The sequence below is a fragment of the Sceloporus occidentalis genome, unplaced genomic scaffold, assembly GCF_023333645.1.
Source record: "Sceloporus occidentalis isolate IW3139 unplaced genomic scaffold, rSceOcc1.0.p SCAF_6, whole genome shotgun sequence".
NCBI lineage: Eukaryota > Metazoa > Chordata > Lepidosauria > Squamata > Phrynosomatidae > Sceloporus > Sceloporus occidentalis.
The window spans coordinates 43762423-43882880 of record NW_028316986.1 but is presented as its reverse complement, the minus strand read 5'-3'; the positions used below and the strand labels follow the sequence as shown (position 1 = coordinate 43882880).

General features: G+C 41.0%; 2 protein-coding genes across 5 annotated transcripts; one reads left to right on the top strand and one right to left on the bottom strand.

Annotated features, from left to right (window-relative positions):
* Nucleotides 1–22128: 22128 nt before the first annotated feature.
* On the top strand, nt 22129–26228 carry LOC149310681 (carbohydrate sulfotransferase 9-like). Of its 2 annotated transcripts, XM_089528346.1 has the most exons (3): nt 22129–22201; nt 24603–24620; nt 24842–26228. In XM_089528346.1, exons 1-3 carry the CDS (start codon nt 22129–22131, stop codon nt 25654–25656), a joined length of 906 nt encoding a protein of 301 aa, XP_089384472.1. In that variant the 3' UTR covers nt 25657–26228. The 2 variants fall into 2 exon arrangements, with proteins under 2 accessions (XP_089384472.1, XP_089384471.1); XM_089528345.1 differs by lacking the exon at nt 24603–24620 and having other exon boundaries at nt 22129–22222.
* A 3650-nt stretch (nt 26229–29878) lies between these two features.
* Nucleotides 29879–116059, bottom strand: LOC149310680 (xanthine dehydrogenase/oxidase-like). 3 transcript variants are annotated; one of them, XM_089529532.1, is made up of 37 exons: nt 115879–116059; nt 106808–106865; nt 105195–105291; nt 103109–103217; nt 102093–102219; nt 101398–101459; nt 100361–100429; nt 96911–96979; nt 94587–94673; nt 92047–92188; nt 87833–87925; nt 84583–84734; nt 81227–81320; nt 75464–75573; nt 64438–64622; nt 64003–64177; nt 61581–61670; nt 59885–60054; nt 59203–59326; nt 57253–57372; nt 56364–56460; nt 54782–54906; nt 51681–51814; nt 49169–49256; nt 46417–46503; nt 45703–45894; nt 45288–45433; nt 44896–44977; nt 44244–44339; nt 43221–43349; nt 41749–41823; nt 39776–39828; nt 39048–39162; nt 37646–37711; nt 35767–35955; nt 34422–34589; nt 29879–34082 (listed from the first exon to the last, which is right to left on the bottom strand). In XM_089529532.1, the coding sequence occupies exons 1-37, from the start codon at nt 115927–115929 to the stop codon at nt 34032–34034; spliced, it is 4077 nt and encodes a 1358-aa protein (XP_089385658.1). In that variant the 5' UTR covers nt 115930–116059; the 3' UTR covers nt 29879–34031. The 3 variants fall into 3 exon arrangements, 2 of the variants coding, with proteins under 2 accessions (XP_089385658.1, XP_089385659.1); XR_016281699.1 differs by lacking the exons at nt 29879–34082; nt 34422–34589 and adding an exon at nt 36953–37057 and having other exon boundaries at nt 35873–35955; XM_089529533.1 differs by lacking the exons at nt 29879–34082; nt 34422–34589; nt 35767–35955; nt 37646–37711; nt 39048–39162 and adding an exon at nt 41198–41261 and having other exon boundaries at nt 39785–39828.
* Between the last annotated feature and the right edge of the window lie 4399 nt (nt 116060–120458).

Here is a 120458-nt window from a genome sequence, read left to right as displayed (position 1 = left end):
AAAGCTTTATTGTTCAGTACTGGTAAAAATTGTCATTGGATTTGTCTCTGGTGGGACTGGAATCACTGACAGAATCCCAAGCCCCCCTTACCCCAAAAAAGAGAAGATGAAACATACCTCTGGTGGAAGCTGGTCCTTTTAACTTACCTCTGAACAAAAACATTCTTGTGGAGTGGCCATCTATTTCTGTTCAGTCTCTTTAGAGAGTCTGTCTCCCTTTCTCTCAATATCTGTATCTTCTCTGTCTCTCCCCCCTCTCTCAATATCTCTCCCTTCTCTCTCTCTCTCAAAACTTTATTTTTAACAAGCAGAAGTACTCATCTTTGAAAAAGTACAGTAGAAATTCCCATAATCCTCCCACTGCAACCCCGTTTCTTTTCTTTCTCCTCCTTTTTTCTTTCTTGTAGATCTTTCTCTCTTTCCACCCTAGTGCTTCTCAGGCTTTGCCAGTGCACCTCATCCCCCAACCTTCACATTAGTAAACAGTTGGAATCTCTCTTGCTCCAATTCCCACCACTCACTTCACATTTTTGGAGAGTGTGAGGGCATCGCAGAGAGAAACATTATGTGAAACTTCCAAAGGCTGCCTAGACCTTTCTCTCTGTTGGTTAGGGTAAGAGGACTCTGTGCTACATATTGATTGAAGACGGTACTGCAGGATATATTATACAACATTTAAAATTAACTAAAATTTCTTAAAAACAAAATAACTCTGATCTGAATGTCCTTAGTGTCTGCTGAGTTTCCATGCCAATTGTCAGGTGTCTAGGTTTCATAGTTTTGGAGATATAGCATTGATAGACAGAAAGACACATATTATCATTCATTATTACAGGGTACGTGTTTCCCAACAGGAATATGACTAGGGATTATGTGATTTGTAGTTAATCTGGAGGATGCCACATTGAAGAAAAGGCAGCTCAGTTATAGAATGTTTATGATATATATTTGCAAAGCCTCCACTGTAAATAGCACATTATAAGAACATGCTTTCAGTGCTTTGAAGTATGGTGTTCAGACTTAAAGCCATGCATCTAGTTAGCACAGAAAGTAATGCTGGCATGCACTGACCTATGGTTGAGAATGGTTTAGCAGGGGTAAGTAGATGCTGGAAAGTACAGTCCTCAGAAAGAAGGGCTGAGTTAGCTCCAATGAGCTCCATTTGTGGAAATTATGGTACCTTGTCAGAGGTGATTACCAAGGGTCAAGAATTTCCCCATTATGGGGGGATACAGATGGTCAGAATCCCATGGATCATTGCCACAGTGACCACACGTCACGGCAACGTTGTGCCATGAAAAAGGAGTGAAGCCCGGCTCCTTTTTCCGCCGCTGCAAAGGTACACTAGTGCCCTGGAGTGGTGTGGTGACATCCCTTGTGCGCCGCACCATTTGGACACAGTGCACAAGGCGTGTCATCAGCACACGAGCCAAAATGGTGCCTGCACAGCATGGTAAGGCTCGAGAGCGTGCAGACGCTCCGCATTCCCGAGCCCTAAAATCAGCCCCAGGCCAGTGCTTTGTACCAGTCTGTACTGGGTCTATATTACTGCCTATTAAAATAAGAGCTGTGATTTTCCCATCTTGAATGTAGGCATCTTACCATGGATGGACTAATAGTCACAATACACTTGCTTCCACCACCACAAACCCTTTGTTGTCACTGTCTGGATTGAGACTGCAGTCCTTGGTTTCATATATGCTGAATATCTAGTCTGATGTGAAGGGGTGAGGAGGACAACAAACTGAGATAAACTTATTTTATATCTCTGTGTTAATATTATATAAACAAATATATGTTCTCTCTATGTATAAACATCATTGCAGTGCATTTATCAGTATTTTCTTTTAAAGGAACATGCATCATTTTCCCCTTTATATTTGGCACCCTGTCCAGAAACATGATTAAAAAACTAAGCTCAGTTCTGTTTTATTGGGTGTTCCCATGTGTGTGTGTTTTATCTGGAGTGTTTCACAAAATCCTTGCCATACCTGAACTTGTTTCTAAATCCACAAAGGGCTTATACTGTATTGTAAGGGCATTGGTGTAAGTGAGCTTCAGTTTTACAGGTTAGGAACAAATCAGGCAGGAAAGGGACCATGGCAGATTAATGTGCATATAATTTAAAGTTTTATCATCTACCAAACTATGAAGAGAGTTATCCTAATATAAATTGACATACCTTTGCTATGATTGTCCATAAGGGATCTGATTATAGCATTTTAATTTAGCTTCTTCTTCTTTGCTGTGGTAGTAAATGAGATGACATTCTACCCCGGTGGGACCATGCAGCCTCATACATACCATTCATTTCACTGAGGTTTACTCACAGGTAAGTAAACAGAGCACTGGATATCTTGGAACCATCAGTCTCAGAGAACTCTGCTTATCCCCCTGTATGATGAAAGACATAAGCGGTGATCTGTTGTTCCATTCATAGTTGGAGTTTTACTTTAATTTATGTTTTAAGTCACCTTGTGTCCTCCACAGAGACAAAGGTGAGGTTTCAAATGAACTCCAGAGGTATTACTTCTGCAGTTCAAAATACAGGGAAAATAAAATGAGTGATTTAAAAATACTCTCAATTTGTTAGCCTGCTGTCATCTGATAAAACCAAAGATACCATTAAGGTCTGGGCTATTGCCAGTGGTGTAATGGCAAGCTCTGAGGAGCAGCCACTTAGCATGGCATGCCAGTCCCCATCGCTGTACCCCTCAGGAAAATCCAAAACGCAAGCCATTTTGCTGAGAGATTGGAAACAATGACTGGAATCCTGTATGGGAGTTATGTCTTTGGAGGTTTGAACCAGACGATGGAGAGATTGAAATAGTTCAAGATTTTTCATCCCTTGGCTCATTTATCAGAATGGAGACCGTGGTCAAGAAATCAGAAGATTAGGGCAGCTATAAAGAAACTAGATAAGATTCTGAAGTGTAAATATATATATCATTGAATGCTAAAATTAGGATGGTCCATGCCATTGTTATTTCCCATTTCTATATATACCGTATTTTCCGGCGTACAAGATGACTTTTTGACCCTCTAAAATGGGGTCAAAAGTTGGGGGCCGTCTTGTACACCGGTAACAAGAGAGCCCCAGGAGCCCAGCACAGTTACCTGGCTGTTCTGCCGGCTTCCAAAGGGCTCCAGAGGCCTGAGAAGCCAGAGAGTGCGTGCATGCCTGGTTTGCGGCTCCCAAAGGCCTCCGGAGCCCTTTGGAAGCCGGCGCGAGGGTCCACCCCTGGCTGCCAGCTTCTCAGGCCTCTGGAGGCCTTTTGAACAGTGTTGCAAACAAGCCTCGAAGATATTTCCCCGCACGTTTGACCAAAACACACCGAATCCCCCCATATCTCACCAAATATTCACTCAAAATTCCCAGAAAATCTCGTAATGTTAATATGGCAGATCTTTTGCAAATAAACGTAACACTAATTGAATAAAAATAATTGTAACTTATTTCAACTCTCAAAATTACCATTGAACCAAACAAAGAATCTTTCAGTCCTTTTAAGATGTTTATTTTGACATGAAGGGGATCCAGGAAGCTTTGTGCCAAATAGAAACGTGTTCAGCTGCAACCGCACTGCAGAAATAATCCAGTTTGACACCCCTTTAACTGCCCTAGCTCAGTGCTATGGAATCCTGGGAATTCTAGTTTTATGAGACATTTAACCTTCTCTCTCAGCAAACTCTGGTGTGACAACAAACTACAATTCCCAGGATTTCATAGCACTGGGCCATGGCAGTTAAAACGGTATGAAACTGGATTGTCTCTGGATTCTGAAGATGCAGCCTGAATTGGGTCCAAGACACACTGCAGAAATAATCCAGTTTGAGACTGCTCTAACTGCCCTGGCTCAGTGCTAGGGAACCCTGGGAATTGTAGTTTTGTGAGACATTGAGCCTTCTCTATCAGAAAGAGCTCTAGTGCCACCACAAACTACAATTCCAGGATTCCCTAGAACTGAGCCAGGAGAGTTGGCTGAGCTTTTCCTGAGGGCGGGGGTGACCACTGTCCTCTCTCTGATTGGCTGTAAGTGTGACTTCCAACAGGATTTGTTGCTCTGTAGCCTCGCTCTCAGAGGGAGTCAGGGGCTGAGAGATTTTGAGAGAGAGAGAGAGAGAGAGAGAGAGCTTTTTCTGAGGGCGGGGGCGGCGACCACTCTCCAGTCCTCTCTCTGATTGGCTGAAAACTGTTAGTGTGCGACACTGCAAAGGATTGGTTGCTCTGTAGCTAGGGTTGCCATATCCCGCCTGGGGGCGGGACTTTCCCAGTTTGGGGCAGGGCCACACAGTCCCGCCCTGGTTTGGCCCCACCCCCAGGACTCCCCCCCCCAGCGAGGCCCTGGAGGCAGCTCCACCCCTCTCCATGGCTGTGTGCCACCCTCCCCGCCTCCCTGCCTGGCTTTGCCTAGACAGCAGGTCTTCAGGAGACCTGCCACTCAGAGCTATTGTCAGCCCACTTGGTATATATGTCTTGCAAGAGGCCTTACTTTCCAGGTTACAGTGAGAGAAAAAAAGGCCATAAATCGTTCATGTTTCACTGGGAGTCTAAATGCCTCATCTTTTAAATGTATACTGCGTCAGTATTCTTGTAGTTCTTTATCACAGGATCGTTTTTGAGGCCCTAAACACCTTTACTTGTAATATGCAAATTTCTCCCGAAGCTGACCAATGGGAAAGAAGCAATCAGCCCTCTATTTGGGTTGGTTTTCAATGGCTTGGTGAAGGAAGAGATTTTGCCTTGCAAGTTGCTGGTAAATAATAGAAGGCTTTCGGGTAGCAAAAGGCTGCAGAAATAGTTTGACCCCCCCTTAAACATCCATGGCTCAGTGCTATGGGATTCTGGGAATTGTAGTTTCTTGTGGCACCAGAGCTCTTTTGACAAAAGGAAGCTGAATGGTCCACAGAGGAGGTGTTGCCTGGGGGCAGAGCCTCTTGCCAGCAGTCTTCGGTGGAAGAGAGGAGGCTGATGGTCCTGGCCACTTCCCTTGGCTCCCTCCCTCCTCCTCCTCCTCCTCCTCCTCTCAGAGTAGCCACAGCCAAGATGAGCTGCTTATTCACTCTCCCTGGCTTTTCTCCCCCCCCCCCCCCCTCTGCACTTTGAGACCCCTTTAACTGCCAAAGCTCAATGCTCTGGAATTCTGGTGTCTGTGAGGCATTTGGCCTTCTCTGTCAGAGAGCTCTGGTGCCACAATAGACTACAATTCCCAGGATTCCATAGCACTGAGCCCTGGCAGTCCAAGCAGTGTGTTTTGGACACAGAGATCCTCCAAATGAATCCAGTCCCTAGCTTTTATATCTCTCTCACACACTGCAGGAATAATAACCCACTTTGAGACTGCTTTAACTCAATGCTAGGGAATCCTGGGAATGCTAGTGTTTGGGAGACGATGGCGGGGTACAGACGGGCAGGGGAAGACGTCTTGGAGGTGTATTCTGCTGAATACGGAGCCTCCAGACCGCCCGCCCCAGGAGCGTGGCTCAGGTGTATGGGGCTTTCACATGGGGGGGGCAGTGAAGACGCCTCACCTGGGGCCGTTTCTGACCCGCAGTTTCCATACCGCCGCCTCAGAGGACGCTGCAAAGAGAGAGGCAGCTTCTGCATGGGCGGCCAAAAACGACACTTTTTTTTTCTTTTGCCGGCGCTCAGCACCGGCGGCAGAAAGCCTATGTGCACATTTAAAGCGCCCAGGCCCCTTTAAACTTTTTCCCTCGCCCTGCCCAAGAACAATGGTGGTCTCCTGCCAGCTGGTGATCAGCTGGTGTTGGCATCCTTGTCCGCTTGCACGTTGGTAGTGTCACCAGCATCATGGATGCCTCCTCTCCTTTGGTCCCCACGCTCTTGCTGAATCTGCAATGCACAGCCACAGCTGTCGCCGCTGCCACCGCTGTCCCCCTGCCATCCCCCATCACCTCCCTTGTACATATGTAAATATTTAAAGTTTTAGGGTTTTTTTATTGTTAGGTGAAAATGGCACAGGAATGTGTGTAGGGGTTCACTTTAAATTCCAAACTTTCCCCAATTCTAGCAGCGCATGCGTACATGTTGCTCTAGGGTTAGGGTTAGGGTTAGGGTTAGGGTTACGAGCATTAAAATAGAGTGCAGTTGTACTGCAGCTTCCACATCTGCATGGCATCTGACGCTCTAATTAGAGCCTCGGTGCAAACTGCGCATGTTCCAGGACCCCGACTCATTATGCGACGCAGCAGACACGGAGCTTTTAAATGAGCAACTTAAATTAGCGGCGTAACAATTCTGGCGTACCGGTGCAGCAGCTTATAGACGGAGATGCGCAGCTGCGCAGTATATAGAAAAGAAGCGGGGAAAAGCAGCACCTTTTTAATGCCGCTACTTCCCGCTTGGGGCGTGCAGGCGGCGTGTTCATGGAGGCATTCAGGTAAGGGCCGTCTGAAGGCTATACCTTCATGACGTCATGAACACACCCCTTTTTGCCCGTCTGTATCCCGCCATTGAGACTTCTCTGTCAGTGATGGCTCTGAGGCCACAATAGACTACAATTCCTAGGATTCCCCAGTACTGAGCAGTCTCAAACTGGACCATTTCCTCAGTGTGGATGCACCTGGGGAGGAATTCTGGGCACTGCAGTTCAACTACGTTTGGAGGGTTATGGGACTCCCTGTCAGAGATAGCTCTGGGGCCACAGTGTACTACAATTCCCAGCATTCCCCAGCACTAACCCAGGACAGTTAAGTCACTCTCGAACTGGATTATTTCCTCAGTGTGGGACTCTGGGCATTTCAGTCCAGCTATGTTTTATTTCTGCAGTGTATTTTGGACCAGAGACAAGGTGACCAGACATCTTCCTCCTTTTCCAGGACATGTCCTCTTCTGTCAAATTTCAAAATGTCCTCCATTTGGATCATGGCTAAGAAGCATGGATTTATAATTACATGGGTGTTTTTAGCTTTTATCTTTGGCCATGTCCTACGTTTTTTTGCTTGGGTGCCCTACATTTTGGGGTGAGGGCATTGGTCACCTTGGTCAGAGAGCTTTCAAGGGGTTAACTGCCATTCTGCTGTGGTGCTGGAACAGACCACCATTCCCAGAATTCCATAGCATTCAGCCAAGACAGTTAAAGTGGTCTCAAACCAGATTATTTCTCCAGTGTAGATGCAGCCCAAGCCTTTTGCCTCTCTTATGCCTGAGATTTCAAAACCCAGCCCTGGCACCACAACAAACTACAAATCCCAGGATTCCATAGGATGGAGTGATGAGAGTGAAAGCAGTGTGGCAGAAGCCTAAGTGTGCTTAATGCAGTTCTTAACATGGTGCACCTCTTGCCTACAGAGTCTCACAAGAGTTTTTTGTTTAACAACTTGTACCCATTAACTCCATTTCATGTCTTCTTTATTTAGTGGGGAGGAATACAGACAAAACAAGTCAAAATGAAGAAAAACCAAAGTCCCTTGACCAAAGGGTTTGGTTGTGGAATAAGCCTCTGAAATATGCAAGAGGCAATGTTAAAATAAAGCAATGTTCAATGCCCAAATGTGCTGTTTGGAATGGGGAGAGGGGGGTGGCCAGAAAGGGAAGTACATTTCTGCAATCTGTCTATGAATAATGTCAAAATGTCCTCCATTTTGATCATGCCTAAGAAACATGCATTTATATGAACATTTCTAAAAAAGCCTCAATTTTTTCACGTGTCCTCCATTTTAAAAAATGTGTCCTACATTTGAAAATGTTGTCCTGCATTTGTCCTACATTTGTCCCGGTTTGGAGGTCCTGACTTATGGCAGCCCTAAATACAGTTGGCCCTCCATTCTCATGGAGGATCCATTCCAGACACACACACACACACACACACACACCCCGCAAAAACCAGGTTCACACTTATTCAAGCCCCATAGGTTTGAATGGAGCACACTCCTGTGAGCACTGCACAGGTTTGGGCACCATTGCAATTAGTGGAGGTCGCCCCTCTGCACATATCCAAGAACGCAGATCTCAGATCTGTGCATTAGGAGGGGCGACTGTACATAGATCCAGCTAGCCTTACACTTGACATGAATTCTTTCTTTCTTCTTCTCCTTTTAAATACAATGGGCCCTTGGTATCCACTGTAGTTTGCTTCCAGGACCCCACCCCACCCCATAGATATCAACATCCATGAATGCCTATGTCCCATTAAATACAATGGCATAGTAAAATATTTAAAACATATGCCTTATATAAAATAGCAAAATCAAGGTTTGCTTTGGGTGTGTGTGGGGGGGGGGGGGGGGCACCTTAAGGTATCTTGGACTACAACTCCCATCACTCCAGGTAGCGGTCATATTGAATGACCATCCAACGCTTCTGGTGTAACCTGGGTTGGAAAAGGGTAGTTTGGGTTAATGGGGGCAAAATGGCAGCTCTCTAGAATGGGAGTAAGGAGGCAAAGAACTGCAAGGGAAAATCCATTTCGTAGAGTAGGATCCCAAGAGTCTGCTTTAACTTTTGCAAATTCATGAATAAAACATAGGAAATGAGACCATGACTAAGAAAATTCTTGTTAAAATTATTCATTTATTCTTTAAAAAATAAACACAAAGGCCCTAAATCTGTGACTCCTGCTGGATGCCCAGAGGAAGGCGAAAAACCTCCAGGATCTCTGGCCAATTTGTCCTGGAGGAAAATTCCTTCCCGACCCCAAAAGTGGCGGTCAGTGCAACCCTGGGCATGTCAGAAAGAGCCATACTCAAGCGGTTCACTAGCTAATGATGCTCTCGCCTTCTCCTTCAAAGGTTTTGGGTGGCGACAGCAGTCTGGCCTAGAAAAGGAACTGCAAAAGAATTCAGTTACTGAAATGCTTAATCTTGATCATCTGCAAGTCTTGGGAGGTTTCAAGACAAGTAGCAGCCATTGGACCTTATCACACGAGCGACATCCTGTTCAGAAACGGGATTTAAACTAGATTTAATGAATTTTTAAAAAAGCACCCACAAATGCGTGAAGTCTGTCACACGACATTCCTGCAAACATGAAATAACGCGAAAAAACCTTTTGGGAAGAAATTGAATTAATGACCTGGCTACAGTTTCAGCTAAAAATGGTGCAGTACTTTTAAGCATTTAGAACAATGAGCATTTAGCAAACTTTTCAAGTCCCTTGACCTGGGTTCCTTACCTGTGATTTCCAGGAGCATTTGGTCAAAGGTGGAATAAAATGCAATGTCAAAATAAAATCACATAAAAATACTTACCTCTCTTTCTTGAGAATCAGGGTCTATCAAGAACTGCATAGATAAAATACATTACCTTATTAATTCCAAACGTTTCAAGTCCCTTGACTTGGGTTCCTTACCTGTGTTTTCCAGGTGCATTTGGTCAAAGCTGGAAAAAAGTGCGCTGTAAAATAAAATAAAATAAAAATACCTACCTCTCTTTCTTGAGAATCAGGGTCTATCAAGAACTGCATAGATAAAATACATTACCTGATTCATTCCAAACTTTTCACGTCGCTTGATCTGGGTTCCTTACCTGTGTTTTCCAGGTGCATTTGGCCTAGAAAAGGAATTGCAAAAGAATTTAGTTACTGAAATGCTTAATCTTGATCATCTGCAAGAGCTGGGAAGTTTCAAGACAGGTAGCAGCCACTGCACCTTATCACTCGAGCGAGATCCTGTTCAGAAACGGGATTTAAACTAGATTTAATGAATTGGGGAAAAAGCACCCACAAATGCATGCAGTACTTTTAAGCATTTAGAACAATGAGCATTTAGCAAACTTTTCAAGTCCCTTGACCTGGGTTCCTTACCTGTGATTTCCAGGTGCATTTGGTCAAAGCTGGAATAAAATACAATGTCAAAATAAAATCACATAAAAATACTTACCTCTCTTTCTTGAGAATCAGGGTCTATCAAGAACTGCATAGATAACATACATTACCTGATGCATTTCTAACGTTTCAAGTCCCTTGACTTGGTTCCTTACATGTGTTTTCCAGGTGCATTTGGTCAAAGCTGGAAAAAAGTGCGCTGTAAAATAAAATAAATAAAAATATAAATACTTACCTCTCTTTTTGAGAATCAGGGTCAGTGACGTACTGCATAGATAAAATACATTACCTGATGCATTCCAAACTTTTCACGTCCCTTGACCTGGGTTTCTTACCTGTATTTTCCAGGTGCATTTGGTCAAAGCTGGAAAAAAGAGCGCTGTAAAATAAAATAAAATAAGATAAAAAATACCTACCTCTCTTTCTTGAGAATCAGGGTCTATCAAGAACTGCATAGATAAAATACATTACCTGATTCATTCCAAACTTTTCACGTCGCTTGATCTGGGTTCCTTACCTGTGTTTTCCAGGTGCATTTGGCCTAGAAAAGGAATTGCAAAAGAATTTAGTTACTGAAATGCTTAATCTTGATCATCTGCAAGAGCTGGGAGGTTTCAAGACAGGTAGCAGCCACTGCACCTTATCACTCGAGCGAGATCCTGTTCAGAAACGGGATTTAAACTAGATTTAATGAATTGGGGAAAAAGCACCCACAAATGCATGCAGTACTTTTAAGCATTTAGAACAATGAGCATTTAGCAAACTTTTCAAGTCCCTTGACCTGGGTTCCTTACCTGTGATTTCCAGGTGCATTTGGTCAAAGCTGGAATAAAATACAATGTCAAAATAAAATCACATAAAAATACTTACCTCTGTTTCTTGAGAATCAGGGTCAATCAAGAACTGCATAGATAAAATACATTACCTGATGCATTCCAAACGTTTCAAGTCCCTTGACTTGGGTTCCTTATCTGTGCTTTCCAGGTGCATTTGGTCAAGGCTGGAAAAAATGCATTGTCAATCATATTGCTGGTCATATTTTTCTGTATCAGTTCTACATGCTTGTTGTTATCCTCGTAAACATTTCAACAATGCCAACCTGTGACGATGTTCATTCTGCCTTATCCTTTCAGGCTGTCATTGTAATTTATTGACCTTGCCACCTTCCTACCTGAAGCAACTCTCAGAGATACTTATACCACCAAAACCATTAAATATCAGGCACTAAAACTATAGTTGTAACTACTCAGAAAGTAGCTTCTTCTTCACGCAGCATTTCTAGGTTTCTTTTTTTAAAATTATTTTTAATATTAAATTTTTTATCTTTATTGAAATATTTACAAATTTTAAAAAATGCACAATGTCTTCTTGTTTCAACATTTTAAATTGATATTCATAATTTTTCTCCCCCCTTCTTCTGTTTCTATACTGTATCGTTACTATTCTTATCAGCTACAACCTTAAATATTCCCCCGAATAAAGAAATACATGCCTTTATCTCACTATGCGGCTCCTCTTTTGAGTAATTACTAAGTGTGTGCAGAATCTTATCTCTTAAATCCTATGCTTACAAAACCTCTGGGGACAGTTTAATTTCCTTTTCGGGGTGCAACGTATCTATAATTTTAAACTATACCCGTTTCATGTGTCGAGCTGAAGGTGGCAATCTCACAGTCTCTTTCTTCCATCATTATTGTAGGCCTTGTCAAGATATATTATATACAAATTATAGAATTTTGAAATTGTTTCCCCTTTCCTATCCATTAGGATCAGATCTAATTCCTTCTTGTTTTGTGCTATGCCATATTGTTTAATGTCTTTTTTATATCTCTCATGTAATTGAAAGTAGAAAAATCAATGGATGTTGTGCCCTTCTGCTATTAATTCTTCCTTTGTTCTGATCCTTGCCTTTCCCTTTTCTATCTTTAGTATATCTCTATATCTTAGCCATTCTTTTCCTTCTTTTCCCCCCCTTTTTCATCAGCGCCTCTTGGAGTGATATCCAATCTGGCATTTGTCTATATCTTTTCCCTTTACATATATTCCATACCTTCCATAGGGCTCTCCTTACTATATGGTCTTTGAATTCTGCATTGAATTCCACCTTTCCAAACCAGAGGTGGGCATGCCAGCCACATCTCAGATTAAAACCTTCCAGATCTAACAATTGTTCATCTTTTAGGTCTATCCAATATTCTATCCAATTTAAGCAACACACGAAATAATACAATCTCAGGTCTGGCATTTCTAGGTTTCTGACAAAGGCATTTTTGTCTTTTTAATTTTTAGAAGCCATGCCATTATCATGTTAATTTTATTCCTCATGTGTTTGGAGAAAATATTGAAACAAAGAGGTGCCTTCAAGTCATTTTCGACTTATGGCAATCCTAAAGTGAATTTAAAAGTGTTAGGAGGGGAGAAAAAAGAAGAAGAGGATACCTGGATATATTGCAACAGGTAAGGAAAAATGGATTATCATTTTGTCTTGCTAATGAAACTTAATGTTTGTATGTCCTGAAGAAGAGGGATATCTACCCTCATGAATTTCCTTCCAATACCATCTGAACTGGGAACAGCCATATCTCGATTAATATTATCATATATATTTTCCTCCTGTCTGATTCTTAGCATCTTTCCTGAAGAAGAAGCCAGTCAGACTTCAAAACAGGTATTCTGTGTATTTCAATTGCAACAATAAAGGTATCACTGCTTTGTGGGGTTTGGATATTATGGATTCTAACTGGCAGCGAAACCCAAACAAATCATATCCAATGACATCTCATTAGTTTAGCACTAAGAGATACTGACTTGAATATCTTCCTTGGTAACAGAAGACAAAATACTTTACTTTCCTCATCCAAATGATTTTAACTTACATCTACCTTTGTTGTCCTACCCCAGGTGTTTTCTCCAAACACACGAGGAATAAAACTAAGTCCTTTGCCTTACTCTGAGTTTTGGGACATCCCCCGGATCACTCTATTGGACTCCATAGCCAAGCAGGGCTTTGAATCCTGGTCTCCAGGGATGCAGTGCGATGCTCAAACCATTACACCATGCTGTCTCTAAACCCTATCCTTTACTCTTCCCTTTCCCATCTTAAACTCATTGGGGAACCAGGTTCTGCTTTCCCTACTCTTCTCCCAGCAAGAGCTTAACTGATGAAATGCAAATGTAGCCAGAACCATAAGCGCATCACAATACAGAGTCATAGCAAGCATCACAGTTGCCATGCTATGACAACGGAAAGCAAGGGAGGGGGGTTTCTAGGTGCATGTAATAAATGGAGACATGCTGGTGGTTGCCAGCTTGGATCGATTTAAAAGTGGATGGACAAATTCATGCAAAATGTAACTGTCAATGGCTAGTAATCATGTTGGCTGTGGACTACAGACACATCTCAATTAAGAAAGTCTCTGACAGTGAAGTGTTACACAAAGTCTTTTTTCACTTGCCCAGTGCATGAGCCCAGTATAACAGTACATAAGAAAAGGATCTAGGAGTCTTAGTAGACCACAGGCTAAAGATGAGCCAACAGTGTGATGCAGCAGCTAAAAAAGCCAATGCAATTCTAGGCTGCACAAATAGTAGTTTAATGTTTAGATCGAGGGAAGTCATAGTGCCACTCTATTCTGCTTTGGTCAGACCTCACCTGGAATACTGTGTCCAGTTTTGGGCAAAGCAATTCAAAAAGGAACTTGATGAGATGGAGTGGGCAAAGGGTACTATTATTTGAAGTCAAAGGCTCATGGCCGGCATCCATGATGCTATGTGGCTCTTGTACCTTAAATGGTTGTGTAGAACAGGGAATTTCAGCCACTGTTGTGTCGTGCAACCAGGTAACAAGAAGTGCCTACAAACAAGCCAGGTTTGGTGTGTATATTCCCTTTATTATTTATTTCCTGCATGTTGTTGTTGTTATTGTTCATGTTGTTAACCTTGTATCTTGTGGCTAAAGCTATTGCAGCTGCACAGAACGGTTCAGCTGAGTGGTTTCAGGCATCTTTTGGGATCTGGTCCAGAGGAGAAGGTGAGCCCCTCAACAGCTCACTGCAAAGAATTTGTCCACCATTTAGAAGATGAAATCGCTCAGATTTGCTCTGACATAGGACTTTATCACACACGGGAGGCTAAGTGCCCAAATCCTGTGCAGAAACTGGATCTAAACTCTGGGAATAGCCTGCAAATTTGAGATCGTTTACAGATATATCAGGGGCATTGAGCATTAATCCAACATTAACCTGCACCGATCCATCCAAGTGAACAAAATCGGCCACTTTTTACTTTCGGGATTTTCCTGTGTTGTTCCCGGCCTGCCTGCACTGTTTCCAGCCTGTCATCGTCCATCCTCAGCGTCCTCCATTCTTGGCCTGCCTCCTCCATCTTCGGTGTCCTCCGTCTCCGCCGTCCTCTGTCCCCAGCCTGTCTGCGCCATCCCAGACATCCTCCCCATTTCCAAGCCTTCCTCCTCCTCCCTATTTCCAAGCCTTCATCCTCCTGCCTCGTTCCCCATTGGGTGAGCTTGGGTGGGTCACACTCTCTCAGCCTCAGGGGAAGAGAAGGGCAAACCTCCTCTGAAGAAGTCTTGCCCCCCCTCCACCCCCAAATTCCCATGCCAGACTGCCCTGGCTGTTGTTTAGGTCACAGATGATTGATGGGAGATTTTAAAGCGGCGCTACTAGTGGGAACGAAAGCGATTACATTGGGGTAAGGAAAAGATCTGGTGTCGTAATGGGAGCAAGGGACCTTTTGGAATCGATTTCCAACACGCAGCAAAGCCGAATCGGAAATCGCTTTAAAGTGCAAGTGGGAATGGGCCCCTAGATAATTAAACAGGCCAGAGGAATATTGGCTGAATGAGTAAGGGTAGTGATTTGAGTATCGGACTACAGCTTTGGAGACCAGGGTTCGAATGCCGGCTTGGCCATGTAAACCCACTGGGTGACCCTGGGCAAGTCACAGTCTCTCAGCGTCAGAGGATGGTGTTTCTATTTAGTCCACATCTAATCAGTTTGCTAATCAAAATATCATGGGAGACTTTATCAAATGCTTTGCTGCGCTTCAGTGGCATGTCTGAGCCTCAAACGGGAAGACAACATTTCTAGTTACAGTTTAGAGCCTCAGGGCAAATCAAAGGGCAGCCTTTCTCAACCTGGGCATAGGGATGCCATATCCCGGTGGCCCCCGGGACAAACCCGCTTTTGGGGCCCCCCTGCCTGCCCCAGTCCAGTTCCCCCCAACCCCAGCCTTTGTCCCGGCTCCGGGCCCCCGCTCATGCGGCCATTGCTGTGGCCGCTATTGCGGCTGGCCGCCAACCCACCTCATCCTCCTCCTCTTCTTGGGCAACCCACCTCCTGCTCCTCGCCAGTGCCGCCAGCGCGGCGCCACCCGTGGTGGGGCTTTCCCGCCCACACGCGGGGCTATGACGGAGGAGCTCGTCCCCTTGGGCCAGCCAGCCATTGGCCAGCATGGGCCAGCGGCAGCGTGCACGCATCCCCCACTTGTGTGCCCTCGCACGGAGCTTCCCAAGGAGCCCTTGCACCGAGGAGGAGGGGGAGGATGAAGAGGAGATGGGAGGATGAAGAGGAGGAGATGGGGAGGATGAAGAGGAGGAGATAGGGAGGATGAAGAGGAGGAGATAGGGAGGATGAAGCGGAGGAGGTAGGGAGGATGAAGAGGAGGAGATGGGGAGGATGAAGAGGAGGAGATGGGGAGGATGAAGAGGAGGAGGAGGTGGAAAAGTGAGTCAGTGGCCATTTCAGGTCTGCCTTGGGTTTGTGTTTTTTTTAATTACAGTAATTTTTAAAAATATGAAATACTTATTTTTTGTTTTTTTATTTTATTAATTTTTATTATTGCTTTTTATTTTATTTCATTTATTTTTATGATTGCTTGTTTTTATTTTATTTTATTAATTTTATTGCTTGTTTTTATATTATTTTATTAATTTTTATTATTGCTTTTTATTTTATTTTATTTCATTGATTTTTATTATTGCTTTTTTATTTTATTTTATTCCATTGATTTTTATTATTGCTTGTTTTTTTATTTTATTACATTAATTTTTATTATTAAATATATACAACCCTGCCTTGTTTTTTTTCCATTATTTTTTATTATAAAATATATGCAAGTACATTTTCTGTGTATTTATGGCGCTTTGAATGCTAACAAGTCTGCCTTTCTTGGACAATTATAGTGATGATGATGATGGTGGTGATATTGATATCAACAAGCCTCTGAGGCATGGCCAATGTAACTTGCTGTGATTTTTACAAACTCATGCGCAGTGAAGAAAAACCACAGTCCCTTGCCCAAGTACACACTTCTGAGAAGTACAGTTGAACCCGAGGGCAAGTACATTTCTGCCATCTGTCTAGGAATAATGCCAAAATGTCCTCCATTTTGATCATGCCTAAAAAACATACATTTATATTAACATTTAAAAAAAAACCCTCAATTTTTTGTGTGTCCTCCATTTTAATAAAATGTGTCCTACATTTGAAAATGTTGCCCTACATTTGTCCTACATTTGTCCCGGTTTGGAGGTCCTGACTTATGGCAACCCTGTCTGTAGCCAGCCTTGCTCTGAGCACTGGAGCTGAAATGTGCAAAAGTCACCAAATCTGCACTGAAATAGAGCCAGATACCAAAAGCTCTTTAAAATCCCAATTTTCGTGTGAAAGTCACCAGATTGGCAACACTGCGAAGCCTGAGTTTGTGGGCATCAGGCCCCCTAACTTGGCCTATAGTAGGCCAAGGCACTGCCTGCATGCCTCAGCAAAGGCCTGGGAAGCTGGCTTACATAGCAGCTATCCCCCCCTAGTGGTTGAAGCTTAAAAATTATAAACGAATAAATAAAAATAAAAAAATAATATAGATAGATAGATAGGTAAAAATATAAATATAAATAAATGAATGAATAAATAAATAAAATAATAAGCCAAGTATATCACTTGCTGTGATTGGCTGGTGGTTGTACACTGGGTACCACATATGTCAATTTTCCTGTAATAAGCATTAGAATTAAAATTACCATATTGAAAACAAATCTGATGTTTTTTAAATTTTTATTTGGTGTGCGTTGGAAGAGGGGTGGTCTTATACGGCGAGTATATCCCAAACTCTATATTTTAACTGGAAAAGTTGGGGGTCGTCTTATACACCCAGTCGTCTTATAGGCCGGAAAATACGGTACTTGTGAAAGCTGGACAGTGAAGAAAGCTAGTAGAGAGAAAATAAACTCATTGGAAATGTGGTTCTGAAGAAGAGTTCTATGGATACCATGGACTGCAAAAAAGTCAAATAATGGGTTCTAGTGTATGTTTATTTGTTTATTTATTTATTTATTTATTTCCAGGATTTATATCCAGCCTTTCTCCACAATGTGATTCAAGCCTGAACTCTACCTAGAAGCCATGTTTGATAAACTGATAGCATGAGAAAACTTGACCCACTAGAAAAGATAGCAATACTTGGTAAGGTAGAAGGAAAAGAGGAAGACCACATTCCAGATGGATAGACTCAATCAAGGAAGCCATGTCACTGAGTCTGCAAGTCCTGAGTAAAGCTGTTGATGGCAGGGTGGCTAGGAAGTGTCTCATTCACCGAGTTGCCCTAAGGTGAAGTCTACTTGTTAGCAGTTAACAACAACAAGTTCTGCATCAGAGCATGCAGATCCTCCAGTGCTCCACATGTGTAGTTCTGTGCTGCTCTTTTCTCTCCAAAGCAGCTTAGAAGTTCCAGGGGCCCTGCCACAGCCATTAACTGAGGAAGGGAGGAGAAGGTTACCGGGCAGCACCCAGTTACACGTCTACAACTGGTGAAAGAGAAATGAGGCTGCTCTCCCATATTGCTAATAAACAACTGTGGCAGCATCACTGCAATTTGAAAGTGGCGTCTGGATATTGTGTGAAGAGGTTGTGAATATCCAGAAAAAAAGACATGTTTGTAACCTGGTGTTACATATGCACATCACAGCAACAGAATTCTGACCAAGGTCAGTACTTAAGTAAATTCCATTGTTTCAACTGGTATTCTCTAGTTAAAACCCTTGTTGTAACCCGTTTTGATCTCCTTTGGGAAAGCGGGCTATAAATAAACAGTATTATTGTTATTATTATTATTATTATTATTATTATTATTATTTAACAGTTCAGTATAAGACATACATTTATGTTCCCCATGCATCCTGAGAAAGTAGGCTCATGCATCTCAGGAAGTCTACAAAAGCATATGCTACCAACCTCTCTCTTTCAGTTAGTCACAAAAGTGCTACAAGTGCATACTGATTTAAGGTACAGGATCTTAAATTATGCAAATAAGTATATGCATGCATTTCTATGTAGTTGAAATCAATTCCCAAGAAGCAAGAATACTGTGTTTTAAAACTATGACTCATGTGTCATACAGGAGGTATCCCTCTCCCCACCCCCATCATCATAGAAATGGTCAATGTTTCTTTTAAGGTGGTACCTTGCCACCCTGTTTTTATAAAATATCTAAAAGCAAAAACCTGTTGCTGTTTAAATAATGTAACCCTATGCAGAAATATCCTGAAGTCTTCTTGATGTCAGTTGAACTGACTCTAAGTTATGGATATATAACAGTGCCACCTTAATTCATTAATCTGATCTGATCAACTCATTTAATTAACTGATTGACTAATCAATTAAGTATTGCAATCTAGTCTCTGTGTTTGAAAAGACATCAGCATTTTATAGGACAGGAGCAGTATGCATCGCTATTTTTATTTAGTCGCCACCATCCACCACTTTCCCAATGAAACACGCTGATGCACACACAGGGATTTGCCATAGTTTATCATGAATTTAGCACCCCCTGGTGGAAATACATGGATGAAAAGAAAAATTTACAGAGATTTTCAGTACACAGCAAAACAGAGGTGTGTATTTTTTACAACTTTTTAATCACATTGTTACTAGTGTTAGAATACTTGTTTCCCCTCTGTTTTATAATCATAACAACTGTGTGAGAAGATTGGACTGACAGATGAGCCCCACACAATGTGTTACAAAGCTCTGGGGAGGTTTTAACATATCTCCTGATATTTTATAACATCACATTTCCTCTTCTCATACATACTTTATTTTTTCCATCAATACTAGGGAAAGTTTCTAGAGCAGATAATTAAACAGAGTCTGGAAGCACTTAGAAAGGAATGCTGTGATTACTAAACTCAGCACAGGTTTCTCAAAAGCAAGTCATGCCAGGCTAATCTTATATCTTTTTGTTTTTAATAAGAGTCATGAGCTTGGTAAATGAAGGGAATGCTGAAGATGTAGCATATCTTGATTTCAGTAAGGTCCCCCATGATATTCTTGCAAAATATAAAGTTCCCCCATGATATTCTTGCAAAAAACACTAGTAAAATGTGGGCTAAACAATGCTACCATTGGCTGGATTTGTAATTGTTTGATTGATAGAACCCAAAGAGTACTCAACAATGTCTCCTCATAATCCTGGGGAAAAGTGACTAGCTGGGTGCCACAGGGTTCTGTCCTGGGCCCAGTGCGATTCCACAGATTTATCTTGGATGAGAGCAAGCTTATCAAATTTGCAAATTATTCTAAATTTAGGAGAGGTAGCTAATTCCTCTAAGGACAGGATCAGAATTCATAATGACCTTAACAGATTAGGAAGCTGGGCCAAAACTAACAAAATGAAATTCAACAGGGAGAAATGTATGATGATACACTTGGGCAGTAAAAATGAAATGCACAGGTATGGAATGGGTGACACTGTACATGTGAAAGGAATCTAGAAGTCAGGGTGAACATGAGTCAGCAATGTCATGCAGCAGCTAATGCAATTCTAGGCCTCATCAATAGAAGTATAGCAGTTAGATCAAGGTTACCACTCTATTCTCCTTTGTTCAGATTTCACCTGCAATAATGTGTCCAGTTCTGGTTACCACAATTCAAGAAGGATGTAGACAAGCGTGGACAGAGGAGGGTCTGGAAACCATGCCCTAAGAGAAGTGGTTTAGAGAGCTGTGTATGTTTAGCCTGGAGAAGCGAAAGTTAAGGTGTGACACAATAGACATTTTTAAATATTTGAAGGAATGTCATATTGAAGATGGAGCAAACTTATTTTCTGCTGCTCCAGAGACTAGGACATGGAGCAATGGGTTCAAACTGCAAGAAAAGACATGCTATCTCAAAATTAAGAGGAATTCCCTGATGGTAAGAGCTGTTCGACAGTAGAGTATGCTGCCTTGGGAGTGGTGGAGTCTCCTTCTTTCAAGGCTTTTAAACAGAGGCTGGATAGCTATCTGTCAAGAGTGCTTTGATTGTGTATTCCTGCCTGGAAGGGGTTGGACTGTATGGTCCTTGTGGTCTCTTCCAATTTTATGATTCATAGGTCCGGTCCAGATGGACAGGATAGGACACCCTCGTCATGTGCGAGGGGCGGCACTTCTAGACACCCCTCGCCCCTCGCACATGACAAGGGTATCAAAATGGTGGTGCCCTGTACAGATGGGCACCACCATTGTTACGTGCTAGACGCATAGCGTCTTCAAGTCGCGGTGCCATTATGATGTCGCGAGTGCGCCATTGGCACACTGAGACATCATAATGGCGTGTTGCTAGAAGAACTCACTTTTCACAGGTTCTTTTTGGTCTGTGGGGAAGTCCTGCAGTCTGGAGGCTGCGGCTTCCCTGTGGGCCAAAACTAGGCACCAGGAGCCCGTCCTTTTTGCACGGTCTGTCCTGCGCCTATGATTCTATGTACACTTGACCCTCGTGCACTGGGACCAGACAAGAGACTTTTTTTGTTCCCTCTCCTCTGTGGGACAGCTGCTGATGGTGTGATTCAATGTGATTGTGTTAGGATGCTCTCTAGAAATGTACCATCCTTGGTTCTCATGTGTTAGCTGCTTTTGAGCTGGCTTGATCAGAGGATGGACAGGCACAGAGTTTTCTTGCCTGATCCAGCTGCAGCTTTGCATTGGGAAGAAAGGAAGAGATATTGCTTTCTTGGACTTCCTGAAACTACTGGGGATCTGGAAAAACAACTTCTCTTCTCCAAGCTGCAAAAGTGCAGTCAGATGTTCCCCAGAGCCAATGGAGTCACTGGGGGAGGAATGTAGGGGTGCGGGCCACAATGGATGACACTCCAGAGGAGGGATCATACCCAGTTGGGCCGACACTCCGGAGGAGGGATGAGGAGGGATGATACCCAGTTGGGCCCTTCTCACCTTTTGGGGCAGGAGGGGCTAGTGCTCAGCCTGCCTGGCTGCACCATCACCAGGCTTTCTCCCTGAGAAGGAAGCCCAGCAATGAAGAAGCCAGGGGGAGGGGATGCATGCCCTTCCTGGGTGAAACCATCTGCACCAGGTGACACTCTAGCTAGTAATGCCACTGCTGTTCCCTCCCCACAGCCACTGATTGGCTGTGGATGTTCTCTCTGTTGTAGGCAAGCTTGAACTGAGCGTGGAGAAGGTGCAAGGAAGTTCTGAATACCTCCTTCTGGAAAAAGAAATATTCTATCATCACTGAAGGATATGCCAGTATATTTATTTTATATGTGATGAACAAAATTCCAACCAACCTATGACGTGGGTTTTCTTTTCCTTTCCTTCACTATAAAGCAGGGAGTTTCAAAAGTATCACTAAATAGTATCACTGTCTATTACAAGGCTGAACACCTTCAATGGGCTTCTTAAGCTTTAGTCAGGGACATGACTGTGGGTTTTACTACTCTTTCCCAAGAGCCTGCACACACAACAGAAGTTAAACTGGACAGGAAAAGTAGTAGGAAGCCCCAGTCCCAACTAATATTAATAGACACTTTCCCCACCACTGTGTATGATGGATATTCTGAGTTGATAAACTTAAGCAAGAATGTGGCCATGCAGAGGATAGATTGTCAGTGTGGCAGCCTTGACCATTCTCTTTATAAGTAATCCACAAAGCTAGTAAAGCTAGTCATTTTTTGAATGTAGTGCCCACAATCTCCAATCATCATGGTCATACAAACTAGAGGATTCTGTCCATTTTAGTCCAAAAAGTAATTCTGGAATGCCAAGGATATTCAATGATGGCGAAGCTGATTTTCACATCCATGACTCCATTCATACATAGGTCGAAAAATGCAGCTGTGATTTGAGGCTCTGATTTTAGACTTGGCTTTCTCTGAGCATTGTCCAGAGCTATATCAGCTAGCACAGCTCAAGCCTGTATAAACAGTACTTTAACCTTCAGCCCTAACATTTGTACCATCACAAAGTAAATAAAACAGTGATCCTTTTGTTGACATTGCTTTTGGTTACTTTGACTCCTTTCATTAGAACTACTCACTTTGGTCAGCCAGAGAAGACAATGCGCTTCTTTATCCGCGTCTTCATCATCATAGTTTCTTTTGGGTTCATTTCCATCTTGTGGTTTATCCGGCGACACACACCACTGATCCAAGGTAGGATTTTCCCCTGTCCCTATCCGAGACCATGATCTTGCCTCAAGCAAATGGAGCATAATGTTCTTCTTATGCAGTTTCATGTCCACCCCAGACACAAGAGATTTCTTTTGGATGGTGCACAAGGATCTGCCATCTAGCTCTCTGTACCACACCCAGTCCCCTGCAACAGCTATCATAGCCTGGGAAAGCTGCTGCTGTAAAACAGCTGAGGAGGGGAGGCAAGTCATACAGTGAAGAACTGCCTCATCTTGGCTTGTGGGGGAAGGAAACTGAAGTGCACTCATAGATGGAATGCACACTCCTATTCATTCCTTCAATTGTACTACCCCTCTTCTCACTGATACGCAGTGGCATCAACAGCAAACCCCCATCCTGGGTGTTGACAGCTACATTCTTATTAGTGGAAAACTTTAAAGCAGAGGATGGGTGGCCCTATTTATCAGGAACACTTTATCTATGGCTTTCACGTGTCATGAGCAGGGGTGGACTAAATGACTTTTGAGGACATTAGAGCAAATGTCTGTCATTGCTATTCATGAACCAGCTGTACACCATTATCCAGTGGTATACTGCTGTGAATCAGTGGTAGCTGGTGGTTTCTGTGTCAGTGGATTTGTGAATCTCTTCTGGGCTTTAAAGCAGCTTATCCATGGTGCTGAACTCTTACAACACAAAGATGTAGCTGTGTTGGTTTGCTGAAGCAGATGCAACAAAGAACCCTGTTATAGGATGTGTTCCATGAAAGCTTATGCTATAACAAATGTTATAGTCTGTAAAGAGCCACAAAAGTAGACTGATCTTCAGTCAGTTAAAAAAAAAACCACATATTGATTGCCTTGTAATAATTGTTGCATCCAGTATAAAATTGTCTTGATGCCAGCCATCCTTAGGTCTGGTAGTGGATTTACATGAATCCAACATTCTCTCTAATTTTTTCAGTACCTTTTGAATATGGAAAGCTCATGGGAATTATTTAGATTACCTTCTTTGGCAGCAAAGAACTATAAAACTGTAGAACTGGGGGGGAGGGGACTCAAAGGCTCTTCTCCAAGCTGCAAAAGTGCAGTCAGATGTTCCCCAGATGCAAGCTACAGCAAAAGAGATTCCACCTCAACATTAGGAAGAACTTCCTTACAGTAACGGCTGTTTGACAGTGGAACACACTCCCTTGGAGTGTAGTGGAATCTCCCTCCTTGCAGGCCTTTAAACAGAGGCTGGATGGCCATCTGTCATGGATGTTTTGATTTGGATTTCCTGCATGGCAGGGGGTTGGACTAGATGGCCCTTGCGGTCTCTTCCAACTCTATTATTCTATGATTCTATGATTCTATGGCTATCTAGTTCAACCTTTTGCCAAAGTAGAAAGTTCACATCTGAACAATCCCTGACAGATTACCATACAGCCTCCAATGAATCCTACCACCCTCTAAAACAGTCCATTGTGCTTCAGATCAGGTCTTTAGGTTAGTCTTCCTAAAGTTATCTTCTTCCTTGTCATTGGAATCCATTGGTTTGGCTCCTACCTTCTGGAACAGCAGAAAACAAACTTGTTCCATTAGGACTTACTTGCATAACACAGTGATGCCATCATACCATTGTGTACCAGTAATCTCTGTTTAAATGCAGTGAGTGTCCTATTGTGTTAAGGAAAACTTTCCAACCCATATTAGAGTCTGTCACACTCAAGTAATGGGCAGGTATTTATCACTCTTCTGTCTAGAGCTGAATTCACCATACTCTGCATAACTGTAAAAGTGATTTATTTAACCAAAAGCTAAATATGTACAGTTGGTCCTTGTTATCCACTGGGGTTTGGTTCCAGGATCCCCCATGGATAACAAAATCCATGGATGCTTGGATCCCATTAAATACCATGGCATAGAAAAATCATGTCCCCTATATAAAATAGAAACTCAAGGTTTGTTAATTGGAATTTATCATTTTTCTAAAATGTTTTCAAGCCATGGGTGGATAAGGAGGCCCAACTGTACAATATATTCTGTTTTTATGAAGACTTCCATTAAACCATATTAACTGTGATGGAAGATTATAACACTTTAGTGTAGCATTTAATTTAGCTGACCATGAAGCAGATAACAAGCAAACTCCATCAGTAGAGAAACTTATATTTACCCATTTTCTTTCACTTTTTTTCTATACATTAGAATACAAAAACCTTTTACAGTCTTGTTCTGAAAAGCATATTTCAAAAACAACACATCCAGCAAGACTCTCTTTCTATAGTTCATTATTGGTTAGTACAGTGGGCCCTTGGTATCTGCTGGAGTTTGGTTCCAGGACCTCCCATGGATAACAATATCAGTGGATGCTCATGTCCCATTAAATATAATGGCATAATAAAATGGGACTCCTTAAATAAAATGGCAAAATCAAGGTTTGCTCTTTGGACATTATATATATATATTTAAAATACTTTCAAGCCACAGATGCTTGAATCCATGGATTAAAAATCTGTGGATATGGAGGGCTGACTGTATTTCGTAGCAGTAAAGCAACTTAATAATAGTACTGCTGACCTATCAACTGGAGAAAACAGAATATTATTTACAGGTCATTTGAATGGATTGACTCTATGCTCCATATTGCAATTTGCAGACAATCTGAGTATTAAGGATGAAGGAGCAGATTCACCAGTGACATTTGACACTCTTCTGCATGTTCAGCAGCTCAGGAAAAAAACACTGAATTCCTTCTGCAGCAAACGTAGCAAAATCAACCAACTTTCTCATACCCAGCAAGAAGCTTCCCAAACACTATCTTCCATTGTGGTGAACAACAAATTCAATTTCCTGTATTGCAAAGCACCAGGCACTGGGGTGGAAGGCTGGGAGCAGCTATTGGAAATGCTGATGGAGAAAGAAGATGTTACATTACAGATGCCAGTCCACTACCACCAGCAGTTTGGAACCTCTAAGACACTGAGTGAGTACAATGTGACATCGATGGAGGCCATGCTGAAATCCTACACAAAAGTGATTTTTATCAGGGATCCATTCCAGAGACTCATCTACGCTTACATGCATGGATTGGCAGAAGGTCTAAACTTTGAGGAGTTCATTCAGTACATCTTAGATGGTCAATCCAGGAATGCCAATGCTGAATGGACACCATTAGTTAGCCTGTGCCATCCATGTATTGTCCAATATGACTATATTGTGATGTTTGGGTTTCTTGGCAGTGAGGTGCGCCATTTAATGCTCCGGAGAGGGTTTCCAGAAAGCATCCAGATTCCTGAGTTCATAGACTCCAAAGTCCGGTGGACCTACAGCTGGTTGGAAGAGCAAATGTTCAATGAACTCTCTCTTGTGCAGAAGAAACAGCTCTGCCACTTCTTTCGATTTGATTTTGCTGCATTTCGCTTCCCTCACAGCTTGCTCTGGGACCTCACTTGCATTTCAGAAAGCAGTTAGGAAGACTGGATAAAAACTTTTACAGTATTATGAATACAGCAAAACTAAGGGTACATCTACATTGTATAAAAATTTTAGTTTGACAACACTTTGCATGCTGCAGCTCCATCCTATGGAATCCTGGGATTTATAATTTTACAGGGTCTTTAGCCTTCTCTGCCAATGAGTGCTGATGCTTCACAAAACTATGAATCCAGGTTTCTGTAGGATGAACCAATGGCAGTTAAATTAGTATCAAACTGCATTCTTTCCACAGTGCAGATACATCCTAAGATGTTCTGGGGGAAACGAGTGCTAGATATAGAATGGCAAGCTAGTATGTTGATTAGTATAGATTTGTGTTCAGGATCAGTTGTTCCTGAGAATCATTTTGGGAGGAAATGAGTGAGAGAGGACTGTCTAATAAATCAACAACCATAATACACATAACAATGATACCTTTATTATGCCAAGTGAAATACATTACACCACACAAGCTTTCAAAGCTCACTGGCTTCTTCATCAGGCAAGACTTACAAATCATACTGAAGAAGAAAAATGACAGTTGAGATTATCACACTACACTCTTAAAGTGTTGCTATTCCACTTTAACTGCTCTGTCTGCCTCTTGCTGCAATCTGGGATTTGCAGTTTAGGGAGGGGCATTTAGAATATTCAGTCTTAGGCCTCACTGAACTACAAACCCTAGAATGCAATAGCAGATAGCCAGAGCAGTTAAAGTGAAATAGCAATGCTTTAAGAGTGCAGTGCAATAATCTCCAGTGTCAGAATCCCAAATGGTCTGTGTCCTGTTTGAGGTATTGGCTTAAGATGTTGCTTAAGGTGATCTGGAGTGAGGGTTGGTGTTGCTAGCAGCACCACTCCTTTTTGTCGTGCAGGACAGTAAGAGCTGTTCAGCAATGGAATCAATTACCTACAGAGGAGGTGGGGTCTCTTTCTCTTGGTGTCTTCAAAAAGAGGCTGGACAACTATCTGCTGGTATTGCTTTAGCTGGAGATCGTGCATTGGAGATGGGACTATTCCATTTCACTAACAGAAGAAGAACAGGATGGGGCGATGTTGCAGAATGTCATGTGATAATTTTTGCCCATGTGATAATCTCCTAAATCTATGATTCTATGATTCTGTGACAAAGATAGTAAATGTCAGCTAATAAAATTCTTCTCTCCATTGCCAGTAACAAAAGAAACTCCCTTTGAGATGTAGGCTGACTCTATCCTGTGCAAAGCTGCAACACCACTCCTTCCCATTTTGAGACAGAGTACTGTGAATTTCCTAAGAAGTATTTACACTGTCACATTTGGGGCTCTTTCTCACTATACAATTATAGCACTATGACTCCTCTTTAACTGTCATGATTCCATCCTGTGGGTAGGGAAGGACTCTAATGACTCACCAGAGTACAAACCCCAGGATTTCATTGGATGAAGTCATGGTATGTAAAGTGGAATTATAGTGGTATATTTGTATAGTGTGAAAGGGCCTCAGAAATATGTTTAGGTGATGTAACAGGTAAAACCTGCCACTGACAGTGAAATTCAGGTTGTTTTACCATCTGAATCACCATGATGTGCTTTTGGGGGATTTTGTTGTGTTTTATAGCATAATAGCACAGCTGCCTCTGAGTCCATATGGCCAAGATCCCACAGCAGGAAATGTACATGTATCATGTAGCTTTGTCTATGTAGTTATGTCTCCCAGTGCTTCCATCCCAAAAGCCACCTTATAAGCAACACAACTCCCCAGCACAGCCATTTCTGTGTTGTCAGAATAGCAGGATCACTGTGAATGTGTCTAACTATTTTCCTGTAGCTGAATGCACTGTGACAGGCATCCATGGGGGCCCATGAGAGATCTCTGCAGATCATGTCCTTACAGTGCACCCATGTGTGTGAGAGTTTTGTGTACCTTCAAGTCATTTCCCACCTTATGGCAACCCTAAGGCAAACCTGTCATGGGGTTTGCTTGGCAAGATTTCATCAGAGGTGGTTTGCCATTGTCTTCTCCTGAGGCTGAGAACATGTGACTTGTCAAGGTCACCCAGTTGGTTTTTGGCCGAGCTGGAAATTGAACCCTAGTCTGCAGAGTTATAGTCCAATACTCAAACCACTATGCCACACTGGCTCATGCAGTGCACCCAGCTAAAGGAAACTAGCTGGATGCATTCTCACTGGTCCTCCTTTCCCATTCCCAACATGGAAATGGATTCAGAGGCATAATGAGTCTGGAATATCAGCATGTAAAGGGATGTTGCCGTACTCCTGGGACTGTGTGAAAGAGGTTGTATAGCATGCCCTTCCCTTACATGGGGATCCGTTCCAGACCCCCCCCCCCCCCCGGGTAAGGGAAAAACTATGTATGCTCAAGCCCCATTAGAAGTAATGGGGCTCGTGCCCGCAGCGCACACCCCATTACTTTTTTAGGGGTGCGAGAGGAGTTTTCCAGTGCAGCTTCCAGCATATGCTGGAAGATGTGTATGTGTGCCCACGTATAACATGCACGTGCTGTAGTATAAGCTTTTGTAGACTTGGTCTGCTTCTTCAGATGTGTCTGAGGATCTCCTGCCAACGTAGAAATAGTCATATTGGGGGTGGGTTGTGCTGCTTACAAGCTGGGTTTAGAGGGAGATTTTGGTTATTGTGTGATCAGGATAGAATTGCAGCCTCTGCAATAACCAAAAATGTGAGTTGTTATGGCAGAAGTCTTGACTTCACCAACAGGATTCCAGCAGCATATTTTACTCAAAATAGTTTTTTTCCCTCCAGTCTCAACTTCTCAAGTTACCTGCTGGTTTGTTTTCTTATCACAAATGGCTCTTTCTCCACACCTCTTTTGCCTCTGAATTAGCAAAAAGGAGAAGGAAGTGCCTATTTACACTGAATTTCAGTCAGGGCATTCCAGTTGCTAACTTTTGTGTGATGAATAAAATGAGTGGTGCATCTTTGCATGTTTCAATCTTATGAGCCATACTCTATGAGGAACAAATACTGCCATGCTCCTTTTTAAAAATTTAATATGACAATATTTGTTCAAGGATAATATTGGAAGTATGGAACTATGTTTATGAAATATTTTGAAAGACACAACAGAGGTTTCAAGAGCAAATAACTCTTGTTTTTGAAACTGTTAAGCTTCATGTGTTATGTCTTGGGAATCAGCACCTTGCAGGGATACAGTTGATTTTTTGCATTAGAAAGTATTGTACCCGATTACTATGATCCTTTCTAATTGTGTGATTAGAACTTGGAAAGTAACTTTTTCAAAGTAATTGATACTTGTTATAGTATTTGAAAAGTAATGCATTCCAGTTACTCATCACACTATTTAGAAAGCAATCCATTGGCTAGAAGGCTGTAGGTGCCACATGCTCATGTAACCGAGGGTTGGACCAGTGTCTAACCCAGCGGTTGGCAACCTCCGGCCCGTGGGCCGGATGCGGCCCACGGAGGCCTTTCGGCCTGCCCCTGCCGCCGCCACCGATTGCAGCTTTTCGCCGCTCCTGGGCGCCGCCATTTTATTTCTCAAAATGGCGGCGGCCTAGAGGCGAAGTCTCGCGCAACCACATGAAAAGTTCCGCAAGACTTCGCCGCCATTGGCAGCGGCCTCTGGGAGGCCCGCTGCAGCCTCCGGGGCCCTCAAACAGGGCTCCAACAGTGGCAGCAGGCCTCTGGGAGGTTCGTTGCCATTGCTGGGGCCCTCCAAGAGTGCTCCACCGGCGGCAACGGCCCTCTGGGAGGCCCGTTGCTGTCGCTGGGGCCCTCCAAGAGGGCTCCGGCGGCGGCAGCCCTCTGGGAGGCCCGTTGCCGTCACTGGGGGCCCTCCAAAAGGGCAGGCCCGATGCCGTTGCTGGGGCTGGCAAAGAGGAGGAGGCCTGGCCCCCGGAGGGTGGAAGCTCCACCCCCGGCACGCAGCCCCACCCCCGGAGGGTGGAAGCTCCACCCCCCGGCTTCAGCCCCCCAGTTGTCTGAGGGACAGCAACCTGGCCCCCAGCTCAAAAAGGTTGCCTACCCCTGGTCTAACCTTTTAAGTGAGTTGTGCTTACCTCTGCAAAACTACTCCCTTTCACTGCCACCCTCTCCCCAGTGCAACTATAGCTTTCTGGCACCAACAGGGCACAAAATTCAAATACAATCAGGGGGTGGGGGTGGGGGGGTAGGCCAAGTTGTATTTGTAGTTGAGCAGCCAGGAAAAAGGAACAGCTTTTGACTTTCCTTAACAATTCCTCTGAGATTTGGGAGGGTGACCTAAAAACCACTATCCAATATGGGGCTGTGGAGAGGGAGGGTGTAGCTGTCAAGGTAGGAACAGGGCTAGTTAATGATGCTGTTGTTAACTGCCCTCAAGTCTCTTTCGACCCATGACGACCCTGTAGATGAGACATTTCCAAGACTCCCTGTCCTCCATTGCTTTGCTTATTTCCTGCAAATTCATACCTGTGACCTCCTCAATAGAATCCAACAATCTGGCATGCTCTTTCTGCTTCCCTCCATCTTTCCAAAACTTATTGTTTTATCCAGTGAGTCATGCCTTCTCATGGTGTGCCCAAAGTACGACATCCTTAGTTTTGTCATCTTGATTACAGTCCAAAGTAAAGAGCAGGTTTAGCCCTTTGTTGGTATCATTTTAGAAGGCATCCTTTTATGTTCTCCCATGAAAGTGCATTGTTCCTTTTCATAGAATCATTTGATGCTAAGGATGCAAAATGTTGCATTCAGGGATACATTCTGCAGAAGATGAAAATGCCTCTTCACCATACACAACACTTTTTGTATAGCAAATGCTAAGAAGTGGGGGGAGGGATCATATGCACATTATGGATGTATTTACACTGTAGAAATAATGTCTGACACCACTTTAAGTGCTATTGATCTATCTTATGGAATCCTGGAATTTGTAGTTTTACAAGATCATTAGCCTTCTCTGCCAAAGATTGCTGGCAAAGCAAAGATTGCTGGCAGAGCTTCTCTGCCGAAAATTGCTTCACAAAACTACAAATCCCAGGATTCTGTAAGATGGAGCCATTGAGGTCAAACATTATTTCTACAGTCTGAATGCACTTTTCATCATGATCAGGTGTGGGTGCTAATTACCAATAAACAAATTTCCAAAGCATTTTTAATACTTGTTTATTTTTGCAAAATTGTTTATTTGAAGCAGAATTTCTTCAGATCAGAACAATATCAGTCAATCAACGAGAAAGCGCCTTAAAAGAACTCTGTAAAGCATTCAATTAAAATAACGTGAAATGCTTCCTCAAAACCTCTCATTCCTATGGAGGAGTATTAACAATGATATGTCACTGCTAATTCTACTTCTTTTTTCTTTTCTTTTTATTTAATGGATATTTAATGGACTAGACAGGGATCACAACAAGCACTTGAAAAAAGAACACTTCATGACTCTGAGAAGTTGGGTTCATGATAGCAAATTTCACAGACTGGGAAAAGATGGCTCTATTAAGCATAACAAAAAGTCACATTCTAGAATGACAACAGCATTACACTAGGGTTCACTGTGACTTGCCTGTTCCGTGCACCACAAAATGTATACACACTACAAATATCCACACAATAACCACAAGATGAAAGGCATGATCGGCCCATTTTCTTCATTCCAACAGGAAATGTTAGATATGAGTAAAAAAAAAAATACTAAGTTTCATTTTTAGAAATATGAAACATTAGTAGCAAATATGTCCTATTATTAAGCAGTACCACAGTAGCATTAAATGCTCTTTGTCAAGAAAATTGCATTAGCACGATTAGGCCAAAGTCCTGTTGGTTCACTATGCTGGCATCTCTACATCAGTGTAAGCAATGGCAGCAGGAAGAAAAGGCCACAGGGACTGATGCCACAAATGAAGTAAGCCACTGGAGGAATAGGCTGCTCACAGCTGACATATTTTGTCTTCCTTCCCTCATTACCAACCCCAGAAAAAAATGAAACTGTTTACATAGTGTACCAAAAGAATTTCACCCAAGCAAACACTTATTAAAACAAATGGTTGGAGCTGGACGTACAGTAGACACTCTGAAATCAAAAGGGCCTAGCAGCACATGACTAACATAATTCTACAGTTAATTTCTGTGGGTTTTCTCCAAGGATGTCTCCAAGACTTTGACGTGACCTTGGGCAAGTCACACTCTCAGCATCAGAGAATGGCAATGGCAAACCCCTTCTAAAGAAACTTGCCTAGAAAACCCTTAGGGTCTCCATAAGTCAGAAATTACTTGAAGGCACACAACAACAACAACAGCAACAACAACAACCTGCTTCATATTGTTCTGCTAGCAACAATAAGGCTCTGTGCCTTCAGGTTGTTTCCATCTTATGGTCATTGTAAGACAAACCTTTCACAGGATTTTCTTGGCAAGATTTATTCAAAAGCAGGCTTCCCTTTGCCTTCCTCTGAAACTGAGAAAGTATGACTTGCCCAAGGTCATTCAGTCGGTCTCCATGGAGGGCAGAGAGTCAAATCCTGGTCTCCAGTTATAGTCCTATGTTGAAATCACTACACCACCCTGCTTCGCCAATACCAAGAGGAAAATACAAAATCACTATCTTTGAATCATTGATTTCTGAACATTTTGTGACAAAGTCTGCATTTAACTGACTCAACATCTTTCCCTATAAGGCAATCATATTTTATAAAAGGATGCTTTTAGCACAAGGAGTGTAATGTGGCACAGCCCCAGACAACGGAGTGTGAACTATGCAAGAGAACTTACAGGGTTACCTAAATTGCATTCAAGCATTTCCAGCATCAGTGAGAATAAACACATGTTTTGGAAAGAGACCTGGACAATGATTCAGCACCATCTTCACTTCTCCAATAGTCAGAGAGCAAATAGGTCCAACTGTCAAGGACTCTCCCCATGTTTACATTCTTTTAGGGCTATTTCTTTTTTGTTTAATTAAGCAGAGAAATAGCTCAGTCCATCAAGTGTTGACAAAAAAAAAATCATCCTGATCCTCTGAGTTGACTGGACATTGTTCACATGAAATTTCAATATCTGATTTAATCCACCATAATGGCAGAATGCTATATAAAAATATCTACGAGATGCATAAATAGTTATCAAAATGCATTTTAGGTATTTCTACACAAACATCATAGCACAGGTGAAAGAAAAACCTAATTAGAGAGCCATGTAATGGAGTGTTCTGTTGAACCTTTCTATACTTTCTGTACCGCGACAGCCAACCTCTCTAGAGAAGCTTCTACACGTATTTGTCCACAGAACTGAATGTCTTATTCAGTTTATTCCCAGGGGAAAAATGAGAAAATGTACCATGAGAGGCGGGAATACCTGACTTTGTATTATTTAATAACACATACATTATGGGATTTTTTTCATAACTCTTTCACATTTCTATACATGCTCAGCCAAAATGGAGTTTATTCCCAGGAGTATGAGGAGAGGATTACACCTAGGATGAGAAGACAGTGGGTAGTGTTGAGTAAAAAGGGGAAAAAATCAAAGAAAATGGCCCCAAGTGCCTTCTAGGGGGTCTTGGGGTATTTTCACCACATTTTTGTCCCAGTATGCCACTTCTGGACAAGAAGAAAAAATAGGAAGGGATTTCAAGTCACTTCTTGATGTTTAAATAAAGCTTCTTCTGGGCTTAAAATGGCACAGAGAGACCAAAGTCTCTGGGGGGCTAATGTGGGGGGCCCCACATCACAATTGTCCACTCCAGATTACAGTCCTCAGCTTCTGTTCCATGCATATATATATTTGAGAATAAGCTTTGCTGAAACCAGTGTCTCTTACTTCCAAGTAAAAGGAACGAGAAATTAACTAACATTTGTGCAGAACTGCTAACATAATTAGTATCCTTGACTTAGCAACAGAAAAAAAAATTAGGCATTGGAGGCAGAGGTTGAAAGCTCATCAATTAGGATGTTAAAGTTTCTACTTCTTTCTGATGCAGAGGAAGATTGCGCTAGGGACCTGCCCTCATTGGTGCTTGCAACCATCCTTCACAAAGATTAAGAAGAAGATAGAAGAAGGAAAAATAGCTACATTAGAATTTTCTGAATGGAGTGATTACACTTCAAAAATGAACACACAAACAGGATGCGCTTGTAAGTGCTTCTCCAATCTTTGATGCAAGTTTAAATGAATCTTGCAAGAATTTCAGTATCACAGACCAGAAGACCCATCATTTTTTCTCTTCATTGCATTTACATTCCAGGAATAACTTTCTTAGGCAGCTGACTGAACTATTTTAAAAAAAACTGAATTACAAAGCTTCATGAATCATCAGCCCATGCACAGGATTTTCGGCAGTTAGCCTTGGCACTTTTTATTTTGGTCCTCTGAGGTAAAACCAGCTTAATGAGAAGAGATATTTTCTTGCGATTCCTTCATTCATACTCTCACAGACCATGGTTTAAAAGTGCCTGGCTTAGCAGATGGACACTGTACAGAAAAAAATTAAATTAAATTAATATAAATGAAAAAGAAGTGTGACAAATATTTATTTTGGCCTGGTATGTCTAAGCCGAGCCCTAGACATGCCATGTTCCAGTTGCTGGGCAACAACATAATACAGCCATATTCAGATTTATTGACCCTCCTCCCCAAACCCCAAACAGAGCAAAACTGGAATTATCAATATTCAATGGTGGCTCATAGATCAACTATGGGAGAAGGTGGACTTCCTCACTCTCAAATGATAGGATAGGGCCCTCCCCTTGCTGAGCCCATGAATACAGTACAGAAGATTAAGGAACTAGAAAAAATGGTAAATTAACCTACCATCTTGGTGAAGACATCAACACAAGCATTGCGAATTCTCTCTGGAGTGGCCGGGCTGTCTAATCTGAATGGATCTTTTAGTCCTGATTCTTGCCTGGCAGCAATGATTGCATCTTTAATAGCATAAAACACAGAGGCTGACAGGAATAAGGGAGGCTCACCCACAGCCTACAGAGATAAAAGAGAACCAAGCATTACACTAAGCATTTCTTATTCACACCTGAAAAAACTGCTCACATAGACTGTTGTTGTTGTTGCTAACTGCTCTCAAGTTGACCTCAACTCATGGTGACCCTGCGGATGAGACATCTCCAAGACCCCCTGTCTTCTGCTGCTCTGTGTAAGTCTTGTAGTTTCATGCCTGGGTCCTCCTTAATTAAGTCTAGCCATCAGGCATGTGGTCTCCCTTTTTTTCTATTATTCTCCAAATTTCCTAGCATTATTGCCTTTTCTAATGAGTCACGCCTTTTGTGGCCAAAGTATAACAGTCTCAATTTGATCATCTTGGCTTCTAGAGGTATTTAGGCTTGATCTGTTCAAGGACCCATTTGTTTATCTTTTTGGCTGTTCACAGTATCTTCAGCACTCATCTCCAGCACATCTCACATGCATTGACTTTTCTTGTATCCACCTTCTTCACTGTTCAGCTCTCACATCCATACATTGTGATGCGGAATACCATAGTTTGAATGACTACCCATGAATATGAAAGGTTGGGCATTTTTTATTTTAATAGATCTGAAGGCAAACTACAACAACAATGTTAATGTGTACTCAGCATCCCATTTATTAAGAGCTAAAATACATGGCCTAAATACTCTGAAGGCAACATATCTTGCCTGATCTTGGAAGCTAAGCAGGGTCAGCATTGGTTAGTACTTGGATGAGATACGATCAACAAATACCAGGTGCTGTGGGCTATATTTCAGAGGAAGGAACTAGAATCTGTAGGCATCTGGAAGGCCACAAATTCATCATATGAACCCAGACTCTTATATAGCATTGCTAAAAGCTTCAAAAGTTTATTAAGGAAGATAATATACAAGAGTACATGATGAATTATGTTCACTGAATATATATGAAAAAATCTATAGTCAGACTGGGGTTACAATTAATTCCAAATATGACCTAAAAATTAAAAATAGGTCCCATGTTGCTAGTTGGAATTAAATATTCAGAATGTGAAAGGGTTGAATATTAATGTTCTGCTCTGCAAGTGTGATGGATTTACCACCATTATGGTACTCAGTGTAAAGCACAGGGAGAATATCAAGGTAATAACTTCATCTGCAACTTAAGTTGGAATGCACAGCCTCTGTAGAAAATTTCCCCATGTTGCAATTACCTTAGATGAATAAATGGCTTTCTTGTTTGGACAGTCCCGGAGAAGAGACACATGGAATTCTGTTGGGATGTCACCAAATGCAGGGATTTTGTACATCCCAGGCCCTCGGGTATACAAGTTGCCTTCTGGGGAATAACGCAACTCCTCTAGAGTAAAGAGTCCAACTCCCTGCACAAATGCTCCTTCTATCTGCAAAAGTAAACAAAGAAAAAATTGCATTCTTATTTGGACACAAAGTAGGTTTCCATCTAAGTTGTCCATAAAGGTACCAAGTGAATGCACACACCTAAGCCAAATGCCACAATGTTCCAACTTCCTAAGAGGCCAAATGTATATGGAAGTCATGCCACTTGTCCTGGATGAACTACTCAGTCCAAGGAGTGCAGAGAAAGATGGTTCTAATTTAATGCTTAAAGAAAAACAATTCTGCATAGACTCAGAGAAACTTTAAATCTTCACATAGACTATATTTTTTAAAAGCTTTGAGTGCTCTTATGTGTCATAAAACAACTAATACAACGTATAAATCATATTTTCTCCATGGGCTGCCCTCCAGACATGTTGTGGCTGCAGCTAGGGCTCTGATGACAATGAGATGGTGAATTCACAGCAGAGTTTAGTCTTAGCTTTAAAATAACTGTCCAAGGTGCTGAACCTACTTTGGCATTTAACAGCTTGGATAATTTCTGTGAAGTGTTTAGCTAAAACATGCATTAGATGCTGCATCTGCACCTCAGAAATGATGACACTGTTTGTCACTGCTTTAACTGCCATGGCTCAATGCCACAGAATTCTGGGATTTGTGGTTTTGTGAGAAATTTAGCCTTCTTTGTCATAGAGCTCTGGTACCACAACAGACTATAAATCCCTGGATTCCACAGCACTGAGCCACAGCAGTTAAAACAGTGTCAAACTACACTATTTCTTCAGCACAGATGCAGGCAGAGTCACCGCACTTCTGACAAAGAAGCCACCACCCACTAGATGGAACTGGTTGATAAGGTGGAAATTTATCCTCCAATACACCTAGAAAGTTCCTGATTGAGCAAGGTGAATACATTTTTCTGTTTTTGAATAAATAAATAAACCTCTTTAATTTGATTTGTAAAAAGTATTTTTAAAGTATTTTAAAAGCAATATACTGTATATGGAAGCTTCACAAGTATGATTAACCATGTTTATGCACCTTTTAAGTACTGAGGTTTCTGGGCAGATGTAGTCCACTGAGACCTAGGAGAGGGTGGGAGGGACGTAGACCCCCAGAAACACCAAAGTTGCCCACCTACCAAAGCTGCTGACAACAGGAGAAGAATAAGTCAAAAGCCCCTGTGGAACTGGAATGAAAAGAGAAAACTGCTCCATCTTCACTACTGCTTTGCCAGCGGGATTTTGGATGAAATGAATCCTGATAGTATTTTAGATGAATTGAAGACTCCTGTGTCAGAGCTCTCAGGCCCTTCAGGTATGACTGCCCTTCAGCTAAATGCTTTCCTTTTTTCTGTCTAGCATACAGAAATGCATCATGCTGCTTAAACTTAATAAGCAAACATGAGCTAAAAATAAACTAGCAATTAACAATCTATCATGCTAAAATCGTTAGAATCATAGAGTTGGAAGGGATCACAAGAGATCATCCAGTTCAATCCCCTGTCATGCAGGAATGCACAATCAAATCACTTCCAACATATGGCCACCCTGCCTTTCTTTAAAAACCTCCAAAGAAGGAGACTTCACCACACTCCATAGCAGCATATTCCACAGTCAAATGCATGTAACTGCCACTGTTTATCAGGCCTGATGCTGCCCATTAATGAATATAATCCGTTTGCACACATATCTTTTTCGGCTTGAGGAAGCATGAGTTTGTTGTATTACTTACCTGCCCAATGTCTATGGCAGGGTTCAAGCTGGTGCCAACATCCATCACAATGTCTGTGCGAAGATTCTAAATATGGACAGGAAAAAAGACTGAATAACCACAGGACAAATTACATACAATTAACTAAAATATGGTTTAGTTTGATTTTGCCTGTTCATATAGTTTGTAACAGGTTTTTCAAAAAGCCTCAGTTATTAGCTGGAGCTTTACAGGTCAAATCTCAGTTCAGGCATGCATGCATCATTGCCTGAGGCTATGTGGCTACTTCTGCATGTCATAAAATTTGCAGAAGCTAATTTATATGTATAAAATGCAATGTTTTACAAATACCTTTATATGCACCCGTAATCTAACCATACCTAGAATATGAATGCATACAGGCTTTCAAGTCATCTGACAAGTTATGGTGACCTAATGAATTTCATAGGGTTTTCTTAGCTAACAAATGCTCAAACAAACACAAAAAACAAGCCTCATTTATATACCACTTCATACCGCCTAAACAGTGTCTAAGAGGTTTACAACTGTAAGCTAATTTGCTCCCAACAATCTGGGTACTCATTTTAGCAACCTCGGAAGAATGCAAGCCAGAGTCGAGCTTGAGCCCTTTTTGCTGGTCTTGAACTAACACCCTTATGGTTTTGAGTGAGTGGCTGCAGTACAGGCATTTAACCACTTCACCACTCAGAAGTGATTTGCAATTGCCTGCTGCCTTTTTCTGAAATATAGCCAACAGCAATTAGTACTGGTTGGTGGTATCTTATCCAAGAACCCACCCTGACCCTGATCAGCCTCCAAGATGGGATCTGGTGTCCTCAGAGTATTTAGGCCTCATGTGTACAATTAATGGCTATAATTTACAAAGAAAAAATACAGGGAAGACAAGCCCTCTGCTCTCCCTACCTGGGGTTCTTTAGCTTTAAAGAAGGCTTTCTTGATAGCCACTCCCAGACTTTGGAATTTCTCACTTGGAGAAGCTAGACTGGCACCCAGCTGCCATATCACAGTCCAGCCTCAGCCTCCGATATATAATAATGTGATTGAAGCTGGCCTATATTATAGAGGTTTTGCTATAAGGATTATAGGGATTTTAAAAAAAGAACACTTCAGCAAAAGGGTTGTCTCTTGGCTGAAGATCTGATAGCTGAAGCTCTTTAGACTCATGTGTCAGAGATGCATGGCTTGTGACTGAAGTATGGAAACCAATCTCCAAAACCAATCACCATAGCAAAGTGCACAGTTAGTATACAGAGGAGTGATACGTACATTTACACTGAGAGAGAATTTAAAATTTTCCCTCCTCCATCTCATTAGTAACCAAGACACCACACACACACACACAAACTCACAGACATCCCACTGCCTCACTACCAACAGCAAACAGATATCTTTTGCTGTTTACCTTGTGATCCCCTGTAAGGCAGTCTATCTCAACCTCAGAACAAGCAACACCATAGGAGAAGTAAGCAAAAGCATTTCCTTCATTCTTCTCAGGGTCATAGTCCAGGTCAGGAATCCTTAAGAGGAAAAAAAAGGATACAAAAATTAAATCAGCAGGGATTTTACTTATTGCTTCACTATTCAACACCCAGCTTACTCATAGCCTGATTTACAAAAATGAATACTACTGGACTCAAAGAGCTCAACAAGTTCTGAGGATCAGGGAAATAACCTTTATTAATCAAAGTTGCATGGAGTGTGGAAATCATTTTTATTGTTGCATGAAATTTGTTACACCACTTTCCATCCCCTGTTTTGAATCACCATTCACAATTTATTCAGTGGGTCCACTTCAGTTGCCCCTAAGGAATAGGATTCAGGGCCGGCAACCAAGCCTATGAATCATTCTTATAAACATAATTTGAGGTATAAAAATATAAAGCAATACTTTATTTATTTGATCACAGGTCACTCCAGACACTCCACACCTCAAAGCTAAGCGTTATCAGGTACATCATGTTCACATATAAAGAACATGACCTTCATGCAAGAGAAAATGTATCCCATCTTTTTATGATTATGTGTCAAAACACTATTAGTTCACCTAGTCGTCCAGACCAAAAGAAAGAGCATCTAAATACCAAGATAGTTTCCAGTGTTTTTTACAACCTGGTTGCAGTACAGACTAACCTATAAAATCCTGTAGCTGACAGACTCACACAGTCCTGGTAGGCTGCTAAAACCTGATGAAAAGAAAATACAGATTTAAATTTCAAAGTTATTTTCTTGAATTATAGAATACCTACAACACAGAGAATAGAGATGGTCATTAACAAATCAATATAACAAATAAAATGCACCCTATTCATGTTCAGTAGAATCTTATATTAAAGTCCACATTCTCTCTCAATCCAGAGTGGCCAAACTAAATGAAAGGGCATGTGTGACCCTCACAGGCAGCCCACACAGTCTGCCACAGGTGCCCAGTGTTGTTGCCACCCCATTCTGCCACCCCAAATTCTGCTAAGGGTGAAGACAAATAGAGATGACTCTCCCTATCACCTTCTTCCCAATGCTATCAAACTCACAGGCACTAACAAACAACCAGAAACCTAGTGGCACTGGGAAAGGGGTGCATATAGAGTCATATCTTCGGGTCTTCTTTCTTAGCAACTATTGGTGGGCTATTGCTTGTACTGCAAAAGACAGCATGAGTGGATGCTCACAGCAGACAGACAGGATTATGTTTGTAGGGCAGAAAACAAGATTAAAGTAATAACTGAATCATAATATGTGTGGCCTCAACCCACCACTGTGAGTGATCCTTGCAGGTTCACATGTCTCTCACCTCTAGTGTAGAGGACCATCATGCCTAATGTTGTACAGAAATTGGAGTAGTTCAGCACATTCTATTGTTGGCAGAGGTTTCCATTCAATATCCTAGGTTAAGCCCACAAGGAACTTTAAGAGATCCGAAACATTCCACAACTCTGTTTCTCTGCTTACAAACTCAACTCTACAAACAAACTGTACTAGTGGGTCCCCATTTGTATTATCACCATATAGTTAGTCATCAGGCAAATTGCTGCTACAGTTATCATGGGCACAATGGCAGTGGAAAAGAGTTGCAATCTGCATCAGTGGAGGAACTACCTGCACCAATGAAATCACAATTCTTTAAGGTAATGCTTCATTGCACACTAGATGGCAGTACAGAAGAGGCATGGTCACCAATCTCATTACAAGATTTCAGAAGACAACAACAGTGTTACAAAGTGGTCAAAGAAAAGGGACAGAGACTAAGGACTTTAGCACACTAGCCTTCGTCTGACTGCCATCATGTTAGTAAAAGTAAGAGGATAGTAACCAGTCTGGCAGTTTTCCTTACTGCACATCCCTTCACTAGTGCAAGAGGGGATGTTTTTGCCATTGATGGTCCCTTGTGTTTTCTTCTGCATGCCCCCTTAACCCCATCTATGCAGCATGCCTTTCATTTTTGTATTTTCATATCTATTTATAATACAATTTAGCAATTATGGCAATGCAATTTAGTGAAACAAAGATGAAAGAGAAGAAAAGAAAGTGGGGGTGGGGTGGGTGGGAGAAACCAACCTGTTTGTAAATAGTGAAGGGGAGGGGGAGACTGACATCATGTGACTGCCCAATCTTGAAACTGCTGTGAGAGAAATTTATTGCATGTGACGACGACAGGGAGCTAATTGATGGGTTTTCCTCATTAAGAAAAAAGTGCACTATAACCATCTTGGGAAGCACAGCAGCAATGGGTGGGAGGCAACGTTGTGCAATAAGTACCACCAAAGGCACTATTTTCCAACTTTAATTGCAGTTTAAAAGCCATGTGTGATCAAGTCATAGACACACTTTAAGATTCACCATTCTACAAACCATTATGGTTCAAAGGGGTAGAAATTGCACCAGGATCTTATACATAGAATATCAAGTTTCCCTTGGAGATCCCACAAAGTTTATTTGTTGGATACAACATAAAAACGTCTTGGGCATACAACACAGAATGTCAACAACCCTTAATTCCTTCAATTCCTTCCATAGCAGAACAAATGGACAAACTGTTGATGATCTACCAGTAGCTGCAAATTCACATCATATTCTTTGAATTCTAAATGCAATAGGATCAAACATACCCAGTCCTCCCAAGATCCTTTTGGGTTAGCAGATTTGATTGGCTCCAGTCTCTTTACAATAGTTTGACAAGCATTCTAAGGAAGGAAGGTAGAATCCAAAAGAAACAGCAATGCATTAGAAACATATCTTTTTTATGCTTCCAGATCACAATTGTGTATATTTAGTTAGTGAGTTCCTGTTAGAACAGAACCATTGGATCATTTGTTGAGTTGTAAGCCAACATGAAGGTAAATTCCATTGATTCAACTGGGCTATTCTATTTGGCAATATCAATAACATGCTGGTCTTTTTTCCACAGCAAATGAGCCCAATTCCTTTACAAACACATTATAGACAAAATGAATATGCTATAAATACAGTTGGCCCACCCCAAAAGTGTGCTTGCCATTTGTGGATCTAAGCATCTGCAGATGGTCCCATCCTATTCACCCCAATGGCAGCACATTTATACAGCTGTGCTACCACAGCCGCACACATGACCGATCTGGCCGATCAGCTTCCGGGAACAGTACAAGGTGTTGGTTATTATATTTAAAGCCATTCATGACTTGGGTCCCAGGGTACTTGCGGGAACGCCTCTCCCTATATAGTCCACCTCGCACTCTCGGAACCTCTGGGAAGAACTTACCCCAATTACAGAAGACTAGACTAGCGACAACTTCCCAGAGGACCTTTATTTCCGCCACCCCAAAATTGTGGAATGACCTGCCGGAGGAGCTCTATCTTATTACTACCTTAAATGTTTTCAAGAAAGTAGTTAAGACAGATCTCTTCTGGTGGGCCTTCCCATCTGACTCTGTATAAAACAGCCCCATCCACTTCAATGCTCCAGTTTACCAGTCTGTCTGCCATATTTTGGACCAATTGAAGCTTCCGAATTTGGCAAAAGGGTAGCCCCATATAGAGCACATTGAAGAAATCAGAAGTTACCAGTGCATGTACCACTGCTTCAAGGTCCCTTCGGTCCAGGCAGGGGCGCAGCTGGCATATCAACCAAAGTTGATAGCAAGCACTCCTGGCCATCACATCAACTTGAGATGATAACTGTAAGGATGAGCCCAGGAGTACTCCCAAGCTGCTAACTTTGTCCTTTAGGGGAAATGTGTCCTCATCCAAGACAGGTTGACAAATTTCCCTGCCTGGGCCTGGGGTTCCTATCGCTAGTACCTCCATTTTCTCTGGATTCAGCTTGAGTTTATTTTCTCTCATCCAGCCCATTACCGACCCAAGGCAGGCATTCAGAGCAGAGATGCCATTCTTAGTCATTGCAACAGCAGCAGCAAATCCTGCCAGTATTCTTAGTAACTGTTCAAGGGAAATAAATGTGTGGAATTTAGTAATGTTTCCACACATTTATTTCCCTTGAACTGTTAGTAATACTAATCATCCTGCATTTTGGCAGCTACAGATATATTGTGTATTATGTGACTTCTTGCTATTTCAATAATCAATTATAAATAATATTCCTTACTAAAACAGCCATCCCATTGATATCAGCACTAACAGATGCAGCTGTGGGAGATGCATTTGGCACTGTGTTGGTGCTTGTCTCACTGATATAGATCTTGGAGGTGGGTATCCCCAGAGTTCTGCTGGCAACCTGTAAAAAGACCAGGCCTCATCATGATATTCACTGCAGAATTTATTGCTCATGCAATAGGTCATAAACATTTATACGCTTGTATGACTTTAATATTTCTTCACATCCTAAATCCACAAATTCCAGAGACTTCTGTTCTGAATCATACAAACTTCCATGCCATTATGGAAGGTGTGATCTCCAATTATACAGTTTATGGAATAGTCTGCTTTTTACAGGCATGATCTTTCTTCATTTATAGCTGTGACTAAAATCAAAACTCACAGAGAACATTCCTACTTCTTTGTAATTTTATGACATGTTCCTCATCAGTTATGAAAAACTATTGCTTTGCATTTAAAGCAGGATGGATGCAATATCTTTAAAACAGCATTTTGGGTGTAGTATAACCAGTTTTTAATGTAACCTTTTATTACATAGAAAACAATTAGTCCTATAAAAATAACTAACTGGCACAAAAAATAAAGAAGAATGTATACACCCAATCAACTAGGGTCACACTCAAAACAATGAAAAGAAGCCTCTTCTCATGCTCATTTTAATGAATTTCTTGCTTTATTTGAATGCATTTAAATGATATATTGATCACAATTCAGAGGAGCCCTGGAGATAGAGCAGCATATGTTGATTCCTTTCCCCCTTCTTTCTTTTCTCTGAAAACACCCCAAACCAGCATCCATCAAAATCCCAAAGCAACTTGCTATATTGTACAAAAAAAGGTGAAGTGATTGTAGTATTTGGTTATAAAAAGGACTAGATTTAAATAAGCAACACCTTCCATTAATGTAAAGGAGGCTGCTAGACTGTAGGCACCACCTCTCATAAAAATCTAATGAAGCAAAGCTGGTATTATTAAATCAGTATCAGGCTCTCACATATAAAATCATAATTTACCTGGATCATCTTGGTATGCAGGCCTTGACCCATTTCAGTCCCACCATGAGTGAGCAAAACGGTCCCATCAGTGTACACATGCACCAGTGCTCCAGCCTAGTACACCAAACAAAGAAATGGGTTATAATTTGTTTGGTACATCATTTCTAGGATACTTTGTAGAGTCACAGCTCTAGACAGAATCAGCCTTCCTTGTTTCCCATTGCCCAAGAATTCTATTACAATGCTATCAGTTGAGCAACACAAGTTGTTTCATATTACTTAGATCACCATACAATACATTTAACAACAGTACAATACACTGTTAATGTGTGGGCCTTAGGTCCAAAGCATTTCCTTCAAAGGTAATAGTTATTAGCCTTATTCACAAATCTAATTAACATATGTAGGAAGTGTTGGAAAATTCCAGTATTTGCCTCTACACTGCTTTTGCTGTTTAGAGCAATTGGCTTTTAGATAGGATAGTATTTCGTGCATGTGAAATCCTTCTATTTTCCCTCATCTCCAGTAGTGTCTCACTTCCAGCATTCCTTTTGTCAGTAGCTGAAATGGAAGCATTTTAGCACAGAAAATACAGCACAGAAGTGGTGACACTTGTGAACACAAACTCTTGTCACTTTATTGTAAGAAATAATGAATGGCTCTTGCCAACCTGATTCAAAAAGGGAATTGTGAAGCTGATTCCAAACTTGGTTGGAATAATGGCCATGCCTCTCTTCTTCCAACGATTCTGTCTGTGAAAACAAAACATGTGAGAACTTCATCCTTTTTCAGCATGGTTTCATCCTAAACAGGCACAAAACTTTCACCTGTGAGTTTTCTTTTCCTACACAATTCTGTATGAGAACAAGACTAACATCAGGGAGGAGAAATCTGTAATAAGCACATCAGTATTGCACCCTTCAATTAATACCACTATATGTTGTTTTAAACCCAGTGCAGAAGTGCTTCCTCAAATGATCAAATACACCAGCCCCACTCCCACCCCCACTTAGATGTTGAGGTAAGATCAGCCAAAGCTGAAATTTTACTTAAATCAGCAACCTGTTATACTCATCAATGAGTTTCCTTCTGGAGTGATAATCTGAATTTTTGAGGCACTCCTCCCAGCATCTTCTCAGGGTAAATCCTTCTAGCTTTTGATTGAAATGTGTTAAATCTCCTTCATTATACAGATTCAGCTTTCGAACCTTGCCAAAACAAAAGCCACATGAACAACTTTCATTAAGATTTCAAATATCTCTGATCTTTTAAGAAAACAACTTTGCTACATACCATATGCTAAGCATTCCAAGACCAAGACAATCTCTACATTTTTGATGGAAATGGCAACAATAATGTTCTGGCTGAAAAGTGCCTCAGTTGGTTTAAAGATAACTTATGTTACCGTAATATTAGTTGACTGAAGGATGCATGCTTTATGGAAAATGTCATGAGTTAGGGAAACACATCAGCATACCTCTTCTGCTGGCAGTCCACACTTCAAGGCAATGTCACTCATCCAGCACTCGGCAACCATCATCCCCTGAGGGCCCCCAAACCCACGGAATGCTGTGTTTGAGGACAGGTTAGTTTTACAGACTTTCCCTATGCCTCTGATGTTTGGGATGTTGTATGAATTGTCCATGTGAAGCACAGCTCTGTCCATAACCTGGTGACCAAAGAAAACACATATACAACAGTCTACTTATTGAATAGTCTATGCAGTTGTTCTTGTTTTCTGATTCTACAAGCATAGGCTGCACCAACAATTAATCATTCACACATGATTCATTCATATGCCAACTGCAAAGATATATCCTGAATAATCATGACATATTAATGGTAACGGATGTTATAATGACTGTCAAATGATGGCATCATTCTGTTAGAAAGCCTAACTGAAACAACAGAGTAAATGGGAGCTGAGTTTTTGTAGCAAATGCTAGAACAGTGCTAAGTAGAAAGATTTGGACATGAACAATTAGTAGGACGTAAACCCATGACATAAATTCCTGACATCATTGTGCAATGAAAAATAATTTCAAGAGGAGGTGGTTTTTTAGAGAGCTACAACTATATGTCTATCTATATATCTATATCTACAGTTATATGAGAGCCAGCATAGTGTAATGGTTTGAGTCTTCCTACTCCATCACAACTTAATTTTAAGTAGAATATCTATTTAACTTACTCCAAAAGAAAGATCAGCAGAATTTCCTCCATTGCTGTAATAGAGCACATCTAGACTAGTAATCCTTCCATTCTTCTTGAAGCCAACCTGGGGGGAAAGAGGAGAAAGTAATGATTTTGCAAAGTACAGATTTTCTAGTAATAGATGTTTTGACATTCAAGAGATTATCACATGATGCTAAAAAGTGGAGCTTTAACAGGATAAAGGTGTTTTTGCTTGATACTTATCACATGACATTGTGCTCATCCTGCTACTGCCTTGCATTCAATTATTTACTACATTGCACCTTTTCATTGGTGGGCAAAACCTGTCAATAGGCCTTCAATCCCACTGCAACTACATGATGTCCTTGGTGCAGGATGTCTCTTCTGCGGCAGTTCCAATTCTTAGGCAGTCACATGGGACCTTATCACACACAGGGCAAAACGTGGTCGAAACGTCATCCAAACATTGTGGAAGAGCCAAGGGTGTGATCATGCCTGGCGCTTCTAAAGTGTAATTGAGGCTTCCCGCTACGGGAATCGTCATGGAATTGTTCACGGGGAAGCCATTTTCTGAATAACAGGATATTCCGTTATTCAGAAAATGGCTTCCCCATGAACGATTCCATGATGATTCCCACAGCGGAAAGCCTCAATTACACTTTAGACGCACCAGGGATTATCAGACCCTGACACTTCCGCAGCATTTGGATAAAGTTTCCACCACATTTTGCCCTGTGTGTGATAAGGTCAATGGTGTCAGTGGGTGGTGATTCTGCTCCTCTCTTCCTCTCTAGCTCCCCTCGCAGCAATCATGCGTGCCAATATCTTCTCCAAACTGATTGCTGTTTAGAAGGTAGTGGGACCATGTGTTCCCCATTTCGTATCTTCCTCTGCCCTCCTGCCACCTGATCGCTCTTCCCTGAGTCCCCTGCTACCCCACCACCACTTGATCTATTTTTCCCATGCTCCCTTTTGCATCCCACCAACTGATCTGTCTTACCTGCATCCCTGCTGCACCCACCATTTCCTGAGCTCGATTCTTCCCCCATGTACATGCTCAAATAAGGCAAAAATGGGAAAGAAGCAGGACAATATGGATCCCAGTGTACCATGAAGTACAGCACGATACTGGTATTAAAGCAGAAGTACAATAATTATTTCTCTCTATTTATGATACAATGCCTGGGCATACACAGAACAATGCATCACTCGATTCCTTTTACATTTGTTAATGTAAACTTTGTCAAGATGCTGTCGAGGTACTTATCAAGTTGTTTCAGGTTGTTCTGTTTGAAAACTGCTTCTTGTAAATTCAGAAAGGCAGTAGAATAGCAACATTCTTTCACACCATCACCTCATTTGCACTTCAGTGGTATTAGTTCCTACATTTGCTTTCTCAAACTTGAAATATAACAATACCATTTACATCATCCTCATTGCACTGGCTCCTGATCCGTGAGTGCTGCTGTTATTGTTGTTGTTGTTGTTTTAAAGGAAAGAGAGAGCCATAATTGTGCAATTGCTCAACTACATAATGATGCTATTATGAACCCCCCACCACCACACACTCAGTTCAAGAAAATGAACACACTCCATGCTACTTCCACTATTTTTTCCATGTTTTTCTCCAATACTGCCCAGTTCTGCTTTTGTATATTATTTTTTAAACTTTACTCTTTAAGGTATTCTTGAACCCTATGGTTTCTCTGGGCATGAATCCTTAATAGGGTTACATCAGCTGTGCTATTGTACTATTCCTCTTACTAAAAACATATTACTTTAAAATACTGTAAAAAAAAAAAAAACATACTGGAGAATGGTGTCCTCCCAGCCCAAGCACCAAAAGTAGCTTGAGGTTTGCTTGCTGAAGCATCCCCAAAAGATTGAAGAATAAAACCATACCCACACCCTGCCCACTATGCTCCCAATATTGCAACAATGCAGAATAAGATACTGACACCCAAAGTGGTTATGAAACCATGACAGGATAAAGGGTCATTAAGTGATTACTTCAAGTGGGAAAAGAATTCATTTCTAAATGACTCAGTCCACAGATTCTGCATCCACAAATAAACAGTTGCCCAACCACGGCTTGAAGATATTCACAGACAAAAAAAAATTCCAAAAAGCACACCTTGATTTTGTCATTTTATATAAAGGTCGCCATTTTACTATTATTATTATTATTATTATTATTAATGTTTATTTATAAAGCACTGTAAATTTACACAGCGCTGTACATACAATCTTTTTAAATTAGACGGTTCCCTGCCCTCAGGCTTACAATCTAAAAAGACACAACACAAAAGGAGAAGGAAGTGGGGGTGGGGAAGGGGATATATTATGCCATTGTATATACAGTCGCCCATCCTCTCTCACAGACTTGAGGTCCGCAGTTTTGGATATTCACAAAGGAGTGACCTCTGTTGTTGTCAGTGGGGTGTGCCACTATGGCAAGCACTGTGCATGCGCTTGCAAGCACACACCCCATTCAAGCCTATGGGCTTGAATATTGGTGCATCTCCATTTTCATGGTAGGAGTCTGGAATGGATCCCCCATGAAAACAGAGGGCCAACTGTAATGGGACTTTAGCATCCACAAATCTTGGCATCCAGGATGCAGAGTCCTGGAACCAAACTCCAGCCAAGGGCCCACTGTACAGCATACTATGCCAATGGGAGAGCCACAATGTCATGCAGTAGTACAATTCCAGTATAACACTGTCATGTGATAAGCTCCTTAATTCTTCAAAATAACTCCTATTTACCTTATATTGTCCCAAAAAGGGATGTCTTCCACCAGAAATCAGCATATCCTCATCTCGATCCAGCATGCATCGTACTGGGCAGCCCATCCTGTAAAGGCATCAAAATCAGGTAGAGAATAAGACCATGGCAGGGCATGATGACATACATTTTTGCAGTCCCTTTTTAGATGGAGACAGAGGGCTATTATCTTGTACTACCACTCCATCAAAAACATCTCATGCCCAATACTTGCCAAGTATCAGGATGGGCTATTACTGCTCCTTTTTATCAGGGGGAATGTGGGAGGAGGGAAGTGATTCAGACCATGAAGATGTGGTTGCTCTGAGATCCTGGGGGAAGGAAAAGGTGGATGCACTGAACTTGAGAGTTGTACCTTCATTTCAGCTAAGATCAGCTGCTTCTACATGGTCTGAATAACATCCCCCCCTCTCTCCTCCCCACCAGTAAACAATAGCAAGGCCTGGAATTTGACAGCTGCTGAGTGGTGGGAAGATTCATAACCACATGTTTGCAGCTATGCACAAATGTAGAATCTTCTCCATTATTTGTTGACTTAACATCAGCAGAACCACATTCTTCTTCAATATAATTGGTGGCAATAAACGAGAGAACATGTTCTTCCATGAATCTACAGTGTATCCTTGACAGTGAGATTTCCTTTTCACAGGTCTGGTGGTAGACATAGTATTCCACAGAAACATTTCCCCACCTCAGTCAGCTATCTATCAGCAACAACAGACCACACAACAGAAATACGGGTTTGTTCATCTATTAATTTTCCACCGTGATATTTTCCTATTAATCTTCACCTTTTAATTTTCCACCATCAACTACCAACAGTGCTCTTCTACATATGACAAACAAGACAGTCTTTGCACAAAAGAATGAATGGGACCCAAATTTCCCTTAACAGCAGGAGTACACAGCCTTTTCTGCCAAATATGATTCTGATTTGGGAGTTAGGGACTATCTACACACATACATGCCTCACCTTTTCTCAGTATTTTTCAGGTATACATCTTCCAGCTATCAAAAAATGGAAATTAAATCAATTTCCTTATTATAAATGCTTTCAAATATCTGAGAACTGGCTAGTTTGACTCAAGTGACATTAAAGTCCCTATTATTCCATTAACCTGATATATAACTTTTCTAAAAATTCTGAATATTTAGTGGCAATGCATCATATATGTATTAAACTACTTTTAAAATAACTACTATATGACTTATTTTAAAATACCATGTTTGGAGGGACTGTTTCTTTTCTTTTCTTTTTGTCTAAACAGAAGCTACATTAACATTACAGTTCTACCTCAGTGGAGAGCTCCTTCACCACTTCGAGGATCTGTTTTGGATTAAAGAGGAAACAATTCTAGCTTTGAGCTGAGGAGAATCCAGTAGGTTACAAAAGTTCTAGTAATTTCTGCAATGTAGAAATAGACTTTTCAGGCTGGTGAGTTGTTTCAGGCTAGTTGGCTTGTAGATGTTTTTAAAAAATCAACTCAAAAAACAAGTCCCCCAAACTTGTGGCTTCCCAGCTGTTGTTGAACTCCAGTGTCCATCAATAACATTTGTTATTTATACAAATGGTTTCTCTACTCTTGGTAAAGAAGTCCATCAAAGACAGACATGAATAAGCATGCATTACAGATCCCAGTTTGCCTCCCACTGAGTTTGTGCTACCTCCACTTCCCTCACAATAGACTTGAAGTCACTACAAACCTCACTTACTTAACCTCATAAACAATTCTTTGCCTTCTTCCCAACTTTTTCTTTTTTCTTTTTTCCTATACAATTATTCTGTTACTTCCAGTGGTGGTTTGTGAATTCCATATCAGTGTGGTGCTGAATCCACTTTCAGATTCAGCCCAGACCTTTATAGAGCTATTCTAGGTGCTAAACACTATCTCCTAAATAAATTCACCAACTATGATTGCTCCTTTCAAGTTCTGACTAAAATACAGAATAGATTCAATGCTGATTCAGCTACCACCCCTGGATTCTTTCCCCCTTGCATGCCCTGAACAGGAGAAGCATGGCCATTAAGTCTGTGTTGAGGAAGAAGAAAAACTGCAGTTAGTCTGCTAATTCAGAAATCCAACTAATCCAGAAATCCCTGCTTACTGTAAATAATTGGAATATGTGTAGATGTCTTATTCACACCATTTCCTCTCCCTAAAAGGATAGGGATATGTCAGCAACAGGGTATCCAGGCATTGGCACACTCAACTAAAATACTCCCCTAATCTCTAAGGTTACATGCATGATGGAAAACTTGTGGGATGGGGGTGGCATGGAAAAGACAGATCCTCTCTTCCATGACTGCTAAAAAGCATCATCATCTCTGAATCATAGCAGAGTTTGAATGGATATGCAATAAAAGGAGTATAGTCAGCCTTCTAAATCACATGGAAAAGCTCTAGATCTGAAGTATGTGCTTAAGCAGGCAGATAGAAGCCTCTTGATTATCCTAGGATGGTCAGACAAAAACTTCATCCATTCAGAACTTACTTAACTGCAGCCACTGCTACAGCTGTGGAAACAATCGTGCTTCTTGTCTCTTTTCCTCCAAATCCTCCTCCCATTCTCTTCACTCGAACTACAATTCTATTTGATGGGACCCCTAAGGCATTAGCAACAAATTCCTATGGAGGAAAAAGACATATACGTTTACAAACCACAACAGAATATCTGAGAACAAGGCATAAAAGTAATACACTGCATGCATGTAATGTGGCAGGTAGAGTGTTGGGAGAGCCAGGTTTAATTCTCCACTAAGTCAAGAAAATATACTGGGTAGCCATGAGCCAGTCTCTGGCCACCTGGCCTACCTTCAAAATGGATACACAGAGACATGTGAACTCATGAGCATGACAAAAAGTAAATAAACTATACACCATAATCAAGTGGATGAAAGGATGGGTGGAGATAGAAAAATAGATAGATAACAGACAGAGAGCAGATGATCCATATTAAGGTTAAAAAACCAAATGAGCATGCCACTGTCCTGATGGAAACAGATTCCTCTGCAGCACTCTCCCCATAGTAGCTCCCCCAACTCCCTCAGAAATGTGCAAAGCAACCTAGTAAATATCACAGATCTTGACTGAGATGAAAAGGCAGATCTCCAAAAAATATAATAAAAAAGAGAGGACTTTTCATTAGCAGAGCTCCATTCAAGGAAGGTGTCTCTATCTGATTTTCAGGAATTTTCTCAGCCCTCTGCACCACAGCCTACGCCTACTCTGTAGTATTTTTAAAAAATTATTTTGTCACTTTTAATTCAGTTAAAGTTAATTTCTCAAAGGAAACAAGCCAAAGCATTTCAGATGAGGTACTAAGCCACTTCTACCATTTTAACTTTTCATAGGATGTAGCATTTTTTTTTTTAAGTGGGGGCTGCTCTTTGGAAGAAAAGAAGCCTGCTTCTATGAGCCCAGCTGCATGAATCTAAATCTTGTTCCAGCCTATGAATTGAATTTCTACGTGGAATTTATCATACACTTTTATGTTATCATTATCAGGCTACCTGATGTTCATCAATTTAAAGCAAGCATTTCGAAAACATTATCCTAAGTCTCTGGTTTCTTTGATTATTGATATTTATTCTGATAGAGCTGCAGAGAAGGGTCTGATAACACAGAGAAGCATACCCACACTCAGGCTGCAATGTAACATTCCCTCAGTGTAAATATCTGCACATGAAGGTATGCCATCAGCACTACACAACCTCCATGCAAAAATAGCAACATTGCACAACATGTATTGATGACTAGGTGCTATTGTGCAATGTACAGCCACAATACACAATCACAGTGCACAACTTTACTCTATGCATAACTCTGCTTCTTGCTGCTGTCAGGAGAATAATCTGTTGCACTACAGTGAATAATTCACTTACAGTCCTCCCACCAGGACTGTAAAACTAGGGCAGGCTCTTATGGGGAGGTAGATGTTATTAATGTTCCTTACATGTGATTTTAAGAAAGTCGTTCAATTACATATGTATTCATGGTTTTATTTATTTTGTATTTTATATATTGTGTAATTTCATTCGATGTTATGTATATTTGATACTACTGTGAACCACTTTGATCGCTGCAGAAAAGCGGTATATAAATAAAGTTTTTATTATTATTATTATTATTATTATTATTATTATTATGAGTTTTTCAACAGTCTGTCTCTAAGCTGTATAGGACTTTATAGGTAAAAACCAGTAATTTGAATTCTGCTTGAAAACAGATTGTTAGCCAGCGAAACTGTTTCAGCAAGGGAGTTGTATGTCTTCTATAACCAGTGAGTAATCTAGCTGCTGCATTTTGAACCTGCAAAAGATTTCTCAACAGTTTTCAAAGACAGCCCCACATACAATGTGTTACAGTAATTCAAACAGAATGTAGTCAAGGCATGTGTTACCATGACCAGAAATGAGTGCTGCTGGTGTACTAGTTTTAGCTATGCAAATGCACTCCTGGGCACTGCCGAAACCTGGGCATCTAGATTGAAGGATGAATCCAAGATTCAAGTTTTAGCTATGCAAATGCACTCCTGGGCACTGCCGAAACCTGGGCATCTAGATTGAAGGATGAATCCAAGATTCAAGTTTTAGCTATGCAAATGCACTCCTGGGCACTGCCGAAACCTGGGCATCTAGATTGAAGGATGAATCCAAGATTACATCCAAGCTATAAACCTAAGATTTCAGTGGAAGCAAAACCCTGTCCAGCACAGGTTGAATCTCTGTTTCCTGATTAGCCATCCAATTGACCATGAGCACTTCTGTTCTGCCTGGATGAAGCTTCAGTTTGTTTGCCTCATCCAGTCTACTACTGACCACAGACAATGCTTTAGCACTGAGAGAGCTATCTTGGAGTTAGATGGAAAAAAGAGATAGAGTTGAGTGTCGGCTGTATAGATGTCACTGAATCCCAACTCTCCAGATTACCTCTCCCAGTAGTTTCATATATATGTTAAACATCATGAAGGACAAGACAGACCTGAGGACCACCACAGGCCAATGCTTGGGGTCAAACAGACATCCCCCCAGCACCACCTTCTTCGTTTGCCCCTTTAGGAAGAAACAGAGACACTAAAAAAGGGCCAAGTAATCTGCATTGTGCTCCTATGGGATAAAGTATTTTTAAAGACTGACCATCTGAGACAGCTTCACTGGATGACATGTGCAGATGCAATGGCAGAGAAGAATAATGTCTTTGCTACCACCATTGCCATGAGGTAGGCTTTACAATGGGCTCTAGCTCATGTGTAATCGGACTTACTCCAAGTTTTCTGCCATCACCATCAACCAAGGGACTTGCTTAGCTCCACTCTGTGAGAGGGAACAAGAAGTGATCATTTCTACCATCTGGCCATTTCTCTATTCCAGAACTTTGATTAACATGATTACCTGCCAAGACAACAGAGAATTCTCTAAGAGCTGTCAGGAATTTAAACCTTTCCTCCCCTGCTGCACCCTGAAGAAGATTGCACCTCTGAAGCTGTGAGATGAACATCAATCCTGAAATAAGTTGTTGTTATTTATACAAATGTTCATCTGATTTCCCCCCTCCCACTGGAAAAATCAAATCAGGCTCAAGAAACTGGCTCACCTGGGTCTTTGTTAAATTCTGGGTAGATACAAAGAGCTCCATCTCCCCATCTTCTTTTTTTGGCACAGCAATAGTGCAGTGAGTCTCCAGATAAAAATGTTCTTGGCCACCAAGGTACATTTCCCCTGTGGGCAATAAATAAATAAATCTCCAAATCAAAGAATTCCCAAAAATCATATAATCAAATGATTATTTTTAGGAATAATATCAGGCTTTGTTTGATGCAGGGGAGTCTATGCAACAAGGCTTAGAATCTTAGAAGGGACCACAAAGGCAATCTAGTTCACCCCCTGCCATACAGGAATAAATAGAATCATTCAGTTGGAAGTGACCACAAGGGCCACCTAGTCCAACCCCCTGCCATACAAATACACATAGACTGAAGCAACTTGAAGCAACCTAGTTCATCAAAGTCCTTATAATCCATGATGTTTCTCTCCAGGTGCTCCAAATCTGAACTCCCACTCTCCTGTTTCCACCACCCTCCTATCACACCCCCAAAGTTACTCTCCCTTCCTTCTTTAAAGAGTGGTGGCTGCAACACTGAGAGACAAGAGAGAAGGTGTTCCCCACTCATCCACCGGTCTTTCAGTCACCTGTCTCCATTAGTAATACTGGATATGCTGGGCTCTGGGAGGTATCATTTATACAAGGGATCTTGAAATTGCCAAGGCTGTTGAACGAATAGCTCCTAGAATCACTGGCACCCCTTCATGCTATATTTTGAACCTCTGACCATTCCGCTTGATTCAGGAAAAAATTGAAGATTTGCCCCTCCAATTTAGGGAGAGGATGCTGGACAGAAAAAACAAGGTAAAAGCAGGAAAATTTCAGAAGGCTCTCCTATCTTTAATTATTTTTCAATAACAGAATCTCAAGTCTTTTACAACAATATTATTTCTGTACTGTCTATATAACAGGAGAACTTTGTTAAAGGCACTTTGTTATATAAGAAAAAGAGATGTAGATGATTGTGTGTGTAAATATACATCTTCAAGTCACCTGTGTGCACCTCCAAGTCACTTATGGTGACCCCAAAAATTTCATTTGGCTTTCAGATGTACCTTTGCCAATTACTTCCTTTGAAATATAGCCTACAGCATTGGTATGCATTGTCAGTCTTCCATCCAAGTATTAACCAGAGCTAACCCTTCTTAGGCCCGTTACAGACGGGCCTTTGCTCCACCCCCAGTACGTACTAGGGGTTGGCCAAGGACGCAGTGTCCAATCAGGCCTCACCCCTAGTACGTACTGGTGGGGGCATAAAAATGGTGGCGCCCTATACACATGGGCACCACATTTTGACATGATGGACGTTTAGCGTCCACATGTCGCTGCGCGGTTGTGACGCCGCAAGTGCGACGTTGGTGCCTTGCGGTGTCACAACTGCGCCGCAAGAAGAACCCGCTTTTTGCGGGTTCATTTTGCTGCGTGGGGGAGCCGCGCGGTTTGTCCGCTGCAGCTCCCTCATGCAGCAAACATGGGCGCTGGCAGAGCGCCCTTTTTGGGCGCTCTGTAAAGCACCTTAGCCACCTAGATCAGACAGAAATTGGTGTTGTTAGGGTATTTAGCTGGTGCTTACCTTCCAAAATATGATCAGCCTCTTCAAATCCTTTCTGGATATTTCCTTTCTCAATCTTCCTTACCCAGTTAAAAAAAGACTGTTTCTCAATGGCTTCCTATGTAAATTAAATGAAGGTAACAGACATTTGTATTTGCAAATTTATTTGATTTATTAGTTACCTGGGTATATCTACTCCATTTTGTATGATGCAGATGTGTGTAACTTAACAAAGATGGGAAAAATAAACAAAATTATTCCTATCTTGTGTCTAGTGTGATTAGCTGAAATAGAGAGCAGGGATTCTTTACCTTTGATAGCTGTATTGGAAAACACAACTTTACAAGTGATAATTGACATAGTATAAGTGTTGTAGGAGAAAAGGTTCTACACGTGACACATTTCTAACTCTACACAGTTATTAATAGTTGCATTTGATTTGATCACCCTAGGTATATCTCCTGTTCATCAGGATCAAGGCAGCATAACGAAGTTTTTAAATAAAATCACAAGTAGTTACATTGCTAGAGCTCAGGAAATCTGAGCATAGCCAATGTTTGAACTGGATTATCAGGGACCACCTACTTCAGGATCTAAATTGTGCAGATCATGCCTACAGGCAGTAGACTTTATGCACATATGCTTGCTTTCAAGCATAATGTCCAATATCTGGACTTTAAAAAGGGCCCTAGAACCATGAATTGATCATAAAAATTGTACATAGCATTTAAATGTGAAGAATGCAATACACACAGACACAGAAGGGAAAAAAATCATTCACCCATCCCTGTCAAATATTATACTAACAGAAAATGAAGTGGTTACTGTCAACGACATACTCAAAGAATCTAGAGTAAGCACTCAGGAGATGGGGAGTAACAGAGGAGTGACATTTTTATCATCATCTAACCTCAATGGTGACAATAGGTGTAAGGTCCTCATATGTGATCTTCACTGCTCTAGCAGCTCTTCGGGAATGTTCTTGTGTGTCTGCCAATATCCCTCCAATAATGTGGCCAACACAGGTGACCTATAAGTCAAACATTCATAAACTCATTTAGCTTAGGCACTGAATCACACATATATATTGTTTTGCAACCTGTAACATTTCATTCTGGATAAATTTGTTCCAGATCTTTTGAAAGACCACATCTCCCCATATGAACCTGCCACAACCCTAAAATCTTCAGGAGAAGGCTTTCTCTCAGTCCCACCACTTGTTTGGAGAGGGCATGAGAGAGAGCCTTCTCAATGGCTGCTCCCACCACCTGGAACTCACTTCCACCAGAGAGTAGGATGGCCCCCTCTCTACTCTTCTTTCACCAGCAGGCAAAGACTTTTCTCTTCAAGCAGGCTTTTAATACATAATTGCACCCAGGGAGACTTCTTATTGAGGTGCTTGTTTTTTGTATGTTTGAATGGCTTTATATTTCTAAATTAGTACTGTATGTTTTAAATGGTTTTATATTTTTAACTTGTTATACTAATATGATTTTTAATTATGTTTTAAAAACATTTTTGTTGTTGTTGTTGTTAAGTATTTTTTGTGAGCTGACTTGGGTCCAGTTTGGGAGAAAGGCGACATCTAAATAAAATAATCTTAGCACTCAATGTCAGTTACAATATATAAGATTCTCTGGATTTAGAAATACTTTTATATAACAGTAATATAACCACCAAAGTGTTTGGTCATCATCATGAATGTTCTCATAACACTTATTCTGGTAAAATATATCCAGGGCTGCACCTAGACTGCAGAATTAATGCAGTTTGACACCACTTTTACTGTCATGGCTCTGTGTTATTGTAATTCTGGAATTTGTAATTTTTGAAATATTTATCCATCTCTGGCAGAGAGCTCTGGTACTAGAACAAACTACAAATCTCAAGATTTCATAGGATGGAGTAATAGCAGTTAAAATGGTGTCAAACTGCATTAATTCTTCTATGTAGATGCAGCCCATATCTATGTATCACTATATATGTATCTACCTGCCTGCCTAAGGAAAGTGGATTGGCTTAGAAATTCTAATGACTGTAGCTTCCATATCAGTGGGATGGTACATCCACCCCAGGTTTATTTTGAGGCTAGGGTTCAGCACTTTGGTTAGTTGCTTTAAAGCCGTTATCCCAAATGTTGGTCCTCCAGCTCACAATTGGACTTCAGCTCCAGAATTCCTAACTGCTGGCCAATCTGGTTGGGGCATCTGGCAGTTGAAGTGCAAAACATCTAGAGGATCAAAGTTTGGATACCACTGCTTTAAAGTTTAGACTAAAATCCATTCTGGATCTTTTATCCCACAAACATTGAAGCTACCAATGCTGCACTGGTTACCACAGTTGAATTTGTGGAAATTATCCCTAAATACACTATAACATATTTACAGCCTTAAAATAATAACCATTATATGTCACTTAATAGACTCCAAATAAGGCTTTTCCTTATTTTTCGGTTGCTAAATTTCCCTGAGTTATACTCTCCTTCCTAGTTTTAACATATTCAGGCAGCAGTTAATACCCCATTAAAGAGACACCTATACCCTCTCCATTAGTGTGCAAGTTATTTTGTTCAATCTTTTCAATTCTTGACTTCATTTCACACTTTTTCTTTTGTTTTTATAGGCTCTTGATTTTAAAAATGTCCAAGTCCATAACAAATATCTCACCAATTTCTTCTCTTAATTTTGTGAGAGCAAGAATGGGTTAAAAAGCACTAAAAACTTTATGGACCACCCTTTGCAAATATGTGATGCAGTAGTTAAAGTTGTTAAAAATCAACCACCATGTAAAATTCTCTCATCTGAATTCCTTAGAGATAACTGCACAATTTACCAATGGGGAAAAAAAAGAAATGACTTACAGTATCCTTTGCAAAGATGGTTTCATCGTTGGCAATCCCAGTGACATTACTCCCAGGAACATCCTTCTCAGAGATAAAACAAACAAAACCAGGCACATTCTGGGCTTCTGTGGTATCAACAGAACTGAGTGAAAGAGGAACAGGAGGGAAAGATTATTCCAAGTTGAGCCCCACACTTTATGTGCCTTGTATCTGAAGAAACAATTGCATGGAGTCTAATGTAGCAATAACAAGTAGAGCCCTTGTATTGCATCTCCCATCATCCCTAACCACTGGCTAGGCTGGCTATAGCAAAAGGAAGCTGCAGCCAAACAATATCTAGAGGACTGCACTTTGTTCACTCCTGGTCTAAGGTCTACCTAATAATTTGGTCAGAATTCTAAAGATATACACATGCACTTTCCCATAATGCTCATATACTAATAGAATGGGATGCAATGTGTAGCTTGCCTCTTCCACAAATGCTTCCAGCTCTGAAGATTTTAAAGTACATCCGGATATGAAAGTGATATTTGTTTGAATAAAAAGGCAAACAGATTGGAGCAAAGATAATGCTTTGGCTTTCTCAGCAAACCCTTGCAATAGGAAAACTAACCAAGACCTCACTTTCACCATCATAACTGGAGGCATTTGGTTATTATTTGATAACAGCAAATATTTCTGTTACAGGAGAAATACTTACAGGATCTTAGCATGGGCTTTAGTACTAGTAACTAGTGTTAGGTAGAGTTCATTCTCATAGTGAGGTATGTCATCACAGTAGACTGCCTCTCCACTGGCCTGTTTGGCAGCTGAAAGGTGCATTAAAGGTCGCCCCACTGTATCTTCAATGGTCTGTCCAGGAGGCACTTCCTGTTTTTTAAAAAAATGAAATGTTGACTTTAGGGACAGAAGAAAAAAATCAAAAATATTTGAAAAATTGTTAAAAATATGGTTTTGAGTGTTGAGAAACCCTGACAAGAAAAATATCTGACTGCTGAGAAACTTCATGGTTCAGGACTTATTCTGCACAAAATTCACATGTTTGTTTTGAGCAGAAAGCAGTATTTTCCAGACAGGAGACACCATATTCAGCATAGGCTTCGACTTATGGCAAACCTATCAATCACCTCCAAAAACCCTGAACCAACCAACAGTCTTGCTCAGGTTTTTCAAGCAACACAGAAATATTATTTTTGAACAGAAAATGCTCTTTTGTATACTGGAAATGTGTTAAACAGCCATATACATGGTTTTCAAATACAGCAGGAGGAAAATTTCTAAAAATAGCTAGTTGCTTCCCCAGACAAGATTAGTGAAGAACTACATATCTAGTTGACTCTAATGACCCTGAAATGTTGTCATTACCAAAAAGTTTTAAAAGTCCCAGTAGTATGAGAGTGCAAGTAGAGATATGAAAGGCTGAAAAAACAGAAAAAAATCAGAAAAACCTCAGTTTTTCTCAGTGTTTTTTTTTTTTTCTGAACCCTTTTTTTCCTGAAAAATTTGAAAAATTGAAAAAAGGGGGAAATCAATTATGGAAAATTTTATTTTGGCATGATGAATAAAAATATTTAAGACAAGGAGTTCATATGTTCTCCAAATCATTTCTAAAAACTATATCTAGTATCAAATTATTCTAATTTCTGTGCACTGAATGAGGAGGACAAGTCAGTCCTAGGTTACAAACTGAACTCTCCAATGCAAGAGCAATGTGTATTTCTTCCTTTAGGGGGCACTGAAAGAATCTGGTTACATTTGGAAACACTCACACTAAATCAAGAAATAAACTGACATGAGAAAGTGTAGAGAAGCTTGTTTAAATCTGGGTAAACCTTCGGTTTTTAGAAGTCCATGATAACTGTAATGTTGATAAACATAACAAAGTAGAAGCAGATATTGAAACTGATACTGTTCATTGTGCATAGTCATATTTTATGTTCCTAAAGTAACAGAGTGATTTTCAATCTGTAAAAATGCTAATGTTGCATTTTACATTTTTTCCAAAAAATTTCTTTTTTTTTTTTCTGAAAAGAAAAACCCCTGGAAAAATGCCCCCGTCATGGCTTCAAAATTTCCAGAAATTTTACATCTCTAAGTGTGACGAGATAAGAAAAAGGTTGTTACCCATGGACAGTGAGTGCTCTTTGTCTAGCATTAGAACATGTAGTGTTCATATATATTTATACTTATAAGGAATGGGCAATTACATATGATTATACAACCAATAAATAATTAATTTTAAAAGTGAAGTAATAATTAAAAATATGAGTATGTTCTCATTCAAAGAAATCCTGGGGAAGAACAAAGTGTAGTTGGGTTCCTGGATCAAAAATGAGGGGCAACACCGGCATGGCAATAATTAGACAGGAAGATTTAGTCTTGATCCTCTTACTTACTTGGAAAAGTTGTACATTGTCAACAGGGTCCTTGTGGAATAACTCAGTGGCGCTTGCATACCGTGGGGGTACCATTTCACCCAGATTATTCTGTAAACACATGTATAAAACTCAAAAATTTAAAAATTATCCTTGGAGAATGTAGCTTTTTTCATATACATCTTTTCATCTACAGAAGAGCATGATGAATTTCTTTTAAAAAAAACTTACCAGTACCTAATGCTAGCTATGTAACTTGCACATGCAGCTGGGAAAACAAACACACAGCAATAGCATGTACATTTCTATACAGCTTATCAGTGAATTTAGCACTTTCTATGCGGTTTACAATCTGTAAGACAATTCCCCCAACAAGAGGGGTACCCATTTTACCAGCCTATGAAAAGATGGAAAGCTGTGTCAACCTTGGAGCCCCTGGAATTGAACTCACAACCTTGTGGATGCAGTACCACTATGCCACCAGTACTCCCATTTCACACATCATTTCTGATTGGCTGAAAATATGACATTGTCAAACATATGAAACATTCAATTTATTTTTGGTGTTATTTGCCATAAATTCAGCTTCAGCTTAGGGCAAACCTATAAATAACAGACCCCCAAGCAGTGGCATGCCTGCCTCTGGTGTCACCTGGTGCAGGGGGTGGGATTTCCAACGCAGAAGGGGCAGAGCTTCCAAAGTGGAAGAGGCGGGGGTTCAACGAGGAGGTGCAGGGAGGCTGGGCTAAGCCTTCCCGAACTCTTGCACACATGCCCCCAACCCTCCTTGCTGCAACTTGGTTTTCCTCAGAGGAAAACTGAGCCATAGCAAGGAGGAGTGGGGTGGATATGTGCACTCAGCAAGGCTGAGCCTGGCCTCCCTGCAACTCCTTGCAGAAGCCTCACCCCTTTCACTGCCATGGCAATGAGGTGGGGGTGCACTTGCTCAGTCTGGCTCCTTGCTGTGGCCCAGTTCTCCTCTGGGGTATCACCTGGTGCAGTCTGCACACACACACACCCAAAGAAACTACTGCCCCCAAGAACCCCAGTCATCAACCACCCTACTCAGGCTTTGGAAGCCTAAGGCCATGTGAAGTCGAAGGCTTTCATGGCTGGCATCCATAGTTTATGTGGGTTTTACAGGCTATGTGGCCATGTTCTAGAAGAGTTTATTCCTGACGTTTCGCCAGCAGCTGTGGCTGGCATCTTCAGAGAAAAGCCACAGTGAAACATCAGGAATAAACTGTTTTAGAACATGGCCACATAGCCCAAAAACCCCACAAAAAATTAAGGTCATGGCTTCCTTTGTTAAACCACTCCATCTGTAATGTACTTTTTTCTCTTTTCCCTCTACTCCCACTTCATCAAACATTATTTTACAGTGAGTTGTGTCATCCTGTTCTATTTGCTCTTGTTGCTGAGTGCTTTCATGTCATTTCTGACTCATGACAACTCTAAAGGGAACTTATTATGGCAATATTTGTTCAACAGGGATTTGCCATTACCTTCTTTTGAGGTTGAAAGATTGTGACTTGCCCAAAGTCACCCAGTGGGTTTCCAAGGCCAAGCGGAGATTCAAACCCTGTTTTCCCAGCGTCCTAATCCAACACTCAGACCACTACAAGATGTTGGTTCTCTTCCTTCTATTTAACCTATCACAAATTCTTTCAGAATTTTATGATTCCCCCCCCCCTTTCCTTTCCAGATGTGCCACTTCCATCCTTCTATTCATTTAGGTCTGTATGGCAATCCACAGTTTACTAGGAATAAGAATAGACTGTGCCTTTATATCCTGAGACAGGCCAAATGAGGGCATGTTTTCCCACCTAACCTTCCCTACCAGAAGTTGTGATTCAGCTGTCATCACAAATCAGAATTTTGACACACTCCAACAGATCCTACATATAGGAAACTTGACTTTCAAAGGAATGAAGTAATATATTTGTTTTTCATATAGGAGGGAAGCTCTACCATATGACTAAGAAGAAAGCAGATCTGGATCTCCTGGTGGATTTCTGGGTGGCTTGTAAATCAGCAAGGATCTAACAAGGGCAGTAACAATATGTTTTTTACTATAAATCATACTGCTGAAATGAACAAAGCTTGGATTAACCAGGACTAGATTTGAGTGCTGAAAGGAGAAGTGTGAGCTTCATTAAGTTCTAGTATTCAAAAGGCTCAGAATTTTGTAATGTTAAATGTGTGTCTTTTGCTCTAGTTTCCAGGGGGTGAATCTAGTAAAAATAATGTAGATCACACAAGTTTGAAGTCTAACCACCCCTCCTCTAGAGTGCCCAAGACCCAAACAGTATTGAAATGCCAGTCACAATTATTCTTTCTCTGTAATGTCCCACTATTTAAAGCAACGCTTAGAATTTAATGGAAGCAGCATTGGCCTTCTGCCTTCATTCACCCCAACTGAATGAATGATACAAGGACTCACATTGCCATTGAGCTCGATATTTAATTTCTGAAGCACAGTGAGATAGAACTTAAAGAAGAAGCTGAGCACGAGAGTTCGTCGGAAATCCACCATGCCACCTGGTGCTGAAGGGGACAAATTCATCTCACTAGCCAGCATGTGGCAGGCTTCCTGTAAAATATCTTCTTTCCACTCCCTGCCAAGAAATGAACCAAAAATTAACACAAAAAGCATTCATGTACCCCACAACATTTCATATGCTTTAAGTCCTTAGCTTATGTTCAGTGCATGTGCAGTCTAAAATTTATTACAGGAAAATCAGTAACTGATACAAGGCATGCTGGAAGTAAGTTCGGGAAGAAGTTCTCCGACATGACATTCCTTCTCTTCCTTATCATTTGCAGTTAGAATGTGAGGATATTGCCTATTCTGAAAAATCAGGTACTGTTTGTATACCTCCCAATGAGTTCCTGGCAGGTCTTTCCTGCCAGCACAGTTGTCGGAGCCATCCCTCCATAGCTCAGCTTAATCTCTTGCACATGGTTAGTTCCCTCTTGAAATAGGACTCTCATCCCGCAGGTCACAATGGCAATGTCATCCTCCCGCCGTGAAGCTTGCTTAAATGCTGAGAAATATTCTCCCTAGAGTAAGAAAAGGGAACAAATGTTTTTCTTGATTTCTTCACCTTGGTTGTCGGTATAATCAACAGAATAAAGGAGGCCTTTAACATATTGTCTTGGTTTACACCCTTGGCTGAAAAATCAGCATACACATTTAAATCTGCAAATGCAAAAATTAAAGACGACAATTTTGTGGCTGTGTGGTTGCCTTTTATGGTCTTCAAAAAAGACAATAAGCAGACAAATGGGCTTCCAGCAAACCAGGTGCAATTTTGGAAAAGAGCTTTTTAACTTTGAATATGAGACATAGATGAGATGAATTTACATTGAAAGTATCTTGTGGACTTTGATCAATTTACCATATTTAAACTGATGAATATAATTTTTTATTGGATGAATTCATGTATAAGAGTAGAAAGGGGATAGATTTGTTTATTAATCTTTAAAATTCAAAGGCACTTCAATAGTTCATTTCTATGAACAGAACTAAAGTTGGAAAGTCATTTTTCATACAATTGCAAGACAAGAGGGCAATGTGGTATAAGAATGAGCAGGGATGGTGTATCAGCATGTCTTCAGTTTTTTTTAAATTGACATTTGTTGCCAGGCTTTAAATGCAGTTTAACATTATGAGACTTCCTGGAAAATATGTAATTTACTTTCCTTACACAGAGCAGCAAGTGTCTGTGTGTGTGCGCGCCTAAAAATAGGTGCTAGAGCATTTCTTCTTTAACCAAGATCCATTAACTGTAAAGTGTTTTATATTGTTCTGGGTATGAACTGCTCTCTCTTAGCTCAGCTGGTTAGCAGGTCCTGTCATTTGGAAATGATATGTTTCTCTGAATTAATAAGCAGCTCCCAGTTAAAAATATAGCACTATATCAACAGGTCATCTTACATGGGCTTCTAGCTGAGCAAATGACCAACTGTTCCAAATATTGCTCCAAAGTATAAAGGTTTAATAATCAAGGCAGATTTATTATATTAGATTTCTTTATATTAGATTGATATGTAAAAAATCAAACCTTTTTACATATCAATAAATTCTCCACTGCTAGACATTTAAAACAGCACAACCTTTGGTTCAAAGAACTAAAATATATTTTTTTAAATCAACATTAATTAAACAATCAGTTCAACCAATAGCCCTTATGCTTTACCTATCAAGCTATTGGATCTGCTCTGATTGGATGCCTCTCCATCCATTCTCCTTTCCTACCCCAGTGAGTAAGAAGGAATTTCAAATAAACACACACGTACGTACACACACACACACACACACGTGTGTGTGTTGAATTGGTAAATAAAAATATTCTTAACACTAAATCATTCAAGGAATATTGAGGGTTAATTAATTAATCTGTTAAATTATTACAGTTGCCCCTCAGTTTTCATATATTTGAAGTCTGCATCCCTCACCCGTTCGCGGGCAGCAAACAGAAGGGGACAAAATTAGGGGCACACCCTGGGTGCCCATGGGCATGTGCCAATGGGGCTTGAATATAGGCAAATTTCTGTTCTTTTGGGGGGGGGCATAATGGATCCCCACAAAAATGGAGGAGTGACTGTACAATAACAAACATTATAAAATATTTAAAACATTTTTAAAAATTACAAAAATCATTAAAAATTATTAAAATTCAACTAATACAGTGTGCCCGTGTTTTATGCTGGCGTGCCATACGCAGCTTTCAGAAGAGCCCGTTGCGTGCCCCAGAAGAAGTAATGGGGCGCGCATGCACGCCGCGCTGCTACACACCACGGGCACGAGCCCCATTACTTCCAATGGGACTCCAGCAAACATGGAATTCCCCTTACTCAGAGGGATCTGGAATGGATCCCCGTATAAGGGGAGGGTGGACTGTAATTAATTTTTATCATGTGGAATGGTACTCTTTTTAGAAAAAGTTGTTTGCCTTTAATGATTTGATTAAAAAATAAATTCGCTTTTGGACATTTTAAGTGTTTAAGGACATTTTAAGGGAATAAACAGGTAAAGAATTAAATAATACTTCCCAAAAACAGACGTATTCTGTGTCATTTTATATATGCACAACAGAGAGTTCTAGGTCTATGTGGTGATCCATAATTTCACAAAATACATTCACTGGTACTTTGAAATAGGAACGATTAAAGTATCCCACTATAACAATTTAAAACATACTGATTAATCCTCCTAAACTATCACACATTCCAGCAAAGCAGGCAGCAGGATCCTTCTGAGGATGCTATAATGCTAGAAACATATTTTAAATAAAATGAAATGTAAAATGTTGAATTTCCATTTTCACAAAAGTTTCATAGCTAACAGTTTTATGTGGGAAATTATGCCAGTCTAAAAGGCACAAGGGCTATGCACTTGAGCTCAGTATCTCTGTGATCATACAGCTCTGTCTTGACAAGTACGTGCAAAATTCACCTCAGAGTGCTGATGCCCTCTGCTCAGTGATAGCTGGTACTCACTCTAGTTGATGAGGCAGAAGCCCCAGAAGCCAATGGTGGTGAAAGTCAGGGGGGTTAACCAAAGAGGCAAAAGGTAGATTCATATACATATAAAGCAAGAGAGAAACAGGGAGGCAAAGGCAAAGCAAGCATTCACACAGAAACACATGGAGAGAACGATGTTCACTCCAGATTGCTTTAACTGGGAGTAGCATAAGATAGATCAGGCCGGCATTTGAATTTTCTCCAACATTCCACTCCATGTGTTTATCCTGTTTGTTGTGGTGTCACTAGGGTTGGCGTCACCTGGTGTGCAAAATTAATATCATACACACAGCCTAATGGTATTTACATGTATGTGGTTTCATGTAGTCAAAATGAAATTTTGGTATGTTTTTATGTTTTTAAGAAATATTAAAAATAAAATTTAATTTTTTTTTTTTTAGAAAAACCTGAAGCTGGTCCTTTCTCCTCCCACTAAGCCTTGCCCCCCTCACATCATCTCTTCAGCAGGTAAATTCCACAGCACGTTTGTGCCAAAAGGCAGATGTTGAGTAGAGTGGTGTCATCTCCCCTTAGGGTGTTACATGGTGTGGGCTGCACCTCCTTCACACACACACACACACACCCCAGTGATGCCCCTGGATCCAGAAGACCCCTAAAAGCAAAGCCAGTGGCTTTCCAGGCCACCAGGACACTTGCTTCTCAAGGTTCCTTCTCAATCCTCTAAGATTAGGAACTGGATTGTGGTCAAGCAGGGACAATTCAAGACATTTTGCTGCCGGAGGGAAAGCTTCAAAGGCTGCCCGCCCACCCACTACCCATTTATTTAAGATAGAGGGCAAACTATCCAAGGCCAACAAACTAGTTTTTGCCAATGAGGCAGAAAATCCATGAAGCACGTCAATCCAGCTCTAGCTGTAAAAACACAATAATGACAAATTAAATACTTGGAATGTGGTATCCTTCCAGGGATACTTGCTCTACTGCATGAGGCAGCTGCTTCACCCTCCCCTAAGGAATTTCCAGCCATGTAGCCAAGATGTACAGTATAGTCAGTCATATGGCCAAACTAGATGAGTCACTAAATTATAAATAATATTTGGAACCAAATTAAAATAAAATATGGGATAAAAAAGGAATATGTGTGTCTCTCATGTGTAGTATGGACAGGGAAAAATGGTGGGTGACCTTCATGGTTCTCTGCTCCATTTTCATAAACAAACCGCCTGTTGCCATCTAGAAACCCTCATCTGCATGCAATCTCTGCCCTCAGTCCTTGACTTTTTCCCTTTCAGTTTCCTCTGTCTTTCTGAGTGGCTTTAGGAGTGACTATGTCTGTTCATGTAAATACGTGGTTACAGATAACCACCCAAGCTTACAAGCAAAAACAGACCTCACAGACACAGGGTTCAGACCAAGGAGTAGACCCAAACACCACTTATGTTGCCTAGTCTACTGTGGCAACACTTCTATGATGATATCATCTACAACATCAAGGGTCCATTCATCTGCTCATCTTTCATTGTGATATCTGTCAGCAATGCTCAACTGCATTCTACAAGAAGGCCAGTCTCCACACAGAATAATAAATGGACATAAATCTTATGTCAGAGAAGGCAACAGTAAAAAAAAAATATCAGTGTAAGAATAGTAAAAAGAAAATCAGTCACAAGACACAAGAAGCCAGGAAACTTGGCTTGTTGTGAAGAAGCAACCAAGCATGGTGTGCTAGTACACAATGCTTAATCGTGCCTATACACGATACACGTGATCAAACCAGGAGTGAGAATGGTGTGGTCTGCAATGCATTCTCCTTTGTCATTCTCCTTTTAGGGGATCACATGCAGCCCTTGAGACCTCCAGCTGATTCTCCATATTCCTCAACTTTTCTGTCATAGAGCTCTGCTACAAGTTCTCTTTGTATACTGATATTCCAAACTAACACAGCTATGTCTCTGAATTCTACATTATTTCTGTTATCATCCTGTAATGCAGATAATAAAGTTTTAGGTTTCAGAGTTTGCTATCAGATAAACTAGTATGCAGAGTTTCTAGTATGATCTACAAGTCAGGTAGATTCTTCATTTCAAAAACTTAAGATATGCTGCTGCTAGCAAAGAATACTGCTCCCAACCCACACAAGACTCTGCCCCATTTAATCTGTTGCACTGGCATATCACTGACAGTGGAACAGTTCCACTGCCAGAATGTGTTTGCCTGACATATTTGCTTTATTTACTAAAATATATCTATCCTGTCCTCTGCCCAGAATTTCAAGTCAAAGTACAATAAAATCAATCTAACAAATTTAAAATACTATGAATAATAAAAATAATTTTAAAAGGATAAAAACATACTGTATTTATACAAATCAACAAGTTAAAAACAGATTAAAACAGTTAAAATGGTTTAAAACAATCTAAAACCAGGTACATGCAAGTGTTTGTGCAAATGCAACATAGCAGCGATCTATATGGTACTCTCTTGATGTAACAAGACTTCTGTTAAATTCTACAGCACCTCACCTGGTGGATGTAAAGTACAGGATTGTGCCCTTGTTGTTGCTGTGGGACTTCAAATCATCTCTGACTTATGGTGAACCTAAGGCGAATCTATCATAGAGTTTTCTTGGCAAGATTTGTTCATATTGCCTAAGCATTATTTTCCTCAGCTAAAACAAAAATGTAGCAAAGGAATAAGGGTGGAGAAGCAGTTTCAATAAATCCTGTCCTTTAGATATAGATGATAGAATCTCACATGATGGGTGGTGATTGTTTTTACTAGCTAATGCTAGCAATAGTTTTCATTTATATGTGAAAACCTCTTCCATAACATATTATCATTGCATAAATCACAGAGAACATGCATGACTCTCTGCATGTTACGGAACCTTTAAAATGTGTCTCTAGTGCAATTTAGAGCAGTCATCATGACTGTATAATTTGGTAATAAGTCAGCTTGGATGAATTTAACATAGACCTCACAGTATTTTCACACGTACAGTATCAACGTACACAGTGAACAATTGCAGAGTGATGAATGGAAATCTCTCTGATGTCCTTAATTCTACCTTTCTTTAGGCCCTGAGATTTCTACACACCTTCACTCAGACATTGCTCTGGTAATGACAACAGAGTTGCCATCTTAAAATCTGAACAGGAGAAAAGGCCTGTTCAGTCATCTGTTTTGTGTCAATTTTTGTTGTTGATGATAATGGCCATTAAGTCATCTTCGTCCTATGGTGAAGCATGAATGAGAGACTCCCATGTCACACTATCATCAACAACCCCATTCAGGTCTTTCAGACTCAAGGAAAGGGCTTTCTTGATTGAGTCTCTCCATCTGGAATGTAGTCTTCCTCTTTTCCTACTTCCTTCTACCTTACCAAACATCATTGTATTTTTCCAGTGAGTCATGTCTTCTCATAATGAGTCCAAAGTACAACAGTCTCATTTTTGTCCCTTTCTCATTTAGTTCCATTTTAGTCCATTGAGTCCCGTTCTGACAGAAAGGCAGCATAGAAATGAAAAATAAATAAATAAATACTCCTTTAGTATTCAATATCTTTACACTTCAGGATCTTGTCTAGTTCCTTCATAGCTTCCCTTCCAAGTCCTACAGCTTTATCACACCAGGCTTGAAAAGTGAAATTAGAGTAGGAGAGACATATTTGTGACCATATCAAATGATGTTGTCTTTCCAGTAGCTGGTCTGCTGTCCATCCACTGCTGGTGCGCTCCTTTTCATTGATAAGGAAAAGCCATCAATGCTCCTTTTCAATAGTGCTCCTTTTTCAGAGTTGTGAGAGTGTGTGATAAGTTCCTCACAAAGCAGTTCTGATATACAGGCCTGGTACAAGTGGATATGATTATGTTCCTTTCCCCCTCTTCCTTCCCCCTCGCAGACTTTTTTAAAAATTATTTTATATTATTTTTTACCTAATGGATTATCATGATTGTGCAATATCACTAAAAATAAATAAAAATGAATATAGACCAGAATGCATGCTGGAAAGGGGTTAGGACAGGGAAGCAGGGCTGTGGAGGCAGCACCATTACACTTTGGAAGAACTGTGCAATATTGATCGTCCCCAACTGTGTATGTTTACATTTGCTACACTAGCGTGACTGTGGCACCTTAAAAATCTAGTGTGATATAATCTCTAATCTTCTTCTGATTACTAGACTGTAATCTTCATTCTGATTAATGACTGAGCCAAGGTATGGAAAATCTTGAACTATTTCAATGTCTTTATCATTTGCTTTAAAGTTATGTAAATCATTTATGGTCATTAATTTTGTTTTGTTAATGTTCAACTGTTAACCTGCCTTTGCATTTCCTTCCTTGAGTTTCTTTAGTGATTTTCCAGGCTTTTGATTTTTTCTGGTGATAGTCTGGTGTTATCTGCATCTTACGGTTCCTTCCTCCAAATCTAATCCTGCTTTACATATGACATAGCCCTTACTGTCAGGATGTTCTTCCTAATGTTGAGGTGTAATCTCTTTTACTGGAGTTTGCATCCATTGTTCCATCTCTGCTGCTCCAGAGAACAGGACACGGAACAATGGATGCAAAATGCAGGAAAAGGGATTCCACTTCAACATTAGGAGGAACTTCCTGACAGTAAGGGCTGTTGGACAGTGGAACACACTCCCTCGGAGTGTAGTGGAGTCTCCCTCCTTGGAAATCTTTAAACAGAGGCTAGATGGCCATCTGTTGGGGATGCTTTGACTGAGAGTTCCTGCATGGCAGGGGGGTTGGATTGGATGGCCCTTGTGGTCTCTTCCAACTTTACAATTCTATGATATATTCAGGATACAAGTTAAACAGACAGGGTGATAAAATTCAGTCTTGCCTGACCCACTTGCCTATTGGAAATCACTTGATTTCTCTGTATTCTGTCCTAATTGTAGTCTCTTGTCCTGAGTACAGGTTATTCCTCAGGATAATAAAATGTTATGATGCACCCATTTCTTTAAAAGCATTCCATAATTTTCATGATCTATACAAAGACTTTGATACAATCTATACATATATGTTAATATATAGATTTTCTTTTGAATTTGTTTGGTTGTGCTCCATTAGCCAATGTATGTTTGCAATATGATCCTAGTGCCTCCTCCTTCCCTAAACCTAGTTGGGACATCTGGCATTTCTCACTCCACATACAGTAAAAGTCTTTGTTGTAGAATTTTGAGCATCACTTTGCTTGTATGGGAAATTAATGTCCTGTGGTTACTGCAATCCATGGTGGCCCCCCTTCTTGGGGTTTGGAATGTATATTGAGCATTTCCAGTTTGTAGGCCATTGCTGTTTTGTTTTCTCATATTTGTTGACTGATTTTAATTAGAAGTAGAGTATATCTGTCTCTGTAGACTGAAGCAGCTCTATTGGTATGTTGACTGCTCTTGGTGATTTATTTCTCCCAAGTGCTCTAAATGTAGCTTCCTACTTTCAAAGAAAAATTTAAAGGCTATAGCTGATATCTGAGATGCAAATAGTACAGTGGGCCCTTGCCTTATGTGGGAGATCCATTCCAGACCCGCTCACGTAAAGCAAAAAGCGTGTATGCTCGAGCCCCATCAGATATAATGGGGCTTGTGCTCGCTGCATGGCCATGTGCAGGTGCTGCGGGCACACATGCCATGCTCTCTTTTGCTAGGCAGCTTCAGTGTAAGGTGAAAGCTGCTTATGAGCTTGCTTATGACACGGGCTCACTGTAACTCTAAATGTATCAGCATGGAGGAATATCTGTTGTTGTTGTTTGGTAGAGTCTTGGGGAAAAGAAGCTGCAGCTCAGTAACAGACTGCATATACTGAATGCAATATATCCCATATTCCATCCCTGGAATTTGCAGAGAGGTTGGGGAAATTTTGTGTCTGAAACCCTAGGAAGCAGTTGTAAATACGGATAGACATTCCCAGGTTAGTTGGACCTGTGATCTGAACCACAGGAGGCAGCTTCTTATTTTCCCAGACATCAAGAAAGAGAACTTCACTGGGTTCCTTTTCTAAAAGCAAGGCCTGAATAACTAGAGCAGACATAAGTTCTACTTTGTGAAAGCTAGTTGTCCTTTGAAGGGCTGTCCAGTCCAAGCCTGATTTAATGCTAAAGAATCAGAGAGTCCTGAAGTTTCTCATTAGCAGTTAGCACCTGAGCAAGATACTGAGCAGGCTGTATGCTCCTCTGCAAGTTTATATCTTTGAAAATTCAATGTGTGCCTGGGAAAGTTTGCACTAACCCATTATGAGACTACAGATGAGGAAGTGTTGGGACTACATTATCAGTGAGTCCATTGTATTCTCAGGTTAGCTCAGGGGAAGCTGTTGTGCAATGTTGCAATGTTAAATTTTTTGTTAAGTACTCTTGGCAGTAGTTTCAATAGCTGGCAATTCAGTTGTTTGATGTAACAGATTATACAGTTTTTTATCAGACTTGTCATAGAAGTCTACAAATTAGAGACAGATGTTAGAGTTGGGTCATGGTCAACATGTTTGTGTCCTAGCAAGTTTGTGTATGGTATTAAAAAAACTTTTGTGTAGGATCACTACAGGTTGATTCTCTTATCTGAAATCATTAGAACCAGAAGTGTTTGGATTATTTTGGATGTTGGAATGTTTTTGCCTATATGTACATAATGGATACCTTGGAGAAGGGACCCAAGTCTAAACAAGAAATTAAATTATGTTTCATATACACCTTATACACATTGCCCGAGAATAATTTTATACAGTATTTTTGATAATTTTGTGCATGAAACAAAGTTTGTGTACACTGAACTATCAGAAAGCTAAGGTGTCCCAGCCACCCATGAAAAAAGTTTTGGTTTTCTGGAATATTTTTGATTTCCATATAGGGGAGGCTCAACCTGTATTTAGATTCTGACTAGGCTTTTGGGAGCAGCCAGACTCTTTCCATTCAAGATCAAGATCCATGGAAGGAGGCATTTTTGCCAGTTTTTCATTTCTTCTGTAACAGCTCCTTACAAACTATTCCAAAGAGTACTCCGAGAGCAGATTTTCAGGAGATGTAAAGAGATTCAGAAGGAAGAGAAAATTTATACTGAACAGAATTCCACTTGAGGGCGCTCCCACCAGTGGGAACACGTTCAGGTTCTCTTCTGCTAATGCAAGTGACCTTATAGTCAGAGTCACTCAGTGTTTTGATACTCTTAACTGTCATTAAGGCTGTAACACAAACCACACTGAGATTAAGCACTGAACAAACTGGATGAAAAGTGATCTTTCAGTTCTTAATACAGATTGAGTCTCCCTTATTCAAAGGTTTGGGACCAGAAGTATTGATTTCAGATTATTTCAAATTTTGGAATAACTTTATTTGCATATGCGCACATAATCAGGTACCTTGGAGATGAGACCAAAATCTAAACACAAAGTTCATTAATGGTTTCTATACATCTTATACAGTCAGCCCACCATATCCATGGATTCAAGCATCCACAGCTTGAAAATATTCCAAAAAAGTATAAATTCCAAATAGCAAACCTTGATTTTGCCATTTTATATATGGGGCATCATTTTACTATGCCACTGTATCTAATGGGACTTGAGCATCCACAGATTATGGTTTCTATGGGGGCCCTGGAACCAGGCCCCACAGTACACATAAACTGAAGATAATTTTATATGATATTTTTAATAATTTTGTGCATAAAACAAAGTTTGTGTACACTGAACCATCAGAAAGTAAAGATGTTGCTTTACTTTGGTTTTAGGTTTTCAGCATTCAAGATATAAGGGAGACTTAACCTGTATTGCATATATCTTAATATAGTACTGCACAAGCTAATATATATGTGATGAACCTAGACAAAGCTGTGTATATTCTGCTTTAAGGTGGGGGGGGGCAAATTTTCTACCTATTTCTACCTATAAAGGTTAATCATAAATTGTGCAAATTAAGCAATCTTTTTCTGATTTTCCATAATTTATTCTAGCTTTAACCTTTCAGTAACTTTGCATAATTTATTCTGTATGATACATCTCCAAGTATTGGATGATTCCAAAAGGCAGGAAATCAATAAAAATTTGCAGAATGCATTCTACTTTAGCTAAGAGTGGAAAGTTGTAGAGTGCTGCATGGCACTAAAGGCCCACTCCCAGGATATACTTTATGCTCCAGCCATCCCTCTTGCTTTTGAAGATTCAGCAGGTCAAATCAAAGCAAGAGGTGTAGAAACATGGGTTTTTAAATAGGAAAGTTATTATTCTGAGATAACTGAATTTTTCACACCCTTTGCTTTTCCTACACTCTTGAGCAACCAACACATACCCATAAAACCATGAATTCTGGCCTTCAATGATGGTTCGTTATAAACAAATGACATTTGTATTCACAGTAAAAAAAATAATAAAAAAGTATTATTCTCCAAAAAGTGTTATTCCAGTCACCTCACCTTCCTGCTGAATGGAATCTCTACTGAGAGCAGTATTTCCTGAGGCTTTAGTACTGTCTTCCTATAACCAGTAAAAAATGTTTCATCCATCTTTATAGTCCTGCTGCCCTCTGTAAGGAAAAAAGACAGAACAGCAGATGGAATATGCAAACAAACAACTTATGATTTTCATGCAAACAGTTATTCATTTTGGGGAGCATAGTTGGTTCTCCATAAGGGAAATCATGTCATGGGAGCCAAATATTCATCAGGTTGTTATAGCTGTTGTACAAGTGGATATGAATGGAGTCTCATAATGCATTCCTGTCTGTCTTTGTGTCTTGTGTAGTGTCAAATTTTGATTTGGATCAGGATCTTAATAATAAATAATAATAATAATAAAATTTTTATTTATATACCGCCCTTCCATCAGATCAGGGCGGTTTACAACAATTAAAATACAATAAACAATAAACATTAAAATCATACAAGAATTACATAAAACAGAAAAACAAAAGGCCCCAGGTTAGCCAATCCCGTTGCCGGTGCGGCGGGGGGGGGGGGGGGGGGCTATGGGACCTTATTCAGGGAATGCTATCCCAAACAGGTAGGTCTTCAAGTCGCGTCTGAATTGGGCCAGGGAGGTAGCTGAGCGGAGCTCTATGGGCAGTGTGTTCCAAAGGGCCGGGGCGGCGATGGAAAATGTCCTCCTGGTAGTGGAGACAAACCTCGCCCTGGGAACCCTAAGTAATTGCTGCCCAGATGTTCTGAGGGTGCGGGGCGGAATGTATGGGGAGAGACGGTCCTTCAGGTATCCTGGGCCCAGGCCATTTAGGGCTTTATAGGTCATCACCAACACCTTATATTGCGCCCGGAAGCGAATGGGCAGCCAATGGAGATCTTTTAATACTGGTGTTATATGGCTGGCCCTGGACGTACCAGTGACCAGCCTGGCTGCCATGTTCTGCACCATTTGAAGCTTCCGGGTTTGGTATAAGGGTTGCCCCATGTAGAGTACATTGCAGAAATCCAGTCTCGAGGTTACCAGGGCGTGTACCACAGTTTCAAGGTCCTTCTGGGCCAGGTATGGGCGCAGCTGGCAAATAAGACGAAGCTGATGACAGGTGCTCTTGACCGTCGCATTCACCTGAGCAGTCAGGCGAAGGGACGAGTCAAGAAGCACCCCCAGACTGTGCACGGAGTCCTTCACAGGGAGCGTGACCCCGTTCAGGACAGGTGGAACGGCCGCCATTCCTGGACCAGGGGAACCTATCACGAGTACCTCTGTTTTCTCTGGATTCAGCTTGAGTCGGATTTCCCTCATCCAGCCCATTACTGACTCCAGACAGGCCACGAGAGGAGAGACGCCATCCTCAGTCACTGCATCAGTCGGAGACATAGAGAAGATTATTTGGGTGTCATCAGCGTACTGATAACCCCGCGCCCCATGTCTCCGGATGATCTCTCCCAGCGGTTTCATGTAAATGTTAAATAGCATGGGAGACAGAATGGCTCCTTGAGGGACCCCAGTTTTAAGGGCCCTCTCGTCGGAGCACACGTCTCCCAGCTGCACCATCTGGGACCTCCCGGAGAGGTAGGACCGGAACCACTGGAGCGCAGTGCCGCCGATTCCCACCTCTGCCAGGCGCCTCAGAAGGATACCATGGTCTATGGTATCGAAAGCCGCTGAGATGTCCAAGAGCACCAACAGGGACACGCTTCTCCTGTCGATGCCCAGACGGAGATCATCGACCAAGGCGACCATGGCCGTCTCAACCCCGTAACCCGCCCGAAAGCCAGTTTGAAATGGGTCCAGATAATCCGTTTCATCCAAGACCGCCTGAAGCTGGATTGCAACCGCCCTCTCGATCACCTTCCCCAAAAATGGCAGCAGTGAAACTGGCCGATAATTATTATATACCAGGGGGTCGAGGGAGGGCTTTTTTAATAAAGGTTTTACGATGGCCAATTTAAGATCAGATGGAAATTGCCCTTCCCTCAGAGATGTATTAATAATCCGGCGTAACAATAAAGTTACAGCCGGTTCCCCCTGGGCTGCTAGCCATGAGGGACAGGGATCGAGAGAGCAGGTTGTCTTCCGAACACTTCCGAGGATCTTGTCCACATCATCGGTACTTACCAACTCAAACCGATCCAGTTTAATAAAGTCCATGGAGGCCCTGGATACCTCTACTCTAGGTTCTGCCTGAATGTCGGCGTTAAGACCTTCGCTTATCCGAGAAGTTTTATCCGCGAAGAAGTTATTAAATTGGTCATAGCAGGCCTTAGAAGGTTCAAGGATCTGGTTCAGGGCAGGAGGGAGCTGAGTTAGCTCCCTAACTACCCTGAACAACTCTGCTGGACGCGACTCCACGGACGCGATATGAGCACCATAGAACGAATTCTTTGCTGCTCGTATCGCCTCTCCATAGTCCTCTAACAGTTGGGCTAGGAGAGTCTTGTCGTCTAAGCGAAGGTGTTTCCGCCAACGGTATTCTAGCCGTCGCAGCTCCCGCTTCCTTGCCCGGAGATCTTCCGTATACCAGGGCTTGCGTTTGGAAGCGGGTCTGAGAGGGCGCTTGGGAGCGATATTGTGTATAGCCCTCGAGAGACCGGTATTCCAGATACCAGTCAGGGCATCAACAGAATCGCCGTCACTTCCAACCATGTGTCCCTCTAGGGCTTCCTGGAACCTTTTGGGTTCCATTAGCCTTCGAGGGTGGACCATCCTAATAGGTCCACCACCCCTGGGAGGGATCTGGGTAGAGACCTTGATTTTCGCCTCAACCAGGAAGTGATCCGTCCATGGCAGGGGGGAAATATTAGATATTTCCACCCACGGATTTTCCACATCAGAACAGAAGACCAAATCGAGAGTATTACCCGCACAATGCGTAGGACCCAGAATCAGTTGGGACAGGCCCATGGCCGCCATGGTATCCATGAATTCGCGAGCTGCACCGGGTGGAACATAGCTGGCCGTGAGGGAGATGTTGAAGTCACCCAGGACAAGGAGCCTGGGCGTCTCCAGCATCAGTTCAGCGACCAGCTGTGTCAGCTCGTTAAGGGAGTCCGTTAGCGCACGGGGTGGCCGATACACCAACAGAATCCCTAGACTGTCCCTCGCCTTTAGGGTCAGGTAAATACACTCGATATAGGATGTCTGTCGGATGTGGTTCCTGGTGAGGGACACGGTGTTCCTATGTATCAAGGCCACACACCCCCCCCCCCGCCCACCTAACCTGGGCTGGTCCTTCACCGAGAACCCAGCAGGCAGGGCCTGAGCCCACACAGCATCCCCTTCAGGCCCAAGCCAGGTCTCGGTAATGCAAGCCAGATCGCAACTTCGGTCCTCCAACAGATCGTGGAGGATGTGGGTCTTGTTGTTAATCGATCTGGCATTGCACAGGAGCAGCGACAGGGTTTGTGGCACGGTTGGAGTGACCCTCAGGTCCTTTGGGTTGGGAGAGGGACAGGAAGGGGAGATAGATATGAAGCATCGATCTCGCCTTCCCCTGGAACGCAAGTCCCTCTTCCCACCGCCATACCTCCCCCTGCCCCACACAACCTCAATAGGAGCTCCGCTCAAAGTGATGTTATCCCCTTCCTCCCCAGCCCATGCATCCCCCGCGTCCATGACCTCCCCCCTACCCTACACCAGCAGATTAAAGAGCAGAGGTTAGCCACCACAGGCATCCTCTGCTCTAAGCTAACCCACAACCTCCCAAGCCCAGTAAAAACTGCGCAGCTGCGCAGGTGCGGAGTCCCGCAACGGAGGCCCTTCAGTCCGTAGGCGGCACTCCCGGGGCGGTGCGCAGATGCGCACCTCCGACACCCCGGGAGGAGGCCGCCCGGCAGAGGCGCGGCTCTGGCTGCGGAGTCCGGCGAGAAGGCGGAGGGGGCGTGGCAGGAAGGTCCGGGCGTCCAGCTTTTAAGCTCGCCGCTCTCACCTGGCGAGCACTCTCCCTGTCTTCCCCCCAGGAGTCTTTAAAGGGCCCGCTCCCGGCTGCCGCAAAGTGCCAAAACAGCCAACAAAAAGAGTCCCGCAACGGAGGCCCTTCAGTCCGTGGGCGACACTCCCGGGGCGGTGCGCAGATGCGCACCTCCGACACCCCGGGAGGAGGCCGCCCGGCAGAGGCGCGGCTCTGGCTGCGAAGTCCGGCGAGAAGGCGGACTTTTTGCAGTAAATTTTCCAAAGAGGGGACAAGTAGATAGGATGTCATTGCAAAGCACAACAAATTCAAGGGCTTAGAGATAGGATGGCATCAGCAATCAATGCTTTTTGCATTTCATACATCAGAGTAGTATTCAAACTCTCTGCCAAGAAACTCTGGTCTCTCCAGAAGATCATGAGGGATTTCTCAGTGAAGATAGCTGAAAACACATTGCCAGCTACTTCTAATCATTTCAAAATCAGAAGAGGATATTGAAACATGTTTAAAGCAGGGTTGGGCAAACCTTTTTTAACTAGAATTCTGAGATCCAATGACAAGAATCTAGTGCAAAAAGAATCCAAATTACAGCATCTATGTAGTACCTAGGAATGCAGTTTGAGTACAAAACTGAACAGAGCTTATAGTCCTGCACAAATACCCAGTCTTGGCTATATAAACTTTCTTCATTTCATCAGTACATTTTAGGGGAAATTTAGTGGCTAATCTTAAATAATTAGGCTTTGGAAACCCTGTCTGATCTGCTGTAGAGCACCCAGAGATCTACCAGTAGATTCACACTAACCTTGTTTATCCCATAAGAAATTCCTCACTATTGATACAATGTGTTCACAGTCATCCAACACTGCCTCATTTAAGCCAATGGCACACCTCCGAACATATCATTGCATATGTTAAATATTAAATATTTAATTGTCAAATATTAAATGTTACTCATATCATATCTCAAATACTGCAAAATATCAATTGTCAGATAGTTCAGTCCTAGGGTTTTCCTAGGCAATCCTAGGGTTTTTTAGACAAAATTGAGGTTTGCCATTGCTTTTCTCTTAGGCTAAAAGAATGTAACTTCCCTGAGGTCAACAGTGTGTTTCCATGTCTCACAGAATCTGACCCTTTCACACCATTATAGCATTATGATTCCATTTTAACTGCCATGATTCCATCCCACTGAAATCCTGGGATTTCAAATTTAGGAAGATATACTTAAAATTCTTATTCAGAGAACTCTGTTTTATTATTAAGGTATTATTTCTGTTGCCTTATGAAACTACAAAATTTAGGATCCCATGTGATACAGCCATGGTAGCTAAAGTAGAATCATAATGATGTATATTTATAACATGAAAGGTCCCTAGTCCAACATTCAAACCACAATGCTGCATTGCGTACTCTCTAGCTGTCCATCAATAAAATTCATGGAAAGACTATCTGTAGCAAATCTATTTAAGCATTCTTCATTGATGCTACTGGAAATAACAGGTCCTGCAATTTTCCCTGACTCATGAGAGAGAGAACATAAGCACAAACTGGCTCCAGCTGCTATTATCAAAGACTTTTGACTTCTGCTGAGCAAATCAGCAGGCTATTTTCCAAAAAAAATGAATTCATTTTTATAAAAATTTTAAAAAATCACAAAGCAACCAATTCTTGAATAAGAAACACTGCATATACCATAATCATAAAGTTGGTAATTCCCAAGAACAGACCATATGTAATATATACACAATGATATGTCCAATATTTTTAGCTGGGATAAGAGAGCACATCATCAAGAGAGTGTTGACAATACATAATCTTTCATGCTCAGTCAAAGCTTTGGCCGGCTTACCATTTGATATCAAAGTCAGCTTGCTCCCACTTGCCATAAACACTGGGTTTAGGTCAGATATTGGACTTGCAGTCATTATATTTCCCCCAAGGGCCTGAAAATTTACACAGACATTATCTTTATCCTCATTACCATATCATTGTTTCTGCTAACAAGATATATGCACAATACATCGATATAAATAAAATAATAAGCTATTAATAGAGTCATTAAGATGTTAAAGCAACAACAATAAAGCAATAATCTCAAATAATATACTGAACAACTTGATTAAAGAGATTTATCTTAACATCTTTCATGAAAGCCAAAAACAATCATAATTCTGGAAGGTGGACATTCCATAATTTGAGAGCAAGAAAGTCCTTTTCCATATGCCCAATAAGAGGGTCACTGTGGTCAACAGTGTTCTCAGAAGACTTCTTCTGCAGCTCTTAATAACGATAGAGGTTTATAATGAGACAGCCAAGGCTCAAGCCATTTTGCATTTTAAAGGGTGAAGCCAAAACCTTGAGTTGAGCCAGAAAACATGAGACAACCAATGTAGGTTGTAATGCTGTATTTTAATCTCAGTACCATACATTGATTCAGGGCGCACCTATACTGGCCACTAAATTCAGAACCAGACTGGCTCTAGAACAACCATGATGGCAATCACATGACCAGGCTGGATCCAGTGTGATGCCACATTATTGTCAACATGAGCCAGCCAGGTTGAGTCCAGTGGATATCATCAGTGTAGACAAGCCCTAAGGGGCTAAATGTATTTTGAAGCAACTGGAGGTTACAGACATTCTTCAAGAGTAATTTATGTAAAGTATAAGGTGATATAACCAAGGCATGGGTAACTGTTGCCAAATCAGACAAACTTAGGAAAATGTGCACCTGGTACACCAAACATATCTATGCAAATTCATTTCACGGCCACCTGAGATCCAGGGACAGTGTAAAAGAAAGCAACACTCTAAACAACAGACCTGATCGAGCAGCTCAGACCCTCCAAAAACAGGTTGAATGTCAATTCCTGGTTTAGGCTCTTTTGACAAACAACACTTCCATCTTGTCTTGATTTATTCTTAGTTTATTCATCCTCATGTAGTCCATCAATGTCTAATGCAAAGGAATTTACTGATTCTTTTGTATTAGGGGCTAAAGAGCCATATTACTCAATGTCATCAGCATATAAATAAATCCTTACTGCAATGAATTACGTCTTCCAATAGTTCCATGAAGATGCAGGGGAAAATACAGAACCATGTGAAGGTTACTGTGGGACTGAACAATAATCTTCCCCTACCACCTCTTGGATATGGTTCAACAGAAAGGGCCTTAACTATGGCAAATAATATTCTCAAGGTCCAACAGAAGAATACCATGGGTGATGGCATTCAACCCATGAAGGGATTCAAGAGACTCAATTAGACTGTGCTCAAAACCACCTTCACTGCAATCTGGCTTCTGGCATAGATCCTCCAAAACAATCAAAATCTGTCAGTCCCCTATCCCAGCCAAAAGTCTGAATGAAATGGATCCAAGTACATGGATTAGAAATCATCTCAAAATATATCAATGAAATAATTTTTAAAATACTGCTACCAGATTATTAGGTATGGAAAAAAATGAACAAAGTTAAAGTATTCTGATTAAGTACAATTGATGTTAGAATTAAAATTGGATGCAAAGACCAGAAGAAGAAAAAACATGGTAGCTTGCTGTTCCTATATCAAAATATACATTGTTTGTGTATTCATAATTTCCCAACCATGTTTCATAGTGATAACAACTGGAAGGTTTAAACTGTGCAACTTTTTTACTCACCCTGCAAAGGTTTTGAGCAGCTAAACAAAATTTAACTTGTCTCAACAAAAAGAATAATATTCAGATCTTATTTGCCCACACATGAATCACAGTTCATTTCAACTGTTAAAAAGAAATTCCCTAGCCTGAAGATTGGCAGAATTTTAAAATGACAGGCTGAAGTTTAGTCTCTGTGTTTGTGCAAGATAAGATCAAACAGAATTCCCTTTTAGTTCAGCATCCTGCTGGTTATGCTATATATGTGGCCTCAACTAACTCACAGAGGCACAGCAGCTGTGACAAATTTCATTAAAGGCCCTGTCATCACAAACCAAATACAACAGCCTCCCCTGTTTCTCTTGGTAGAGAGACCAGATGGCCCAAAGCCTGGTTCTGGTGTGAGAAGACCAGAGGGGCAACCTGCTCAGCACCAGAACTGGATTTTACCCATCTTACACTGGATTTTAAAAACACAACCGTTGCTCCAGATCTTCTGGGAAAATCCAGAGCCCTCTGTTCTGATGCCAGGCAGCTATCTGAGATGCATCCAACTGAGCAATCTGCCATTATTGCCAGTTACTCACTCTATGGTCAGAACGAGGTGCCCAGCCATGTAACCATGGCTGGCTGCCTTATTCTGACATCAGTGTGAAGTGACCTGCCACAGTGGCAGACATGCCAGGTGGCTCAGCAGGACACACTTACAGACTGCTGCCCACCATCAGTACATAGAGCTTTGCAATGGGAGAAGGTCCATCCAACTCTGTAGGCAGGCTACTCTGTGCTGCTCTGCACCGGTGCAGACGAAGACCCTGTGAGGAGTGCCAATATGATCAAGGGACATTAGGCTCATGCCATTGACCATAGCTCCTGATGCCATATGACTTACCCTAAGCCCTTTCCTGATGTTCATATGCTCAGTGTATCTCCAGAAGGAAAGCCTATGCATGTAGAGATCCGCACATAGGCTTTCTTCCTGCAGATGTTCATACCTAATATACAGATGTCAAAGGCAGAGAAAGTGCACAATCCCAAGGTAAGAGCCAACAGGATTCATGTGCCCTGTGATCACAGGAATATCCTATCTCTTGAAATGGGCTCAAATCAGGAAATAAAGTGACAAAGGCCCGATACACATCACCAGGAAGCGGTGTCCTGAGAGCAATAGTAGGGCTCAGGAGCGTGCACCAACCACATGCTCCTGAGCCCTACTGCATGCAGGCAGCACCACTATTGCGCGGCACCGCCCACATGGAGGGCGTAGAGATGATGTGTGGGCATCTGAGCACCCACACATCTTTTAGAGGAAATGGCATCGTAAGGGCTGCATTGCAACCCTTACAACACCGTAAAGAAGAAGCCGCTCTAGGCGGCTTTTTTTGGCTGTGCGGCTGCACCGCACAGTTTGGTTGCCCTGGCAACGTTGCACATCCAAAAGGGCCAGCATTTTCCTGTCGGTCTGTACTGTGCCAAAGTTCCAAAGGAACAGTATGTCATACCCTGGTCTCCCACTTCAGTCTTTAGCAAAATAAATAAATAAATAGCTCCGCTATGGCACTTACAGCAACATTTCGGATCTGAGGCCCTGCAAACCATCTCAGTTGTTCTAGTACTGCCTGGAATACCTCTGTTTTATAAGAAGGAAGTTGAGCCACAGCTTTCCGCAGAACCTCTTCGATGTGGCTCAGAGTACAGGAAGCACCAAAGGAGATTCCTGGAAAAGACACGAGAGATTTAGCCCATGGTCTTAACGTTCTTTCCAAGATGAAAGAACTGCTCTTAGGCACAGACAGAATCTGAAGGTATTTAAAGATTTTTGTCTTGATCCCTCCATTGTGGCACATCAGAAGAATTCTATGGCCTGTTACAGACAGCCAAAATAAAGCTGCTTCGAGTCACTTTGGAGGTATGGTATTTCAATGATACATGCATCCTAAGAGTCCAAAGGCCGCACCAAAGCCACGCTCCAGTCCTAAGGACTGGAGTGCAGCTTTGGTGAAGCTTCCAGACTCTTAGGACTCATGCATCATTGAAATACCATACCTCCAAAGTGACTCGAAGCAGCTTTATTTTGGCTGTCTGTAACAGGCCTATTTGTCTAATTTATACTTGGCCTTTCCACTTTAAAAAAAAAGTTTAAGGAAGGGTAGCATTCACACTGATGTTTACTACTTGGATAGGAAACAAAATCTCCCGTATGGTCATACTGGTAGTGTTTCTGATTATTTACCTCTTTACCTTTTTTTTAGGTTAGAATCTGACTCAGCTCACTTTCTTGAGTCATTTATTCCATGGTTTCCACACAGTCTGAAAGCTGTGCACTTTGGCGTGCTTGGTCTTCTGCTTATGACAGGGCATGTAACTTTAGGAGTTGGAATTGGCCCAAAACAACTCAAAACTTTTTTCGACCCCAAATGTCTCTAAAGCTCTCTAGACGGTGTTTGGGGGGGGGGATTTACCATGATTTGGAGCCTTCATGGCCATTTTTAGATCTGAATAACACTTCTTTGCAACTCAAAAGTCAACTTTCAGATCTTCTTTTTTTTCCTCTTGCTTTTTTTTTTTTTTTTTTTTTTTTTTTTTTTTTTTTTTTTTTAGCACAAAGGCCTCCGCCAGGCCTAAACTGGCCCAAGAAGGCTCAAAATATGGCAAAATTGCCCCTCACCTGCTATATGGCACTTGGGGGTATTTTTGTAAAATGAAAAAAGATTTACACCTTGGGGACCATGGGAGGCAAAAATTGCCCTGCAGGCCCTATGGATCCTACAAACCACACTTTCTCAATGCCTGGTTTATGGCAATGCTTGTGGTCTGGATTGGGTAGGTTTACATGTTGGAGACAGGCTGAGCAACCTGGCTGCAGTCTATCAGTCATTAATCTTAATGACAGCGGAACCAAGAGGTCTATCTATACCCTTGACAGGCTCCATTCAGGAGATTACATATTCATCTAGCTTTTGCCACATAGTGCCTTTGTGGATATCACCCAAGTCTGAGAGCTCAACATTATACTCAGCAATTTATGGCATCGTGAGCTGTTGTTTCTCTAGATGTAAATGTTATGCTATGAAGATACCATACCCTTCAATATTATAGAATAAAACCAGGATAGGTATGGCCAAGCAACATCAGAGCGTTGTCAAGATTGTAAAAGATCTTGAAAAAGAACACACTAGCTAGAAGAGGCAGTTTGCTTTTGCCGGAGCCTACTGGGAAGGACAAGATTCCACACTCTCCCCTCCTTTCTCTTCCCTCCTGTTGAATTAATTGAGTACAAACTATTGCAGCATTTAAACTTCAGGGTGTATCTACACTGTAGAAATAATGCAGTTTAACATCCCATTAAGTGCCAGAGCTCCATCCTATGCCATCCTGGGGTTTGTAGCTTTACAAGGTCTTTAAACTTAGATGCCGAAAAGTACTGGTGCTTCACAAAACCACAAATGCCAGGATTCTGTAGGATGAACAAATACCCTCAGAGTGTAGTGGAATCTCCTCCCTGAGAGGTTTTTAAACAGAGACTGGATGGCCATCTGTCGGGGATGCTTTGATTTAAATTTCCTGCATGGTAAGGAGTTGGACTGGATGGCCCTTGATGTCTCTTCCAACTCTATGATTCTATGATTCTAAGCTATGGCAGTTAAAGTGGTATCCAACTGAATTATTTCTATATAGATGCACCCTTAATTTACACCAGCTGAAGTAAGCTCAGGACAAAGAAGGGAAGTGGGAAGAGGAGAGAAAAACCAAGACACCTGAAAAGCAGCTGAACAAGTGAGACAACAGGGGTTTAACTGGGATTGTCCCTGCCAAACAGGGACAGTTGGTGTGTATGTAATGTGGCTCTGTTGTGGCCCGGTGAGACATATTGTCCTTCTAGGACATCTGACTTGTTCCTATGACTCTCCACAGGCTCTTTCTGGTATTCATTCCATAGTTTTGTCATATTGATAGCAATCTTTCCTCCTAAGCCTTAGAGTGCACTAGCATTGCAGTATCAGTGGCACTTCTATCCCAGGTCCCAGCCATGCTTACTTGTGCATGCCTATTCCAACAGAATAGAGAGCCACCAACCAGGCCAGTGCAGCCTTCAGTAGTGGGTCCACATTGAACCAAGCACAGCTAAGCCCTGTCATCAGGCTGAACGAGATGACTGCTTCAGGCAGTTGATAATGGGTATAATGGAAGAAATGTAAATTGTCTGTTTCTATTTTATTTATTTATTTTTAAGCATCATTGTCAGGGAGATGAACAAATCCTTCTCGGATTTTTTGCTTCATGTGCCAAAATAACTTGGATAGCTTTCTAGGTATTATGTCCTTTACTTATGTGTATAAGGAATACCATTTACTGCAGTGATCTCCAAATTGTACTCTTTAAAGGATTTTGGACTTTAGCTCACAGAATCCCAGACTATTGGCCAACATGGCTGAGATTTCTGGTAGCTGAACTCCAAAATCTCTTCAAGGGCACAGTTTGGGGACCATTGATATACTGTTATGCCTCAGGCAGAAAATATCTTTGTTTGGCCCTATTGCTAAATTGTTCCATCTTCTTTACCCAAAGGGAAAGTAGTTTACTGCAAAACAAGAAACCTATCACTTGATCTCTTCATTTCAATATATATTGCCAATACAATTGCAATGAATACATCTCATCTCCGGAATCAGAGAAGAAGATACAACAAGGCTAATGAACCCATCCATCTCATGGAAATCTCTACGGTTTTGCATTACTCACAAGCCTCCTCTTGTAGATTTCTAGCACCCATTGCCAATCTCCTGAGGCAACAAGCAGGTTGCAACAACTTACCCTCCTCTGTATGCTGAACAGAGTTCATTTCTGGGATCCAAGTTGGTGCTATTATCACAGGGTACAGCATGTTCTTTAGCCTCATTTCAATACCTTAAGGAAACACAATCCAGTGAGGTCAAAGCAGACGTGGCAGCCAGCCAGAATTAGCAGATTTACCAATGAAATAGCAGAGGTGTTATGTAAAAGTCCCAGCCCTCTGAAGTCAGTTAGACTGACAGGATCTTATGCTGTCTCTTAAAGCAACTGTCAGGGCCAGTTCTGCAATACTGCCCTGGTTTATAACTAAATTGTAAAGCCCAGACCTTCTCTTCCATGTGATAATGTCAACAGACACTCCCTGAGCATGTGATCTACAGCCACATTGTTTTTTTTAATAAATGACACACCAGTTAATGTGAAGTTAGGAAAAACAAAGAGAAATCTTGTGATGCAAGCTATTAAATTGGAGATCTAGATGTGTGTGGTTTTTTTCAGGAATTTCCAGGAAATCTAACTTATCTGACCAGCATATAGCTGTCACCTATAGGATTTGTGGTTCTAAGATAATCAAAATGTAGCTTTTAAAACAAAAGTGTGCAACATAACACAAATTGAGTGTCAGCAGCAATTGGGCTGTTGTTTTAACACCTAAACAATAGGCAGGGAGCATACACTTTACTTTTGAAGAAAATCTCACTTCTTCGATGTTTGGGAGAATGGAATTATCCTTTATAAAAAGACACACTGCCCTCATGCACCTTGTTTACATGTTTAAAAAGTTTACCATCACAGCAAAGAATTCAGCAGAGAGAGATATGAATGCAAATGTGTGGCAGGTAAGGGAACAATGGAATCCATCCCCCCCCCCCCACACACACACACACATATCTGATGTTTCCACCCTCTATTCTAAAATCTCTGAGGGAAAAGCCCACTTGCCAATGTTTGCCAGAGCCTCAGGGCAACTTTAAAATAAATAAATAATAAAAATTTTATTTATATGCCGCCCTTCCTCCGATCAGGGCAGCTTACAACATATTAAGATACAACAAATTAAAATACACACTAAATAAAATACACATAAAAAACAAACCAACAGTAAAAAGCCCCATAGCCCAGCCTCTTGGCCACGAAAGAGGAGGGAGGCCCACAGGATATTTATTCGGGGAATGCCTGTTGGAATAGGAAAGTTTTAAGATCCTTCCTAAATTGGGCCAGGGTAGTAGACGAGCGGAGCTCTGTGGGCAGCGCATTCCAAAGGGCTGGGGCAGCTATGGAAAACGTCCTCCAAGAAGTGGAGGCTAACCTCGCCCCAGGCACCTTCAGTAGCTGCTGCCCAGTCGTTCTGAGGGTGCGAGGCGGAATGTACGAAGAGAGGCGGTCCTTTAGGTATCCTGGGCCCAAGCCATTTAGGGCTTTATAGGTAATTACCAACACCTTATATTGAGCTCGGAAGCGAATGGGCAGCCAATGGAGATCTTTTAAAACCGGTGTTATATGGCTGGTCCTGGGAACACCAGTGACCAGCCGGGCTGCCATGTTCTGCACCATTTGCAGCTTCCGAGTTTGGTATAAGGGTTGCCCCATGTAGAGTGCATTGCAGAAATCCAATCTCGAAGTTACCAGAGCATGTACAACAGTTTCTAGGTCCCTCTGGGCCAGGTATGGGCGCAACTGGCGAATCAGCCGAAGCTGATAACAGGTGCTCTTGACCGTCGCATTCACCTGAGCAGTCAGGTGAAGCGACGAGTCAAGGAGCACCCCCAGACTGCGCACGGAGTCCTTCACAGGGAGCGTGACCCCGTTCAGGACAGGTGGAACCACCGCCATTCCTGGACCAGGGGAACCTATCACTAGTACCTCCGTTTTCTCTGGATTCAGCTTGAGTCGGTTTTCCCTCATCCAGCCCATTACTGACTCTAGACAGGCCACGAGAGGAGAGACGCCATCCCCAGTCACTGCATCAGTCGGAGACATAGAGAAAATGATTTGGGTGTCATCAGCGTACTGATAAACCCGCGCCCCATATCTCCGGATGATCTCTCCCAGCGGTTTCATGTAAATGTTAAATAGCATGGGAGACAGAATGGCCCCTTGAGGGACCCCGGTTTTAAGGGCCCTCTCATCGGAGCACACGTCTCCCAGCTGCACCATCTGGGACCTCCCGGAGAGGTAGGAGCGGAACCACTGGAGCACAGTGCCCCCGATCCCCACCTCTGCCAGGCGTCCCAGAAGGATACCATGGTCGATGGTATCGAAAGCCGCTGAGATGTCCAAAAGCACCAGCAGGGACACGCTTCCCCCGTCGATGCTCAGACGGAGATCATCGACCAAGGCGACCATGGCCGTCTCAACCCCGTAACCCGCCCGGAAGCCAGTTTGAAATGGGTCCAGATAATCCGTTTCATCCAAGACCGCCTGAAGCTGGATAGCAACCGCCCTCTCGATCACCTTTCCCAAAAATGGTAGCAGCGAGACAGGCCGATAATTATTATGTACCAGGGGGTCGAGGGAGGGTTTTTTTAGGATCGGTTTTACAATGGCCAATTTAAGATCCGATGGAAATAGCCCATCCCTCAAAGATGAATTAATTATCCGGCGCAACAATAATGTTACCACCGGTCCCCCCTGGGCCGCTAACCACGAGGGACAGGGATCAAGAGAGCAGGTTGTTTTCCGAACACTTCCAAGGATCTTGTCCACATCCTCGGTACTCACCAACTCAAACTGATCCAGTTTAACATAGTCCACGGAGGCTCTGGACACTTCTACCCCAGGTTCTGCTATAATGTCGGCGTTCAGACTTTCGCTTATACGAGAAGTTTTATCCACAAAAAAGTCGTTAAACAAGTCACAGCAGGCCTTAGAAGGATCAAGGATCTGGTTCTGGGTGAAAGGGAGCTGAGTTAGCTCCCTGACCACCCTGAACAAAAGATGCAAAATATAAAAGATGATGTATTAGATCATCATAATAAATCTGTTTGCCATAAGCCTTGCTGGGATTGTTCTAAGAAGTGTATCTAGATGGTATATCTAGATACTAGTCCATCTCATTTTCCACTGTGCAATAAGCACATCTTGTTCCCACCAATTTCCATATGCCTGTGGGAGGCTGATACAGGAGGCAGCATCTCCTATTGATGCTTCATGATAACTGGTATCCAGTGGCAGACTGAATCTGGAGGTAGTACATAAGCTTCATAGTCTGACCTTGGAAAAGTTCCCTTTTGGACTACAGCTTCCAGTATTTCCCATCCATATTATAACTAGCCATACTGGCTGGGACACTGTGGGAATTGCAGTAATTTCCAATTTATGGTGAACCTAAAGCAGTGGCATCACTAGGGGGTGACACCCTAGAGGGCTGACACCTGGTCTGGCCCTCTGTCCACTGTGTGTGTGGTGGTGCTGCCATGATGTGGCAGGTGCATAGGACCGGCTTCTCTGTTGCCCTTGGTCCCTTCATTGAGTATGCCAAGACACCAGAGAAGAAGGTGAGAGCAGTGGACACTGACAGCCTCCTCGCTGCCTGGTTCCGTTTGCCAATGTCCCTGGCAGCCTTTTCTGGGCACCAGTGGGTGCCAGACAGCTAAGGGACAGGTAAGCAAGGAAAATCTGGAAACTGTAGTTTTGTGAGACATTTAGCCTTCTCTGTCAAGGAGCTCTGAAGCCAAGGCAGTTAAAGTGGTCTCAAACTGGACTATTTCTGCAGTGTGTTTTGGACCCAAGTCTATGAAAGCTTATGCTACAGCATCTTTTGCTCAAACAGACTCAAAGGTGTTACAGGATCCCTTCACATACTGATATTCCAGACTTTGCATCAGCACTGTAGAAGTAATACAGTCTGACACCACCTAAACTGCCATGACTGAATGCTATGGAATTCTGGGATTTGTAGTTTTGTCAGACATTTAGCCTTTTCTGTCAGGGAGCTCTGGTGCCACAACAAACTACAATTCCCAGAACTCCCTAGCATTGAGCCATGGCAGTTAAAGTGGTGTCAAACTGGATTATTTCTGCAATCTAACATTGAAAGCCGCCCTGAGTCCCAGCCTTGGGAGGAGGGTGGGATATAAATAAATAAATAAATAAATAAATAAATAAATAAATAATGTCTCTGAATTCTAAAGTGGAACTGAGAGCTTTAAAAGCAAGAGCAGAAATCTCAAGCAGTTTTAAGCACTGTACTATACTGACAAAAGTGCAGACAGAAACAAAGTGTTTCCTCTTACCCACTTCTGTGTTTCCTACTACAAGCTTAGCAGAAGGGTACTGAGCTTTGAGAGACACCAGTTCCTTAAGGGTTGAGGGCTGAAACCACATCACACGATCCCCTTTGAAGCACAGCTGCTCTCGTGGTTTATTATTGTGAGTCTGTGGAAACAACAGATTTAATGATACACTCAGAATCTCCACTTTCTTTATTTGTTGCTGCAAACAAGCAGAGACATTTTATCACTGAAGCCACTGAATGAAACAACACTATTTTTAAAAGAAAAGACCAAACATTGATTGTTATTATTGAATCTGGTTTTCTTAACCTTAAATTGTTAAGTCACAAAATAATATGACACCTTAGGTGAAAAGGTAACCACCAAGGTAGACTCATCCTTCAATTATACACTAAGAGGGAACCATTTTCAGTGGGAAACTAGCATAGGGCTGAACTCCAGCTTGGAAGTTCAGGACCAAATCAAGGACTTACTGGTAATTTTCCTTCAAATAAAAGTGGTAGCTTTAATCATGCTCTTTTAAAAGGTGTGAATAATATAATATGCAGCTGCCACTGTCACAGAATTATGGTAACTAAGCCAGCAGCTGAAGTAGGGCCCTCGTATGACTACACAATTGTAGCCCTATAATTCTATTTGACTGTTAAATGCCAAGCCTGCATCCTAAGGAATCTCAGGATCTGCAGTCTGGTGAGGCACCATAGCTTTCTGGCTCTGGTACTGATTGGTAGTCTCCCATTACAAATACTAACCAGGGCTGATCTTGCTTAACTTCAGGATCAAAAAGAATCTGGTGTCTTTAGAGTAATTTTAAATGCTCTGCCCTGCGATTCCAAATGTTCTAAACTGCAATCCCCAGGATTCTACAGGATCCACCCATTGAAGTAGAATCACTGTGCTGTAACTCCATAGTGTCAAACGATGCTAGAGGTATGCCAGGCATTTACAATGCTAGGGATACACCATTTAGTTGGTTCATAAGATAGGAATACGCCCTTAAATGATTTTGGTTGTCAAACAAGCTTTTAAATGAATTCCATATCAGATTAGTTAAACAACTTTGCATTGTTTAAATACAGCAGTTTATAAATACCACAGACATGAAGTAGATATGCTTGAAATGTTCAGTTTTTATAAATTACAGGGAGAATTGACATGATCTGTACACTTCCAACGAATGTGTGAATGGGAGCATAATTGCGCTTCACATTTTTCACTACTCTGAATTATGCAATTCAGTTCTGAACTCAAAAAACATTTACAAAATGTTTTGGGAGGGATAAGTAACATAATATTTAAATTTATATTTCTCTTGGCAATATGAACACTGCCATTAATATTATATGAGCTTCCCTGAGAAGTTTTTACTATTGGGATTGAAATAAATACAATAAATAAATAAATTCAGGAAAAACAACATGATATAGAATTTAATTTATTATCACATGTGAGCATACAGCCATGAATTTAAGAACAAGCTAATTTAAAATGTTTAAGATATAAACCAGGGCTGGGCAACATAGCCTGCACCAGGGGAGACAATCTGCCTTAAAAACAAGACAGATGAAGAACATGCACCTTGTTTATTGGCTGTTTTGCACTTCCCAGAAGCTTCCTGAAGCACTGTTCACTTTGTAAGCAAGAATTTCCAGAGAAGAGAGCATAGGCCCGTTACAGACGGGCCCTTCCAGCGCCCCCGCCACGTGCTAGGGGTTGACCGAGGACCTAGCGTCCACACCGGCCTCACCCCAGCACGTGACGGGGGCGTAATAATGGCGGCACCCTATACACACGGGCGCTGCCATTATTACATGCCGGACGCATAGCGTCCGCACGCCGTGCCCCGGATATGACGCCGCGAGTGCGCGAGTAGCGCCTCGCAGCGTCACATCCGGGGCACAAGAAGAAGCGCCATTTTGGCACTTATTTGCAGCGCGGAGGAGTCGCGTGGTTTGGCTGCTGCGACTCCTCCACGCTGCAACCGGCAGCGGCGCGAGACCACCCCTTCTGGGCAGTCTGTAACGCGCCTAAGTTAGTCTATTGCAGCAAAAACAACAGTCCTGTCATACAATAAAAGCTAACAAATTTTATTCAGCCTAAGCTTTCATAGTTGGTCATCACTTCATCAGATATGTGGAGCATTGCCTCATCTGGCAAATATTTATGGTCATGTTTGTGTGGGTGGGGTGTGGGGGGGAATAGAAATGCAACAGGTACAGTCATTAATAATTACCTTAAACAAGGATGTTTACAAGGCTTCCTCTGCACCTAGCTGGCTTCTCCAACAAGATTCCCCTGTGCCTTGTTGTAAGAGTAATGCCAACTTTTCCTTATGCCACTGTGTCACCACAATTTTCTGAAGAGGGTTTCAGGGGAGGGCCAGTTTAGCCCTATCCTGCCACCCACAGAAACTGCTTACAAATGATTTAAGTTTATCTTAAGAGTACACACAGAGGTCAACAGGGACAATCCAAACTTTCTATGGTGTGAGAAATGCTGCAAGAAATGTGTTTGACCCTGTAAGAAGAAAATGCACCTACCAACAACTCTGGAGGAAATATAGGCTCCTGTGTAGGGTCTAAGGGCTGAAACTCAGATGGACTGAACAAAGCTGAGGATATCAGCTCCTGCAAAAGATAAATTGCTGTCAATTAATACAATTGCCATTTCTTCAACACAGTGGTCTCGTATCTTATTCAGGCATACCTTGGCTAATATAGTCTGTAGTAAACCATCCAAAATAGCCTAAGCAGAGAAAGAATAGGATACGAATCTAGCTGATCCTACTATAGCTGTTTGGATGCCTTTCTACAATAGGCAAGGTAAACAGCAGATGCTTCTGGAATCCCTTACTAAGCAATTGTGAATAACAAAACGGAGGCAAGAGGAAAGCAGATAAACCTGCTCCACCAGCTACCACCAGCATTTAAGGAAGCACAAAATAAAAATTTTAAGAAAAGTGAAAGATGCATACACTTCAAAAGAAGCTTTCAGCTGGTCTCCATCAGGTTCAACCTGTTCTTCCTTATTTCTGCAAAGCTTACCTGACCTAGTTATTCCATTTCAATTGTAAATATTGTTAGATTTTGATAAAACGTTTCCTGGAATATGTTTAACTGCTCTTCTTTTTGTCATGTTGGAACCTATTCTTTCCATACAATTTCTGTTTCTGGTATCAAATTTTCTCTTAAAGAAGTAATATCCAGGAACATATCTATGCCATTAATATCTATGCCATTAACTGAGGTATACCTGTACATGAAAATGCTTTCTTTAAAATAAATCTTGTCATGACTAAACTAAAAGAAAACTAAGTGAAACCATCATTTTCATGTTTTTTAGGCTTTTGTGCCTCAATAGGGCTGCCTTCTTTAGCAACAACAAGGACTTAAACATTTGTTTTAAGCAGTAATGGCTATGCAACTTCTAGATATTTTCCAGCTGGAGAGATAGACTGATAAATATGTATTCTGTTATCATCATAGTAGTAACAATGGTCTGTATTACATTGAATCTTCACGGCTCTGGAACTGGAACAACTGAGGTATAGCACTCATGACACCCATTCACAGTAATCCACAGGCCTGGTCCCTCCAAAGTTCTGCCTAGCATTCCAAAATCTGTTTTTAATCTGTTGGGTGGCTTGGCTTCTCTTTGCCATGGGGTGTTGTCCTATGATATCACCACCAACTGGTTTCATTGATTCAGCCAGCCTCCCACAAGCTGGCTTCTTGCTTTCCTCATGTAGGACAATTGGGGAAATAGGAACAATTTATCAGGAAGTGGGTAGACTATTGCATCATAGTGAAGCAGGTGTAGTGGAAGATGGCTTTCATGTCTTGGAAACGTAAGGCCCATCAGGTGGGTCCTTGCCCTTCCTGGTTCATTCCTGGCTTAGTGGGTAGAAGGAGAGATATAATAATAATAATAATAATAATAATAATAATAATAATAATTTGTTTTATTTATATACCACTATTCCAAAGATCATAGCGGTGAACAGCAAGTAAGCTAATTAGCAAGTAAGCTAATTTGCACCCAACAGTCTGGGTACTCATTTTAGCGACTTCGGAAGGATGCAAGCCTGAGTCGAGCTTGGGCCCTTTTGCTGGTCTTGAACTCGCAACCTTGTGGTTTCGAGTGAATGGCTGCAGTACAGACATTTAACCACTGCGCCACCAGGGCTCCATATTAAGTTACATTAATGCCTTGCTTCCCTCAGAGGGAGAGAAGAGGCAGGCACAGCTCCACCATGTGTAGGCCCAGAGACAGATAAAAGGCCCTCCCTCCATTTTAACTGTTGCTATCTTGGCCTCAGAGGGAGAGAATAGGCAGACACAACTCCACCGTGCCTAGCCCCAGAGGCAGATAGAAGACCTTCCCTCCATTACAACTGCCACTGTCCTGGCCTTGGAGGGAGAGAAGAACTGGCAGTATCCACTGGACGTGATCCCCCTCACCACTACCATTCCCTTCTCCTTTTGTGTCATGTCTTTTTAGACTGTAAACCTGACAGCAGGAAACTTACAATCTGTAAGCCGCTCTGAGAGCCTTTTTGGCTGAAGAACAGGGTATAAATACTGCAGGTAAATAAATGCCTGTAAGGTGTTGAATCTGTTTAGGGTTTTAATTTTAAATAGCCTTGTCCATAAGTGCTGAACTTATCTTGGAGCTGGGATTCAACACCATGAATAGCTCCTTTGAAGTCCAGATGATTGATTGATAGACAGACAGACAGATAGATAGATAGATAGATAGATAGATAGATAGATAGATAGATAGATGAGCTTTTATCAATGATTATTTATGTCATTCCACAACAGAACAAGGATAAATATCCTTCTGTCTGGAATGCAGTACTTACTGTATTGTCTTCTTTTCCATTCATGCAACAACCTGAACCATTGACTATTTTTTTACCGCATCCCTGATCCTATTGGGAAAAGAAACAAAACAAAGCGTAATGTTTAATAAAGTACTGTCATAAAATCCAATCCTTTTACAGACATTCAGATGAATTTATTACTGTTATTACTTTCCATTTTGAACCTCATGTATAAGGTTACCTCCTGAGATTTTATATGGACACACACAGAAGTAATCTATTTTTTAAAAAGAGGAAAATATAACAAATATATATATTCTTTATTCTGAAAAACAATGGCATGACATCCAAAACTATATAAAATGATCCCACACTAAATTAAAGTATGTTCTGTATTATTAATATATAGTATTAATATTTTCATTATGGTGACAAACCATATGGTACTTAACCATTCTGATCACAGATTGTATATTCAAAGTGGTCATCCCTGGACTAACACCAATCCTTGACAATTTTCCAAGAAAGAATCAACTGTACCAATGAGCACAAAGTTAATTCTGCTCCCTGGCTCACAATAGTTGCTGGTCCCTCATATCAGATAGCCTGGTGTATTGACTGATGGTGTGTTGACTAATTTTCACATAGAAGCTGTATTTTTCACAGTGGTTTGAGAAGAAATATATAAATAGAACTAATCTGTGGTTGATGGGTAGAGTGTCCTTTACAAAGTATTCAGTCTTAATGAGACTTTGATCATACTGATGCCAAATTAAACAACACTAGATCAAAAACAAAAGCATGTTTTATGCAACTTTTGTAAATAAATCCTGAATATGTGCATTGCACTATGTGCTTTTCATTTGCATTCTTGTCTTTTTAATGTTCCATCTTATGTTACCTCTTCTTCTAAAGAAGATTTTGGTAATGTGTTAAAGAGCACTTCAAGATGGGTGGGGGACATCTGTTTCAATTTTATCCCCCCCCCCCCCGAACTATTTATTTGAAATAAATCTCCATCTTTAATTTAGATTAATGACTAACTCCAAGTGAACTGCCCACCTGTCACAAAATCTACAAGATAACATTCCTAGTTTATTGAAGCCATACCTATTCAACAATACTGAAATAAACTGGCTCAAAACTCTTTCCCTCTTTCAAGGGAACCCCATGAACTTTAGCTTTGTGAAGGAGGAACTAGATAATTCTTAAGAGAAATTATTCAGCTCAGCAGTTGTTGTTGTAGTTAATATTATTACTTCATTCATTTATAAGCCTTTTCCAATATTGGGAATCAAGGTGACTTATGGAATATTAAAACCAGAACAGATTTAAAACATACAAATACATCAGTAAAATATATGTAAAAGTTATGTTTAAAAGGAATTAAACAATTTACAGCATTAAAATCACTTAAATAGTCTTTACAAGAAAGGTTATAGAAAAAGAGTTTCTAGAATTCCTTGGAGTAACCCATAACAGAAAAATTATATACAGTCAGCCCTCCACATTTGTGGCTTTGATTTTTGCAGATTTAATTATTCATGGATTTGATTAATATGTTCCCTCTAAGAATCTCTAGGTCCTTCAGCATGGCGCTGCCAGACATTGACCATAAAGTTACACTGGAGAACCTAGAGATTCCTAGAGAAAACACTTCTCTAGACATGTGTAGGTCCTCCAGTGCAATTCTATGGTCAACATACACCTAATGTTGGCCACAGAGTAGCACTGGAGCACCTAGAGACTCCTAGAGAGGTGTTCTCTGAGATAAAAACATAGTGGGTTTTTTTTTTATTTGCAGTATTTCCACTCTCACAGGGGCTCTTGTCCCTAGCCCCAGCAAATATGGAGGGCCCACTGTATAACCAGTATTAATGTATAACATCTAAAGATTCAGCCTGCAGGTTTGGGCATATTGCAGCCCATTGGCCTAATTTAAAAAGTCTCCTGAAAGCAATATATTCAGATTGGGCAGCAAAGAATAGAGGAGAAAAAAGGCAAGAGAGATGAGGTTATCCAAAAGACAAGGAGAGACAGAAAAAGGAGGGACTTCTTCTCATTTTAGATCTGGCCACATCTAATGTTGGCCTGCATCTTATGAAAGATTACCCAAAGGAATGAGACCCACAAGAAGAAAAGAGGACCCAGTTCACACCCTTCCATTAAAGATATCAACTTCTTATCTCTATAACATATACTTCCTCCTATTCATTCAAAGCACCTAGTATGGAGATTCCATGCCATCTTTCATCCAAGACAGGCATAGACTTGCTTAGTTTCAGCAAGAGGACAACACTATACATGACTATTCTCTGCCCTCTTCCCCTCTTCCCCTTTAGTGAAGGTTTTTGGAAAAGTATCTTTTCTGTCAGTGTAAAATGATTCTATCTAATCTGTAGCACAATAGAAAGCTGTTCTGTTCTGCAGTGGTTTGGAAGGCCTACGTGATGTCCTCTGCATCTGGAACTTTTCAAGCAAGGACTACTCTCATTAAAATTTAAATGCTACTTAGAGATGTAGTGCATGCTCTAGATACCCAAAAGCATGATGAATGCCATTAGATACCCAAAAGGCATGGTGAATGACACACTTAATGAAGATTCATCATCCCTTTACATAGGAGACATCAGGTGACTTCCTCCTCTTTTCCCATGACTTGGCCACTTGTATGAAATGCTGAGTAAATATGTATAATGATTAAACTTTGACTGTATTAAGTGTGAAATCCTATGCATTCATAACTCAAATGAAAGTCCAACTACTTGGCAGTAGTTTTTTGTGGGTTTTTCGGGCTATGTGGCCATTTTCTAGAATATTTTCTCCCTGACGTTTCACCAGCATCTGTGGCTGGCATCTTCAGAGAATGCCAAGTGATGGAAAACTCCAGTGCTGCTGTTAACCCCCCCCCCCCCGACCTTGAATTAACATATCAGAATATACCTACAAATTCAAATTGATTTCATTGTCATTCCCTCTCACAGAAGAATCCCTGGGAACTCTATTTGTAAGATGGCTAGGAATCTTTAACAGAATTTTCAGTAAATTACAATTGCAATTATAAAGCAGTCCCTCCAGCACAGAGCACTGAGCAACTCTTGTGAATGAGGACAGTGTGTATGGTGCAGAGGAGAGGAGGATTCCTGAAGTTGAGGCACCTTCTATGAACAGAGAGAGCCCTTTCACTGGCAGAAGACAGATCCTGAGTCCAAGCTAGAGTTGCTGGGTCTCACAGGTATTAAAATTAATACAAAGTAGTTCTCAGGGCAAGGGGGGGGGTCTCAGGGCAAGAGCATTGCCTTGAAAAGTATAAGAATATATGTTTTCTTTGTTCTTTTTAAGAAATATTTTTCTTAATTTTCCAAATAAACATTAATTTTAAAACAAAACTAATATCAACATATATCATCTTGCTTCGTATAATTAATTTTTGATTCCTAGAAATATTTAAAGGGTTTATAAGCCAACCAACATGTTTACCAAACTTACCATAGCATTCTCCTTCCTAGCCATACAGCAACCTAGGCCATTAACATTTCTTCTACAGCATTCCCAGTCCTAAACAGAAAGAAATTGTTAAGAAACAGTCTATTAAACCACCCTTTAAGATGGTAACAACACAAACTCCCAGTGTCCATTGCTGGATATTGGCCCTGCTGGAAGAGAGGGAATGGCATCTACAACAGCTATAATGTCACTTATTCTCAATGGAATTTAATGACACAGATTTAGAAATCTATGCAAACAAAAATGCACTTCATTGTACAGACACAGACATTTGCTTAAGACTGAGCAAACCTACTGGATCATCAAATCCATTCTGTTTCACAACAAGGGTGTGTTAAACCCAACTTTTGAGGTTCAAGGCTGCTTTCGAGATCCCCTTGGCAATGTCTGTTTTTAAAAATGGCAAAAAGCAGTGAACTGACTTTTGCAGGGTTGTAGCTCCAGTGAGGAGAGGTAGAAAGAAAAGCACTGTTCCCTAAATAATACGTCTGCTCCCCAATGAAGTTTTCCTTCCATTCCCAAATTTCTACCGTTGTAGTAACTTAAAGCCTCACTTGAGCACTTAGAAATAGAGTTTAGGCATCTAAACAGGAGGGCAAGCAAAGTCACCCGGGGGATCTGAACACAACAAATGTAAGGATGGAATAAGTGCAATGTCATCTGAAAATCTTATCATGATAGTGCAATAAGAATGTGTCACATACACAATAATGACAATGTGGTGTGATAATCTTTGTGCAATCCACAGTGTTGGGGAAATTAGATGTAGGCTAAAAGTCAAATTTTATCTAATAATGGTCAAATTTCATAATATAACTATGGACCATAACACACACACACACACACACACACACACCAGAAGTAATTTAGTTTTGGATATAGAAGAAAAGATTCCAACTGTAAACTGGGTCCATCATGATTTATACACACACACACACACACACATACATATATATATTTAACACACTACCTAAGAAAAACTAGTCTGGTTTCATCACAAATCTTTTTTATGTCCTTACCTTTGCAAATGTCCGGTATCCCTCTAAAATAGGCCTGTATCCTGTACAGCGGCAGAGATTTCCTAAATTGTGCATTCAGATTGCAAAGATTATGATTCACATGTGGTACAGGAAATGGAAAACTACTTTTTATTATGACTGTGATCTACCACAGAAGATACTACAATGTACATGCAAATGGGAAATTCAACATGAGAAGACAGAGGGTTCTGAGATTCTTAGGAAGATGGGACTCCACTTTAAACTCAGCAGGCCAAAACTCCCAACCACTACATAATACAAAATCAACATGAATTGACTTCCAGTCATAACTTTTAATATGTATTTTTCCCTGTTACACAATTACTAATTAGTTCATTTTTCGTATTAGTTCAATGTGCACAAGGAGTCTATGAGGATCAGATATAAGGGATTGGGAAATTCTATACAGTATTTTTTTTTCTCCTTGTATATCATCATAAGATTTGTTCTATTTTTAAATGACTACATCAATTAAAATTATGTATTTAATATGACTTTATGCACTTATTATTAAAATGTTTATACCCTATCCTATATCAAAGGATCAATAAAAATGCCACAACAACTAAACTGCCTGGTGGGAGAGGATTTAACTTTCTTAATTTAGCTAGGTTGATTGAGCAGAGGGTTAGAAATAACACTGGACAGGTCAACAAGATACAAACAATATTTACCTTGAAAGGCATCTTCAATTTCTTCCATTTTGGGTTGAGTTTGATTGCGAAGAAGTGTGTACATGGACATGACAATGCCAGGGGTGCAAAAACCACACTGTGATCCATGACTTTTTGCTATTCTTTCCTTCAAGAAGAAAAAATCTTTAGTTTTTATTAGCCTGTTATACATAATCCTGTTATCCAGTAACAGTTTCCTAAATCACTTTAGTTGCTCTGGGGCTGAGTGAAATTTTATTGAAGATGGATAACCTGAAGCAGGGATAACATTCTGAGACCTTATTCATTAAGTAGTATAATAATTAATTACATCTGCTGTGGTATTTGTAAAAACTATTGTCTTGTGGCATATTTAAAGACCAACTAATTTATTATAGCATAAGCTTCAATGGACTACAGTCTAATTCATGGTATACAAAAAGTGTTCTCTTGAGTTACAGATACAGGTGCACATGATATGCAATGAAGTTAGGAAAAAAGGAAAATTGCAGAAATTGCAGACACCAATGATTGTTTTGTGAATGGTCACTGTAAATAATTTTCACAATGTATATTTTCTGCATTTTATCTCCTCCTGATGTGTGTGTGTGTGTGTGTGTGTGTGTGAGTCAGAACTTCTTCCACATCATATGTTTGCAATTTGGTCCCTAGTGCCTCTTCCTTTTCTGAACGCCGCTTGCACCTCTGGATTTTCTCTACCCATGTATGGCTGGAGTGTGTGTTGCAGAATTTTGAGAATAATTTTGCTTTCATGGAAATCAATGCTATGATCCTATAATTGCTGCAGTCTTTTGTCTCTCCTTTTTTGTGGATGAGGATGTATATCGATCATTTCCAGTCTGTTGGCCACTATTTTGTTTATGGCTTAGCTACAGATTGTCTAAAAGACTGTATTTCCCTTTAAAGCCTCCCCAAGTTTTCAGATGTTCAGGGGAGGGCTTTCTCTTGGTCCCACCATCTGAAGAGAAAGCAGAAAGCTGGGTTATGACTTAAATTATTTATTTTAAAAAGCTTACCTGTACTGGGTGCAGCCTTGTCTTTGTACTTCCTATGCCTTCAACAGTAGTTACTGCTACATGGTGAAGGGCACAGAGAGGAAATAAGCATGCATTTGCAGAATAGTGTCTAGAAGTTATGTATTAAGGACGTTGTACACTTTGTAACATGTGGCAGTAACCTTAAACAAGGGTAAGAAAAGCATGAATGACCAATGGTTATGACTGAGTTATTAGCCTTACATTGAAACTACATACATACTATCTAGAACAGTGGTTCTCAACCTTGGGGCCTCCAGATGTTTTGGACCTCAATTCCCAGAAGTCCCAGTCAGTATGTTCATTGTTCAGGAATTCTGGCAGTTGATATCTCAAAAATCTAGAGGACCAAACGTTGAGAACCACTGATCTAGAAGGAAATGGATCCTACTAAACAACACTGATGTTCATGTAAATATTGTGGTCAAATGTGCAAGCTTATGGCAGAAATCTAAGTCATCGTGGCTTCAAGGGCCTGCAGAAACCAGCAGCTCAGCACTGTGCATAGGAATGCAGGGTGTCACTCAAACTATGAAATAGTTTGCATTCCCATCAACACAACTCAAAGACAGGCACTGCATGCTGAGTTTGCATCATATGCATATGTTTCCAGTACAGGAAGAGATTCCTTATTCAGAGAACTGCTTTGACACATATGTGTCTCCCATTCCATCAGAAACCTCAACAAGTTCCCCTTGAGAATTTTCTCTCTCTCTAAATGATAGAACAGTTTGGAACTTTTTCCAGTCAAAGACTGTACAAATTATTATGGCTAACATTCAAAACATAAACTACCAGTAGGTTTTTGTTTTGTTTTGTTTTGGGGTTTTTTTTGTGAATCTTTTGGCAGTCCTAAGATATATATTTGGCCTAAGACATACTTTTCCTATTGGAAAGAGGGGATAAACTATGAAAAGACTCAAGTTGCACCCACACTGTAGAAATAATCCAGTTTGACAAGACTTTAACTGCCATGGCTATGGGAATTCTGGGAATTGTAATTTGTTGCAGCACTGGAGTTCTCCGAAAAAGAAGGCTAAATGTCTTATAAAGCTACAATTCCCAGAATTCCATAGCATTGAGCCATGGTAGTTAAATTGGTGTGAAACTGGATTATTTCTGCAGTACAAATGCATTCCTAGACAGAATGACCCTGTAATTCCTGCAGAGTTGTACCTTTTACTTTTCAAAGGGGGGGGGGATGTCACATTTCATTTTTACTGAAGACTAAATGGCAAAATACGTCATGTCATGTGAAAGAAACATTAATCTGATATAGCAAATAGAGCTGCCAAAGGTGCAATGGATTTAATAAGCACTGCCTTCGTTTGTTTCAAGTAATGTTATGAAATTATGCCAGCACAAAATAATAATACCCTGTTTCTCCGAAAATAAGACATACCCATAAAATAAGCCGTAGCAGGATTTCTAAGCATTTCTGCAATATAAGCCATATCCCAAAAATAAAGACATAGTGATAGGCTCGGCACGAAACGGAAGAGGGCGGGAAGGGAGTGGAAAGAGTGTGGCCAATAGTTCTAAAGGAAATGGAGTCGCAAGAAATTCAGGATGGAATTGTGGGTTTGGAGAGTTATGATGATGTTCCAGAAGAAGATGACTTAAATATATTTGAATAATTGTAGATTGTTGTACCACAATTAATAAAAATAAGATATCCCCTGAAAATAAGCCATAGTGTGCCTTCTTGAGGAAAAATAAATATAAGACAGTGTCTTATTTTCGGAAAAACACAATATGTGTTATAACATGGAAACTTTTCATTAGGACCACCAATAGCTTCTTCAGTCGCTAGAACAACCAAATAATTGTTTATGTCAGTAGCATCAAAGATATTACCAATATGCAAATATATGATACATTGGAAGGATTTTTCTTTTATGGAATTTTTGTCAGTGGATCCTTCTGTGATCCAGAAAGGAGCTAATGTTTGAAAGGGAACACACTGTACACAAGAACATTCTTTCATCCATGAAGTGTCTGTCTTCAGACACTTGCTCTACATTCAAGATGTGGTCTTCCAATTTTTGACATGTGCTTCAAAGGATACATGATTTTCTTTTGGAAATTGTCAAACTTGGAAATCATAACTGTGCAGGCACCACATCCACCTTCTCCACAGCCCAGCTTGGTTCCACATAAACCCACTAACGGAATTGTGGTTAAGGAAAATACACTGACACAGCAAATAACTAGAAATGCATATAACTAGACATTCTAATCATCCTAACAATGCCAGTTTTGTCCCAGAAGTGCAGAGAGAAAGTCCAAGCTATTTGGATTGTCCAAGACTGTTGCTGTCTGTAGTAACTGGTGAGCAAGGAGTGGAGAGGAAGATGCCAGCCACAGATGCTGGCGAAATGTCAGGAAGAAATTCTGCTAGAACATGGCCACATAGCCCAAAAAAACCCACAAAAAACTATGGATGCTGGCCATGAAAGCCTTCGACTTCTAACTGGATGATAATTGTTGGGATCCTCTCTTTTTTCCCTTTTTGAAAATGGGGACAACATTTGTCCTCCTCTAGTCTGCTGGGACTTCTGTTCTCCAGGAGTTCTCAAAGATTATTGCCAATGGCTCCGATATTATATTTGCTGGTTCTTTTAATACCTTTGGATGTAGTTCATCTGGTCCTGGAGACTTATATTCGTTTAGATTAACCAGGTATTCATGTACTATCTCTTTACTTATTCTGTGCTGAAATTCCCCTATTCTGTGCTCTTCTCCATTATCCTCAGCTTGAGCACCCTTTTCCTTTTATGAGAAGACTGAAGCAAAGAAGGTGTTGAGTAATTCTGCCTTTTCTCTGTCCCCCGTTAGCATTTTGCCATCTTCTCCACACAGTGGCCCTACCGTTTCCTCCTTCTTCCTTTAGCTGTGGACATACCCCCAAAAAGCCCTTTTTGTTGTTCCTAACCTCGCTAGCAAGCCTGAGTTCATTCTGCGCTTTAGCTAGTCTGACTTTACCCCTACATGTACTTGCTAGTTGTTTGAATTCCTCTTTGGTGATTTCCCCATTTTTCTATTTCTTATCCATGTTCCGTTTAAAACTTAGCTCAGTTGAAAGTTCCTTAGTCATCCATCCTGGTTTCTTGAGACATCTCCCATTTTTCTTACTCAATGAAACTGTTTGAAATTGTGCCTTCGGTATTTGAGAAACTCCCATCCATCCCGGACTCCCTTCTCTTTTAGTATTCCTGACCATGGGATCACCCCCAGTATTTCTCTATGTTTACTAAAATCGGCTTTCCTAAAGTCTAGAATGCATGTCTGACTATGCCTGGCTTCTCCTTTCCTTTGTATAACATACTCTAGGAAAACATGATCACTCCCACCTAAGGATCCCACTACTTGCACTCCATTAACTAGGTCATCCCTGTTGTTTAGGATCCGAGCCAAAATAGCTGATCCCCTTGTTGCCTCTTCCACCTTTTGGACAATGAAATTGTCTGCAAGGCAAGTGGTGAGGATTTGGCTGAGTTTGACTTCCAGCAAATATCAGGATAGTTGAAGTCTTAAGCATAATTCTGACTAACTCAGGAACAGGATTTGTAGATGCTAACTTCTCTGGTTTCAATCAACTATTAAACTTCATCAGATAAACATGTTTTTATCTTAACCATTTAAAATCTCTTGCAGTACTTGTCGTTCTATATCAGATACATTTCCTTCGAAGGTAAGTTAGCAGAGTGGTTTCTGGATCCACATTTTTCTCCACCACCTGAAAGACAAGAAACATCACTTCTGAAAACTTGTCTATGTCTATACGCTACAGCTAACATTGGAAACAAGATAAATTATGCCATGTACCAGAAATTGATAGCATTTGGGGAGGTCAGACAATTCTGACATTTGCCAGTAAATCTCCCAAATCATCACATACCTTGATAAACAGACATTTTTCTGCACAATCCTCAGAATTTCATTATTCATTATGTTTCATTATTATTGTCAGTGGCATTTAGGTTCATTTCCCCTGACCCATGGCTTTTTGAAATTTTATCTTGTTATCTTTATTTCTATTTCTGTTTATGAAAGTGATGCTGTCCATTAGTGGAAAAAGTAAACAATTGTTTGTCTTAAAATTAAATGAAGGCATGATGTTGTTATGGAGGTTCTCAAATTAGGGCTACAAATGAAGAAATGAAAAGTGGGCAGTGGCCCATTCCACACGAGCAAAAAATACATGCTTGGCACATACTAGGGTTACAAAAGGGCATCCCTTCTGGACACCCTAACCCTAGGACATGCCAAGCACGTACAAAATGACGGCACCCTTTCTACATGGGCACCACCATCTTGATGTCACGGATGCTTAGCGTCCGCACATTGCGGCTCACTTATGACGCCGCAAGTGCGCCATTGGCGCCTTGTGGTGTCATGAGCGCACTGCCAAAAGAAGCCAGTTTTTGGGGCTTCTTTTTCGGCCATAGGGAAGCATCGCCACTTGGAGGCTGAGGCTTCCCCGTGGCAGAAACGGAGGCGCCGGCAGACCGTCCTTTTTGGGTGGTCTGTAAAGTGCCAATGTTTCCCTGGAAACTATTCCCAAAGATGTGTCATCCTGTCGAGAACCATCATCATATGAGGGTCAGCATCATATAGTGGTTTGAGTGTTGGACTAGGACTCTGGGAAAACAGGATATTCAATTCCTTCTCACCCACAAAAATTCACTGCATGACCTTGAGAAAGTCACACTTTCTCAGCATCGGAGGAAGGCAATAACAACCCCTTTTGTACAAATCTTTCCAGGAAAACTCCATGATAGGTTCACCTTAGGGTCACCATAGGTCAAAAACACACAACAACAACAACAACAACAGAGGGACAGCCAAGTTTACCTTCCTTTTCAGATTCAAGACAACATTCCAGAACCTTGCAGTAGTACAAGCCTTTGTTCAGGCTGCTGCAGATATTGCAAAGCTAAGGGATGCGGCTCATATATTATGTCAACATCAAAGTGGTACATTTCTTCCTACATTCAGTGAAATATAGCTAGGGCCTGAGTAAACAAGTTTATTTATTGCTTCAAGGTAGACTTTGTGGCACCTGAACTTACACTGAACTCCTAAAGTCTTGGCTTAATACCTCGTTTGGCTGTGCCATTCCTACTTCCAGCCATTTTCCTAATGGAAACGTTTTTCAACATTTCCCTATAATCGATTCTGCTGTCCAGTTGCTGCTTTCCTATCACTTGTATTTCCTCACAGGCTAATTCTAGGTATCTACAAACAGTAGGTTGAACAACTTCCTATGAAGCATTGGTTACATTCTTAGAGATTTTCTGCCATTTCTAAGTGTTCCACAAGGACTGAGCCATCACACAGTTCTCTTCTCTCTTTCCAAAGTGAACCCTAGTATCCATAACATATTTCAAAATAAAAGAAATTTTACAGGCCAAGTACATGTAGTGACTTTGCAAAATATAATAGGCTATATAGTCAACAGATTTTCTGTGTGTTTATGGGACACTGGATGTTACATATTCTGTTTGTCGTGAATCTTTCTGTTGTATAAAAACCAAAGTAAATACACATTCAGACTAGAGCTGGGGGTTCAACCAAAACAAAGAAATCATAAAATCAATCCAGTGATCATAGTATAGTATCATAGAATTGGAAGAGACCGCAAGGCCCATCTAGTCCAATCCCCTGCCATGCAGGAAATCCAAATCAAAGCATCCCCGACAGATGGCCATCCAGCCTCTGTTTAAAGACCTCCAAGGAAGGAGATTCCACTACACTCCAAGGGAGTGTGTTCCACTGTCGGACAGCCCTTACTGTCAGGAAGTTCTTCCTAATGTTGAGGTGGAATCTCTTTTCTTGTAGCTTGCATCCATTGTTCCGGGTCCTAGTCTCTGGAGCAAGTGAAAACAAGTCAGCACCCTCCTCCGTATGGCATCCCTTCAAGTATTTAAACAGGGCTATAATATCACCTCTTAACCTTCTCTTCTCCGGGCTATACATCCCCACCTCCTTAAGTCGTTCCTCATAGGACATGGTTTCTAGACCTTTCACCATTTTACTTGCCCTCCTTTGGACACGTTCCAGTTTTTCAACATCCTTTTTGAATTGTGGCGCCCAGAACTGGACACAATATTCCAGGTGGGGCCTGACCAAAGCAGAATAAAGTGGCACTATTACTTCTCTTTATCTAGATACGATACTTTTACTGATGCATCCTAAAATTGCATTGGCCTTTTTAGCTGCCGCATCACACTGTTCACTCATATTCAGCTTGCGGTCTACTTGGACTCCCAGATCCCTTTCACACGTAGTCTCGTTCAGCCTATGCTGCTCTATGACAGTGGTGGCGAAAGTGTGGTCTTCCAGATGTTGTTAGATGACAGTGAAAGGAAAGGAAGTCAAACAGCAGTTGGAACACTGCACTTTGCTGGATCTGCTTTTATATAAAGCATCTTGATCTTTTGTGTAAGCCATCTTTATTTAATTCTTAAAAATCCAAATATGTGGACAAATAATTTCCTGGCAATTTAAGTTTAGGAATACAGTGACCTATTGTGGTGTTCTATTTTTGATAAGCCTACTTCAGTTACTATCCTTTCTTTGCAAGGGTATTTACCTTTACTGTACCTAAAAGAAGCTGTTACATGAATTATCTGCCTACTCTGTAGAGGTGTTTTCCCACTGTAGATCACCATTGTCCAATATAAGTGTCCCCCCTCAGCGAGTGGCAAAGGAAGCCATTTATAATAGTGGTAGTGGTTTTCAGTTTTTCTGAATGCAAAGGGCAGAGCAGAAGAGTGCTTTCTATGAAATGGAAGCTACTTTGATTCTTTCCCCTTAAATATTCCTCACTTTTATACTGAGGAAGGAGATTATTGTACCTGCAAATCCTGCCGAGATAGATGTAGGATTGAAAAGTGAAAAACAGGTGTTATTGCATGCAGCTGAAGTTGCAGACAGGTTACACTTTCCTGGCCTCAGCTGCATGTGATAATACCCGGTTTTGACTTTTCAATCCAGCGTCTATCCTGGCAGGATTTGCAGGTGTGATAATCTCCGAATCCCAGCTGGATACACTACGGTGAGAGTGTCTAAGCATGTCTTTCCATTGCAGAAATAATGCAGTTTGATACCACCTTAAGTGTTGTAGCTCCATCTGAAGATGCCAGCCACAGATGCTGGCAAAACGTCAGGAATAAACCCTTCTAGAACATAGCCACATAGCCCAAAAAACCCACAAAAAAACTATGGATGCCGGCCATGAAAGCCTTCGTCTTCTCCTAATGTTTTGGCTTGAAATTGTAGGCCTCCACAGAAGGCAACAGGTCACAACCAGAATTTAAAAATATATAATTCAAATGAAAGTGTTGCTCTTGATTCATCAAAAATTTCACCAATGACATTGAAATGTGTTGTTTTAATTGTTAAATAACAATAGCATTTTAATCAACGATTGCCATTTGTCATGATTTAATTAATTACTGGCCAACTTTGTATGTGTGTATGTGTCTTAAGGGCACCTGTCCACTATGACAACCCCATAAACTTCACAAGATTTTCTTAAGCAAGAAATACTCAGAGGTAGTTTTGGCAGTTCTTATATCTGAACTATGGCCCACAGCAGGCCAACTTAATAATCTTAATTTTTTTAATCATTTGGCAAATTCATTTTATATAAAAATAATAATAAGAAGAAGTCAATTTTCTTTAACTGCTCAACAACATTTGAGTTCTAACACTGTTTCTGAACTCTGGTCCCAACACAGCCTTTCTGCTGTTGCCTCTTTCTATGTTCCTGGCCATGGGAACTGTGTTTTTGCTAGGTCACTCAAGGCAGCATTTGCCCCTTAGTAAACTGCAGTCTGAAGCATTTTCTTTAGTCTGATTTACTTCTTGGTAACTAACTAGAGTAATGATTTGCATCCACACCATACTGGTGGCTGGAAAGAAACATCAACCACTACTACTCCCAAATTTTACACATTTCCTTCCTACTTTTAAGATGTATTGGATGGGAATAGATGAGAATTTTATTTCATTTCTGTAAAAACTTTCTAACATTTTACACAAATGCAACAGAAAGATTTTCACCATTTGAACGTGGGAGAAAGCAAAACTGAAAGGCTTGCCCATTCCCAGTATACCTGAAGGTGAGTTGGGGGTTTTTAGAACTGAGAATTCTTAATCTGAAGATTTCCACACAACTAAGCATTAAGGGTGATTAATTTTGTTTACTCTTAACTATTCTCTTTAGCAGTACTTTGAAACTTTGCCCTTAGGTTTAATGAACAAAATTCCTTCCTGCTTGTCTTCCTGGCTGTAGGACATGGAGTTCTCTTTTGTTACTAACTGATTATGTAAGTACATTTCTTAAGCACTTGCGTATTGTGATGTAACCATGTGCCCTTGCATATTATCATTGGATAAATGTTTTCATTGATGTTTATTTAGCCTAGAATGGGAGGAGAGACAAAAGAAAGTACTTCTGAGCATAGCACAGCTCACTGCCACAGCATAACAGCCACTAGATCAGATGATTTTGTTAGAGGAGGATAGGACTTATTTAGGGGCAACGGATCTATCAACTTGGCTAATGCCCTTGAGATGAGAGTCCATACTTCAGGGGAATATCACATTCTTTTGAAGCAGAAGCTCCAAGGTTCAATCATTTCTGGGCAGGGCTAGAATCCTTCCTGAAACCCTGGAAAGCTGAGCTAGATAGCAGAGCTATGTCATCAATACTGGGCTACATAGACTAGTGGCCTGATTCAGGATAAGGCAGTTTCCTTCTTTATGGTATTCAAAGTGACTATTTTTCTGACCACTTTCTACTGGGCAGCAAAAAGTAAGAGAAGGTAGTTGTTATGTGCCCTCAAATCAGCTGACTTATGATAAGCCCGACATATGGTGTGGGGGTGGATATGGGAGTTGTTGTTGTTGGCAAAACGTATTATTATTCTTAGGCTGAGTTACTGAAGCTTGTCCAAGGTCATCTAGTGAGTTTCCATGAGCAAAAAAGGATACAAATGCTAGGCACTTGGAGTCCTAGTCCAGCACTGAAACCACCATCTACACTGGTTTCATTAGGGAGATGGTTACTGCTTCTCAGTCCTTATGAGCTTTCCTGAATGCACCAGACAATTGAAGGTAGAGACTGCTCTACACTGGTTGTTCATGCAACCCATAGGACATGTTCAACAGCATGACCACAATTCTAGTGGAAATATTTTTGGTCTATTTAGAGTCCAACTATGCAATGCATTAAAAATGTCTGACACCATCTTGTTTTGTTATCTTTGCTTACAACAACATGTGAGGATCTACATGTTGTTACAGAAGTGGGGTTACAGCAGGAAGAGATGGCACTCTTTTAACTTTTTATCCCTATACTTTGATCTCATTGAAAATCCTCTTTGAAGAAAACAGCATCCCTATGAGCCGTCACTATGGTTTGGAAAGCTAACTGCTTAAATTACTTTTTCCCACTTCTCAAAAACACATTAATCAGCTGTTTTTATCCACTATCAAATGGCATTGCCATGCTACCACAGGACAACAAGAAACATGCTGATTTTACATAAAAAAATCAAACAGGTGCTTAAAGCACATCAAAGTTGACTGATTATCGCTATCACTTGTATTCCTCTATAAAAGTCATATCTTATCATTTGCTCCCTATCATTCAGCTCTCCAAACTTAGAAGTCATACACAGCAAACAATACTGTTTACTGCAATGTCAGGCTGCCAGGAGTACAGACAAAATAACCTTTCCCATCGTGCTGCAGTGCAACGTATCATGTTCTGTTCCAGTTTTTCAGTCAACATTCCCAGGAGGTGTGTTGAAATGCTCCACCCATACTTTCCACCCGTACTTCCAGCCTCTTGTTCCGGCAACGTTACACAATGACAATCCATTCCTTTCCAAAAAAATTTTTTGCAAGAGTCCAGCCTTGAGAGGTGCAGGTTATCAGGACAAAACTAAGAGTTTTCTGTGGAAATTTGTTCCTACTTTAGTAAGCAGATGAACAAAACAAATTATCTTTTAAACATGACTCTCCAGGGTGGTGGATTAATATTTGATGCACTTGAAGAAACTATGCAGACAATAGGTAGATCATGTAAAAAACAAGCTAAAAGGAGAAGGCATATGGTAAAGGAAAATGCCCCTCATTAGAAAAGTCAGATAAGGCAAAAAAAAAAAAAAAAGCAACCCTAAGGGAGGCCCTTTTTTCTACCCCACCACCCTCACAGGCACATCTGCACAAATGCAGAAGAGATCCTTCTCAGTTTCTGCCTTCCAGACTCTGAAACATCCTTCCCAGAGAGGTTAGACAGGCACCTTCCCTGCAATCATTCCACAGACAGGGGAAGGCCATTCTGCCTTTGAAGACTGATTGTAGAAGGCCTGTCCTACCTAATCAATGTGCTGGTTTCTATTTGTTGTGCGGCTATGAGAAATAGAGTGTGTGTTTGTATGTGTGCATGTGTGCCTGTTTGCTTTAATTTTTGTTTTAACTGGTTTTATTTTTTTGACAATTTATTCACTTTTTTTGCATTTTGCATTTTTTGCATTTTGTGAATTTTGTGAATTTTAACTATATGTTACATAGAGGCATGTTCCTGGGCCCTCCCAGAACCCTAGAGGGCATTTGGGGACAAAAAGGCAAAAATAAATTTTTGAAATTGTTGGTTTGATCCCTGAAGGGTCCAAGCAGGTACCAAACATGTGGAAATGCCACATACAGTCCTAGACACCATTTCTGCAGAATTCAGAGCAAAAGAAAAAAATTCCAAAAGCATATTTATTTTGCCCAGGTTTTTTTACCCTTTTGGGCCACAAAAATTGCCCCACTTTGCCCATCCCTTATCTACACTGATGCAGAGAATTTGCTACCAAACTATATGTGTGTGTGCCTTCAAGTTACCTGGAGACCTATGGCAACCCCATGAATTTCAGAGGACAAAGCTTGTTTTCTGCTGTTCCAGAGACTCAGACACAGAGCAATGAATTCAAACTAAAGGAAAAGAAATTCCACCTAAATATAAGGAAGAATGTCCTGATGGTAGGAGCTGTTTGACAATGGAATATGCTGTCATGATGTGTGGCGGAGTCTCCTTCTTTGGAGGTTTTGAAACAAAGGCTAGATGGCCATCTGTTGGGAGTGCTTTGATTGTGTATTCCTGCATGGCAGGAGATTCGACTGGATGGCCCTTCTGCTCTCTTCCATCTCTATGATTCTATGAATCCCCCAAACATCTATGCTCCCAACAAATCTGGCTGGAGGATTCTAGAAGTTATGATCTCCCCACCCAAAAAATAAATAAATAATCCCAAGATATGACTTTCCTTTCCTTTATTTTCCTTTTCTTTCCAGTGTAATACATGTAGAATGGGCACTGAAGAGATATGAGAAACTTGAGATGACAAAATTCTTACCTATCCCCTTCCCACATAAGCAAAATCCCAGCACAGATATTCCACTTTGCTAACCAAATCCTCAGAGCCACCTAGGGCCAAAGGACATGTCTCTGTTAGGAAAGAAGGTGACAGCAGATCAGCTCTGTGATTTGCTACTATAACTCAGCCCCATCTCCACCCCCAGCCCTTCCCAACTTGGCAGTGCACAAGGAAACTCTCCAGAGCTGCAAATACACAAAGGTACAGCTATCTCTTTATGAAAATACTGTGCTGTGTAGCACTGAGGTGTCCCATCTCTTTTCTAGGACTTGTCAGCTGAAAACACAGGCAGGGAAACTGAATTCTATAATTTTGAATCAGATTAATGCAAACTCTTTATAGCAACACCAAAAAAGAGGTGCTAATTTGATTCAGTTCATGTCTTGCAATCCTGTGGCAAAGCCAAGCAAACCTGACTACTTGAACATAAGCGTATATGTCCTGTTGTTAAAATTCATAAGAAATTGAATAATCCACCTGTCACCCAGCTGTGGCACGCAGTTATTTCTGTAGTAATTGCTAGCACTGATCTCTCTATGCAGTGTGGGAATGTGTTGTGGGTTTGTGGAGGATGCTTTATTTGCTTTTATAATTTAATTTAGTGTGAGTCAATGTGGCAGCAATTGCCTGGTGCTTTTCAGACAGGAAACATTCAAGTTTCATTTATTTCTGGTTTTACAACGAACATTCTGAAGCATGAAAAATAGTTATTTCATTTATATTTTCTGAATCCTCTTGTCACAAAAGGCACAGAAAGTAATTGGAATGCATGTCATTTGCATGCATGCTATTTCATTGAACAGGCATAGATAGATAGATAGATAGATAGATAGATAGATAGATAGATAGATAGATAGATAGATAGATAGATAGATACCTCTGTGTTGTGTTCTAATTAAGAAATTATGAATTCATATTACATTAGTGCCCACTTCCATATTTTTATTTTGAAATATGTACCAATTTTTGTCAATTTAAAATTAAGAACCAGCAGTTTCCAAACTGAAAAGCAGTACTGATTGTTGTGGTTGTTACTATTGCCGCTGCTGCTGATTTAAAAATATTAGAAGCCATCCTACAAATAGACATAGGAGCAGCTATCTGCTTGGTCAGCATGTTACCATTCCTTCCTTCTATCTTGATTAGTACCAAGAGTTTCATAAAATAGGTAGGGGGCAATGCTAATACATATTAAACTGTATACAGTTTTAACAGAGAGTGTACTGCATGGTTGTACAGCCTGTTGAAGCCCGTGTGTGTGTGTGTGTACCTGGAATATAAACAAAAAAAATTAATGTGGGGTCTCCCTACCTTCTTGCCATTTACAAAGAAGACCAATTCATCCTTCTTTTCTGAAGCCATCCTGTGCACCTTCTACACTTCACCCAAGAGAAGTAGGGCTAAGTCCCAGATCACTCTGTTTTTGAGTAGCCCCAGGACTGCAAGTTTCTGAATCTCAGAGATGCCAACCCTAGCAATATGAGTAGTCCTTTGGAATCCTTATTTCAACATTAGTGCCCTGCAAGAGTCCAGGTTATATAAGAGCCACCCTGAGGCGTGTCAGCTGCACTTGGCTGTGCCTTCCTGCTCTAATGATAGCAGAGGAGAAACTGAAAAGAATAAAGTCACCACCCCTTTCTATGGCATGAGATTAGGCTGAATCATGCTTCAAGTATAGCGTTGCTTATGTAGATATGGACAGTCAAATCTTGGCAGGAGAATGGGTTGCCGGCAATTAATGCTCCTGTTCCTTCAAGGACCAGGTAGATTTTCTAACAACCTGTTGCTTACTTCTGCCATGATGGCTTTTAGTTAATGTACACCATTCAATATACCATCCATCTAGCTTGCAACAGCTTCATAACTTATTTTTCTAACTAAAAAGCTTGTTAAATAGGGGATTTCATGCCTAGTGAATCATACATTCATAAACATGCAGTTTGTGTGGTGCTTCAAAACCTTGCAAAACTATTTAACAAGCATAAACAGATGGGGAAAATAAATGAGCATGTTTCAATGTAGGAACTGATGTCTGTATCATATGTCCTTCAACTTTGCTAAAATAAATAAATAAATAGGGGTACTCTGTCTCCAATCCAAACCTGTTCTAACCGCTCCATGATTAATGATGGAGAGAGGCAATTTGGTCCATTGGAAGCTTGGGCCATTGATTATTCAGTCATTTAATTAGACCAGTGGTTCTCAACCTGTGGGTTGCAACCCCTTTGGGGGTCGAATGACCCTTTCACAGGGGTCACCTAAGACCATCAGAAAACACATATTTCCAATGGTCTTAGGAAATAATTTTATGGTTGGGGGTCACCACAACATGAGGAGCTGTATTAAAGGGTCGCAGCATTAGGAAGGTTGAGAACCACTGAATTAGACATTCCCGTCATCTAGGTGCATTCAATCCAGCCTATATTTAACCTGAAACATCATGAGCCAGTTGTTTCTTAACCTTCCTGCATAATTATCACAAATGAGCCCTAGCCAAGGGCTGGCATAGGAATTCTGGTAAAGAGAGAGGAAGTGAAGCAACATAGTAGTGTGTAGGCATGATTTGTATGTGTTATGCACAATGCTACAATACACCTGAGCATTATCCTCACTTTGATCTTCTGTATCACATTCAGTGTTTTGCTTCTGGTGTCACATTCAGCGACATTTAGAAATCTACAAACAGTGAGAGGAACTTAGAATTTGATTGCACTAATGCTGAACAGAAGATGTATCATGAACTGCAGCAAACGAGGAGGAACATTTTTAAAAAAAAAAACTTAGGAAGAAAGGGTGAAACCAAATAAACCTATGACTGTAGAATGTATTAAATGCTTTGTGATATCACCACCTTAATCATAACACTTAAAGTTTCACAAAACTAATTGGAAAAAGGGTCCTCTATCATCAAGAATTATTTTCTTCATCTTGGTCAATAGCAGTGAAAAATTTGGCGAACTGCAGTAGGGTCTGCTGAGATTATCTTTGGTTTGGAAGGGCAAAGTGGCTATGCTTGATCGAGTTTGTGGATTCCAGAGGAGCCTTACCTGAATGGTTTGTTTTATTTTTCTCATTGTTATCAACCAGTTTATTCAATAAAGGAACTTTTGCATTACCTTCATTTTGTACTCTGTGTGTATTACTTTCAATCTGCAGTTTGTGTTTGGAAAAAAGCCCAGATAGTTTCATATCACAGAAGAGATAGACCTGATTACTCAAAAAATTTATAAGAGATTTACTTCTCTGTAGTTTCTCAATGAGCAGAACTGATATTTGAAATAGGTATTTTTAAATACAGACATACTTAGTTAACAAAGGCACGTTATAGATGGGCCCATAGAGGCGCCATCGTCACATATGAGGGGCAGCGCTTTTAGATGCCCCTCGCCTCTCGCACGTGATGAGGGCATCAAAATGGCGGCGCCCTATACAGATGGGTGCCACCATTTTGACGTGACGTACGCTTAGTGTTTGCACATTGCAGTGCAGTTGTGATGCCGCAAGGGTGCCATTGGCGTCTTGAGGCATCATAACTGCACTGCAAGAAGAACCTGCTTTTTGCGGGTCCTTTTTGCTGCGCGGAAGAGCCATGCGGTTTGTTCGCTACGGCTCCTTCGTGCAGCAAACAAGGGCGGCGGCAGACCGCCCTATTGGGCTGTCTGTAATGCGCCAAAGCCTCTAACAACAAAGTTCCTTCTTGAAAGGACTTTCTACACTTGCCCAGACCTTTATTTTTCTTCCTCATCCTCTGTCTAGCAAGAAGGTTTTTAGCAGCATTATCGTTGAGAGGATGGTGAAGGAGGGCTAGAGAAACATAGACTTTCAGTGTCACATTGCAGCAGCATGCCTGAAATAAGCAATACAATAAAACTTGACCTGGGAGAAAGTAGGATTCTACTCTTACTGTAGCAGTGTGTGTGTACAACTGCACCTGCCTCCAGAATCCTCTTCTGAGTATATGTGAACAACAAAATCCGGAGGGTGGGGGAGAGAAAGCAGATAAAACTTCCTCAAAAGATATCTCCCACCATATTTTTTTAAAGTAACCATAGATATGTATACATTTGGCCACCAAAGTAGATACAATTGGCAAAGCCTTATTGAAGACTTACCAGGCCTTTCCAGATTAGCCTTTTTTGATTAGTCTCCCCCACTAACACTAACACTAATACTAACATCATCAGTCCCATTCCCCCTAGGAAAAGATCTCTCCCCCCCCCCCCCAATATTCTACCCACAATTTTACTGATTTCCTAACTTATTTTGTTGTTTAATTTCTTTTTATGAGTTTGATTAATGTTTTTAGGTCTGGGGGAAGGGGAGGGATATGGGTTATTTCTTTTAAGTGTAATTGTAATTGTAATATGTTTTATTGTATTTTGTTATTACTATGTTGTAATCTGCCTTGATTTCCTAAGGAAAAGGTGGAATATAAATAAATTATATTATTAAAGTGGACGTTTATGAAAGAAAGAAATATCCTTGGTTGTATTTTGCAGGATGCTTTCAGCATTTTGCTGGGTCTTGATTTTTATGTTTTTCAGGACTGGTAGCAAAACTTTGCTAACTCTAAGGGTTTCTTCTTGCCTGTTGAAGTTGTCTTGGTGTTTGTGGATTTCAATGGCTACATCTATGGTTCCTTTTTAAAAAACAAACACAAAGACAACTTCAACAAGAAAGAAGAAATTGCCCCTCCTAATTCCCTTCATCTCATATAATGGCTCTCTATCCGTTAACAAATCACACTATAATCAAATCTGTAAACCCTTTATAACCATACCCATGCATTTCCCTTTAAAAAGTCCTCACACCAGAACAGTGAACAATAGAGTTGTCAGAGCAGCCTAATTCACCACAGCAAAGCAGACATAACAACATTGGGCTCCTTTCTGTGCTTGGCATAACCCAGTCTCTCAATCATTATACCCTTCTGCAATATGGGTATAATTATCATAGATTTTTAATGAAATCTAAGACTATTTCTATAAACATGCATCCCACTGTATATTTTTTACTGTATTTCTAATCATTAGATCGGAAGCAGCAGTATCCATATGAATTGTCTGCTGGTTCAACAATGCCCTCAAGATAGTCTGTTTTTGACAGTCGGATTCTCAATAGGAGTGGTCACTCTTGCAGAAAGGGATGTGCATCCATTGGTGTAGCTTAAACAAACAAATGTGTGATTCTGGGAGTGGGGTGAATTTTTCCCTGCACACCTCCCCCCCCCCCCCGACATCCATGCCTCCTGCTGTGCAATTCAGAAGCTAAAAGAAGCCTGTAAAGATCAGAACCAAGTTTAAATAATGCATAATATTACAATCAATTAAATTATCCTCTCTCTCTTTCTCTCTAAGTTCAGTGCCAAGTGTAACAAAAATTCCATTACATCAATAAGTTTTTCTTACATAAAGTATGTTTGTTTTTAGGATTAGGGTGCTGCTTCTTGACACGCTTATGACAATCTTATTTTTCTTCCTTCTAATACTGTTCCATTTGGAGAGTAATATAATGCAACATATGCTTAAGATTTAAAGTCTTTGGCAGACTGGTATCAAGACACAATTCAGAAAAAAATGCAATGGCTCTTTCCTGGAATAGCCTACCCAGTGTATTTTGTATATGCCAGTGGGATGTCCTAGACTTATTTTTGCATCGATGTGAAGAATTTGGTCTTTGACATCCACAGATCACTTTCAAAAGCTCTCATTTGAATTGTTTTGAGTTGCTTCAAAGTTCTAAAGTAGGATAACTTTAAATTTAACAGCTTATGAAAACCCCAAATTAGCAATTAGCAATTTGGCAAGCTTCAGTTCAAAGTAGGGCATACTGCAGATTATCCAGTTCAAGCCACAGCAAGACAGTTCGTTTGGTGAATGAATCATTTGTTC

Coding starts and splice junctions, on each gene's coding strand:
- LOC149310680 (XM_089529532.1), bottom strand. CDS start 115,929: ATGGCTTCAGAAAAGAAGGATGAATTGGTCTTCTTTGTAAATGGCAAG. Junction 60,055..61,580: donor ACAATGTACAACTTTTCCAA/GTAAGTAAGAGG, acceptor TTTAAAAAACAG/GAAGTGCCTCCTGGACAGAC. Junction 44,340..44,895: donor CAATTCCCTTTTTGAATCAG/GTTGGCAAGAGC, acceptor TTGGTGTACTAG/GCTGGAGCACTGGTGCATGT.
- LOC149310681 (XM_089528345.1), top strand. CDS start 22,129: ATGCGCTTCTTTATCCGCGTCTTCATCATCATAGTTTCTTTTGGGTTC. Junction 22,223..24,841: donor ACACACACCACTGATCCAAG/GTAGGATTTTCC, acceptor TGCAATTTGCAG/ACAATCTGAGTATTAAGGAT.